The sequence below is a fragment of the Eublepharis macularius genome, chromosome 4 (assembly GCF_028583425.1).
Source record: "Eublepharis macularius isolate TG4126 chromosome 4, MPM_Emac_v1.0, whole genome shotgun sequence".
Classification (NCBI taxonomy): Eukaryota; Metazoa; Chordata; class Lepidosauria; order Squamata; family Eublepharidae; genus Eublepharis; species Eublepharis macularius.
Window position 1 is genome coordinate 103,078,459 of NC_072793.1, and position 144,179 is coordinate 103,222,637.

Genomic DNA, 144,179 nt, shown 5'->3' on the forward strand with positions numbered 1-144,179 from the left:
AAGATAAGCAACTCTAAGATCAGGTCTGATTGATACCTGGACAGAAGACCTCCCAGAAATTTGTGTGTGCTGCCTCATGTTCCATGATGGAAGAAAGTGCAATATAAATTTTTTTTTTTAAATGTAATATGGGACAAAATGAGAACAAAAAACACTACTGGTCAGGTTTGTGGGCTGTATCTATGATAACCATGGGCATTGTAGGGCTGCCTTAAAAACTCTGTTTTGAGAAATTCCCAGAGATTTGGTGGTAGAGTCTGAGGAAAGTGGAGTTGGCAGAAGGGAGGGAACTGAGCAGATATGTGATGTCCTTCAAAGTTGCCATCGCCTCCAGGGATACTGCTCTTTGTAGTCGAGAGATCAGTTGTAATTCCAGGAGATCTCTAGCTTCAAGGTGCAGACCTAAAGGATTTCAGGGACATAAGGAGACAGAAGGCATCTACAGAGATTGGTAGATTCCTAGTTATGTGGGGGTGTAACCTGGAGAGACCAGGATTTGGGTAGGGGAGGGAACTCAGTGGAATATAATGTTAGAGTCCACCTTCCAAAGCATCAATTTTCTCCATGGGAACTGATCTCTTTGGCTTGCGCATCAGCTTGTATTTCTGGAAGATCTCTAGCTACCACCTGTGGTGAACTTTGAACAAAAATGATTACTTTTGAAGTAGATATGGCTAAAGGGGCTATTTCATAGTGTTGCTGTGAAAATAAAATGGAGGGGAGAATGCTTTAGCACTTTGGGTCTGCTTTGGGACAAAAGTGGGCTATAAATTAGGTAAATAAATAAATATCAGGGTTTGGGTGGGAAAGGATTGAAATTAACAATTTAGGTTGCTACATGCTATGATGGGGTATGACCTCAAGTATGAAAACCAGTGTGGAGAGCTGCTGTGGGACAGTGGAAACATTGCTACAGCATTCCAAGTACAGGACTGTTCTATGCAGACAAGGTACGAGGGACAGTGAATGTATGGAAGGAGGGCAGGGGCTGTTGCCATTATCCCCCACCTCTGAAAGTCCATCCAGCCTTATGTACAGAGACTGTGTCCTTTATGTGGATAGGCTTTGTAGATAGGATCTGTCCCCGCATTATTGCCGCAAGCATGATCTTGGACTTCCATCCATCCATATATTTCCCCTACATTTGTAATCGGTACAGGAGCTTATACTTCTTCTCAGAAGTGTACTTTGTCCCCCTTCAGTCATTAATCTCATTTTCTTTACACCATCTGTTTTGTTTCCTTAGATGATACTTTGAACCTATTACTCCCTCCCCCTTTTATATGAAGTTCAAAAGCAGCTGTTGTGCTGGGGTTTTGGAAATTAAACCAACCAATAATCTAGGGCTGGGATGCCAGGCAATTGGCTGATCAAACATTGTCTGTTGACTGCCAATTACTTCATTGAAGCTAAATAAGTCCATGAATTCAAGAATAGCCAGCTAAGAGGCTGCTTATCTTTCCTGTATGCGGAGCCCATCTCAGAGTCAGGGACACACAAAGCAGGGACACATCACTCACTTAAGCTGGCGGCACCTCCTATGCTGCAGGTCTCTAGAAACCAAGTAACTCTAGCTGACCAGCACATGCCAATGTATATCCTGTCCTTGATGGGGTACTGGACACTATCACTCCCCTTAGAGATTATACCAATCTCCCTTTATAGGACTTCAGATTACCCCTCTTAGGTTATAGCATAACCTGGTGGAGAACTTAAGCCTCTTTGGCTTCTAGCTCTTTCTACTGCCATCGTTCATCTGCTTTACTCAGTAATCATGAGGAAGCCACCTTATGGTTTAATAAAATTTTATTTGACAGATACTCAAAAAGAGAAATGTTAGGGAATAAATATAAGCATAAAATGCAACTATTAATTAATAAATATATCTTGTTGACAGACCTAGAGACTCTCAAACACCGCCCCCCTCCAGACTGAGGACCAAACCAGATACTACATTTTTAAAGAGTCCAGTCTGGGTTCCCCAGACCTAACTCACTCTCCCCACAGCCACATATAAACAGCAGGGCATGTCTCTTTTAAAATGACAAAAAAACCCAATTCAGCTTAGAACTGTGGCTTTGGGGAGAGGAGAGGCTCCTGCCCTCCTGCGCACCATTTTCTGAGCCCAAATTGCACTGGCGGGGGGGGGGGGGGGTGGCGGCGTATTTTTTTCCTTTTTGCAGCTGTCATTTTGGTTCATGAAAATGGCATGAGGGAGAAGGCAGGAGGCCCTCCTTCCCACACATTATAGAGGAACCCAGACCCAACTCTTTAAAAATAGAATGGCTAATATGTCCCTCAAACTCCTCTTTCCCAACCCAATCACACTCCATATGCAAAACTCAAATGCACTCCATTGACTCACTTCCTCTGTCACTCCAGCCATCCCTTCTTCTGTATTTTACAACACTTAAACAGTTACTATTACATTTTCATGTAATCCAGAGAACATCACAGTAATTAGCAAGAAAAGAGAACTAGCAGATTTATTGAAGCATACGCTTTTGTGGGCTAGAGCCCACTTCATCAAATGCATGAAGTGGGTTCTCAAGCTCTCAAAATCTTTTTGGTTCAATGCTTCAATGACAATGCAATCCAAAATAGACTTCAATACACTTAGAAGGGTGTAGTTTTGTTTAGGACTCAACTGTAAATCTGTTAGTTTCTAGTGTGCCAAGCACTCTTTTTGTTCTGTTGCAATAGTTTAACATGGCTACCAAACTTGAATTCAAATATATTTTCACTTTATATCTAAGCCCTATTCCCAGGATACCTGATAACAAAGCAATTTGTAGTACACTTTATTACTTTTTGGCTTCTCCTCCAAATGTTTGGTTGGTATTCCTTAGCATTCTGTCTCCTTTTAGAATTTCTCAGAGACAAGAGGTTGAACATGACTTCCACAGAGAAGGAAGTCAACCTGACATGGCTGATCCGGCCACCTTGATTCATGCCACAGTAACACTGAGACTAAACTACTGTAATTCACTCTGCATAGGTCTCCCCTCAAAGTCAACTCAGAGACTTCAGTTGGTTCAAAATGCTGCAACTTCTCTACTTTCAGGAGCTAGACAGAGCATGTGTATCACTCCTATTCTGCAGTCCCTCCATCAGTTTCCGGGCTCAAGGCCATCACTATCACATTCAAGGCCCTTCATAGCCTTGGTCCCTCATATATGTGAGACTGCCTCACTCCCTATGTTCCATGAAGGCAGTTTCACTCATCTGAACAGAGCCTGCTGTGGATACCATGCTGCAGTTGGGCTAAATCTACTGCTGCCTGTACATGTGCTTCCTCTGTGGTAGCCCCCACCTTATGGAATGGCCTTCCTGATGAGGTCAGGAAAACTCTCACTCTCCTGTCTTTCCACAAACTATGCAAAACTGAATTATTCAGGAGGGTTTTCTATCCAGATTATGAGGCTGTGTTGTTATAAGAAAGAGTTCAAAGAGACACTGTAGCAAGGGACAGGGACTATAGACTATGCTATTAGGTAATGTCTGCTAATGTAGATATGCTCCTTCAGGGTAGTTCCATGTTGCTAAAGATATCATGTTACTTAATTATGCTTTGTTTCAGAAAGGTTTCATCTCTGTATTCAGCTTTATGCTTGCTTTCAAATTTTCTGCTATCATACCCTATTGTATCTGTTTTCCATTGAATGTCCAAGCTGTTTATCATATTGTATTTTGCTCAATGAATGTCCCAGTTTTGTTTATATTGTATTCATTTGCACTGTGTAATCCACCTTGAATCTCAGAGAGAAATGTGGGTAATAAATGAATGAATGAATGAATGAATGAATGAATGAATGAAATATATCCTAGTGGCATGCATGTGACTAAAAGTGTTTGACTGGATCAGAGTTAGATCCATGGTGGTTACAGCCTTAGCTATCCTTGTAAAGAAACAGCATCAATCAAACATCCTTCAGTTCCAACTATGATTATGAAAGGAACATTTTTATGCAAGGCTAAATTTTGAGTTGGAATAAAGCCTTTAAATTTTATTTATGTGAGGTGGGTCAGCTCTAAAAGCCATGAAAAACCTGTTGAACGTTGCATTACTGTTGAACTATAGCAGTCATTCACAACTGGATTTTCCTTTGAGGACAGGATGTGTGAGGATGCAGCCAGTTTAGGCATCTGCAGAATGAGTTTTCCTTTCCCCAGTGTATAGCCATAGTTAGTTCCTCCATATCAGGGCTTAGAGGTGAACTTCTAAGTTAGAGGATGTTACTTTCAGGTGATGTTACTTTCAGGTGAGTTGGTCTTCCAAAATCAAGGTTGGTGCATGGTATTTGGATTGGCACATGGTATTTGAAGTCCAATAAAATAATTTTTAAGGTGCTAGAAGAACCCAAATATTACAAACTTAAGATGTGGCTCCCATTAATTTTAAGTAAAGGTTTAAGTAAAAACTTGAGTTTAAGAAAAACCTTGCTCTGTGAGTCTTGACTTGGTCAGGACAAAGGTGAATTTATAAACAAACTATCTTATATACAAGTTAGAAGGTCACCTAGGTATGATTCACACACATGTATGGTCATCCCTTGATGACTGCAGCATCAGGTAATGTCTTTCTTGTATTAGTTTCAGGTGCAGAAGAAGAGTAAAATTCAAGTTCAGTAGCACCTTAAAGACCAACAAGATTTCCAGGTATACACTTTGACGAGTCAAGCTGCCTTTATCAGATACCAAAGGAGTGCATTTGACTCTTGAAAGCTTAAACCTTGGAAATCTTGTTGGTCTTTAAGTGCTACTGAACTCGATCTTGTTTTTTGTGTATTAATGAATTAACATACATCAACCACCCAGGACGGAATTTTTATTTGAACTCACATCTCCCTAAGCTCAACGTTTTTCAGCTGCAGTTCACACATTCAGATGATGATCAATAGTCAGAAATCAAGTAAGGCATACATGAGTATATGGGCTGGTTCAAAAACCTATTCACTTGTGAGCCTGTCTTTTGGGATGCTCCCGGCTAAGCACTGAAAGCAGAAAAAAATCACAATGCTTTAAAACATGCAGAGAGACACATAAACACACAAAGACATAGATGCACACACACTTTGTTCTGATTTCAGGACAGGCCCATTTTTGAAAACTGACAGTTTATAGCCTGAGGCTGGGCAGCTACTAGCTAAGTTTTCTTAAACCTATTTAGAGTACATATTGACATCAAAGAATCTGATGGCGGCATCCTCTTCCTTCTCTTTGTCTCATTCACACACAGCCATACAAGTATGAACCTGTCTCTTTTTTTCACCACTGGTTTTCTTAACCACTCCCTGGAGTATGAGTTCTGAGAAAAGGCAAGACTGCATGTAGGATGAAGATGTTAAACTGACATTATACAATGGATTTAATCTGGGCTGCACCTAAAATAGCAAATGAAGAGGAAAACTGTGCTCCTTTCAGAGCATGTTTTGCAAGTAGATCCAGAGGAGTTAGCCGTGTTAGTCTGCAGTAGCAAAATAGCAAAGAGTCCAGTAGTACCTTTAAGACTAACCAACTTTATTGTAGCATAAGCTTCTGAGAGCCACAGCTGTTTTCATCAGATGCGTCTGACGAAGAGAGCTGTGGCTCTCGAAAGCTTATGCTACAATAAAGTTGGTTAGTCTTAAAGGTGCTACTGGACTCTTTGCTGATTTGCAAGTGGCTCATTAAGGATACATATTCGATGGAGATTATTTATTCACTAGCAACAGAGCTTGCTTTTTTTAAAAAAATGGGCCCTAGAAAACCCAGGAGCTCTGAGCTTCCTGCTGCCATGACTCCCTCCAGAGGAGCGGGTGGGCTCACCTGGCCATCCCACCACCGTGGCTCCCTCTGGAGGGGCGGCCAGACTTGCTTGGCTGTCCTGCAGTGGCGGCTTCCTCCAAAGGGGTGGGCAGGCTCACCTGGCTGTCCCACTGCTACAGCTCTCTCTGGAGGGGCAGGCAGGCTCATCTGGTAGTCCGGCCACTGCAGCTCCCTCCGGAGGGGTGAGTGGGCTCACCTGGACATCCCACAATGGTGGCTCCCTCCAGAGGAGCAGGTGGGCTTACCTGGCTGTCCCACAGCAGTGGTACCCTCTGAAGGCCACATTGGCCATGACACACTTTTTTTTATCCTGGTGCTCTTGTGCAGGCACATCAAGAAAAAAAGTGTGCTGTCAACAATACAGCTTCCCTTTTATATAGAAACATAATACTGTTTGTTGTAGGGCTGCATTATATATTCACCTCTAGTGCATCTGATGAAGCAGACTAAGGACTCAGGTCCAAAAAAGCCTGTGTCACTTATCCATTAAGGTGCCACAGGACTCTGCAGTTTTTACATCAACCCCTGGCATAGTTACTTAGTACTGAGTTTAGCAGCTGGTACCATGTGTTCAAGCAGTTGTGTGACTGTTGATTCTGCACACCAAAATCTGGGCAACATGGCTTTCTACAAGTATTGGAAATATAGGTATTGAAAAGAAAATATCCAAGACTCAGAGTTTGTTGAGCCTGAGAGTGCTGAGATTGATGTACTGCCTCTTTAATTTCCTTTGTCTAAACTAAACTTTGTCTATGACTAAAAATGAGCATATGGGCATGAATCATAAGCATTTCAGTTTAAGTCAACATGAACTGGCACGGCGGAATTTTTGCTTTTTAAAAAAATATAGTCTGCAACTGATTTTGGAGTCCCTGGGGAGTAAAATTTATAGTGGCTAATTATCAAATTAACATAAAAACACAAGTGGTGCCTCACTGGATCAGACAAATTGTTTGTTTGTTTGTTCGTTCAAATTATATACTGCCTCTCCACCACGTCTGGTTCCCAAGACGGTTTACAACGGTTCATCTATTCTAGCATTCTGTTTCACGCAGTAGCCAACCAGCTGTCAGCCAGTGACTAACCAATGAAAAGAAAGCTACAGGCAGAAAATAACTACAGGTTCTCACTATGAAGCTTCTTGGAATCTTCCTCAAAGTAAGAAGGTTTTATCATATACATATGTAGCCTTTCCTCCAAGGAGTTCAGGCTAGAGTACTTGGGACTATCCTGTTGTATCCTTACAAAACTAAGATGAAGGTTAGGCTGAGAATTTGTAACTGGGCCAACATCAGCCAGTGAGCTTTGTGATTGGGTGAAGATTTGAATATAGTTCTCTTTAATCCAGCTCCAAAGTTCTACACACTACACCTCACAGAGTCTACACTGGATTAATGGACTGTGTGCATTATATGCATAAAAGCTCAAAGAAACATAAGATACCTTACCTTAGACTTTTGCAAAAAACATAACATGGAAGTAGAAGCATTCCAGAAATTTAAAAGGGCTGCTTGGGGTAGAGGCAGTCTCCCCTTTGTGAGTTAATTCCACTCCCGCTGTGATATCATGGTGAGGTTAACAATAAGAGGCTCTTTGCTAAAAACTAACGCACAGTTTGGAAGAGTTTTGTGGTTATGTAAAAAGAAAGTCTAATTTGCAAGCCATTAATGATTTTCCTCAAGTCTACTATGTGAGATGCTTTTATCTGCTTTTATCAAACATCCACCGATTCAACTCATGGCCTGTTTGACAGCTGAAATCCAGTAGCCAGTTAACGGACTAGATGTTCACAACTAGGGGTGTGCAATTCAGTAATCAGATTACCAAAAAAAACCCGAAACATACCTGTTTCGGTTTGTTTCAGTATTACCGAAATGTTTCATGATTACCGAAACATTTCGGTAATACCGAAACAGTGATTACTGAAACGTTTCGGTATGTTTCGGTAATCATTTCGGTATTTCGGCTTGTTTCGGTAATGCATTTCAATGGGAAAAAGCCTCCCCCAGGCTTCCCTGAAGTCTACTATGTGAGAAGCCTGAAGCCTGGGGGAGGCGTTTTCCCACCGAATCAAACCAAACTTGGTGGGGACCTTCCTCTAACTCCTCTCTAACAACCCCCCAAGTTTCAGACAGATTTGACTTTGGGGGGCCATGTTATGGCCACCCAAACCAGGTCACCTTATCCTCGCCTAAAAAGGGAAAGGTTTTCGCTTGCTGCTGCTAATCTCCTATTTTGTGCTTGCTGCTGCTGATCTTCATTATTGCCTATGGGGGAAAAATGAAGAGGCAGGCTTGTCTTGCCTGGGGTGGCATTTTGCATGCAAAATGCCCCCAACCCTCAGGGGCCCTTCTCCCACCTTTCCTCCCACCCCCCCACCAAGTCTCAGCCAGCTCCCACTTGGGGGGGGGCATTTCATGGCCTCCCAAAGTAGGTGCACTCAGCCCCCAAAGTCCACCCCCTACAGTCCCACACATACATAATTCCCCCCCAGCTGCCACACACAGACCCAAATCCCCACATTAGCCCCTCACAGACCCAAATCCACCCCAAGTAGCCCCACATCCATAACCCCAGGAACAGGCTGGCCAGCCCTCCCCCTTTGTTCCCTATGCTGGGAACTTCTAAACTCTCTTTCCCAGGGCAATTCTGCACAGACCAGGGGTGCCACAATGGTGGGCACACTTCTGAGTGCCAGCTTGTCCCTGGGAAAGAGCACCTGAACCACAGACACCCTCCCTCAAATTCCCCCACCACCTACAGAGATGGCTGGCCAGCCAGCCCCATTGTTCCCTATGATGGGAAACAACTGCACAACAAAGAATAAAACACGAACAACGCAAAATAAAGTTTTTAAAAAATTATTTTCTCACTTTCAGAGTACAAGTAGGCAAAGCATTATGACACATTACACCAGCAGTCGCCCACACAGAAAAATAACACAACTCACTTAACATCAGAGAATCACAAAAACACAATTCCTGTCAAAAACACTTTATTTCTTGAACAGCTTTAGGTTACACAGCAGTGGGGCATACTAAAGGGCATGGCAGCAGTATCTTACTCAAAAATAACACAACTCACTTCACATTAAAGAATAACCCAAAAAAATTGCTGTCAAAAGCACTTTATTTCTTTAACTGCTTTAGGTTACACAGTAGGAAGGCACAACAGGGCATAAAAGCAGTCTAACTCACTTCACATCAGAGAATCACCCAAACACAATTGCTGTCAAAAACGGTGAAGTGGGTTGTATTATTTTGTGTAGTACACTGCTTTCATGCTCTGTTCTGCCCTCCTACTGTGTAACCTAAAGCAGTTAAAGAAATAAAATGTTTTTGAAAGCAATTGTATTTTGGGGTGATTCTTTAATGTGAAGTGAGTTGTGTTATTTTTGTGTAAGATACTGCTGGCATACCCTTTGGTGTGCCCCCCTGCTGTGTAACCTAAAGCTGTTCAAGAAAGAGAGTTTAGAAGTTCCCAGCATAGAGAACAAAGGGGGAGGGCTGGCCAGCCTGTTCCTGGGGTTATGGGTGTGGGGCTACTGGGGGTGGATTTGGGTCTGTGAGGGGCTAATGTGGGGATTTGGGTCTGTGTGTGGCAGCTGGGGGGGAATTGGGTATGTGTGAGGCTGTAGGGGGTGGACTTTGGGGGCTGAGAGCACCTACTTTGGGAGGCCATGAAATGCCCCCCCTCAAGTGGGAGCTGGCTGAGCCTTAATGGGGGGTGGGAGGAAAGGTGGGAGAAGGGCAAAATGCCACCCCTGGCAAGACAAGCCTCTGTTATTTCTCAGCTGGAAATAGTGGAGAAAGGGGGGGAAGAGCACCTACTTTGGGAGGCTCCCCAAGTGGGAGCAGGCTGAGCCTTGGTGGGGGGTGGGAGGAAAGGTGGGAGAAGGGCCCCTGAGGGTTGGGGGAATTTTGCGTGCAAAATGCCACCCCTGGCAAGACAAGCCTGCCTCTTCATTTTCCCCCCATAGGCAATAATGAAGATCAGCAGCAGCAAGCACAAAATAGGAGATTAGCAGCAGCAAGTGAAAACCTTTCCCTTTTTAGGCGAGGATAAGGTGACCTGGTTTGGGTGGCCATAACATGGCCCCCCAAAGTCAAATCTGTCTGAAACTTGGGGGGTTGTTAGAGAGGAGTTAGAGGAAGGTCCCCACCAAGTTTGGTTTGATTCGGTGGGAAAACGCCTCCCCCAGGCTTCAGGGAAGCCTGGGGGAGGCTTTTCCCCATTGAAATGCATTACCGAAACAAGCCGAAATACTGAAACGGTTACCGAATCACGAATACTGAAACGGCTTGCCAAAACGGCGAATTGCCGAAACGGCGATTACTGAAGCGATTACTGAAACGTTTTCTTGTTTCGGTAATAACCAAAACAAGAATACCAAAACGGTGTGCCTTTGCACACCCGTATTCAGAACCCTTTGATGTAGTTAACACCCCCTGGCTTGGTGCACCACCACATCAGAAGTTGTGGGGTGAGAATCAGAAGCCAACAACCAAGTTGGCCTCAAGAATCAGCTGAGATTCTGCTTCTTATCTCTCAGCCCTGCGAACTTTGCTGGTGATAGCGTTGCTGGGACAGAGCAAAAAACTTGGGAGGGGAGCGGGAATTTCAAAATGATTCACAGCTGATCAGAGAATCAGTTATTAGCGGGCTTCTGATCCACCATCCCAGGAAAAATTATTGTGTCTGGGCAAGGCTGGACACGGAGGAGTTAGAGATAAGAATCTTTGGATCTCCATCTTTGCTGTGACTCAGCCTTGCCGAGACACAATTATGCCTTTGCGGGGGATGGATCAGAAGCTCAGGTGCTCCTAGCTGTTCCTCCAGTCACCTGATATCTTTTGCAAAAAAGTTGCTGCTTCCCATTAAAGATGGAAAGAAGCAAAGTTTCTAGGGATGCAAGTTCAGAAGACAGTTCTCAGGTGACCTTTGCCCTCCCCCATCAAAACATCACTGCATCTTAGCAAGGCTGGGGACTGGAAACCATTTCCTAGGATGGAGATTGGAAGCCTGTTCCCAACTGATCAAATCAGTTGAGAGTTGGCTTGAATAAACCTGTTCAGCAGGTATTAATGTTCGACTCACAGTTGTAGTGTTACTGCCAAACTCTGTATGTTCAGGTGCTGAACAGGCTCATTGGAAAAACTGTAGTATCCCATGAGATACTTGGAGCTGCCATTCACAGCAAATGCTATGAACTGACAGCAGATGAGACCAGGATAAAAGGAACTGACACTAGCCCAGGTATGCTACAGCACCAAATGGGCCTTTCCCATCACAAGGGGCAGGAGAGAAAAGAGCACAGAAGGAGGAAGCCCAGTCCACATGTATATATATCCATAATGAATATGTTTATGGTTAATCCTGCCTCAGGTCAGATAGAAATGACAATGAGCATTCTTCTTCCAGGCACTTTATAGAGGTGCAGTGACTTGTATTGCTTCTGTGAAAGAAAGATGAAGGGGTACAGGAGTTTTTCTCAACACATATTCAAGAGCTCTTAAGGAAACCTGAGAATTGTGAGGTCCTGTGACTAGACATGGGCACGAACAGCATAGCAAACGGAAAAACCCCACGAACAGCCCATTCGTCTGTTTGCAAACAAGCCGTTTGTGAGGTTCCATTCTAAGAGACCAAGGGGTTGTTGCAAGCCTCATTCGTTTCCTTCGTCAGCTGTTCGTCAAGCCAGAAAGTCTGGGGCCTTTCTATCAATTCCCCTGGCAACGGCAGGGACTGAACTCTGTCTGAACTCCTTCTGGCTTTCCTTCTGGCTTTAACCCTTCAAAGTACTTCCAGCAGAGAGTCCTGTTTTTGCCACTGTGAAGAGAAAATGACAACAAAGGGAAGGACCCATGGATCATGCCTTTACTAGGGTGCAATCTCTATGAAAATTGGCGAGGTCTTCAGAGGACAGTGAGGACTATGTCCCCTGCAAATTTAGTGGGTATTGGACATTGGGAAGGTCAGTTTGTAACCCCTCAAAGTAGCTGCCTTCCAACAGGCAGTTCCATTTTTGCCACTGTGAACAGAAAAGGACAGCAAAGGGGGGGCACATGGATCATGCCTTTCCCGGGGTGCAATCTCTCTGAAACTTGGGGGGGGGGGTCTTTGGAGGACAGTGAGGACTATGTCCCCTGCAAATTTGGTGGGTATTGGACATTGGGAATGTTAGTTTGTAGAATGTTTAAAGGGCCCTTCCCCTTGCACATGGCAGGAAAGGGCCCTTTAAACTATCAGCTGGCAGGCGACAGGAGGGAATTCCCCCTGCCACCTGCCAGCTGATAGTTTAAAGGGATCTTTAAGGGGCCATGAACAATGAACACCAAACATGTTTGTGAACAGGGTTATGTTTGTTACTGTTCGTTGTTCATTGTTCGTGGATGACAATGAACAACAAACAGCTTGTTCGGGTTTTTTTCCATTCGTGCCCATGTCTAGCTATGACTAGGATTCTGAACAGATAATTTTGCAACACTTTGAGCATTTTAGCTGTAACCATTTCTGATTCTTTTGTTTACTCTACGCTGACTGTCCTTGAATCCTGACCAATGTATTTGTCTTTGCCTTTCCCCAGCTCCAGCTTATGATATCCAGTTCCTGGTTTTCCACATTTTCAGTGATTTGAAGAGCCAACTGAATGTAACAATAAAGTCTGTTCACAGCCTCACATAAGATAAAATCCTGGCCATCTTATATAACAAATACCTTTTCCATTACAAAAAAGAAGAAGTAAAATTATGATGATTACTCAAGCTGGACTTGAGGGTGCAATATTCTTGACCTAGGCTAAATTTGTATGTGCCACTGAAAAGCATTTTTCAGCCTACTCCTGCTGTAGGTGTGCACATGTGAACAACAGAAAGGCCATTTTAAATGTGCTTGTAATCGGTTTTTAAACTGGTTGATGATCATGCAGGAAAGAGGCTTTGCAGCTGCATTTCAACCAGCCTGCACTTTTCAAGGCATATGTGATTTCACCTTCAGTCTCATTTGTTGTCTATTTTAAAAAGCATGGTTCTCATGTGGGCATTCAAGAGAAGTCTACACCTTGCCCTAAAAAATGCAAAAAACAAAATAAATAAAAATGAAGCAAGTTTAGAAGCACAGCCAGCTTTTGGAACACAGTCCCTTTCTTTATCCAAAGAGCTGATCCATCAATTTCTGACCTTACAATTCAATCATGAAATGGTTCCTTCTTTGTCATTTCCTTTCTTGCACCATGGATCAGACAAGGTCATTTCCGCAGTCAGTCACTGATTAGACCTTATTTCTCTGACACCTGGAAAATGATTTCCCAGATGGTCAATCATTAGTACAGATCACTAACTGGCATGTACATTGAGTGAGTGTATTTTAAATTGGTTTAATAAAAATACACACAAGTGTCTGCACTTGGGGCAAGCCATGATCCCAGGAACAGTGGAAAAGAACTATTGGCACCAGAGAATCTGGTATTTTTGTACCTACAAGACCTTGCCCATGCAAAGTAAATGTGTGTCTATGTGATAGTTAATGTCCCTCTAAGGATGCACCTCTGAAAAGCTTTACATTCCTCTTAATTTTTCTTTAGGGTAAGTAGGTGTGCCACTCCTATTCCTTGATTAGTTACACCACAGGTACACATTAAGCTCTGAAAGGAAGCATATATGGATTAAGAAAGTAACATTTTCCCAACCACTTATGATAATAGATGGGGGAGAAGAAGATGGCCACCAGGGATACATCCCTGTATACTTTGACCCTGAGTACCATGTTATAAACCTTCAAGTGTTGAAAATATGCATCTTGGGAGAGGGGGCATGGATTTATAGCATGTCCACACCTACAGTTGTCGGGTTCCCTCACCCTTCTGGCAGGAGGGGGAGACCCAGCACTCATCTTTCCTGATGTCTTCGCATGCGCTCCCAGGGTGGTGCCTCTGTCATTGCACAGAGGCTAGGAGTTATCCTGCACTTTGCAGCACACTGATTTCGGGCCCAAATTGGCTTGATGCAAAGCACAGGAGTGCCCTGGGGCGGCGTGATGACATCACTTCCAGGAGTAACATCGTCACACCACCCCAGGATTGCGCCTGGGAGGCCTATTCTCCTGCCTTTCCCCCTTGCTGGCTAGATGAGTGAGGTGGGGGTCAGAGGATGGGAGCAGAGGATCCCCCACCCCCAACAATGGACCTGGGATCCCTATCCATACCATGCAATATTATTGTGCCTAGGATTTACGCTTCTTGGTTCCTGTGGAAGAAAAGCTTTTTTTTTTTAAGTGAGATTATATGAAATTGAACAAAAAGGTCAGTAGCAGAAGCAAACAATATTTGGAAGATTGATTAGATTAGGAAGTGAGGAAATCTGCAAACAAGGATTCACTGAAAGAGCAAACAGCCAGCAGGCTTGAATCCAATTGCCCTTCTTTTACCTGAGGCCTAGATGGTTGTCTCTTGCCAGTTTCTCCATTCATTCCCTTACAGGCATTTGATAGGGGTGCTCCTCCCAAGTACAGAATAAGTTCTTTACTTATTTGAGACAGTAAGCTGCTTGAGCTAAGACTTAACATATACTCTAAGCGGCTAATGTGACTTTCAGGTAGGCTTGATATTTGTGGGAATGAGAGCTACTTCAGAATGTTTGGTCTTTTCAGACAGAACAGAATGAAATTCAAGGGCACCATTTGGGGGCCCATCTTGTTCAGCCAAACAGTAGCCTTTGAGGACCAAACAAGTCATGGAGACCAAGGACCTCCTTGGATATTTTTTCCTGTCATAGGTATTCAGAGGTTTACTAGCTCTGAAAATGGAAGTTCCTTTTAGTCAATCTGGCTAACAGCTATCAATGGATCCAATACCCCTTTAAAGCCATCTGTGGTCATGTACATCATTACATCCAATGTCAGTGAATTCCACAATTTAATTATTCATTGAGTGAAGAAGTATTTCCTTTTGACTACTTTGAATTTATTGCCCATCATCTTGACTGGGTGCCCCTGAGTTGGAATATTATGGGAAAGTAGTAAAACAGTTCTCTCTATCCATTTTTCCACCATTTGCATCATTTTATAAACCTCTGTGACAGCTCACTTTAGTAATATTTTTTCTGAACTGCAAAGTCCCAGACATTTCAGCCCAGTGTTCCAGTTTTCCCTACCTTGAAACCAGGGGGGGAGGTGGGGGAGCTGGTTCTCTTAGTTGTGTGCGTGTGTGAAAGCCCCACATGTTTGGTGGGGCTTTCAATGATGTCACATCCGGTTCAAACTGGAATCAATGTGGACTTAGCATTTTTGCTATGTTTTGGATCAATTCCTAAAGAATCAGCCCTGCATCTGATTTGAACTGAAATTGACATCATTGGGAGCCCTGTGGAGTTCATGCACCATGTTGCCTCAGGCTCTGATCAGCCTCCCCACAGCTCTCACCCCCTCACAAGCCAAGTGAGCAGTGGCAGAGGGGGGAGCTTGGGGTAGGAGGCTGGGAACCCTACATCAGCCTTTCCTCATAGGAAAGGTGCTCCTACCCCTTCATCATCTTGGCTGTACTTTCCCTAACTCTGCAGTGTTCAATTTCATGCAATTGGAACAAGACCTATATATATATATATATATATATATATATATATATATACACACACACACACACATACACACACACACTCTGCCTGGAAGTATTTTGTTTTTCAGTTTAATCTTGTAAGACAAATACAGAAGGCTTCTAGTTATCTTGTCTGTCTTAACTATTCTGTCAAAAAGAGCATGAGACTGATTTTGCTTCCACTCCCAAAACAGGTATTAACTCATGCCCACATTATGTTGAAATCATTTCATGGATTTCAATGAATTCTCACCCACCCCCCACCCCCCGAAGATATACTAGCATCATTTAAACTAAAATTCTGCTATGTTATCTTGTTCTATAGAACTGTCATTGCCTGACCTGGAGGTATGGAAAATATCAGACAGACTGTCATTTACACCAGACAGATAACACTAAATATTTGCCAGTTGCTACAGATGTTGGCAATGAGTGCATTTTTGACATCATGTCAGAGGAGAGATTCCATACTTAACAAATACCATTGAGAGATCTTGGCTATTTTGTTCATTCACAACTGGATCAATCAGCTTGAGCCTGGGTGCATATCAACCCTCACTACAGTGACTAATTGGAGGACCTGTATGTCTGTGGACATGTTGCATATATTAAACTTAAGGTTTATTTATTTGATTTTTATATCTTAATATCACCTAACAACAATGCTCTGAGTGGTGTTTCAAGTATGGATTTAAACATTTCTGATTAATAGATCTCAAGGACTGAACACCATTTATTTGAGACTATGCACAGCTATGTTTGAGGCTGTAGTGGGACTCTGTTAAAGACCTCTATGACCTCAGCTGTGTATTTCATACATGCTCAGGCACTCTTAGTCCTCCAAGATACCTCCTTGGTATTTTCTTCTGCAACCACCTGGGGTAATTTTCAGAATTTATTCAGACTGCCCCAGATTATTCGGTATTTCACTCTTGGGTAGAGATGGGCACGAACCAAATTACAACCCAAAAAACCCCACGAAACATGCTGGTTCGTGGTTTGTGAACCAGGGTTTGAGGAAGCTCTTTTCACGGAACTTCCATGAACTTTATACTTGTTCATTGGGTCATATTACAGGGGCAGTTTAAATGGCCAAATGGGGTTTGGGCAGTTTAAAGGGCCCTGCCACTGGCAGGTCCCTTTAAACTATTAGCTGGAGTCAGAGGGGAATCCCCCTCGCTGCCTGCCAGCTGATAGTTTAAAAGGACATGCTGCTTGCAAGGCAGGAAAGGGCCCTTTAAACTGTTAAATGCCCCTTTCTCTGCCACTGCTATGCAGCCAGAAAGGGGTATTTAAACCCCACGAACCACAAACTGAGTCGTAACTGGCCCCAGTTCCATGCTAGTTCATGGTTTTTGGTTTGTTAAAATCCATGAACCACGAATCTCATGGTTCGGGGTTTTTTTGGTTCATGCCCATCTCTACTCTTGAGTGTGAGGTTACTTTTGCGTGTTTGAGAAAAAGGGTGGTGTCTTCTACCCTACCCTGTTCAAGACAATATGGTAGAGGAGATTAAAGTGTTTGCTGAATTAAAGAAAACCTGTCAAAGCTATTCTACAGGATTATTTCTGCCTACACAAGACACATATATTGAGAGAAATCTGCAAAGAACTAAAAATTAATAGAATACATAACAACAACAACAACAACATTTGATTTATCTACCGCCCTTCAGGACAACTTAATGCCCTCCCAGAGCAGTTTACAAAGTATGTATTATCCCCACAACAAAACACCCTGTGAGGTGGGTGGGGCTGAGAGAGCTCTGGAGAACTAGCCCAAGGTCACCCAGATGGTTTCAAGTGGAGGAGTGGGGAATCAAACCCAGCTCTCCAGATTAGAGTCCCGTGCTCTTAACCACTACACCAAACTGGCTCTCATAAAACAACAAAAAAAAATTCTAACTGACTAAACACTTAGATGCCCTGACCTGGATAGCCCAGGTGAGCCTGATCTAGTCAGATCTGAGGTTAAGCATGGTCAGCCTTGGTTAGTAATTGGATGGGAGACCTCCAACGAAGACCAGGGCTGCAGAGGCACACAATGGCAAACAACCTCTGTCAGTCTCTTGCCATGAAAACCCCACCAGGGATAGCCATAAGTCAGCTATGACTTGAGGGCACTCGCCGCCACCACAAACACTTATACACACTCTGGAGACATCTCCCAGCCCAAGAGATGGCTTGGACTTACCAACCCCCACCCCGGGCCACAGCATCTGGAATTAGCAAAAACTTGACAGCCTGACAAAAGCTTACTTCTTTGGGACCCATATTTCTGGGGGTTCTTATGGGTAGAAATTTTATTTATGTATTTATTTAAATATTTTTATTCTTTCCTCGTAGCTCAATTATGCTTACAAATCATAACTAAAAAGTAACAAACTGATAGTGCCCCCTTACCTATTCAGAGAACTCATTCCACAGAGTCGGAGCTAAAATGGAGAAGGCATTCATGCTGGTTGATACCAGATGGGCTACTTTAAGTAGGAGAGTCACCATAAGGTGGCAGCCTGAGGACCAAAGTTGGAACACAGAGATTTATTCATTTATTCATGTATTCATTATTTATAAATAGCATTTATTAGCCACCTTTCCTCCAAAGGTTCCAAAGGTGCTAAAAGTGGCTTACAAGGCAAAATATAAATATATTTAAAAAAACCCATTAAAAGCAGGATTAAAACACAGTTTAAATCAGAATCAAAACAGAATGAAAATAAAACAGACTTAAAATCGAGCCCACATTAAAAAGCTGTCCTAAATAAAATAGTCTTCAACTGCCTCCTGAAGCTAGACAGTAAGGGGGCCTGGTGCACCTCCCTGAGGAGTAGAGGTCCCATTGCCCTGGGTGGAAGATCCCCCTATCAGTCTCTGCCCCCTGGCTGATGTGGGGGGGAGAGAAAGGCATGGGGAAAGGCCTGGGATCCCCACGGTATACTCCTGCATGCTCCAGAGCAGTTCCTTGTCACACTAGGAATTATGTTGTTCCCAGCACAACATGGAAGCAACGGGTTGCTTGTGGAGCTAATTTGATCAAAATTGGCTCCAAATCTAGTAATGAGGAAGTACTCCAGAGCTCATGCTCATGCTCAAATTAAATCGTCCTTGCATGCTCCCCAACTCCCTCCCCCCATCCCCTGGTTTCAAGCCCAGAGGACTTGGCAACCCTACAGAGGAGATTGTTCCACAATCATGGGACTGCCACCAAAAAGACCCTCTCCTGTGTACCCACCAATCAAGTTTCTTTGTTTAATAGGACAGTCAGGAGGGCCTGTGACAAGTGAGTCTAAACTCTATCAGGTAATGATCTGACCATAACAAAAGAGAAAGCTGTAACTTCCCCACCTCCAGATCAGTTGCCACAGGAAGGCCAAAAGCTCAAGAAGGTAAACTGCCAGGAGATTGCTTGCCACCAGCAGGCATCTGGGATCCCTATCAGGACCTTATGGTAATTTTTAAAGAACTACAACTGCTTTTAAAATGGCATTAGTAGCCATCAGCTGGATCTGTGGCTCCTGTTACCTGTAGTTTGGATCTTAATGGCCTCATAAATGGTGAAGAGCGTGGCTAAGAGAACAGAACCTTGTGACATTCCACAGGACAAATCCCTCTATGTTGATTCTACTCCTCTGGCTGAAAGTCTTAGTGTTCAATCAAACAAAAAAGAATAAAACTACCAAAGAGCTGTTCTCCTAATATCAATTCCATATTCCATCCAATGAATTAGAATGGCAATGAATTAGAATGGAGTGGTCAGCTGTGTCAAAGGCCATGGAAAGGTCTTCTGACTGTATCAACAGGAATGACTGTTCCCTGTTCAACTTTATACAATGATCATCCAATAGTGCAAATAAAGCCACCTTGGTTCCAAACTCAGGTCCAAACCCAGAATGAAATGGGTCAAGAACAGATGTGTCATCGAAGAAACTCTGGAGCTGCACCACCCCCACGTGTTCTGTCAACTTCTCCACAAAAAGTAATCTGGAGACTGGCCTATAATTGGCCACCTTATCCTTAGCCAATAAAGGTTTTGTAAACAAAGGTCTAACAACTGTTTCCTTCAAAGTTCTATCCATTCAAAACTCCCGCAATAGGAGTTTGAACCAATTGAACCAATAAACGCTTTCCTTATGATGCTAGGGTATAACTGCATACAGCCATTTTGGTGCAAAAAGAGTGTTGAATACACAGAGGCATCCCTGAGGTATCAGATTCTGCCCACCTCATTAGTAGAATACTATGACAGAGGTGAGGTCTGTATGCTGACCCCTCCCCCACACACACACAATGTGAGATGCTAATATACTTTGTCCATCCTTGTGAAATTGAGTTTGTGGCTCAACTGAAAAATCAAAACAGGACTGGCCCGATTCTTGCATAAAACATAGAAATTTGTCCATAACAAAGACCAGTATCCATTACTTAATTAAATGATCCATTAGTTTTAAAACAGTACAAGACAGTTTTTGTATCAGGCATTCTTTTGATTATATATCCGATAAGGCACTGTATTTTTAGAAACACAGATGGTAGCAATACCAAGAGTTGAACAATACAAATACTTGAAAATGTTAACTGTTTTTGTATGCTTTAAATATAACCAAAAAGGTCTCTGAAAATAAAATTATTGTGATATGTTCAAACTGGAATAAAAATCTGAAAATGTGTTGTCGGAGAGTGGAATTTCTGAAATGGAGTATCAGCGAAATATTTTCATTCATGAAATTTGATTTAAGCTCATTTAATAGGAAAGTTAAAAGACAAATGAAATATATAATTTCCCTATTATGAAAACCTTTTCTTTTGATATTAATAACATCTCTTATGATAGAAAAGGGTCCTATCATGTTCTCCTGTTAAAGACTGATTTATTTCAGTGGAGATTATGCAGGAAAATTGAATTATCTCATCAGCAAAGATTCTCAATCACCTCTCTGTTCAAATCTTAGTTTGTTTAGGAATTATGACCAGTACAGAGAGAATCATGAGAGTTGATAGCCAAAAGATATATCATGACATACTAACTAAACAATAAATCAATTTTCCAATATAAATGTCTTATTATTTGTAATAAATATTTTCTTATACACACAAACTGCCTTCAATATATATTATTACATGCAAACTTCCCACCACAATGGCTGTACAAAAAGTGCTAGTGCATATATAAACATAAAGTCCTATGAACAATCATTAAAGTGTTAATGAGGCAGAATAAGGCATATTCAGCAGCAATTCAAAGCATAAAGTTCATAGGAGAAATGCCAGGTACAGCACAAAGGATGTAGATGGAAGGAAAATTGATTTATTGTTTAGTTAGTATGTCACGATATATCTTTTGGCTATAGGAATTATGACCAGCTCACCAAACACGGCAGAAAAAAGAACAAAAAAAGAACAAAAAAAGTTTTTTAAAAAAATATTTAAAGATTCCCAGAACTGAATTATAAATACTTGTGCATGTGTTATCTCACAATTATTTGGCCTGGTTACTCCCACAACCACCACATTTCTATACTGTCTCAGATTCCATAGCAATACCCATTAAGTTCAGTTCAGTTCAGTTTTATTATTACAATCCAAGATTAAAATTCAATGAGGAAATTGAAATTGTTCAAGATTTTCTATTCCTTGCCTCAATCATCAACCAAAAGGGAGACTGTGATGAAGAAATCAGAAGATGATTGAGACCTGGAAGAGCAGCTTGTGAGGGAGCTAGATAAGATCCTTAAGGATAAAGATGTCTCTCTGGGAACCAAGATCAAGATAATCCAAACTATAGTATTCCCCTTTACTATGTATGAATGTGAAAGTTGGACAGTGAAGAAAGCTGACAGGAAGAAAATTGATTCATTTGGTGCTGGAGGAGAGTTTTGTGGATACCATGGACAGCCAAAAAGACAAATAAGTGGGTACTTATTTGACTTATTTAAAAGACAAATAAGTGGGTTTACATATGGGATATGAGCATATTTCCCCTCCAAAAGAGCAGAGGGGAGAACATTAAGATATGCTAAAGTAAAAGCTCTGTGGTGTTTTGGAAATTCCAACAAAAAAAGATAACTGGGTGAAACAAAATTTTGTTTTCTATTCTCCACTGACATGACATACAAAGCTTGTGCTGTATCCGCTTGTAAAATATTCTCTAATCTCTGTTTAATAATTACTCTGGCTCCTTGATAGCCAAGGTGCAGGAGAGCTGTACTGGAAAAAACCCAGTAGTGACAATTTGTGTTCTATTATTGAGACCTAGCTTGAATGGAAACTATCTAAGAGAATTAGAGGAGTTAATCCTGAAGGAGAAAATTTTATCTTGAGCCATAGACAGATGACATGGAACCAGGGCCAGGTTTTCAATGAAACTAATCCAGCCTCTAGCCTGAGCAAAGCATTGTGAATGCATCTTGGCTCCCCTAATGAAAATCTTAAAATTTTTGATTGGATTACTTCAAGTTTGGAGTAATCTTTGTGCAGGGATACCTGCATGTTGTATATAAGCTTGGGTATCATCTTGCCCTGAAAGACCGGCAGGGCATATGGAATATAAGCTCCTCCTTTTGTATGAAAAAATCTCAACATTGCTAAGACTGTTTTGGGGCAGATTTTGTGACCTGGGTAGGTGTGCTCCCCATGAACCTGAGGATTGAAATGCAACTCCCAAATATCTAAACACTTTGACTTGCTCAGTCTTATGTGCATCTATTTGCCACCTGTATATCTTTTAGCAAAGACAAGTACTTTGGTTTTAATAAAATTTATAGTGAGATGTTTCTCATTACAATAGGACAAAAGTGTTCAGAGGGCTCTTCTCAGCCCTACCTCAGTATATGACAGAATAGCCGTGTCATCTGCATATAGGAGCATGGAGATGGATCTGTTTGCAATGGTTGGAGGAAGAAAATCCAAATTAGATAGGGATTGTACCACAGAATGAATGCAGAACAATAAAGGAGCAATAAAGGAGCAAGTATGCAGCCTTGTTTCACACCCCTTCTAACTGGCACCTTATGAGACAGGTGCCCTTGTGGTTATCCTCATAAAGGACACATATGACAGCCAACAATCTATTGTAGACTCTTTGAATTTTATCCAGAGTCTGTTGCACGAGATGCTATCAAATGCCATTTTGTAGTCAACAAAAGCTGGGCCGATTCCAGATGGCCCTCTCCATGCTGAAACGTTGTGCATCGTCGCGCGGAAAACGCGAAATATCGCGTTTTCTCACGTGAGTTTTGTGCGGCGTCGCACGACGTCGCGCAAAACTCGTGCGAGAAAACGTGATATTTCGCGTTTTCCGCGCGATGACGTGCAACGTTTCGGCATGGAAAGGGCCGTCTGGAATCGGCCCTGTATACAAAGTTCCTGGTGGCCTAGCTGTATATTTCTCTACTAGATGTTGCAGAATCAGACATTGGTCCATTATAGAGCGGCCACTTCTAAATCCAACTTATTCTTCTGTCAATATATTTTCCATATCTATCCAGTCCCACTGTTTCCAAAACAGATGTCTAATGTAGAGCATCGATTAAGTACAAAATATAAACCACACAGGTTCTAGTCTAGAAACTGCTTGTTTTACTGGTTTTAATAAAATTGTCAGTGCTATCATTTGACTTCTTACCAATTATGAAATTAAGGAGCAGGCCTGTAGACAGAAGTTTTTTGTTGGGAAGGCAAATGAGAATAGTGGAGGGAAGCTCATCACATCAAAGGTCTGTTTTAGGACAGTTAGGGCTGCCAGCCTCCAAGTGGTGGCTGGAGATCTCCCGGAATTACTAGTGAATGATCTCCAGGCCTTAAAGATCAGTTAACTAGTCTGTTAATATATGCTGTCATGCTTTCAATGTAGACATTTTCTGTGAGAAGGGTAGTGTGTGCCTTCTGTTCTTTAAAAAGCTGAAAATTCTGCACCAAGGCAATTGTCTGTACTAAAGGGCTTCTTTAATTTACACAGCATCTCCTAAGTTTTGCATTATTTAGTTTGCAAATTTATTACAGAATAGGGTTGCCAGGTCACCTTCACCCTCCTGGCCTGGGGAGACGACCCAGCACTCATCTTTTCTTTGCTTCTGTGCATGCTTCACAGCTGGCCAATTTGGGCCCCAAATTCGCCCACTGTGAACTGTGGGAACAATCTCGGGGCAGCACAATGACACCTCTCCCGGGAGTGACATCGTCACAGCACTCTGGGAGCGAGGTCGGAGGTCTGTTTCCCCCCCCTTTTGGCCAGATGAGTAGGGGGGGCAGAAAGTGGAAGTGGGAGATCCCCTGCCCCCACTGGGGGACCTGGGATTCCTATTACAGAATCATTTTTCTGTTTTTGTTAGTGAGGTGGTGGAAGAAACTATGTAACATACAAAAGCTAGGCAAGCCAGTCACTCCTAGCGTCTAAGATTTTAGATGTATTACCCTGCACACTTTAACACTTGTGTTAGTCATGAAGGTCAAAAACCCACTTTTTAAAATTAAAAGTGAGAGTCACATGAAAATGAATGTTGTGTTCAATATCCCATTCTGCATTTGCACAGTATAATCACAGCAATAACGCCTGTAAGTTCCAAATGATAGATGAAATCTGAAGCAGCCTAGGAATTGGCTATATAAAGCTTGATGCAATCATTTGGAAGCATATGAAAACAATGTTGTCCCTTGCCTAATGGTTCTCCCTCCCTTCTTATACAGGCTGCCAATTGGAAGGATCAAGAAATATGTAAACGTAGGAAGCAGAAATGGAGGGGAGGTGGTAACCCTTTAAAGCTGCATGCTGTAAACAAACATCTGATACACAGATTTCTATGGCTCCTTTAATACTGTTGCTGCTACAAACTGCTCATTTTTGATGCAATGCCAGAACTGTAAATTGCTTTAGCACAACTTTGCTAGGAAATGTTCACCCACACAACCTTGCAGGATCCAAATTGGAACTTCAGCTGGTGCTATAAATATTTCAGACAAGTCAGTTTTTGTGAGTTTGTGTGTGTGTGTGTTTCAAAAAATCCAACAAATCAGAAACAGTCCATAGGAGAGAAACAAACGCCTATAAATAAATAAAGATCACAGTAAATCTTACACATATATGTATCATTTCAGCAAGAAAATTATTACTGATGAATAGTAATGGCAATTATTCACATCAGAACTATGTAATTGAGGCCTTAGTGTTTATATGCTACATTTTTTCCTTAGACCAATCTTAATGTCAGAGAATGGAGCATAAATATTAAACATGAGCTGGGTAAAAAGTTAAAAGTGTTAATTTCTGAAAGCAGACGATTTTTACTATCTGTTATCTAGAACAATGGTTCTCAATCAACAGTTCATGTATCACTGGTGGGATGTAGAAGTAGTCTAGGTGGGATGCAGGGTTTTCATAACAGTTACTAAGAATTCATTTTCCCTCTGTCCTCATGCCCACCTTGTTCCAGATGACTCTCATCAGACCTGATTCAAACAGAGGCACACACTTAAGAGGCCCTAAACATCTGTTTAACATTCCTATATGAGATTCTTCCTCTCCAGGATAAAAAAATGTTTTTGGTTTGAGGGGGGCTATTGTAAAGAATTAAAAATACTACTAGAGATTTTGCCTCCATTTTATCTTTTTATTAAAACATAATTATTTACATTTTAACATAGACTAACTCAAAAGAATATGATGATACCATCCATTAATTGTGTAAAATTCATTAATTAAAGAAGATAATTAAAGAAGAGCTTTTTTTTTCATTTAAAACATTTATTAGCCACCTTTCTACCTTGCAAGAACTCAAGACTGCTTACAATATAAATAAAATCACAATCATAAGAACAAAGTTTAAAAACAGTTTAGGACTGCCAATAAGCATAAGAACAAAGTTAATTAAAAGCAGTCCTAATAAAAATGTCTTCAGCTACCTCCTGAAAATTGGCAATGAGGAGGCCATGCACACCTCCCTGGGTGTGTTCCATAATTGTGGGATTGCCACCAAAAATGCCCTTTCCTGGGTACCCACCAACCAAGCTTCTTTGGTTGATGGGACAGTGAGAAGGGCCTCTCCTTGTGATCTTAACTCCCAGGCAGGAACATATGACAGAAGATGGTCCTTCAGATACCCTGGTCCCAAGCCACATAGAGGTATAAAGAATAGAATCAGCACCTTGAATTGGGCTCTGGAGTGGATTGGTAGCCATTGCAATTGTTGTAATAATGGAATCACGTGTTCCCAATAGCTGGCCTCAACTGGCAGTCTAGCTGCAGCATTCTGCATTAGCTGCAACTTCAGAATGCTCTTCAAGGACAGCCCCAAGTGCAGCACATTGCAATAGTCCAATTTAGCTGTAACTAAGGCATGGATCACTATGGCTAGATCTGACTGAGCCAGGTGTAGGAGCAACTGATGCACCAACTGAAGCTAGACAAAACCCTCCAAACCACAATAGCCACCTGGTTTTCTAAGGTGACTGCTCTGCAAGCAGCACCCCCAAGCTGGGAATACTTTTCAAGGGAAGTGTGAGCACTCAAAGGGAGCAGGGTCTTCCCCTCACTCATCTGCTTTCCTGGCAAGGGCTCCTGCAGGCCTCAGAGATAGAAGCTTTGGGCAGGGTCGTGGCACCTAAACAACTGCCTCCTCTTCTCCAGCTTGCATTTGAACCCCCCCCCCTTATTTCTCTTCCCCTATTCCTGCCCTCAACTTGTAAGCCAATTCCAGGGCTAGGGGTTGGAACAGGGCCCTGGGAAAGTCCCAGTCCCTGCACTGTTTGTCACCACCCTTGCATGATTCAGACAAAGGACAGAAGTGGTGGGGTGGCAATCCTAGAAGTCCACTGCTCCCCTGTGCTCAATCTGCAGCTGCAATGCCAGCAAGCTCCCCGGCATTCCCCTGTGTTCCTAGATGTTCTGGGATGGGGATGGGGTTTGCTGGGCAGAAAGCATCGCCCTGGCTCTCCCACCAACAACTGTCTTGTCTTTGCTGTCTGCAACTTGTCTGCTGCCATCTTCAGGCACCTGCTGGCAGCTCTCCTCTGCTGCTTGTTTTCTGCCACTTTCCTCTGCTATCTGCTGGCTCCTCCCGGGTGAGTTGGGAACCCGGTGTTGGCTAGGCTGAGGTCACATTTGTCACCCAGTAAGGTTGGCTAGGTGATGTTGGGGATAAGTCCAGGGCTGGCAAAGGCACCATCCCCAGACTGGAAGTATCACCCTATCCAAGGCAGAAGAGATCTCAGATTCCCGGTCTGCCTTTCTATTACCCCAGAGAACTCTGAGATGTCAGGATTCAGCTTCAGCTTGTTCACCCTCATCCAGCCCATTACTGACTCCAAGCACCAATTCAGATCAACAGTATCCTTGGAATTCGGTGGAAAAGAGATGGGTATCATCTACATATTGGTGACACCACAGCCCAAACCTCCTGATTACCTCTCCAGTGGCTTTATTTAAATATTACATAGCATGGGGGATAAGACTGAACTTTGTGGAGTCCCACAGGTCAATGGCCAAGGGGCAGAGAAGGAATCCCCTAGCCCCTACTTGAGCACATTAATTATTTCTTAACAAAAGTTAGCAAGTTACAAGAAAGTTCAATTTAGTTTCCCGTACATATAGGTTTTCAAAATCACCTTCCAATAATTGCTAGCCTTCCCATTTGATAGGTCTCTCACATTCTTGGCTAGCTATTTATCTTACAGTTTTAAAAATGATACAGTGACATCTTCATTCAAATATCTTCTTCAAACATATAAAAGCTACATTAGTTCATTATTGCTTTATATCATAACAAAAATATCTAAAATAGTGATTACAAGTTTCTCATATGTGTGATTATTTATTTTATTATTTAACCAAATTTATACCCTACCTTTCTGCTAGTCAAGGTGGCTAACAAATTAAAACACACAATAAAATCACATTTAAAAACCATTAAAACCAAAACAATAACAACACATTGCTAAAACAATTAAAACCAGGGCTAAAAATATACAAAGACATATTAACAATTAAAACATTGGGCTTGAAGGAAGGAGTATCTGTTGGACATTCTTACCATTCTCAGATTATTCTTGTGCCTGGACCCAGACACATTGTATCTATTAATATTAATTATATCTTGGTCTCTAAGGTGCCACTGGACTCAAATCCTGCTATTAATTACATGGTTTCTACTGAAGACCATATTATTGTTACTCTTTTGTTCCTTGCCCCTCTCCAAGATTATTCTCTTCTGGGTCTCTGGTATATTTGGCATGTTTAGCTAAGAGACCAAGTCAGTGCTGTTTCTGGCCTGTGGAAACATTCTCCAAGATCTCTTTAGCTAAGAATAGCAACTGTTCCCCTTATTTTTGGCCAGGTCCAGGACAACCTGCAAGCATGGTGTGCTGCCTCCTGCAGACCCTACCTGCTTCAGAGGATCCATCTGTGACCTTTTGACCTGTCAGTAAGAATGACAGAATTGCTCTGATCATATACATGTCCTTCATGGAAAAAGTGGGGCATTTTGTTTCTATCATGGAGGAATTCAGGTTATTTGATAGGTAGGATGTGAAATAGAAAAAGCTGAGATACATTTATGTAGGATTTATACAGAGATAAGAGAAGCTACACAGTAGCTGTTTATCACTGTTTATTTAGAAACATGAACACATATCTAAGATGTCTCTAAGGCATTCTTGAGGCAAGAATTGCTCAGAGTCAGAACCTTCAGCTCCAACTGTGGAAGCATATGATATGCTTTCATACTAGCAGCCTGTATCTTACCACTCAACTAAGCAACATTTTCAGCCTTCCTATAGCCTAAGGAATGACTCTCCCTCCAATGGAAGAGCAATTTAAGTTAGAGGAAGTCACCATAGGCTGGAGGAAAGCTCAGGCTGAAGGAACTTTCTTCAGCCTAAGATAAGCTACATGCCATTATCTGGGGTTACCACATCAATATATCTGATTCTCAACATGGTCAAATATGTAGATACTTACACAGAGAGATTGGAACGATGAACAGACAAGACAGATCTTGCTACAAACCTGAAATTTACCCAGATTTGCAGAAAAACCTGGTTTAAAAAAAAAATTAGGGTCAACTCCCCAAAATAATAGAAGCAGCTCCTGTACCCTTAAGAAATGAATGCCCTCTGTGATCATTGCTAGAAAACCGCAACAGTATTGTAGCCTTCCTGACTTCAGTAAAAGGCAGGGGAATGGGGCAGAGTCCTTTCCAGGCCTGTTTTGGTCTTTGAGGGAGAACTTATTGAGGCTAGGCTTGGCAGCAATTATTCTTTCTGCTGTTCAATAGCACTCCCCCTCCTGCTCCAAGCCAGTGCTGTGTATCCAGATTGGAATCACCAGTCTGCTGTGGAAGCTAACTGGGTGTCTTTGATCCAGTCATACATTCTCAGCTTAACTGACCTCACAAGATTGTTGTGAGGATAAAATGGAGGAGAGGAGACTGCTGTAAGTTGTTTTGGGTCCCAGTTATGGAGAATGGCAAGGTATAAACAAACTAAATAATAAATAATAAAAGGTTGGTGAGTGGGTGGAAAGGAGAGAAGGAAGTTTGGAACAGTGTGGGGGCTGCCAGGAGCAGGGAAAGAGGAAATAGCATGGGAAAGGGAGTACAGGGGAAAATGAGGTGCCCCCTCAAGTCCTTGTGAGTTCCCCACAATGCAAGTAGTTTGAACCCAGCAGCTGGCACTGTACAACTGGGTATAGTCTGTCAGCTAAGACCATACAGTATTTTCCAAAGGAGAGGCTTCCAGGGAGAGGGAAGGAGAAAAAGCTGAAGACAATGCAGTTAAAGATAGGTTGGCTGCACCCTAACATGACCACCACTTTACTTTCTATATGCTATTTGCTCTACGATTTACCTCTAGGACCAGGGCTTTTTTTCTGGGAAAAGAGGTGGTGGAACTCAGTCGGTTGCCCTTGGAGAAAATGGTCACATGGCTGGTGGCCCCGCTCCCTGATCTCCAGACAGAGGGGAGTTTAGATTGCCCTCTGCGCCGCTGGAAACTCCCCTCTGTATGGAGATCAGGGGGGCGGGGCCACCAGCCATGTGACCATTTTCAAGAGGTTCCAGAACTCCGTTCCACCGCATTCCAGCTGAAAAAAAGCCCTGTCTATGACTCTTAGGACATCAACACACACACCCGCACCCGCACACACACTGGGCATTTTCACACAGCAAAAGCCTCCAGAAGATTGCACGAAACTCCTAGTGCGATTTCCCGTCACAATCCTGTTTAATGGCACAATTTCTGATGTCATCATGCCATTAAAGGGGATTGTGCTGGGAAATCACGCTAGGAAGACACTTCATGATGTGAGTTTCGTGCAATCTTCTGGATGCTTACAGGTATGTGTGAAAACGGCCACTGAAAGCCAAGTGAAGGTGAAAAAATGCATTTTTTGCAGCTGCATTAACTTGTTTCTCCAGTGAAAAAGCTGGATCCAATATAACCCCTAAGTTCATAACTGAGTCAGTGAGTATCAGAGCCAAGCTACAAGTGATGCCTGACACAGGTTGGACACTTGTCAGCTTCCCTCAAGTTTTGATGGGAAATGTAGGCATCCTGGTCTTGCAGCTGTAATGGAGAGCCAAGCTGTAAAACCAGGACGCCTACATTTCCCATCAAAACTTGAGGGAAGCTGACAAGTGTCCAACCTATGCAAGGAGTCACTTGTAGCTTAGCTCTCAGTTGAACCCCTTTAAAAGTAGGAACCACAATGTCCTTCAAGACCTTAACCTTCCCAACCAACACTACTTCTGATTCATAAGAATTCAGTTGTCCGCCCTTAGCCATCTATTCTTTTCTGATTCAGCTATGTGAGAACATCAGATAGGATCTTTCTTAGTCAGCAGGCTGTCTATCTGTCCCTCTCCCCGTAGGCATTTCTGTTGGTCAGATACTCCTTCCTGTCACTAGAGAAATCCTGTGACACGACAAGAATCCCAACTGGCTTACTGCTGCTACATATATTGAATGCAAGTAGAAAATGCCTCAGTAACTGCTGTAAAATATCCCCAAAGGAACCTGTACCCAACAGGAGCAGTATTCAGACCTCCAACAAGGCAATGAGGAGAGGGTATGGGGAATTCAAATTGAGAGGCCATTAAGAACGACAAACAAGATAGCTAGATTCTGTCTAGTTCATCTGGGGACTGTGCAGGGAGAAGGAGTGACAGAATTTCTGCCCAGAAGAAATGCTTAAGCCTAGCTAGGCTCTTTGCTTTGTGGAAGATCTAGAATGAGGAATGGAAGCAACACATTCACGAACATGAGCAAGGGGAATTTAACTAAAGGAAGGAATAAGCCACTCTGCATTACTGTTGTTCTGTGCCTTCCATTCTGTATCTCATTCAATACCCTTTCCCTGAGGATTCTCTGCTGAGTAAGCCCAGTAACAGGGAATATTTCCCTTTCCATTCACAGCAACAACATTCAGGAAGAGAGTTATTGCTGCATGTTTTGTGGTTGGTGATGGTTTCCTGGGGAAGGGAGATTAATTTCAGGACCCTGATAATAATGCTTATCAGAACATAAGCAAGTAGGACTAGGAAGTTGTTCATCTAGGTACAATTCATAGGTTGAGCTAAAAGGAGAAAAAGATTCCCATATGCTTCCCTGATTATTATTTATATGTCCTTATGAATTTGTTCACAAACGATCCCAGAACAATATGAATAATTTGTACAGTATCCTTTAGAAACATGCCTGGGGACTAGTGGAAGGAATGCTAATGCTTATATTGTTACTAACCTCAGTTCAACAAAATCTGGGAGCAGGCTCTTAAATATAGATCCACCAGGAACAAATGTAGACCACACTAACTATTTCTGATATGAGCCTCCATGCTTCGGGAAGGGGGGATGCTGTAGACACACATATCCTTATCTGCATGTGTGTTGAGAAAATGCACATTCTCAATATGTGCCCCTGAATTTAAGAATCTACACAGATATAGTAATAAATGACATGGAGACAGTCAAAATGTGTGAACCAGCTGTGAGTTTTCAGAGCCATCTGTGAGGGTGGCTAAGGCAAAGATAGAAAGTAAGGCTGGCAACCGCAAAAACCAAGCTTTGAATCAAAAGAGTACAGTCTCTTCATATTTTATCATCCTAGCATTTTTCCAAGGACACCAGAGCTTTTACAACAAGATAATTTCATGTTATGTCTAATGGCTTTATCAAGGAAGGAACATATTAACCCCGATGCAGTTTTTTTAAAGAAGAAACCTTTGTACAACTGGATAGAATCAGGCATGATCCACTGCACAGATGCACCACCTTTTCATTGAGATAAAGCACTAATTACCAGCAAGGTAATCCATAAAGGAAATCATGCATTTCCAGATCAGCAAGGATTCCTTTTTCCTTACACATCAAATGGCTAAAAGCTAATAGCAGACCTACGTCTTCCTCACTGCACCAAGAAATACAAGAATTAAGTCACAAGTTGAACCAGTCATTAAGACTTGCCAAATCAGCATTTCAAAAAGTGTTGAAAATTAAAACATGTACAAGTGGGGGGCATGCAGGGACTTGCAGGGAGCATCTCATGTCCTCCTCCTCCACTATTTCCATTTTCACTTCTCTGGTAGCCATCATAGCCTTTCTCTTAGGTTGCCAGCCCCCTTTCCTCCAACACAGTAGATGGGCAGTTGAGTTGCAAGCACAGGGCCCAATCTCACTTCCTTGCACTGCACTTTGTGTTCATGTGCTCCAGAGGCCCTGATGACACCACTTTCAGTTGAAAAATGGAAGCAATGGAGTCTCAATGGGGGCAAAATTGGTCCCAAACATTTTCGCTATATTTGGGGCCAATTTGGCCCTGCTGAGACCCCATAATTTCCTGTTTTCAACTGGAAGTGACATCATTGGAGCCTTCAGGGTGTGGATACCATTTCACTGCTTACCCCAGTGTCTCCCAGCCTACCTCCCCTCTCCCCCCCCCATCAGCCAGGGAGGGGTGAATGGTAGGGGCAGGGGTTCCACTAGGGGGTTGGCATCTCTGCTCTCTCCCCCCTTTTCTTGTGCTTTTCTTTCATTCCCACCCACCATCTCCCTTGTCTTTACCTTTCTCTCTTTCCCTCTCCTTGGCAGCCCATCCCTAGAAAATATCTGCCCAAGTTTGGCAGTGGCTGTCACTGTGCTGGGTCTGGACCAGTTGTGTGGTGGCCAATGGGGGCATTTGGTGAGGCTTGGGCCAGTTGCATGGTGGTTGATGACAGAGCTGGCCCATGCCTAGCCTAGTTGTACACTCAGCACCAGGACTAGCCCAGTTATGTGGCGGTCAGTATTGGTTTTAGATCAGGCTTGGCCCAACTATGGGATGGCTAGCAGTGGCCTGGTTGTGTGATTGATGGTGGCAGTGCTAGGCTGGACATGGCCTAGTTGTGTTGTCACTGCTGGCAGCTCCAAGCCAGGCTTGACCCAGTTGCCTGGTGACTGCCACTGCTGGGTCTGACTGAGTGATAAGGATAGTGAGTCTCTGGTGATCAACTCTGAGCCTATTGTCAAGAAGCCCTCCTTCATCAGGGAACATGACAGGGGAGAGGGATAGGATACTTTCCAGGGCAGTTTAGGCCTCCAGGTCTACTGCATCTCCCTGCCATGGCTTTGCTCTACAGAAATCAAGGCTTGGGAAGACTCAGCAATATTAGTATGGGTGCCTAGCAATTTCCAAAATGGTATTGAGAGCTCAATGGGCATTAGTTTCTGTCAGACGATGGAATCCCAGTTATCTAGAGTTCGTCTCCCCCCTTCTGCAAGAAGCACAAGGTCTCTTGGTTTCAAAAGATTTATTGGAAGATTATGCTCAGGATACAGGGGTCCATGATCCAAGGACTTGGGGCCCTTGGCTGAACCAAAGCTTTGTTGAGAATGATACATAAAACGAAAGTAACAACACTTCAAACACCCATTCCCAGACTCCCCCCTTCGTCCTGTCTGGAGATCCTGGGAAGGCGAGGACGTCAAGGTCGGCCGGCACTGGGTGATAAGAAAAGTCTTCACTCCCATGGATATAGGCGGCCTGGACAGCACCTGGGCCTGGAGGGAGAGAACTAAACAGCTACTGATTATAACATGAGAACATGGCGTAGCTATGGCTCGAGAACTGAACAGCAGACTGACACTCTGACATTCTACCTCCCTTAAGACCTCTCCTCTCACCCTTCTGACCCTGCTTTCTCTGGGTACTTTTTATGGAATTTAGCAATCAGTCTAGGAGCATTAATATGAGATGCCTCCACCCACTCGCGAAACCCCTCCTCAAAGTCTTTCCACTTGACCAGGTAAAAGAGTTTATTGTGTCTGCGTTTGGAATCTAAGATTTCTTCAATTTCATAGTGAACTTGGTCTTCTATCATGGTTGGATGTGGCACTAATTTGCTGGGATACCACTCATCCGGAGGAGGTGCTTTTTTGAGTAGGCTGATGTGGAAAGTGGGGTGGACTTGGCGTAGATTCTTTGGTAATTCCAGTTCGACAGTCACGTCATTGATTACTTTCTTTATTGGGAAGGGTCCCAAGTATTTCAAGCCCAACTTTTTACTAGGCTGTTCCGTTCTGAAGTTTTTAGTGGAAACATACATTTTATCTCCAAGGTGTAATTTCCACTGGGCCACACGATGGCGATCTGCATACTTCTTGTAGTCAGCTTTGGCTTTGGTTAAAGTTTTTTGGATTTCCGCCCATTGTTTTGCCAGGGTGGTCCACCATTCGTGTAAGTCCCCCGAGCGGGTGCTGGGAGATTGTTCTTCAAAGGGAAAGGCTACTCCCTCGTATCCATGGACAATTTTAAAGGGGCTCTCTCCCGTAGCACTGTGTACCGCGTTGTTGTACGCGTACTCGGCAAGATGCAAGAGCTGTGTCCAATTATCCTGTTGGAAATTAATGTAGCATCGGAGGAATTACTCCAGTATTTGATTAGTTCTTTCGGACTATCCATCGCTTTGAGGATGATGGACAGAGCTTATTCCTTGTTCAATGCCCGCCACTTGTAAAAGCTCCCGCCAGAAGTTGGCAATGAATTGAACTCCCCGATCCGCTATTACCTTGGAAGGAAAAGAGTGCAGTCTTACAATATGTTTCATGAACAAATTAGCCAACTTCTTAGCTGAGGGAATACTAGAGCATGGAATGAAGTGGGCTTGTTTGGAGAATAAATCCACCACTACTAGATTACAGGTACATCCTTTAGATGGGGGAAGATCAGTAATAAAGTCCATGGAAACCACTTCCCAGGGCCTGTTGGGAGTTTCCAAAGGTTGTAGTAGCCCTGGGGGCTTCCCCCTCCTGGGTTTCGCCATAATACATGGGGGGCAGGAAGCTACATATTGAGACACATCCCTCCGGATGCTGGGCCACCAAAACTGTCTTTGGATTAAATGCAAGGTTTTCAGGTACCCAAAATGGCCTGTGGTCCGGGCATCGTGACATTGTTGAAGCACTATTTGTCTTAAACTAGCCGGGATGTACAGCCGATCTCCCATAAACCACTCTCCAGCCACCGTTTGTGTCATTTTTCCTGTGGGCGCTTGCCCCCCCTCTTTTTCCACTTTGCTTTTCACTTTAGTTCACCACCCCGTTTGGTTATCTGGCTGCTTGGTTGCCTGGCTACTAGTAACCACGCCCCCCAATTGGGTGGGGGGAAAACACTGTGTCAATAGTCTCCTCCTTCCTGCTTTGGTGTTGGGGCATGTGCGAAAGGGCATCCTCCAAGAAATTAGACTTGCCCGGTAAGAAATTCAGAGTGAAATCAAACCTAGAAAAGAATTCCACCCAACGGAGTTGTTTGGCATTAAGACACCAGGGAGTTCGGAGCGCTTCTAAGCTTTTGTGATCAGTCCAGACCTGAAAAGGGTGACGCGCTCCCTCCAACCAGGGGTGCCAGGACTCTAGAGCAACTTTAACAGCAAACACTTCTTTTTCCCACACGCTCGAATTCCGTTCTGCCTCGGTAAATTTTCTGGACAAAAACGCACAGGGTCGCACCCACCCATCCTCCCCTTTCTGCATGAGAACGCCTCCAATGGCTGAATCACTTGCATCCACTTGTACTATGAAGGCTTTCTTCTCATCGGGATGTTGTAGGACTGGTTCGGTAGTAAACCTATCCTTCAGCGTTTTGAACGCTAGTTGACAGCTGGGACTCCACCAGAGGTGGGCTGTAGGTTTGGTGGCTTGCTCCCCCTTCCCTTTAGTCTTAAGTAACTCTGTTAGGGGGAGGGCGATCTGGGCAAAGCCCTCAATGAACTGTCTGTAAAAGTTAGCGAAGCCCAGAAATGATTGTAACTGTTTACGTGTGGTGGGCGCCTGCCACTCTTGCACTGCTTTAACTTTGGCCGGATCCATTTTTAGTCCTTGCCCTGAAACGCGGTAGCCTAAATAGTCCAACTCTTTTTTGTGAAACTCACATTTGGACAGCTTAATTGGAAACTTGTGGTGCATGAGGGTGGCCAGAACTTTTCAGACTGATGTTACATGTGCCTCTTTGTTTTCTGAATAAATAAGCACATCATCAAGGTAAACAACAACTCCTTTGTACAAGAATTCATGTAGAACTTCATTTATCATTGACATGTAAACCGAAGGGGCCCCAGATAAGCCAAATGGCATGACTAAGTATACGAATTGCAGGAGGGGGGTATTGAATGCGGTTTTCCATTCGTCCCTCTCCCTTATTCTAACATGAAAATACGCATCTTTGAGATCCAATTTTGAAAATTTTTTACCCTGCGCCACTACAGTTAGTAGGTCTCGGATTAACGGAATCGGATAGGCGTTGGTCATAGACACAGCATTGATGCCTCGGAAGTCGGTACAAAGTCTGAGTCCCCCATCTTTTTTCTTCACAAATAACACTGGGGCAGCATGTGGGGAGCTCGCTGGGCGAATGAATCCCCTCTGTAGATTTTTGTCTATGAACTTTCTAAGTTCTTGCCTCTCCGCTGGACTCATGGAGTATAATTTTCCTTTGGGGAGCTTTTCTCCTGGGATTAACTCGATTGCACAATTGGTGTTCCGGTGCGGCGGCAGGCTATCCACCTCTTCCTCACTAAAGGCTTGAGCCATGTCTTGATACTCTGGAGGGATTAAACTTAGTTCCTCAGTGGTTAACAGGGCGACTTCTGGATTTGTGGGGGCTATTGGACCCCATTCCACCTTCCAACGATGGTTTTGGCAATATTCTGGATCAAACACTATCATCCCTTTGGCCCAGTTGATGTAGGGGTTATGATCCCATAACCACCTACTGCCTAGGATGAGTGGGTATTTGGCGGCTTGGCTTACAACAAACGGATGCTTTTCTCAATGCTTGCCCATGCCTGTGGGCACTTGCTCTGTCTCTCGGACTGCTGGGTTCATATTAGAGCCGTCCATTTGTTCAAAAACAATTGGGACTTTGAGTTCATGCGTTTCTAGCCCCAGCCCGTTTACTAATGCTGGTGCTATAATATCTCGAGAGCATCCGGAATCAATTAACGCTTGAACTTGAATGTGGGTCCCCCTCTTATGGTTTACTAGCACAACGGGAACGAATAATATGGCCCCTCTTTCTCTCACCTCCTCCGGGGTAGTTTCTCCCTTGATCTGCCATTGGGGCCTCTTCACAACAGATCCATCTCATTTCCCGATGGCGGGCTGAGCTCATCGGCCTCCAGAACCCGGGCTTCGAACTCCATGCACACTTCCTTCGCCTCCAGGCTTGTCTTGGGGTGTCCTTTTTTTGTTACCCCTTGGCTCCTGCCAGATTGGGGGGCCGGAGTGGGATGCTCCAGGGGCACTGGCGCCTGCACCCGGAGGGGGCATTGATCTGCAAAATGTTCACTATTGCTGCACTGGAGGCAAAGTTGTTGTCTCCACCTCGCCTCACGAGCTCCTCTTGCAGCGGGAGCACCCTGTCCTCCCCTCTGGCTTGGCGGTGCTCAGTTGGTCCCCGTGGCCTGTTGTTGCTCAACCATTCGGACAACTTGAGTGCGATTCTCCACCTCGCACACCAGCTGTATCCACCCCAGGAGTGTTGGTGGATCATCCTGCATTAGTGCCCTGCCCAGTAACTTGGGATTCATCCCATTTCGAAACAGCACTATTTTGGTTGCTTCTTCTTGCTGGGGGCACTTGGCTGCCAACTGATGGAACTTGGCTGCATATTCTCTCACTGACTGGGATCCTTGCCATAGGGTTTGTAGCTCCGTGCGGGCCCGTTCCCCTTCCAGAGGGTCTTCATATTGGGCTCTTAGCATGGCAATAAAGGCTTGTAGACTTCCCAGCTCTGGGGCCCCCGTAGAGTAAAGGGTTACATACAATTCAGCTGCTAAGCCTTCCAGGCGGGCCGCCAGGTGCATCACACGGCTTTCCTCATTGGGGAATAGATATCCCCACTGATTGAAGAACTGCAGGGCTTGTACGACAAAGAACCCTAACTTCCGGGGATCCCCATCGAAAGTAGCTTCCAACTTAATCCATCCCATAGGTAGTTCGCCTTCACCGGCCCCTTCCACATTAACAGGTTGGACAGGTGGACGTCACGTTGCAGGGTGTATGCCTTGGGGATGCGGCTGAACCGGCACAGGCCTCGGTAGCCTAGGTCTTGGTTGCGCTCCTGGAACAATTGGACGTGGCTGGGGTGGTGGTGGTTGCGGCCCCAGTTGTAGCAGTGACGCCAGCCCTTGAGGTTGAGGCGTGGCTGCTGCAGGGTGTCATGTTCTGACTATGTTTCATGTGTGGTTTAACCAAAGAGACTCCATTTTAATCCTGTTGGTGTTTTAAGTGCTTCCTTTGCAGGTGGCAAGCAGCTCAGTAGAAGATATCTTAGAGAAGAGGAATGTTATGACTACAACCTTTCCAGTCTTGGGAAGCTTTCATTTTCTCAGCCTCGGGCTGTTTGTTTTGAGAACTGTGGGGGAGGATGAAGCCTGCAGGGGTTTGCTATTCTGTACCTTAGCCTTTGCCTGTCATTCGTAACAATACTCGTGTATCAGCCAAGATCTTAGTATCTTGGATAGTGGACTATAATGGTTGTTTATATTCAGTAAATCTTTTGGAATCAATGGATCCTTGTCTCATTGCAAAAGGTAGTCTGGATTGCAACTTTTAGCAAGCCACTGTCTGACACAGGGATAGTAGGGGCTGCTCCTCCTCCGGCAGGTGCCGGGGGCCCCCCGCTGGTGGAACTCCCGGCGCCAGTCCCTGGGGTGCTACCCCCCCTTGTGCACCATTACCTGCGGGTGGCAATGGGAGTGGTAGGCCTTGTGCAGGTGGGGCGGCCGGCCTTGCGTTGCCCCTAGCCGCCGCCAACTCCATTAACTGATATAGTCCCACTGGGGCCTGGGCGCTGACACGCTCCACACCGTCCTCCCCTTGGACCAACAACGCAATCAAATAGGTGGCTTGCGCTAAATCTGCTCTCATTGCCTCCATTTGTGCTTCCAGGGCTTGGCAGCGGCTCTCCTCTTCTGCAACGATGTCAGGCTCCATCTCGTCCTCCCCAGACAACAGAGTTGGGGAGCCCACTCAGCCCAGTTATAGCAAACTTCTACATGGAACATTTTGAAAAAAACAGCTCTAGAATTAGCACCCCACAAACCTAGTGTATGGTTCCGGTTTGTGGATGATACATTTATCATTTGGAGCCATGGGGAGGAAGAATTGATGGGGTTTTTGAATCATCTCAACAACATCCACCTGAACATACAATTCACAATGGAGAAAGAAATCGAGGGAAAACTCCCATTCCTGGATACCTTGGTCATCCGCAAAGCAAACTTTCAGTTAGGTCACAGGGTCTACAGGAAACCAACTCACACTGATCGGTACTTACACATCAAGTACCAATCCATATGCAAAAGAACCTCCTCAGGATACAGTGAAGCTTCCCGCCATTAGCATTCCACACCCTGGGAAACTCTTACAGAATGACTCAGCTCAACCCCACCCCTCCTGAGTAGATACAAATGACCTACATCTTTTCCACACTGTGACACTGAGAGATCTCTGTCTTTTGGTGCTACACCTCTGAAGATGCCAGCCACAGCTGCTGGCGAAACGTCAGGAACTACAATGCCAAGACCACGGCAATACAGCCCGGAAAACCCCCAACAACCATCGTTCTCCGGCCGTGAAAGCCTTCGACAATACATTGGTATTCAGTGTTTTGCTGCTCATCATGGCTAGTAGCCATTGATGGACCTACCCACCACAAATTGGTCTAACCTTTTAAGGCCTCAGACCTTGGATAGCCACTATTAGCCAGAACAGAAAGTGTTGGGACAGATGGCTTGATGGTCTGACTTTGTATAAGGCAACTTTGTATGTTTATGTAACAGAGAAACTAATTATGAAACGTACTACACACATTAACATTAAACTGGATAGTCAGACAGTCGTAGACATGTACCAATGAGTAGTTTAATCACATAATATTTTTTTACTTGGCTTCTAAATATTTATAGGGAACAGATCTTCCAGCTCTCTTGAAAGACAGTCAGTCATAAAAAAGGAAGAAAGGCTTACAATCTTGCTGTATTGCTGTTATGAGGGGACCCTGTTTTGCACATTTTAATAGCAATGGTGAAACTAGTGGAAACAAGGCAGTATGTAAATTATAATTCCATAGAGAACTTGCAAAAGTACTTTTTATGGGCATCCTCCCTCAGGTTAGAAATTTTTCAGGATCACATTTTTTTAAGCACAGAGTTAAAGCCTAATCCTTTCTACTGCCTGATCAAACATTAACCTGCCATTCTAAAAGTGGAAAGCAGAGGCACTTGCCAAGGCAAGCTGGTTATTGCAGGCCCATGAATCATTCAACCAGCTCACAGGCTCATTATCCAAAGAAAGCCCTGGGCAGACTGACACAGAGAAGGGCGGTGGGGATATCAGAAAAGGGGGAAGAGGGAAGGTGACTGGAGGTGACTCATTTCTTGAGCAGCTACCTTCAAGTTATGGAAACTGTTGTCAGGGACAGCAAAACCAGGCTGTAATACTTTAACCAGAGCAAAAAAAAAGCACTGGTGTTGTTACAAAGTGACACATGTGCACATAGGGTTGCCAAACTCCAAGTGGTGGCTGGAGAACTTCTGGAGGTACAACTGATCTCAAGGCAACAGAGAACAGTTCATCTAGTGAAAACGATTTCTTTGGAGGGTGGACTTTATGGCATCATTCCCCTGCTGAGGTCCCTCCCCTCTCCAAACCCTGCCCTTCCTAGGCTCCACCACCCTCAAATCTCTAGGACTTTCTCAACTTGAAGCTGGCAATCCTAGTGCATGAACACGCAGGAAGGAGAGACCAAGGGCATGTGCTGGACCCACTCCCGTGAACAGTTCTTGTTTAATATCTAATCTCCCCATCCCTAAATATACAAGAAATGAATGAGTTAATTAGAATGGGGGGGGGGACACTGTTTCCAAATTGAACCCCAGCTGAAATTCAATAGCCACCTACCATTGATGCCAAGACAGATTTCAAGACACAGTTTGATACATTCAGAAGCAACATTGGTAAAGGCAACAAAATGCTACATGCATCTCAGTTGCTTCTTCAGACAGCTCTAGCTAAAAATGCTGGCATTCCAGAGTAATAAAGTGAGGAATTCATATTAATGAAATGATTAGCATGTTAATGTTTCCTCTTCTCCCAAGAGAGGGGGAAATCTCACTATTTCTCATTTGCACTTTAATTTAACTCTAGAAGCATCTAAAAGTGTCATTCTCTAATTTTGATGCAAAGCTTTCAAATTATTCTGGACTGGTGTTTAACCGTATTGCGCATACCAAACTACCTTGGAGTTTATTTTTAATACTAGGGTTGTCAGGGGGGAGGGGGGATCTGGCACTCACTTCTTTTTTTGCTCCGTGTGTGTGCACAAAGCGCACACGTGCAATGATGTCACTTCTGGGAAATGCAGGCCTGGAAGGGTGCACACACTTTGCAGCAGACTGATTTAGGGCCCATTTGGACCTGTTTGGGGCCCAAATCAGCCCCCTGCAAATCGTCCCCCTGCAAAGTGTGAGAGTGCTCGCTGGGCAGTGCTCCCAGGAGTGACGTCATCACACTTCCCTGGAGCATGCCCTGGAGGCCTATTCCCCTGTTTCCCCACCCCCACCCCACGAGCAGGTGAGTGGTGGCAGGGGCAGAGGGTGAGAGCAGAGGATTCCCTGTCCCCACTGTGTGACCTGGGATCCCTATTTAGTACAAATTAAATTTTAAGGAAATGGCTAGTCTTGATGGACTGTGCTAAGGAAAGAAAGAAATGATGCCATCATAATGAGACAGAAACAAATAATTCTCTTCCTGTACAAACAAACAAGACAAGAGAGACCCAGTGTTTGACCACTCAGGATACCTAAGTAATCATACCATCTTCTTCCAAATTCACATCTGTGAAGCCGCAAAGCCCTCAATGTTTCTTTTCTCTTTTTTGGATTGTTTGCAGCTCAGATCCCCCCACCTACAACTGGACCTCATTGGACGTTAGAATTGGTAGCTGTAATCTAGTTCTTATGCTGTCCTTTCTATTTTCTTCTTTCTTCCCTCACATCTGACAGCAATGCTGATTCTGTGAACCTATGAGAAGGAGGGCAGGTAGGATTAGTTCACATAGCCCCTTTTTATACACCCAGGGTAATGCCGATCACCACTTTGGGATCAGGAAGCAATTTTCTCCAAGTCAGTTTGGCTAGGGATCCTGGAGGTCTTTTTGCTATTTTCTGGGCATGGAGCAGGGGTCACTGGGGGTGGAGGTAGTTGTGATTTTCCTGCATTGTGCAAAGGGTTGGACTAGATGACCTGGAGGTCCCTTCCAGCTCTATGATTCTATGATCTTAAATAGAGTAACTTGTTAGAATGTATGTTATTGCTCTGGGCATTTGAGATTGAATGGTTGGTATTATTTGACTGTTTGAGACTTGCTAATTGCCCAGCCTTGATATTTGTATTATTCCCCATAATAAATTTGATTTCTGGTTTTGCTTTATGCCAATTTCAGTGCTCCCTCCAAACACTGTAACTCTTCTTAGGATTGCCCTGTTAGTCTCTCATCCATTATTACTGGTATGTGAGTCAATTCTTAGATTTGAGGGTTCTAAAGCTGGGCATAGAACATAAGTTAGCCACTCCATAGAGATAGACTGAGAGGCAGTGGAAACTTCCTTAGACTGGGGAGTCTGAGGTCTCATCCTTCAGTTTTGCCCCAGGGCTCCAGAACTGCTAAGACCACCTAGAAAGGAAAGATCTGGCCACTGCGGTTCATGCCTAGTTTATATCTGGATTAGATTGCTGCAATGTGCTGTACATGGAGCGGCCTTTGAAAAATGTTCAGGAACTTCAATCGATATAGAATCCTCCATCCATGATGTTGACTGGAGTGAGTTGCAGGGAATATATCACTCCAGTCTTGGGTCATCTATACTGGCTCTCAGTTTGTTTCCAGGTACAATTTAAGGTGCTGGTGATGACTTTTAAAGCTCTATATGGTTTGCGCCCATCTTCTGAGATTGGGCAGGTGGCAACCTGAGAGACGGCCTTCTCAGCAGTGGCACCAGAACTTTGGAACCGTCTCCTCAAGGAGATTCTCCTGGCCCCTTCTATTGCCATCTTCTGCCAGCAGATGAAGACTTTTTTGTTTCACTTGACATTCCCTCAGTGATCCTTCCTCTCTCCCCAATGTTTTTAAATGTTGTTTTTATTTTTGTATTTGTTTTAAATTGTTTTAATGATGCACAAGGATAAACTCATTTCCTTTGTGGTCTTCTCTTAAACTGCAGGCTCAGATTGAGACCCTCGGTCTTTTTAAGTTAAAATGGCTGTAACGATTTAGAAATGGTGCACAAGTTCACACTGTCTCTGCATCTGCTCTTAGTTAGGTGGATCTAATGATTTTTGTGGTTTGATGTGTGGCCAACCTTAATTTTATAGTCTTCTATTGAAATAGTTCAAACATCAGTCCCTGATTTTGCACTTATGTATCTTGTAGTATGTATTGTGATGTTTCAGGCTTTGATGCATCTGGAGCCTCGTGGGTGATTTTTGTTGCCTTAAACTACAAGGAAGGCCCAGAAAATTGAAGTAACTTCTATTTTAATTACTTTTACTTGTGCTGCTGTTGCTGCTAGTATCTGCCCTGTCATTGGTGCTGTTGTTTCTAGGCTTACCTAGGGAAGCTTTTAACCATATTTTGGAAAGGAAATCGTTCTTAGTCACTTAAGGAAAGTTCTAGCCTCCCACTTCTCCTAATGGGTCTACTGAAATTGTTTCACAGCACAGATGAATTTGACTGCTTTGCTTCCAGGTCATACTGGTGTGATTGCATGGGCATAATGATTGTGTCCTCCAGTAAGTTTCTGCCTCCTCCCATCTCCAACCAATTGCCAGTGCATATTTTCAGGTGCTGAAATTCCTGAACCCCAAAATTGTGCTTGAAAATAATTGTTAAAATGAAAAGAACTCCCTTCCCCTGAAATTCTGGCACAATGAAAAATGCCCTGTAGAAAAGCTAAACCTGATATTAAAACAGAAAAATGTGCACTGCTCTAATAGTGACTGAATTGACCCTATTAAATCGAGGCTAGAAGAGAATGGGTTGAAAATTTCCCATTTTAACTTTATCCTCCCAAGTTTTACTCATCATCCCCACCTTTTTTGAGGCCAGAAAGAGAAGCAAAGGACAGAGAAGTGCTAGTCTCCCTCCCCCTTCTTCCAAGGCTAATAACCTCTTGGATATGGATTGGTATCAATGGCAAAACAGCATGGTAGAGAGAGTTAATTCCTCTATCACTTTGTATCATGAGTCATGACCCTATATAGCTACTGCCATTTTGAAAACACCGGGGAAATTGTGAATATCTCAGCATCATCTTAAACTTCAGTATCCCAGTGTCATGTCTGATTGGGCACTGAAACACATGGTCAGATATGGAGGTATATGAATATATGTGTGTTGAGTGCCATCAAGTTGTTTCTGACTTATGGCAATCCTATGATTGAAAGACCTTCAAAACATGCTATCATTAACAGTCTTGCTCTGATCTTGCAAACTGGTGGACGTGGCTTCCTTTACTGAGTCAAGCCATTTCATTTTGGTTCTCTTTCCAACTGCCTTCCATCTTTCCTAGCATTATTGTCTTCACAGATGTCTTCACTGTCCAGCTTTCATGTCCATATATAGTAATGAAGAATACCATAGTGTGTGGATTATCTTGATCATGGTCCTCAGAAAGACATCCTTATCTTTAAGGATCTTTTCTAGTTCCAGCATGGCTGCCCTTCCAATCCCTCCTTTTGATTTCTTGTTTGCAGTTTCCCTTTTGGTTGATGATTGAACTGAGAAATAGAAAATCTCTAACAAATTCAGCTTCTTCATTGTCAACCTTAAAATAGTGTAATTCCTCGGTAGTCATATATCAATAGGCCCAAAGAAAAATGTCCTGTCCTTTTAATACAGGCATATTGTGTGGAAATGGGAAAGTGATGCTTTTCATAACATGGAAGTAAAATCCCATTAAGCCTCTATTAAAGAAATTGGACTTTTATTTTTCTCCTGGTGGCTGGTAACTCATATGTAGTAATCTCAGAACATCCATCATGGAGAGTATGAGAAGTAAAGAAAGAAAGAAAGAAAGAAAGAAAGAAAGAAAGAAAGAAAGAAAGAAAGAAAGAAAGAAAGAAAGAAAGAAAGAAAGAAAGAAAGAAAGAAAGAAAGAAAGAAAGAAAGAAAGAAATTGCTGTATTGTTGCAAGGATTGCTTGGGCCCTGACTGGTTTGCAACTTTGCCCAAATGTCTGATTATCTGAGCACCCTACATATCCAAGAATCAAACCTTCTCTCTGTGATTTCTGGGCCTTAATTCCCCAGGCTTTGACTCATATTCTGCCTGGCTTGCTTTTTTTCTGGATATTGGTCATAGGCCTTTGGCAGAAATTGTCTGATGCCTAAATCTGATATTGGGAAATTAACCCCCTAAGACCTTGTCAGCTTCAGAATAATGCTTTCCGGCCTGTAGGCTGGGCTGCTTGCACTCTGTTTTGTAACACACTATGCAAAATTATGGTGTTGGGATGAGATTGATCTTTTAAAAAGGCATCTAAAACTGTAAATAGAAGAGGCATTTAGTACTCCTTCAAGGCATCAACAGTCCCTGCTAGCAATGCCCCCTCATGCAGCCTACTCAGCCTACTCTGTGCTCACAGAGCCTGTAATGAAAAAGATAGACTGAAAGGTGGTTCTGAGTGGTTGGGAAAGGCCATCCCAGTGGTTCCATTCAGGTAGCTGCTTCCTTTGTACATGCAAACACATGCATACAGCAGCAAGAGACTGTACTACAGAGAAGTAGCTCCTGTACCATTGTGGGTTATTTGTGGAAAGCGGTCACATCACAGAATTCTTATGGTCATTTCTCCTCAAAGGCATAATTATGACTCATCTTCACACCCATGTTTGTCTAAAGTTCTATCATTCTTAAGTTGAACTCACTCATTTCAAAGGTTTTGTTTGCACTTTGCTCTACATAGCTTTTGAAACCCTGAATCACCTTTTGCCATGCTTTTTTGAATACATCTGTTCATTCTACTGTTAAAAATGACTGGGAAAGTCCATGTGAGGAAAAGGAAGAAACTGTTTTTTTCCCCTTTCTTGACACTCCATCCTAGTCCAAACGACAGCTTAAAACAGCATCTAGAAAAATAATTTCCTTGATGAATCACCACTGATTCAGGTCCTTTAAAAAGACCCATTGATCACAGAGCCCATCAGTAGCTGAATCCAAGACAAGTCGAAGCATGCAGAGAAATGCAGGACAGGCTTAGTTCCAGTTTAGCTTGCCTGAAACCTGAAGCCTTTGGCCATGCTATACCAATCTATCTCAGTTTGTAGGGGAATGAGTAACATTTGTAGGTTTGGAACCCAATAGATACTCTCAACAGGATCAGGGTTGCCAGAAACATCAATGGACCGAATACAAACAGTTCACTGACTGCTGAAAGGGCTTGAAAGGATGAGCCAAAATCAGACTCTGGGAAGAGTTTCAAGTGCAACATTCTTCATTCACTGGATGTCTTTTGGAATGATTCCCTTGAATGCATACTCATAGCCATGTTACACCAGAATGGGTCATTCATACACTTGTTCAAGGGCAATAGCATGAGCTTGGTCTAGCAGAAATCTAAGACCCAGATTGTGAGGCCTGTAATCCTTGAAAGGCACATTCTAATGAAATTCTTTCTTAGGTTTTTTATCCACTGGAATCACTGGAAAAGGCAATTCATGAGTACAAACTTAAATAAGAATCAGTCTTGGAGCAGATTGCTGGACTGTATCCAAGCAGGGAAGACTTCTTGTGGCCAGTAACTTTAAAAATGCTGTGAAGCAGGAGACATGGGAACTAGGGGTGTGCACTGAGAAAGTTTGTTTTGGTTCCAAAGGGTTCTAGAATAATTCTTTCCATTATTGGTTTGTTCCAGCTGAAGTGGTACCAGCTTGGAACTGGTTTTTCATTTTCATGAGTTTCAACCCATTCCGCATGTGTTTGCCATGCATGCACAAACACATGCTCTTCTTTTTGGGGGCAGGAGGGGATGAGATTCTGGGGCAGCTGTTTTTGCATGCAGTGGCACCAAATCACACAGTCCTCCCTCTAAACCATCAACACTCTGAGTCTGAGAGCATGCAACAACAGGGGTTCTGTATTTATGGACCTGAGGAATACTTAAATGAGGTGCATGTCAAGGCAAGTGTTGGATAGTGGTGCATGCACAAACACATGGTTCTTTTCAAGGGGGAGAGGAGGACAAATGAGGGTGTATTCGCACTTAACTATAAAACCACATTGGCCCAAAACTCATCAATCCAATGAATTTCTCCTCAAGCATATGAAAACTCACACAACACTGGAGCCCAAAGAAAATGAATGTTGGCAGCCGGGTTTAGACAATGGTGCACACAATGGTGGGAAACTTACTGGGAAAATGGCACCAGCAGAAGACGAGTACTCCATTGCCAAATGGTCCCACACAGCACAATGAATTTTTTTTAAAAATCCTGCCAATAAATTTTACCTTTGAGTCCTGCTGTTATGCCATGTTTCCCTGTGCCTTCTAGTTTCATTTCTACAATGAGGGACCATTTGAGTGAATCCTCCTCCCTAATCTGCTGCAGGACCCCTGGCCGCCAGCCTGTCCTTCCACTATTTGCAAAAGCACACAGAATGTGAGGGCTAGGGTTTTTCCTTCAGAGGAAGGAAAGTAGAGGGAGGCTCGCCATCTCCCCCCCTCCTATTTTTTACTAGTAAAAGTGGGAGACTGGACAAGTTGTTGGGTGGCTGTCAGTCTCCCTTTCCATCTAAAACCCAGAGTTTAATGAAAAGGAAGAAGGAGAAATCATCAAAAGACAAGCAGAAAGAAAAAAAAATCTGACCAGATTGGTTCTTCCATGTGGAATATTGATCTGGAAAGACATGGTACATGTGTGCGCAAATGAGCAATACTTATGCCTCCTACCACCCTGTCATTTAACACTGGGTTAACAGATTTAATCAGAAAAGCTTCAAAAGCTGGTAGGCTTTCTGAACAAGATGAAATTCCTCCTGGTGCTCCTTGAACCCCTATCTTTGAAGGACTTCTTTAGTCACAATGGGGTGGCCCTGGCACCGTGGCACCTAACCAAAGGACAGCAGCAGCAGGCCACTAAACCAGCTTCACAGACCTCCTCAGTACCCCTCTCCTGTAATAATTGCTTTTTCTTTCCAATTTTCACTCTAATCTGTATAACATGAGCCTTTATGGCAGCTGGGGACTCAGAAGATGAAGGAGACTTCTCCCTCCTCAAACCCACCTGTGTGTGTGTGCATGCCTGTGAATGCTGCTGCTGGCTGTTCCTTGCATTGTGTTTAAAAACACACAGAAAAGGATAGTGATTGGCGATGGCAACGCCACAGTGTCATGCCACCTTTTGCAGTTGGATCCCTATGAGATTCAATGTCAATGCCATACACATACCCAGGAAACACTGAAGGAAAAAAAAATGCACTCATGCGTACTGCTCATATCCCCTTCCGGCCAATGGAATTAAGGGCTCAGGGCCATGCTACACATGACGAATGACACTTGAACAGCAAGTGTATTTCTCCCTGTTCACTTGCCCTCCACTCAATCCACTTGCCGTTCAAGTGTCATTCGTCATGTGTAGCTTGGCCCTCAGTCTCTTCCCTTTGGATCCATGATTGTGCAGACAGACATCTTGCAATTAAGGAAAACAAGATGCTGCCAGATGGCCCATCCCACTGCCTGGCCTGCCCATGTGGCCTTTGTGCAGTATCAAAACAAAACACACAAATTTTTCAGCGGGCCAGGGGGTGGGGCTCATTACAGCTCCATTTCCCAGATTTGGTTCAGCATTCCAGAAGCTGCTTTAACAAACTAAACCAGCAAGTTCTGTGCGTAGTTTTGGGTCATTTTCTCCGTTATACACTCCCCTAATGGGAACAGAGAGCAGGTCTGCAACTCAAAGAAGGTGATGCCTGACCTAACATGGGCATGTATTGATAGGAAAAACAAGACAGGGAAACCTTATCCCCTAACATATTACTTTCCAAGGGCTGCTAGAACAAGTAATGTGGCAACCTCATTCATTGGACTTACTTTCAGAACTCCACCATTTATTCTGTTCAATAAAGGTTGGATTATTTCTCAGCCGTGTGTTTCTGTATTAGTAGGGTGTTAGTAGGGTTAGTAGGGTTTGGCAGATATGTACTGTCCCTCCCCATGCCTTGCTTATCACCTCTTATAATCTCAGCTGTCTATTCAGGATAACTCTATTCCTGGAAGAGTAGTATAGAATGTCCTCCACTGTCTGGTAATTTTTGTTCGAGCAAGGTGCTCGAACCTAGGGGGTTCACAGTTCCCTTAATTTCTGCTGGTATGATAAACCACACAGTTTGGCTGATTGAAATAGAAGATGGTAGTGGAGTAGAGGGATAATGCTGGCAGTCAAAGATAGCTGACCTGGTTCCACATGGAGCTAGTTCTCATGTTTCTCTTGCCACTGCACATGTAGAGGCATTTGCAGGGGCAATTAAGTATTCACATGGTAGTCTTACACTTTCCTTGTGACTTCCATTCCCCTTTGTAACTTCCATCTGTTGGGGGGAAAAGGTTAAAAATAAGCTTTACTGCAGAGGTGCAATGGATCTTGGATCAATAGAGAGTCAGCACATGAGTTTAGCTTTTAAAAACATTTACTTCTAAAGGGAAAAGGGTCACAGATTGCCTACAAAACAGCAAAGCCTGGAGCTACATTTTCTCACTACTGTTTACAACAAAGAGCTGGGATAACAGAATGGAGAATCTTCTTCTTCCTCCTTCTTCTTGACCCTGAAAGGACAGTCACCTGACCTGTTGACCAATAACAGTTTACAAACACTCTCAAGTTTCCCGGGCTTGCAGATTATTGGCTTTGAGTCAGGTTCCCTTTCCAGGTCAATCTAAACAATAGCATGGTAGGTAAACACATTAACCCCATAATGAATCTCAGACCTTGCAACACACATATATTCCAACACCATCCCCGTTTGCAGCTTCCATTCTCCGTCCTGTCATCAGAAGGCTTTTTCACTTAAAAAATAGCTATATTACCATAGCATTATAATGTTATAGCAATCTATTGCAACATGTACTAGTTCCTAGCTTTCATGATAAAAAAGCAAATCTCTATCTCTTTTGGTTGTGTAGTTATAAGGGGGGAAATGCTGCCTGTACCTTTTCCCTTTTATGTTTGCAACAATAACAGCTAGATGCTTACTTTAAAAAACATGAAAGCTTGAAACTAGTAGATCATGGCAATAGGTAGTTATAACACTACAAAAATCTGTCAATTACCAGTTTTTAAAAGCCCTCTGGTGGAGGGATGCAACTGCAGGGGGCTGAGGTAATTGAATTATCAGTGACATGAATGAGGTCTGCAAAATGTGCACCTCTTGTCCTGGAAAATGACAGATTTTTCTCTCCCAAATGTGCTGTGGCTAGGTGAGAAAGTTGGATTGCCCATCCATCCCTCTGCCCCTGTGAGTTTTCTTGTCAAATGGACAACTGTTTGCAGTCTGCATGGCATAATGGAATTCAAACTGACATCTATAAGGATTCCTGGGGGAGATGAGTTACAATACTCCTATTGATGGTGCCACAATGATTCATGTCCTGTTGTGTTTGTGTCTTCACATTCTGTCTTGTATGTGATGAGGCATGATGCCATCATGAAGGCATGCTAATGTCATCATGTGTGGGTTAGCATTTTCCATGTTTGGCTAACACTGAGACACTGTCTGAACACCACCACACCATAATTGATGGATATTGATATTTTTGCTATCTACCCTGGTTCCTGTGCTGTGCTCTTTGTTAATTAGTGTTATATCATTTTTTTCTTCACTGTGTCTGTTGGGTATACATAGGATTAGAGTACCAACTAAGCCATATTGAGATTGTGCCAGCATAGCAGAACCATCAATTCCTTCACCAGGTTCTCGGTATCGGAAGATCTTACTAGCTGGACTTTTAGAGGATATTTGCTTTAAAGTACAAGCTATTAATAACATTCTATCTTTCTTGGTCCTTTACCATAGACTGAAACATATTACTGCTGCAGTCTTCCCCATACGAGGTTTCTCTCTTTTCTCCCCATGATGCTTCTCAAAGTTTGATATTGTGGAATGCATTCCATTGAGCCAATTGCTCATACTTGATACAGAAGAAAGTGGGAGGGAGTAAAACCAACAAGAAGTGGCTTTTTAACACAGCATGATAGAGGGAAAAAAGAAACCACATTACAAGGGCCACATTTTAACCCCAATTATATAAGATGAGTTAGAAATCATGTAGATAAATAAAGTCTTGACAGATTTATAGCCTAATCCTAGGTGCTTTAATATAGAACAAGTCCTTTTGATGCCAATTAAAGCGACCCCATAATGCGCTTCATCCAGACATTCTCACATTGTAGCATGAAGCATTGTGCATAAAAACTGTTGGAGGCAGGCATACTGATAACAGAAGAACAGCCATTTATACCTGTGTTCAGAACTGGATAACTATACATTTTTATTTGCTTTCTTTTTAAAGTTGTTTTATTTAGATATAAAATGAATGCAATAGAGCACAAACCGACTTCCTCATTCCCCCCTCCATAAATCAAGAGGAGTGCAAAACAGCTAGAGGAAGACAGCAAGTTATAACAGATAATGGCAGGTAAGTGTCATGACTGCTTTCAGTTAAATTTCCCCTCAAGGAAGAACAATTACTTCCAGGGGAGAATGACTTTTTCTAATAGAGGATGGATTCCTAGAATGGAGTCATAGGATTCAGCTTAGTGGAAGTGAGTCATAGGATCCAGTCCATAGCATTTGCTATCCAATTTAAAAAACTCAATAATCACAAACACTATCAGTTTTGGGAATCAGAGATGTGCAGTTGTCAAGGCTGGAGTACTAGAGAGGTAAGTCATGCAACTTCCTCACCACCACCTCAAGAGGCATGAGGCAAAGGAAACCTTCTCTATTGTAAGCTTTAAAAAAAACCCTATCAGCTCCATTGGGCAAACAGCAAATGGGGAGAGGTACATGGGCATCCACAGGAAAGCAGTGCAAGCACACAAATGCATAAAATGCTAGCCTCATTTTAGAGAACATTTAATGAGATAGTTATCTCCATTTTAGTTCCTGTTGCGCACTGCTGGATTTCCACAGAATGCAACTTATTGTTGATGATTCTCACTGCTTCTTTCATTCCCTGTTTATAAAACATTTCTTCCACATGAAAACCCTTTCAGCGTGGGTTTTTCTTTGCAATTTGGGGTCTGTAGAGAGAACACATTCAGGCTGCCTGTACCCTCCCCCTTACCTGACATTCAGTAGAGACTCCGTTATGATTCTCTCCACAGCCCCAGTCAGCTTCATCTGTATGCATTGCTCTCATTGTGAATTAACATCATTTGCCCTCCATGACCTCGTCATACAGCCAAATCTGATTGGCTGTGTCATGTGATAACGTTACTATCAGGCAGAAGGTTGATGCTAAAACAAGAACCAAACAGCAGCTGGTTATGGCTGTGAAAGACAGCTCAATGAAAAGGTCAACTTAAGCAACTCTCCGTGGAAACCTTCCCTCTCCTCAAAAGCGTTCTCTTCTTATGCTGAAAATATGTGCTGGGGAACATTCAACTCAGCCCTACTTGTTACACTTAATTTATCACATGGCTAGCTATTCCAGTTGGTCTCTCTTGATATCCATGAGACTTGCCCAAGCAACCTCTTCCTATCCTCCTTGGACCATCTACTCAATATTTAAATAAAAGCCTAAGCTCCTCCTACTTACCTGCGTTGTTGTTGCTTGGACCAGTTGTACCAATGCAGCAGTTCAGCAGCCAATGAAAATATCTGAAGCATCTGATTTTTTATCTGCATGGCCTCCATACTTCCTCCAGGTATTTATTGATGTATACATTCTATAATAGCATTTCAGCAAGCCACTGAAACCTTGTCACTTCTGTCTATTTCAAGCAAGAACAGCACACTTCAGTTTTTGCTCCTCTAGTTATTTTGATACAGTTTGTATCAATGCCATTTCAACAATCCACTCAAACACTGATGCCTCTTGATGTGCTACAGCAGTAATCTTGTGAGATGTATAAAATGATATTAAATGCATCATGTGTATGGACTGAGAAATCCATTTCAGAAAGAATCAGTTTCTTAAGTAGGAAGAAAAATGTCATGGAAGATGAACAACTTTTAAAGGGCCTCTTGTTTCAGGAAAGGGAAAAAATGGTAGTGTAGTCTACAGAGTGTGATCAATTAATTTCCATGTAATCCGTCAGTTTTTCCTTTTCAACCATACCATCAACATGCAACAAAGAATGCTGAGATCTTTGAAAAGAAAATTATTGTCATTCACACTTATTGTGATTAAACTGCTCCTTAATGTGCAAGAGTCACATGAGTTAGCTTGTGCAAATTTGTTAACATCTGGGAAGTTCTCCAGTCTTTGAAATTAATAAATGCCAAGTCAAACAACCATCAGGGATACAGAAACATCTCCCATCTATAAGTCACTGTGACTGTTTTTTAATTTCCCTTAGGAATATGAACTGCAGGAAGGAAGGCTGTGGCCACTACAGAAAACACAAGACGAAGTATGAGATTTCCTATGCAATATCTGTTTTTTAGTACCATCAAACACTGGCAAATATTTTGTTGACCTTTCAACGGTGCTGTTTGCAGCTGGTGAATGAACCATGAGCTGAACCTGCTGGTGATGGATCATCCCTGTATGGAACAAGTGAGATACATCTTCTGTCCACTACAGTAATTAAATGGCTAATAAAGAGGCAATATGCCACTTCATGAGGACCCCAAGTCAATGGCAGGACAGATGTAAAGCTCAGTCGCTCTCCCATACTTTTGCAGATGTTGTCACTGATAGATCTAATCTGAACTACATTTGATAGCTGGCGTAGCAGGGCACAACCAAACAGCTATACTCATGAGTCATGATGCTTACTGGAGAGGCCTGGGAGGAGCCCCATCAATCACTGGGAATGAGCCAGTTAGGCTGATTGTTTGCCTCAGACTCCATTCACCTGTCCATCCAGGAAGGCCTCCTCTGGAATCATGATCCTGGTTACTGCTGGCAACCATCCCAATAACTTTTGTTCTCCATCTTACCTCCATGTTATGCCCGCTGCATGGTGTATCACAATGGGAGGCTGCTGAAGACATTTTTATTTAGGACTGCTTTAATTAACTTTGCTTCTGCGTTTATTGGCAATCTTGAACTGTGCTTTTAAATTTTGTTTTTATTCATTTACTGATTATTTTTATTTATACAGTAAGCCACCTTGAGTTCCTACAAGGTAGGATGATGGCTAATCAGTTTTTTAAATGGCATAAATAAATCAATAGGGCAGGAGTACAAGGTTTTTAAATAAATACATCCATTAAGTATTCTCTTCCTATGGTTATTTTCAGGCTTGGCTGTTTGTTCAAAGTGCCCCCTTGTGTGCAAAGTGCCTTTTTCCAGAGTTCCCATCTCTAAAGTTCCCATTTGTGTGCACAATGAGGCCAGAGAAGTATCAGCCTATGTCATGTGGCCTATTTTCTGAGATATAGCTATTTTGGAAGAACTGAGATTGACTGCGCAGTTAGACTACTAAGGACCATCTAGTTGTGTATAAGTAGAATAGGAGGCATTGAGGGGCAAGTGCAAAGGAATGTAGCCCAAACAAAGGGGTTAGAGTGGATATAGTGGGCTTTTTCTCCCTCCTTCTTGCATCATACTAGATCTCAAAGGCACCCAATAAATATGTTGGACATGATTTTCAGGACTGACAAAAGGAAATACTTCTTTACTTAATCAGTAAGTAAATTGTGTAATTCGCTGTCAGCGGATGTAATAATGACTATAAGCATAAATGGCTTTAAGAAGAAGTTATGGCAGATAGGTCCATTGTGTGAAACACGATGTTGGACTAGATGGAACACTGGTTTGATCCAGCATCACTCTTCATATGGTCTGCTTCCTCCCTTTGAGTTCAGTGGCGGTATTTAGATCCATGCCATTTCTATTGGTCATTTAACATTATGCTAGTATCATGGCCAGGACTCTGGGTTTAGGATTCCAACTATGTCTTACTCTTCTGGGCAACATTACACCAGCATATCTCCAAACTATGTCAGTTGTAGAGTTTAGTGGACATCAAAAGCCTCTCCAGCCAGGCTCTTACAATTACAATACACTTAACATAGCACTTATTATTAGGAGAACTAACAGGAGAGTCAAACTGTTCTAAAATTTACTTTTGATGACCAGATCTCCAGTTGGCATGAAAGGACCCCCACAGATCTGCCTTGATGTGTAGCAGCTGATGAGCCAGGTTGTAGATATATGAGGACAAAAATTTTGTCTGCCTTTGCTTGAGGGAAAAATTTCCTTTCCTTTTAAAGACAGATTGCATTCTGTTGATCTTTCTTTTATTTACATTTTGCTGCAAGCCTTTTCATCTGTGGTCTCGTAATTATGTTATAGGATCCCCATCAACATTCCTTGTGGGCCTCTTGTTTTGCTTCAGAGTCAGAGCTAGGATTCCTTAAAGCAAACATCTGGGCAGATGTGGGTGCTTCCTGTAACACTGACTAACTTTGTCTGTGTTTTGCAATCAAATGGTTTTGGTGGAACTTAGAGCTGCAGTTTAACCCATGGTTCTTGTGTTCTGAAGTCTGGGTTCTGCAAGGAGGCCATTGAACTAATGGCACATTAACACAGACTTGTGCGACCTCTTGAAATGCATTTCCCATTTATTTTTTTTCTCCATACAACAAACCACTAAGGCTGCAATTCTGTGCACATTTCTGCTTATTCCCACGGATGTCAATAAGCTTTCTCAAGTAGAAAGACAGCAAGTTAATGCCTTTAATGGAAATTGTATTGGGTGGTTCTTATGCAACATGTGATATGTGACTAAATCAAACTTCCTCCCCTCTTGGATTAATCTGAATTGCATTTATTTTTCAAGAGATGATGGGCTGTCATCTCACTGCCCATCGTGATCTGTCAGAGCATATATACAAGTGGCCCCATTCTTACCACCCTTCCAGAAGATCCACTTGCTATCACATCAGCTACATACATCCTCAGAGATCATCTCAAATGTCCATTCTGGATTTCGTTTCCTTCCTTTTAATAGAAGAGTGAAGCAGATTTTATACATGGGAGATGGTGCAGAGAAATTACATGACTAAAGTCTCCCAGATGGGTTGATTAAAGCCAGTTCTAGCATGAAAGTGAAACAAGAGGGCAAAGTTACTGCAGTCTCCTCTTGGTTTGTACAGAGAGCTTTCATTGGAATGGGAGTAGATGGGGTTGGTCTTTGCCCCTTAGCCATGGCTCAAGAAGATTTCTATGTAAAATAAAGATGACCAAGCTCTGGTAATATTCTCATTAACTCAACTATTTGAACTTGAAAAAAATTGCCAGGGTTGTGGAACTGACAGGACCTAATAGCCATGTGGGCCAAGGGGCTACCCTAAGGAGGGAAAGGGTGAAATTGCCTTCAGTTTTCTCTTTTCATCAGCAAACAACCATTTCCCTTCCCCCTCCTCACTGCATCTCCCCCGCCCCCCAACCTGCATGATTATTAGCTCTCATGGATCTCACAACCTCAGGAATGAATTTTTCCAGGGTCAGAAAGCAATGCTGTGGGGAGGAGAACAAGGGGAAGATTCACATCTTTCAGGACCTTCCATTGTTTGGATCAGTAGATTGAACCCTGTATTTCCAGGAAACTTAGGGATCACTTATACAAGAGCTTTTGTCTGTTCTTAGATCACTTTATGTACCTGCATGGCAAATAGTGCTTCTGGGACTATTTCAGATCAGAAAAATGGTCTGTGGGTAAAGGCTGAAGCCCACTGTTCTTGTGCTTCAGTCTGAATTGGGTCCCCATGTGCCTGATTTTTCAACAAACAAAAACATTGGGAACTCCATTAATGGAACTCCTAGAATATTATGTAGTTGAACACTTATACATGACCTAATGGGTGGATCCTTGATCTCCTTTCTGTAGTGTAACCCAATCAATAACAGTGGTGTTGCTGTGGGCAGTAGATACATTTAAGGCATAGTGCTTGACCTGTAATGTCATAGGTGTCGATGACTTTTTTTAAAAAAAGGAGAACAAATGACACTTAAATGTTCATGTACTTTTCTCTCTCTGTTTCCAGTAACAGGAGGGAGATCACAGTAATAAATATACAACATGCAAAATCTTAAACAATAAAGCCAAGTTTATGTGCAGTTAATTTTTTAAGGAAATTCAGAGAACTACTGACCAAACATGGAATCTAGATGGAACAAGCCTGAGGCAGGATTATACTGATATTGCTTAGCCCTGGCACACATTACTCAAAACTGACTCAGCATGCTGCAGTTATTGGGAGGATTTAGAAATTGATTCCACTTTTAAATGTTCAGAATTTCTTCCTTCTGGGTGGATTCAGAGAAAAGCAGATAGTCATTGTCAGAGTTCTCAAAAGCAGGGAACAGGTCAGGAAATGTTGGACCCAGGACAAGAAGGAGTGTGATATATATTACTAAATATGTTGTGTCACTCCCATCTCTTTCCATATCATGCAATGGCTGTGTTGCCCTAATATATAAAGTAGGAGTGAGCTGTTATGTGAATGGCTCCTGCAGTGTCTGGCTGGACCCAAATTGCAGTTCTAGATATGAAGTAAAGTGAAGTCTGTTATCTGTCAGAGGTGAACAGCAGGGGTTGGGTCTCAAATTGCACAGTGCTTACTCAAACCTGGGACTTAAGTTTGAATGTGCTCAGGTGAATTACACTGGTGTAAATCAATGGGTATATGTGGGTTCATCAAGTGTCAGGACAAAATTCAAACCAGTGAGAAAGCAGTTGGAGATCACCTGGCTCTACTTGGTGGCCCCATGAGCAATTAAAGACTAAGGCACAACTTCAGTATGTAACCTGTCCCCTAAAGCTTTCTATAACTGCCAAAAAGTGCAGTCAAGAGGAAAAGCAAGAAAAGTAGGAACATTTAGGCATTCAAATTGGCATTAAACCCTCCAGATCCTAGGGTTCAAGGCAGTTTCCTAATTCAAAACTTGAAAATACTTTTGAGTTTTGCAGTAATAAACTTTTTATTCAAGTATTACATAACACTCCTACGAGCTTGAAATAAATTCATATGCTAGTAAATCCCAGCAATGCAGCACTTTTGAGATTCTTTGATGGAATATGTGACCAGGGTCACATCTATGCATCACTGGATTTTTTGTTTTCATTGCACTCTAGAAATCATTGATTGATTGCCTTGTTCTCACAGGAAAATACAGTTGTATTACCATTCTAGCACAGCAATTGCGCAATATCCACCAATGTACAGATGTAGCCAAAGTTGGTATAGTTATATTCCTTGAACCCCTTGAACTGAAACTTCACAAGTATGATATGACTGTACACAAACATAACACATGTTATGACAGATCTGTTTACCTAAAACATTTTTATCACTACCACATTTTTATCCCACCCTTTCTCCAAGGAGAGCAGATGGGTGTACATCTCCTTAATTCTCATTTCCATTTGTTTGAATCAAACATTGATGGTTCAAGAGAGTCCTTTTAAGGTGAGGGACTGCATTGCAAACGTGTCCAACTTACAGACAAGCTTCAACAAAACAATTAGACATCAATATATCAATTGCCTCCCTCCTGGCTGATGCTCATTCTTCTGCTATACTGCAGACTCATGCAGGTGTAAACATGTGTAAAATGAGCATCTAAAGTTCAGCATAACAGCTGAATGTGAATTTTGCAGAAAAGAACAAAGGAAAGGAGGAAGTAGGCTCCTCATACGTTAAAGAACCCCCCAAAGAACCCAAAACATAGATTTTTCATCCCTAGTTTTCCCTTCCTCCATGTCATTCTCACAACCGTCCTGGAATTATGGTTATGCTGAAAGAGAGTGACTGACCCCAATTTAGTCAACCAGTAAGTTGAGTGGGAATTTGTTCCCAGGTTTTCCACAGATGACTATTGTAACTATTACATCATGCTATCTCTCATATGCATGGTTGCTGCTGTGCATATCTGCCCAGTTTTTAGCATGTGTTGTGTTGGGCATCATCGACAACTGAACCAAATATATACTATGGTTGTTGTGGGTTTTCCGGGCTGTATTGCCGTGGTCTTGGCATTGTAGTTCCTGACGTTTCGCCAGCAGCTGTGGCTGGCATCTTCAGAGGTGTAGCACCAGAGGTGCTACACCTCTGAAGATGCCAGCCACAGCTGCTGGCGAAACGTCAGGAACTACAATGCCAAGACCACGGCAATACAGCCCGGAAAACCCACAACAACCATCGTTCTCCGGCCGTGAAAGCCTTCGACAATACATCAAATATATACTCAACATATGGACTGAACTCTGAATTCTACCTCCCTTTTGGACGTCACAGCCATTGGCTGAGGACTCTGCTGTTTGCTACTAGAAACTTTCTCCTTCTTCTAATATAATATAGGAACTGTTCCAAAAGAAAACAAACACAGTTTCTCTGTTATAGCATAGCAGATGCTACCAGTCATTCTGATTCTCTGGTGTGCATTTATTCTGTCAGTTTTAATGACATCTTTTCTTCCTGACGGGTCTTCATATAAGCAATGAAAGCTTGTTTAATGTGATCTTTAAGGTGAATGATGAACTATGATCTTAATTAAGCCTTCGTTGTACCCATCGTGTAACCAATATTTCCAAGGGCATTAGGTCACATGAATACATCAGGACCACATGGCTTTCTGAGTCAGATTTGCTATTGCCACTCCAAGTGTAAGCTTCCTCTTTGAAGTTAGTTTCAGGTGAATAGCTTTGTTGGTTTGCAATTGAAGAGTAAGATCCAGATCCAATAGCTCTTGAAAGAGATTTTGAAAGACCAACTAGATTTCAAAAGCTCATACCTTGGAAATTTAGTTGGTCTTTAAGGTGCTATTGGATCTGAATATTGCTCTTTGAAGCTGAATTTTTTAAATCAATCAGTGGATGCTACAAATAGCAAATATGTTTCCAAAGCATTCTTTCCTGCATTTATCAACAGTACTATCAGCTTTAAAATGATAGTAATCATGTATAATGTATCTGTACAAGATTAACTGATGCACAAATAGATCTAGCTGCCCTCTAGGCTACCAGAACACAGTGGTTTGAACTGTACTGGCTTGTACGCTGTTGCATCTGGGAATACTGTTCAGCCTAGTAAGTTCTGAGTATGCACCAACAATATAAATTTGCTGGCTGCATATGTGAAAAAGCAGCATAAGAAAATTCAAATTGTACCTGGTTTATGTCGCTTGCTGAGGGTGACCCTGGGGCATATGTCATCCAAGTAAGCCAGCAATCAGCCACACAGCTGAATGAAGCCCATTGTATAGATGCAATATTGAACTATTGATCATTTTAAACTGTGAAGAGATCATCAATGAAATCATATAGGGCACTTGATTCAAGAGGAAACAGGCATTGCAAGAAAGACAAGTTCAGTTTTTGAAAATCTTATTCACAAAAACCAAATCCATTCTCAATGTACTCAAAGCCAAAGCATTTAAGCTAGCAGAAACCAGTTTGCTTCTCTGACTTCATAGCTCTTGGTGAGATTTTGATCAAAGCTTTCTTGGCTCATGGCTCATGCTCACAACTACTATGTTATCACAGATTTCTCACAACAGTGTTTTCAGTTTAAATACAATCTTGTCGAGGATGTAAGAAAGTCAGTGTGGTGTAGTGATTACCCAGGGTCAAATCCCTTATGCTGTTAAGATCACTGGGTGACTTTGGACCAGTCGCTCTCTCTCAGCCTAGACAACTTCTCAGGGTTGTTGTGAAGGAAAGGCAAGAATAATGTATTTTTCTCTGATCTTCTTGGAGGAAGTACAGGGGGGAAATGTACTAGATAAATGACCTGACCTGAATAGCCCAAGCAAATCCAATCCAAAAACTAAGATAATCAGCCTTGGTTACTATTTGGATGGGAGACTACCAAGGATGGCCAGGATCACTATGCAGAGGCAGGCAATGGTAAACCACCTTTGTTAGTCTCTTGCCTTGAAAACTCCAGCAAGGGTTGCTGTAAGTCCACTACGACTTAATGGCTCTTCCCACTACCATCAGATAAATAGGTACAGTGGTGCTTTGTAAGGCCATCTTACTCAAATTAGGGCTATACAGGTTTATTTCAATGACATTTGACCATCCTTGATTGCTTCACTGGAACACCGTGTCCATGATACCTGAAGAGGTCTAATTTATGAAGAGGCAGTGAAGTGCCCGCAGTGGCTTTTGTGGTAGGTAGAGAGGCAGCAAGATGTTTATTTGTTTTCAGTGTACTGTGCATTCATTTATATTTTAAAAAGCCCATTGTAAGCTGATTTTGTACACAGTAGCAATCAGCCAAGGATATTAATGGATGTTTTGCAAACCATTGTTGATTAAGCTCCAGCTTCCCTTTCTAGACACATGGGCTAGCCTGGTATTTTCTTTACGTTTACATCTTCATTTCAGAAAGAGTTAATTTACTTTAATTATAGCCCAAAATGTAGAACAATGAAAGATTATATCTAAATGTGTATCAAATTCAGTATAACCAAACATTGTAGCCAAGAGTATAATTAAAACTAGGAGCCAATTTGGAGGCATTTGGTTACTGAATCTTTACTTATCGACACACACACACACAAATCTCAAAATAATTATGAGCTGTACAATCGGTGGGAAAAATCAAGATCATCTGACAGATAGAAAGTCAGCTGGTGCAGCGTTATCCATTAGACCAATCTGTGTATGTGAACATATGAAGCTGCCTGAAGTTAGACCACTAGTACATCTAATTCAGTCTTGTCCACTCTGATCTCAGGTGGCAAAAAAGTCCTTTCTAATATCTGCTACCTGAAATCCTTTTTAAAATTGGTAATGGTAGAGGTTACATCAAGACTTCCTGTCTCAGCATGTGCCCTACTGTAGATCCTGTGCCTTTTTTATATGATTGGGAAAGTTGCACCAATTACATTTCTGCCTACTCTGCCTCCTATAAATACAGAGGTACTTCTAACTCTGCCTATCTTAGTTGAGTTTTTATGTATTTCAAGTAGTCTTGCCCCACATATGAAAGATGCTGTGAATGCAGGAACTGGGAGTGAGGATGGGATGTATGTTTTTGCATGAGTTTGAAACTGTCTGTTTGGAGGCTGATCTCCTTAATTAGCATACTAGAGGGGAATTCTGCAGATACACAGAAGCAGGGGGAAAGGAAGTGTAAGCGATATATGTGCTTCCTCCTTCACACTTCTTGACTCTGCCAGTGTTATGTCTGAAGCAGGAATTCAAACATTAGGCTCATAAAAAATGCAGGATGCATCTCATACATTTCACCATGTTCTATAGGAAGTGCAAAAGGAGGAAGTATACGTTACTCCATCTTCCTTTTACCTAATTTCTTTTGGGTATAGAGGTGCCATTTGTCCACTTTTGGTGGACAAACCCGTGCTGAAGCATCCCTGTTTTCCACTGGTGCTCAAATGAACAGCAGGAAAAAACAGAGGGAGGATATCATTATTTTTATTATTATTTATTTTTATTTTATCATATTTATATTCCGCCCTCTCCGCAAGCAGGCTCAGGGCAGATAACAGCATTAAAAACATTTAAAACATTTCATTAAACATTATCATAAAACATTAAAAGCATTGTATAAAGATATTAAAAATAGCAGCACTCTTTTTTTTTTTAAAGTGGCGATTACAGAAAGTGCAGCAGTGCAATTGAACATGGCAGCAGCTTCAGAACAGTGGTGGGCAGCTCTCATAGGGAGGGGAGTAGATGTTATATCCTCCAGCCAGTGGAGGCCCAGCCTCAGCCATACATATCATTGATATGTCATCATCATTTCTGGCTAAAACCCAGAGCTGATGTCACCAATGTAGAATTTTGCTAATCTCTATGGTTTTTACCTTAAATCTTGGTGAAATCCTTGACCATAGGAGGCCAGGCATGGGCTAAAAGGACATCATCAACCCATCAACATCACTTCTGGCTAAAACCAGGTTTTACCTTAGAGACTGACAAACTTGTAGAGCATAGGTGATGCCACTTCCAAATTTTAGCTGTAAAGGATTAACATGCCAACAATGTATTTTTCCCCATACCCTGCCCCCTAAAATCTCCTGGAGTTTCATGCATACACCTGGTAATCCTAGTATTGTATGAACCTGTCTCAGCATGGATTATATTTTATTTATTTTTATATTCTGCTTTTCTGCCCATAGACTCCACCACCAAGACAGTAGTAAATATAATATGCTCATCTAACAATTTTACTTCCCTAGCAGAAGAAAATGTTAAACAATCTCTACTGATCATAGTAGGTAATATAGGAGGAAAAACTCTATACCTGAAAAAGATAATAGTTTTGTATTTAACAAGAGTTCGGGGAGCAGGGGGTAGTGCTTGGGGAATGGATATCTGTAGGTACCCACTAGTATGCAGTGTTCCTCAAGGGGCAATTCTCTCCCCAATGCTATTTAACATCTATATGTGCCCTCTTACCCAGTTGGCCCAAAGCTGGGTTGTTATCAGTATGCTGATGATACCAGTTGTATCTGTTGATGGACAGTCAGCTGGATGCCACCCTGGACATTCTGGCCAGGGCTTTGAATGCTGTGACTGTGTGGATGAAGCAGAATCAACTGAAACTGAACCCTATGAAGATGGAGGTCCTGTATCTGGGTCATGGGTTGTTAGGTTTGGGAATCCAGCTCCCAGCCTTAGACAGGGTACCTTTGAAACCTGTGTTGATGGTGTGGAGCCTGAGTATGACTCTGGATGTCTCCTTATCAATGGAGGCCCAGGTCTCATCAGTTGCCAGATCTGCATTTTTCTGTCTCTGGTAGGTCAGGCAGCATGCTCCCTACCTCTCTGCCCATGATCTAGCTACAGTGATCCATAAAATGGTCACCTCTAGATTGGACTACTGTAACTCACACTACTCAGGGCTACCCTTGAAACTGACCCAGAAATTGCAACTGGTCCAGAATGCGACGTTGCATGTCCTTATGGGAACTCTATTTAAGACACATATTTGACCTCTACTGCTCCAGTGGCACTGGCTTCTGGTTGAATTATGAGTCAACTTCAAGGTGTTGGTGTTAACCTTCAAAGCCGTTAGCGGACTGGGATCTGAATATCTATGGGATCACCTCTCCCTGTACATTCCCCAGAAGGTGTTACGCTCTGCAGACCAAAAGTTGCTGGTGGTCCCTGGCCCCAAGGATGTTCACCTGGCCTCAACCAGCACCAGAGCCCTCTTGACTCTGGCTTGGAAGAATGCTCTCCCAGCTGAGGTCTGGGCCCTGAGGGACTTATTACAGTTCCACTGGGCCTGCAAAATGGAGATGTTCTGCCAGGCCTATGATTATGACTGTGGCTGAGGAGCTGGAGAACTATCCTGCTGGTCCCTTGCCTGGTCTGCCTGCTTCTAAATCCTAACTGAGATCTGTTATGCCTACCCATGGTCATATGTACTGAAGTTACCACCCTGCCACAACCTAGAGGTCCTTGTGGGACTCTGTTTTATTGTTTTACCGTTTTATATGGTTTTAAGTTATATTTTATAGTATTTTATGGTATTTATATATTGCTCTAATTGCTGTTACTATGATGTTGTGACCCACCCAGAGTCCACTTGCAGGGAGGGTGGGATACAAATCCAATATATAAATAAATATAATTTGGCCCACTGTGAAGCACAGGAGTGCTTCAGGCCCTGTTGCACTGCCTCAGCAGCACTCTTGGCCTCTGCTGCAGCCTGATTTGGCATGAATTGAGCCCATTTTGGGCTGAATTGGGCCACTGCGGAGCACAGGAGCACTCCAGGACCCGTCGCGCTGCTCCGGAAGTGTTCCTGCGCTCTGCAGTGGCCTGATTCAGCCTGAAATGGGCCTGATTTGGCATGCTGCAGAGCACAAAAGTGCTCCCCAGGACATCACATGGCCTGCGCAATGACATCACTTCCCAGAAGTGACGTAATTGTGTGGCCTGGGAGCACATATGCGCTTTGAGTGCACATGAGAACAACCCAAAGATGAGTGCCAGGTCTCCCACCTGGAGGGTAAGGGGACCTGGCAACACTACCTGGAACATTTCATGTCAAGAAAATGGCATGTGGGGAGGAGGAAGGGAGCTGGAGCCCCTTCTCCGTCTGTGGCACCTGATTTTTATCTGAATCAGGTTCCACATGTTCAGGAACCCAAAACTCACATCTAGCCATTATACAGGGTAAGGACCTCAGACACAACCTGTGTACAGCATAGTATGTGAATCCATGTCAGGGTTTACAGCAGAAATGCTGGAAGTTAGACACCAGGTCTTCAATGACTGCTTTGCTAAGGCAGCTAATCAGAGAAAGGAAATGACAGGCAGCGAGCAGAAAACTAAGGCTAGAAGAGCAATTGCTCTGGAAGACTGTATCTTATTTTAGGCTTAGAGCTTGCAGATATTTTTCAGAGTAAACAACAGAGTCACAGGAATGTTCCTCATTACCAGGAATGACTTCTCTACTCAGCCCTAAAACTGTGTTCTTAAACAGATTTGAGGAACTTACCATGCATAACATTTATATGAAGTCAATTTCGAATCACAAGTAGTAGTATATTTGTATGGAGATAGAGCAAATTTCTACCAGCAAGCCATTATGCATTCCCTTATGTATCTATATATTGCAGTCTTGAAGATAGTTCAGTTTCTATGGCCATTCCATCTGTGGATGTCCTGCCTCAACCTATGATTTACTGGTACAATTATTTCTTTAAGTTCGCTAACACATCTTTCCCATTCCTTCATACTGCCCTTCCTCCCTTGCAAATGTTGTCATCAATCTTGGCCCTGTCTATAATTTTTTCTGTTTCAGTCCCTTTAGCAGCAGTAACGGGTAACAGAACTTGTATTACCCATTTGCTGTTTATAAAACAGCAGAAAGGTCTTTAAAAAGACACTGAAATACATCCTCTAGTTTTTCTTTTCTCTAAAGGAACCAAAGTCTCTTCCACATCTCTAGATCATGGATCCACTGGATTTTCACCTGTAGTATACTACTTCCTTTTCTCTCCTCATGTTGCAACCCAAAATGCCCCCCCAAAAGGCTGTTTGTGAGGTCTCTCCTGTTCTCCGGGGCACATTGGTGTCTTCAGCAGGAGAGGAAACGTGAGAGACATGTTCTGTATGTGAGAAATCCTTCAGTCCATGGAAGCACCTCAGTGGATCCAAGCCAATATCTTGTTTATTTAACACACTGTTTTGATTTCTGATCAGACAAACCAGCAGTGGAGTTCCAGTAGAAATCTATCAACTTCCCTTTGGCAAGACAGATCATGCAAAGCCTCAGCATAACAAACAAGGAGGCCAATCTTCATGCAAATATTTGGCTGCTACAGCTAAGGACTGCAGTGTCCAATGATGGAAATGGCTAAATACAATGAGAAACTTTGTGCAGTGTCTTTAGCTACTGTGGATTGATAATTTGGGGACTATGTGTTTTAATGAGAGTTTTAAACAAACTAATAAAAAGGAGAGAAAAGGGCATATAGGTATAAGAGAAAAGAAAAATAGGAATAAATATTAATTTTCTCTGTGAAAGATATATGTATTGCATATTATAGACTAAATCCAAAATTACCATGAGTAAATACTTCTCCTTTCCCTCTAAACATTTTTTTCCATCTCCTAATCATCAAAAGCACAAACAGCAGTTCATTTCTTTCTGTTTCCCGCAAAAAGTCTATGAGGGATTTCCAGGTAACAATATATTTATCTAATGTCATTTCCCTGATCAAAGACGTAAGTTTGGCCATCTCTGCAAACTCAATCATCTTCATCAGCGAATCCTCTGTCGTAGGCAATATCGTAGCTTTCTATTTTTGAGCATATAACATGCTGCATATGCTGTAATTGGATAGAAGCAAAAGACTTTTAATATGAGTTTATAAGAGGTTATTTGGCTGCTCTTCAAAAATCAGACACTACAGCAATAAGCACAAAGGTGACATTTTGAAAAGAGTCAAATTGACTTAGCATTACACAAGTCACTGAAAAGCAGTGGGAGGAAACCGTATACAGACATAGGGATGTGTATTTATAAACAAAAGGAAAACACTAATCTGTTAAGTTCACATGGGTTATGAAAATAAATGAAAATAACAATGAATGAACTAATGCAATTCATTTTATTTATTTCATTCTTTTCCCTGTGCCTGTAAGTCTGGTTTACAGAGTTCATGGAAAGTTCAGAGAAAAGAGATCATTAAATTCATACAGTCTGTGCCAAAAAAGTGTTAGATTGGATTTTTTATTTATATTATTTGTAGTTCATCTTTCTTATCAAGACTCAAGGTGGATTACTTAGTAGAAGTCAATCCGATATACAGCTGAGACCATCAATAATGGAATGGGGTAATGGAGAGCAGAAACTCTGAAAACAAGCAGAAACTTGATACAGAACTAAAACTAAAAACAAAGCATAAGCAAGCAGAAATCTGATACAGAACTAAACAATACTGTAACAAAGCACCAGCAATATAAACATAACATGTTAAATGATGCAGAAATTACCTTGTAGAAACAAACTTACAGCAACAGCACATGATAGTATAGTCTACAGTTCCTATCCCTATACCAAAGTATAGTTCTGAATCATCTTTATTTTACAACCTTCCTACCTGTGAAAAAACCCCATCCTGAATAATTCAGTTTTGCATAGTTTGTGGAACACCTGGAGAGTGGGAGCCTTCCTGACTCAAGCAGGCTATTCCATAATGTGGGGGCCACTACAGAGAATGCACAACTATGGGCAGCTGTTGATTTTGCTCACATGCTTAGATGGCACCTGCAGACAGCCCTGTTCAGACGAGCGAAGCTGCCATGGTGGAGATTAGGGAGAGGCAGAACCACAGATATGAGAGACCAAAGCAATGAAGGGCTTTGTATGTGATAGCTAAAACCTTGAATTGAGCCCAGTAACTGACAGCCAGTTGAGTGACTGCAGAATGGGAGTAATACACATGCTCTGCCTAGGTTCTGATAATAATTGAGCTACAGCGTTCTGCATCAAATGGAGTCTCTAAGGTGACTTAGAGAAAAGACCTACGTAGAGTGCACTACACTCTCAATGTTACTGTGGCGCGACTCCAGGTGGCCAGATCAGTCATGTCAAGGTACAGGTCACCTTCTGCCTAGATTGAGTAAGAAGAAGGACTTTTTTTACAGCGACATTAACTTACTTCTCTAGCAGCAGCACTGGATCCAGTATAACCTCTAGGCTTTTTACCTATTCAGCAAGGGTCAATCATTTTATGCTTTCAAATACTTGGATTGGGTTCTTCAAAATGAAACAAAAACACACATTAAATCAATTAAAACCAAAGCTAAAATAGAAATACAAAAGCATAAGAACTACAATTAAACATAAGGCAGGAAGCAGAGGGATCACTGAGGGAATGCCAAATGAAACAAAAAAAAGTCTTTGCCTGCTGGCAGAAGATGGCAACAAAAGGTGATAGATGATTGTCCCTGGGGAGAAAGTTCCAGAGTTTTGGTGCCAAGACTGAGAAGGGCCTCGCCTAAGTTGTCACCTGCCTAATCTTCATGATTTTGTAGAGATGCCTCCTTACCCTCCCCTTTTTGCATACTATAGTGAAAAAGCTATTGGTGAGTTTGCATATATGGTAATATTTTTTAAAAAACATAGTATTTTAAGCAAATCCAAAAACTTGTCCTTACTGGTCTGAGCATGTAGGGTTATTTGTATGATAAATGCACAAAAATCATACAAGAAGTATAGAAGGTACTGATCATGGATAACTAGGGTCCAGTTGACCCTGGCTGACTCAGTGAAAAGTTTAGGAGTTATACTGGACTCAGCACTGCTGCTAGAGAATCAAGTAAATGCAACAACAAAAAAGGCTTCAGCATCACCGGCACCTGAGGCAGCTTAAGGGCTGCCTCTGTGTGTGTGCGCGCGTGCGTGTGTGCGCACCGGACTGTGTGATGATGTCACTATGTGTGACGTCATCACGCAGGGGCTGGGTGCGCGCACGGGGGGGGCCTTCCAGCCCTCCCGTTCAGTTGCTCTGCCGGCCACCCTGGCTGCCAGCTGCGCCTGGCCCACAGAACAACTGAATGGGAGGCTGCCCACTTAGCTGCCCCACACTGCAGCCACCAGCACACACTCCTGGCTGGTGGCGGCGGCGGCAGCTCTGTGGTGCACCCCCTTGCTCCCAGGCCAGCACCCCTCCAATGTCTTAGCACCCTGAGGTGGCTGCCTCGCCGGCCTCGCTGACCCTGCCTCTACCTCACACAGCAGACCTGGATACTTGGATTCACGCCACGTTAATATTGAGGCTAGACTACCGTAATTCACTCCACATAGGTCTGCCCTAAAGGTTAACTAACTTTACCTGGTGCAAAATGCTACAGCTCATTTACTTTCAGGAGCTACAGCATGCATATCACTCCCATTCTGTAGTCATGCCATTGGCTAACCATCAGTTATTGGGTTCAATTGAAGGTGATGATGACTGTTACATTGAAAGCCCTTCATGGCCTTAATCCCTCATATCTGCCTCTCTCCCTAGGTTCAAGCACAGCTGCTTCGCTCATCTGAACAGAGCCTTCTGCAGATACCACCCTGTAGATGGGCTACATCAACAATGGACAATAAGCATGCTTTCTCTGTGGCAGCCCTCACTTTAGGGAATGGCTTGCCTGAGGAGGTCAGGAAAGCTCCCACTCTTCTGGATTTCCACAAACTATGTAAGAATGAGTTATTCAGGAGGGCTTCCTACTCAGCTTATAGGGCTCCAAGAGATACCTTGATAAGGGACAGGGACTTTAGACCCTGCTGATGTAGATATGCTCCTACTGGATAGTTCCACGTTGCTAAAGATGTCATGTTAATTACTTACACTTTAATTCAGAAAAAAATAATCTCTGTTCAGCTTTATGCTAGTCTTTAAACTTTTTGCTATCATACCCTATTGTATCTGTTTTCATTGAATGTCCTAACTGTTTATCATACTGTATCTTAGTCAGTGCATGTCCTAGTTATTGATTATATTGTATCCATTTTCAGTGTGTAATCCTTTTGTGAAAAAGTCCAAGCATTTTATTTGATTGTATTTTAAATTTTATCTTGATGGGCCTTTAATTTTTCTTGTATTTTTGTTGTGGCTTTTTGCTAAGATAATAAAGATTGATGACAATAATGGCTAAGCCACCCTGACCAATCTAGTTACATGGAGAGTCTCCCGACCAACAACAGTGGTCATGAATGTGGAAGGCTGGTGTGAAGATTTGTGAAGACTCTATGACTTTAAGTGGGTGGTGCTTAATAGCATGTCCTAGAAGGCTTTGCAGAAAAAAGCAGGAGATTTGGTTGGGGTAGCAAGTTACTTCTTCTCTCTCTAATACTACTTTCTAAGTTATGTAAATAATAAAATTTATCTTGTGTTGTACGGCATCCTGGATCCAGAAAATTATTCTTAAAGAATGTTCCAGTTCCCAGAATTCCATCTGCTCTTTGATGGAACTTACAATAAGATATTTTGGGAGTGGCTCATTCAGTTAGGAATTTGATGAGCCCCATTTTCATATCACATCACTGGCATGAACCTACCTCCCATGCCACATATTAGAGGCTATGCTGCAGGAGATGTTAATGTAATAGTAAAAAGTTAGTAGGTACCTGACAAGGAAAAGTATACTTCTCTTAAATCATTGACAGAGCAACCTGGAAAGAACATTGTGTTATGTCCAGCAAGGAAATGTGCTCACATAAAGAGCAAGAGTTGCTTGACAGCTGGTAACTGCTGTGTGCCACTATTCAAACAAGGAATGGGTGGGATCTGTTTGCCCATTAGTAAGGGCTCTGTTAAGCAAGTCATCGCTGTTTGTACTGTAATAAAGTTTCACAGGCTTTCTCATCTATCTGACAAATTCCGCAAGTGTTCACTCTTCTAAACAAATCAGGCAATTGCTGCAGAATCCAGGTGAAACATTTCTGCTGTGCACCTGACTGCATCTGTCACTATCTATCAAAACAGTTCGATGGTTTCTACAGAGCTTGTGTAATACTGGATGGCAGATGAACAAGGGCTGTTGAAATCAAAACCATGAGGATTAACACTCAGGTGCTGGTGACTTTTAGTGGGTAGGGCAGTTGGTGCACATTTATTCACCCATTTATTTATGTACCACAAAGCACAACAGAATACCTATGGTGTGCGGCAAAACAGGGAAGCCCCATTTCCCTGGTAGAGGCTGTAAGCAGTGATATTTCCTTTTATGAACTGAAAGTTCAAGCCATTGCACAGTGATTTTCAGAGCCAGTCATTTTATGAAATGGAACTTTTGCAAGTACAAGCACAAAGTCATCAATTTGGACCTGGCAGGATATCTTTGTCTGAAAGGAAAGGCTTCCATTTGGGCTTCCAGCCAGCTGAGACAGGAATCCAAAATGCTTTGCTCCTTGGCATGTACTGGGAAAGCAAATCTTTATTGTTTCCTCCTTATTCCTTCTCTCTCTCATTCTCGGTCTCTCTGAATTGAAGAGGGATGGAGAGCATATACAAATTTGCTCCAGGGGAACTGAACTGCAGTCTGGAGAAAACAAATCACTACATAATCCATCCTTGCTGCACTTTCCCCATTTGTCATTGAAAAGTTTAACTATTGTTTGTGTTACAGCAGCTCCTACAGGCAGGCTCCACCATCTTAGGTATGCATTTTCAGGGAGATGCAGACTGTGTTTTTTCAAGGAATTTACGGTAAGGGAAGGAGATGAGATCAGGGGATTGGAAGCAGAATCTGTTTGAACTCCTAGAGCCATCCCTGTTTGCTGTTCATGACTGGGTCTAAATCTTCTTTATTTAGTTGTCTTCTTTTAAAAGGATTTCTCATATTCCAGGCATTTCAGTTCAAGTTTCATGCTCATAGCCAAAAGTCATCACAATATTATTTTATTCAGCATCTTAAGTAATCTTTCTCCCTTTTTCCTTTTAAAATTCTGACTGCGGTTGTTACCAAGATCTCTTCCTCCACATTTTTTTTAAAAATTGTCCATGGTTGATTTAATTTGCAATAGTAGCAGTGATATCCTGAGCAGGTCTACTCAGAATCCTACTCAAGTCTATTCAGTGATGCTTACTTCCAGGAAAGTTTTCTTAGGATTGCACTGTTAGATGCCACCTTTCTACTACTATAGTACTTATTAAATATTTATATGTACACACACATTTTAAAAGCTGTTTAATGATTTAAATGTTTCTAATACCTTGATGTTCATTCTGAGGACCCTATTTGGGCGGAAAGGTGGCATATAAATGTTTTAAATAAAAATAAAGAAAAATTATTACTCTAATCACTACTTTAGTATTTATAAAGGTTATGATTTTTGTACTCTGTATTTTAATAATCCTTGTAGCACACAGTTATATATTTGTCTTGCTTGTCCTTTTTTCTCCCCTTCCTTTCTGCACTCCCTTTTTGTTTTAATAAAATAATATTAAATTTACCAGTTTGGTGTAGTGGTTAAGAGCACGGGACTCTAATCTGGAGAGCCGGGTTTAATTCCCCACTCCTCCACTTGAAGCCAGATGGGTGACCTTGGGCTAGTCACAGCTTCTAGCTCTCTCAGTCCCACCCACCTCACAGCGTGTTTTGTTGTGGGGATAATAGTAACACACTTTGTAAACTGCTCTGAGTGGGCATTAAGTTGTCCTGAAGGGTGATATATAAAGCAAATGTTGTCGTCATCGTAGAAAAAGAAAAGGTGGTTTAGAACATTACATAATTAAAGCCTACAATAAAACAAGTTTAAAAAAATGATCAGATCAAATAACAGCAGCATTAAGATAAAACATCACCCCATATTAGAACAGAAAAAAAGAAATACACACATTCTCCCAAGTCAAAGACAAAATCTTAAAACAATGGATCACAATGAATTCCCAAGCAGCAATAAACAAAATGAAAATGTTAGAAGCATCACCTCTATATTAATTCACCATCAAAGGACCTCCAACAAAAAGGGAGTTGATTGACCTCCCTTGGGCAGGGAATTCTAGGAGGGAAGCCAAGAAACCATGTGCCTTCCAGACCAGTCTTACTTCTTCTAAAACGGATGTGCAGAGAAGGACAGTACCAGCTGATCTTAAACTATGAGCAAGGGTCATATGAGCAAGAGTAGTCTCTGAGATACATTGGTTCAAGGTCATTTAAGGATTTAAAGGTCAACAGCAGCATTTTGAATTGGCAACAAACTGGAAGCTTAGTATAGTTGATGTACATTTTCTGAGCCGTATCAAAGGCAGCCCCAGATAAAGCTCATTACAGTCATCTAACCTAAATGATAACAATGATGATGATAACAATTGATTTATATACTGCCCTTCAGGACAACTTAACACCCACTCAGAGCAGTTAACAAAGTTTATTATCATTATCCTCACAACAATCACCCTGTGAGGTGGGTGGGGCTGAGAGAGCTCCAAGAAGCTGTGACTGACCCAAGGTCACCCAGCTGGCTTCAAGTGGAAGAGTGGAGAATCAAACCTGATTCTTCAAATCAGAGTCCTGCCACTCTTAACCACTACACCAACTGGCTAGTACTAGTTCATGTTTAACTGTAATCAGGCCTGCTGTATCTACAGCAGTTGACAAACCAACCTAAGCTGGTAAAAAGCAATCCTGGTCTCTTCTGCTACTTGCTTCTCTTGACCATCAATGCGCTGCCTGATAGATTATCCCCTCAGATCTAGGACTGCCTCATGGTGTGTCTGGCAAGGCTAGAGGGAGCACCTGGACCATTTAACAGCTTCTGGACATTTAACAGCTTCTTCGCTTCAACAGTTTCAGGTGCTGGAAAATCAGAAAGGCTAATAAAATGCCAACCAGATGATTACCCCAATTTCAGCCTCTTTAAATCAACAGGTGCCACAGCAGCACCTTGGCATCCCCTTTATTTGAAATGTTGGTCAGGCAACCTTATAGTAAAAATGTGAAGTTTACCTATACTATAAATGTCTATTGTTGCTATGCCAACTGAAATGATTTCCTCCCAAAAAAAGATTCCTGGGAAGTATAGTTTGCCTTACATTTCTCACAATTCCTTGCAAAGAGCATATGAGTCTTAAACCAGTTTATCTCTGTAGGGCAGATACACCTGAGTTCAGCAGGGTTTTTTTTTCCAAACTAGAAAGCAAATAGTTAAGCATAAATGTACTTTCAATAAAATTAGACCCCTGGATCTAAGCCTATAGTTTCCAGTATCATAACAATGCTGTGTTGCTCTTGCAAATGAAAGTGCAATACTGAAGATTAGGAGGTATGCTCATTAGTAAGGATGAGCTGGACTCAATTCTCTTGGAAGTGGGCTCTTTACACACTGGCTTACTGTTGTTGTTGACAGCACATTGTTGAAAGATAGTTAAGTAGCCCATTCCCAAGCACGCATTCTAGGGCAAGGACAGGAGAGATGCCATTTGCCCTATTCAGACAAAGCCAATCTAACTATGATGGCGCTGTTAGAGGTAGCATGTGTGAGGGGAAGGAAGCTTTTTGAGGTTAACTGTACTGTCGAGATAGTTGATGCATATGCCTGGGCTTTCTAGAGGAAGAAAGAGTTAGTTCTGGGGTCATGGAGAGGGTTAAATAGCAGTATCTGCTGTCACACTGTGCTAAAGGTTTGTAGGATATTTCTATCAGCGAGGAAAATGCTAAGATTCACAAGACAAGGAAATGTTTCATTAAGTGAGGGGGTGTAGTTCTATGGATGGAACATACAACAGATTGTAATTAGAGCAGTACTAAAATGGGAGGGGAGCATGTTTTGAGAATTTCTTCACTAACTCATACACAAAAACCAATATACACACCATGTGTTGGTGATTTTTCACACCTTTTTGCAAAATGGTGTGAAGTGGCTTACAAGGGAGCAAGTGTCAGGGGGAGAAGGAACACATCTCTGTTGCCAAGGTAATGGGGCTGATGCTTCTTGGTTCAGATGTGCTTAGTTGTTAGGGCAGAATGTGGATGGAAAATATGAACACTTTAAGGGAAAAAAAGAACATTTGATGCTCATCCACATTGTTCTTCAAGGATTCATGAGTAAACTATGTTTGCACAGATAAGGCAAGAGTCTTGCAATGTAGCACTGACAGGCAATGAAACTACCAGCACAGCATGACAAGCCAAGGACCACTGGCCTAGTTCTCTGGGCAACTGGGATATGTTCTCAATTTATTCCCAGTGGGTGAGGGGCTTTTTTTTTTTTGCCTTCCATGAAGTTATCACAGTTAAATCTGACTGGTACTATGGGGCTGAAATGCCATCATATTCGTTACGTGATTCCTGAACGACTGGGATCACTCAACAAAGAGGCCCTTCCAACTAAGAACAATGGTGCAAAATCATCAACAGATGAGGTAAGTAAAGGATGCAGACTGCTGGAGAAAAATGCATGAAGGAATGGAATGCAACAATGGGATGAATATTGGATGAATTCGGATGAATATTTTCACGTGCTCTAAAACAGCGACGGAGGAAAAGCAACCCAATTTTGTCAGATTGCAGAAGCTAAACACAGGCCGGTGCCAGAGTTTCTGGCACGTGAGGCTGGGGGCAGTTTCAGGGCTGTTGCCATCCCCATGCACGCACGTGCACCCGGACTGTGTGATGACGTCACTGGGTGTGACATCATCACACAGCATGCCGCTGCGAGCCAGCCCCGTTGGCATGGCAGGCAGCTGGGACAGCGTGCAAGGGGCCTCCCAGCCCTCCCAATCAGTTGCCCCCGGCTGCCTGCTGTGCCTGGCCTGCAGCTGTGTGCAGGTGGTGGTGGCAGCACGGGGCAACTGAGCAGGAGGGCTGGGAGGCTGCCGGCTCATACTGCCCCACACTGCCGCCGCCAGCACTCCTGGCTGGGCACAGCAGCTGTGGGCCAGGCGCAGCAGGTGACTGGGGTGGCACACGGGCAGCTTCCCAGCCCTCCCGCTCAGCTGCCAGCATTGCTGCTGCCAGCTCTGCAGTTTGCACCAGCGCCCCCTCGAACGCCTCAGTGCTCAAGGCAGCCAACTGGACCTGCCTCCATGGACACGCCGGCTCTGGATGGTCGGTACTTGAATGGGGACCATCAGAGAAGACTCTGAAGAGGGGGCAATGACACCCCCCCAGCTTCCCACTTGTCTTGAAAGCCCCTTGCTGGGGTCGTCATAAGTTGGCAGCAACTTGATGGCACATACATAGTATGTAAAACAGCAATACTCCTGGTGAAAACTGAACCTCATGGAAATTCAGAAAAACATCATTTATAATTCACGTCTGGCCATCCCTTTCTAACTGGTGACGAGTCTCTTAATTTTCAGTCATAGGCTGCTTCCACATGAGAGGGGGGCTGTGGTGGTCATATATCTGGCACAACCGGAAAACATCTACTGGTGGTCCCTGGCCCTAGGGAGGCTCGGCTGGCCTCTACCAGGGCCAAGGCCTTTTCAGTCCTGGCCCCAACCTGGTGGAACTCTCTGTCTGAGGACACTCAGGCCCGCCATGATCTTGTATCATTTAGGTGGGCTGTAAGACAGAGATGTTCCGCCAGGCATACGGGGGAGGCTAATTTTAGTCCATCAGTGCTGAGTAGACATGGGCCCGATCCAAAAAAAATTCCGATTCAGCCATTCGTGAATCTGGGCTGCTGCCGAATGCAGGCCACTGATTCTAAACGATCCACTCTCATTTCCGGTCCGCAATCGGGAATCGGGGAGGCCAGCACCCAGGGCAACCATAGTCGGGCTCTTGCGCGCACATGTGCGCTCCTGAGTTGCCTCCGCCCACGCAGCAAGCCGGCTGTCCCAGTGTGCTGCGGAGCTGGCAGCAGCGCAAGTGGCTGGGAGGCTGCCCGCGCCATTCACCTGCCCCGCAAACAAGGGGCGTCCGGCTTGTCCACGCGCCCCTTGTCCTGGGGAAAGGCGAACGGCACAGGCAGCCTCCCAGCCACCTGCACTGCCTTTTGCCTTTTGCCTTTCCCCAGGACAAGGGGCGGCCGGCTTGCCCACGCGCCCCTTGTCCTGGGGAAAGGCGAACGGCGCAGGCGGCCTCCCAGCCACCCGCACTGCCCTTTGCCTTTCCCCAGGACAAGGGGCGGCCAGCTTGCCCACACACCCCTTGTCCTGGGGAAAGGCAAACGGCACAGGCGGCCTCCCAGCCTCCTGCACTGCCTTTTGCCTTTCCTTTGTGCCCACCCCCTTCCCCCTCCCTCCCCTGGGTTGCTGCTCCGTGGTTGGAAGGAAGCCTGCTAATCAAGGAAAGCTGGTCTTCCATTCGTGTTTTGAGGACGACAGAAGGAGGGCAAACACAGCTCATTTCCCTGACTCCGTTGCCCCAGGAATAAATTACTAGCGCCAGAGTGTCTGCAATTCCAAACAGAAACTGACCCATCCGATCAAGTCCCGAACAAGCAAACTCTTGACCGATGGATCGGTTGCCATGGACAGAACCGATTAGCTGAGTCATGATGGCGAAAATGCCAAAATCGGGGGGGGGGGTTGAAATCGTAATTCAGATCGTGCCCATCTCTAGTGCTGAGCCTTCCAGCGGTCTCCCTCTATGAGGTGTTATGGAGGGTTCACTGCTGGCTGCTCCGAAAAGGGGTACAGTAATCTGTCTGTCCAGTACTACCTCCCCTTTTTGTATGCTGACGGATAGGAGTGCAGGACTGCCTGTCTTGGAATGGTTTTATTGACTGCTGTTTTTATGCTGTGTTTATTGTTTTTATGTTGTATTTTAATCAATGTTGTACCTTGCCCTGAGCCCACTTGTGCAGAGGGCGGGTTAAAAATATAATAAATAAATAAATACAATTGTTTGTCAATTAGCACTTGCAATGGAGATTCCAGATGCATCGGAGTAATCAATTTTCCCCACCATTCTTTGTCCAGTTTTTTCTTTCATACCCGATGCACATTGGACCTCCCTCTCCCCCATGTCAGGCCACCATTATGATTCCCTGACCATTGTTTAAGAAAAAAAATGGGACGCAGTGTACTTTTGCTCAGGAACAGCTCAAAGCTGAAATACTTTTTTTATAACATCCATGTCTGAACAGTGCAATGAAGAAATAACAAAATGCCACACTCCATTCTTGCTTCCTTTCAATTAATTAATCCCTCCCTAAATTTGGGCAACATTTCTGCTCTTAGAAAGGCAATGGGAATGATCTACTCTCTCCTTAATGAGAAATTTCTCCATTTCCTTTTTGTTTTTTGGGGTGATGAACTGTGGCTGAACAACAAAAACTCAGAGCTGTGTGTGTGTGTCTGTGTGTGTATCTCTTTCAGTGATCCTTACACATACTTCACTGTTTGGGGGAGGGACAGATATCTCAGAATTTTGTAAGAAATGCATAAAGCTTGCATTACTGAGCTAGGATGGGTAGGTCAAGGACTAGCAGCCGACTGCCATTAGCATAACCAAGGAAGACACCCACACTTAACATGGTGTTTGAACTAACTATTCATTCTGGAATGCAAAGAGATTCTATAACCCAGAGGAAGGTGGGATTTGCTTGTCCAGAAGGGGCTTTATTCAAGGTCATGACTATTACATTCAAAGCCCTTTATGGTGTAGGCCTCTCATATATGCGAAACTGTCTCTCTCCCTATGTTCTGCCATGGCAGCTTCGCTCATCTGAACTGGGCCTTCTGCAGATACTGCCCTACAGTTGGGCTGTAGGGCAGTATCTGCAGAAGGCCCTTTCTTTGTGGTAGCCCTCACCTCAAAGAATGGCCTTCTTAAGGAGGTCAGGAAAGTTCCCACTCTCCTGACTTTCCACAAACTATACAAGACTGAATTATTCAGGAGGCCAATTTGCAACTACTATACCTTACTTTATCTTTTTTCATTGAATGTTCTAACTGTTGATCATGTTGTATTTTTGCTCTGTGAATGTCCTAGCTATTGATTACATTGTATTCACTTGCAGTATGTAGTCTACTTGGATTTCAGTGAGAAAATGGACTATAAATAAAAAAGAACAATAATAATTTCTACCAGAGTAAAAATGAAGAAGGAGCTAACAAACATATGGAGTGGGACTGGGTTTAGCAAGCAAGTCAGAACTTTGGGTATTCAGGTCAAAAACTAAATACATTGGGGGGGGCAGGGAGCCAGGGCAGTTCAGATAAGGAAGCGGCTGACTCACCAGCAAGCTGAATTGCCACCTGGGGCCGGACGGAGTGGAGGCGGGACGAAGAACGGAGGCGGAGCATCCATCCCTCAAGGAGCAACCGCATGGTCAGCTTGGGCTGCGGCCGAGCGCCCACCTTGGGCCTTGCAGGGGGCCTTCCATGGTGGCAGCGCCTGGCCGATGCCAGGGCGCCGCCTGAGCGGGGCCGGCGGGGCCGGCCCGGGTCTCAGTCACAAGCCTCGCGGCGGCCTGTCCGGGCGGTGGCACCTCACGTGCTGGCACGCCAGTTCCCGGTCTACAGCTCGGCGCAGGGCACACCCGGCGGTGAGCCATCACCGGGACACAGGGCTTCTCCGGCACCGGGCCTCTCAGGCAATCGGCTGCAGCTGAGAGGCCTGTGGCACGGCCCCTGGCCCCAGGGGGGCTTAATCACCATTGGGGCACCATGGTCGGCTGACGGGGCCAGGTGCCAGGCTGCGCCCGGCAGGTTCAGCAGTTTATGGCCAAGGGAGGCCTTCCTCGACGGCCGCACCCGGCGGCATGCCGCACACCGCCTCGCACGGCGGGCTTTTGCCACCTGCGCAGGCTGGAAGTTCCTGGTGGTAGCGCAAAGGGGAAAAGCAGCACCCGAGGCTGCTTGGCAGCTTAGTTTCGGCCAGTTACACAGGGCCAGGGCAAGCTGCCCGGGTTCCTGAGGGCCATGGCCAGCCCATAACTCGCCCCTAAGGAGAAGCAGCTGCATAGATGTAAGGAATTTGCGGCATTGTGCTTCTTTGACTGCTGGTCACAGCCAAGCACAACAAAAGGATTTCAGTCACACGAGAAGGCCCACACGGGCAGCCCCAGGAGGAACAAAGAGGGAAATCAGGAGGTGACAGCAGCGCTTTTTCCTCCCCTCGAACGCGCACAAGGGAGCAGAGAAATCACCTTCAGAACTCATAGGCGTTGGTGCCTGGCACACAGGGCACCAGACGACGGAGAGGGAAAGCAGATGTTTCAGTGAAGCACATCAGGCCAACTGGATACACCTGACCAACCGCCGAAAACGTCGTACAGAGGCCTCGCGGCAGCCAAAGACAGAACAGAAGGGAGACAGAATGCTCCTGTTGGGTTTCTGTGGAAGCAAACAGACAAGCCAGCTCCTGTTGGTCAGATTCTAGCCGCAGATTCGAGATTCGCCATAACTTCAAGCCCTTTGCCTAGAGTTATCCCAGTCCAGCTAGGCTTTCCCCAACAGGGGGGGCTATGGGGGAGTAGTGCTAGATCTGACAGATCACAGCATGGGGCACAGAGAGGTCATCAAGGGGGCAAGGGGCTAGACTGACTCACGGGAAGGGGTCGTGAGGCTAGACCCACAGAGGGGGAACTAGGTAATTCAATTGCGAGCGAAGGGTAAGTCCGGGGCCGGGGGAGGCCCCAGTGGGGCAGCACTAGCCGGCCCGGGCGAGGGAGCCGATCTCGACGAGTGTCGCGGGCAGGCGTCACCCGCTTGCAGGAGAAGCCGGCCAAGTACGTAGTTACTATTGGGTTTTGGGGGGCTGCGAGTTCACAGAGGTGGTGCAGGCAGCTTACCCCAAGGGTGCCCAGTGCCCAGCAGGCGAAGGAGGGAGGTCATGCGCCTCTAAGACACAGTGAGCGAAGAGGACACACAAGAAACAAGACGGCACAACCGGAAGGAGACACCCAGCAACGAGATTACACGCGGGGCCAGCCAGACAGCTTGGGAGGACTGCAGGCGACCAACAGCGGAGGCATGGGGGGAGCGCGCCAGGGCTGCAGCGTCAAGGCACAAGTGTCACATGGCGAGCCGCCACTGCGGGGAGTCGATGCAAGGAGGCGGCGCTTGACCAGGTGCTGCTGGGATGACGTGGGGGGCTGGGTGGCCAGGTCCGCCACCCACAGAGGGACAGCCCCAGCTGCTCCAGAACCCCCTTGGCTTGCCTGGAGGCGATAGCGGGAGCGGAGCCAGGGGGCGAAGGGGGCCAGATCGCCGGCAGCAGGGTCAGGGCACTGCCGCTAGTCCACAGAAGCAAGTCGATCAGTGCAGGAGACTGCAGTCTCGCGCCTGCATGGCACCCCCTCGACAGCACGGCAGCCTGGGCCATAGCAGGGACGTTACGGGGGTGGCGGCCACTTCCCTCCGGGGGGGCTCACAGAGGCTTCAGATTTCGTGCGTGGGCCTTCGGGTCGCCACTGATGGGCCCAACTTCAGGGGCGCGGGACATGGCAGCCGCGGCGGCGGCCAGGAGCAAATGGGGAAAACAGGCAGGGCGCATGGCGGGCCCCTCCAACTCACCCCTGGGAACTATCGGGGAATCCCCCTAGTGGGAGATGGAGCAAGTACGCCTCGTACAGGGGGGCTGGGGTGGCACCTCGCGGCCACTGCAGATCCACCCAGAGGCTGGGGGCCCTCCGGAAGCCCCAAAATTCCTAGGCAAAGGGCGGGGGGCAAGGCCACGCCATGGGCCGCATGGCGGCCAGGGCGACTGTGGAGGCCTTTGGGGCAATCCTCAAGCAGGCACCAAAGGACACGGCACCCCCCCTCCCACCCCCCCTGGGAGGGGGCAGCCCAATGGGGCGCAGGGCCGGCAGAGGGTCCATTCAGGGGTCGCGCGGGAGGCGGGTCCAGTGCCAGCCCGACACGCAAGGGCACGGACCGGCAGTGCGGCTCCGTCACGGAGCAACGGAGTGGCCACCCACGCTGCCGAGCTGGGGGGGCCCTCGCCCAGGTCAGGCACTTGGGGACACGGGGACAGGTGCCCGGCGCCACAAGCCAGCTGGCCAGGCACTACCAGGGCACAGCAGGTGGACAGGACAGCCTTTGAGCGATGGGCCTCCCGCAGGGGCGGATGGAGTCCCAATCATGTGGCGCCGGAGCAGCCACCACAGCGGCGGAGATGGGCCTGGCCACCGGATGGCGAGGCGGTGGACAAGGGGAAACTACCTGGGGATATGGCAGGACGTCGGAGCCTACCGGGGTAGGACAGGATGGAGAGTACTAACGTCATGTGTTTAGTTGCAGGCATGGATGCAGACATGGTTCCCCTGCCGCGAAGAGGCTGCACGAATGCTGGAAGGCCGGAGTGCGGTGAAAGCAGCGCAGACAGAGGGCAAGAGTGGGCCCCCTGGGGGCCCTGGCAGAGATCACCAGGGCTGTTATGCCGGTCGCCTTCGGGGGCCAGGGAGGAATTTTTCCTGCAAGGGGCCAGATTGGCCGAGGCCGCTTGGGGTTTTTGCCTCCTTCTGGTCATCAAAGTTGGGGCCCCCCAGGGGTAGGGGTGGCTCCACCTTTGTGGTTACAGCAGCTGGAGCGTTGGTGGGGAGGCGGGCCTTCAGCCTGCCTCCAGTGGCGGTTTTGGAGGCATTGGGCTGGATCCCAGCAGGGTGAGCGGGCCTGCGAGCTGCTCACCCCGACGGATCTGGAGGCACGGGTCGCCAGGCGGGGCCGGCGACAGAGCAGAGGTGCCGTGATGGCCAGCGGCAGGCTGGCGGGTGATGCATCGGTTCGGCAGTGAGGCCTACGATGCCAACGGGGATCCAGCCCAGATGCCAGGCCAATGCTCCATATAGCTGTAATCAATAAAGTTGTGGCCATTTATAACCCACACAAGTGTCTGGTGTGTTTATTCAGCTGCAGCGCAGTCCGACATAGCCCTTAGGTGGCAAAAGGAAGCGGCTGACTCACCAGCAAGCTGAGTTGCCACCTGGGGCCGGACGGAGTGGAGGCGGGACGAAGAACGGAGGCGGAGCATCCATCCCGCAAGGAGCAACCGCATGGTCAGCGCCATTGTTGCTCGAGCATCTGCAGGAACAACATGCACCCTCCCACCCTCCACATTTTCAGAGCTTTTGAGGGGGCTCTGTCACAACTTTAGGGTGTTGGCAGTTTTGGAGGCATTGGGCTGGATCCCAGCAGGGTGAGCGGGCCTGCGAGCTGCTCACCCCGACGGATCTGGAGGCACGGGTCGCCAGGCGGGGCCGGCGACAGAGCAGAGGTGCCGTGATGGCCAGTGGCAGGCTGGCGGGTGATGCATCGGTTCGGCAGTGAGGCCTACGATGCCAACGGGGATCCAGCCCAGATGCTAGGCCAATGCTCCATATAGCTGTAATCAATAAAGTTGTGGCCATTTATAACCCACACAAGTGTCTGGTGTGTTTATTCAGCTGCAGCGCAGTCCGACATAGCCCTTAGGTGGCAAATAGGAACACTTTGATGAAATCAAACTGCTTAGAATAATAGATGCAGATTTGTTCATGAGAGATTGGTTCCTTTTCTCTCTTTGGTATCCACTGAGCTAGCTAGGCTTCTCTTTTTCTGGGCATGCTACACTAGTCACTGTTCCTTCATGGCTAAAATTATACCATGTAATATAGGCTTCTCTTGCCTTTTCTTCTGTCCTGCTCACCTCCGGTGTCCTGCAGATACCTCCAGAATAACTGCCAGACAAGGGCTGGCCAGGACTTTGGTGGCAGTACAGGTCACAGCCTAAGGGGTAGAGACTAATGCCAACCATGGAGGTGGAAAGGTCATGGCAGCAAGTGATCAAAATACTGAGGGTGAGTCCTACTTTTGTGCCTATCTCAATAGCCCTTCTAAAATTGAAAAATCTTCCATAGAAATCATTGAGAGCCACTCAAAGCAGAAAGAGAGGAATGGTCAAAAATGTGACAGACCTTGGATGGGAAAAGAGTAAGACACACCATTTATGAAGGAGTGACACCCTGGCCTAGAGCTTTGGTGTGGGACTGTTAGTTTTATCTACCAGATGATCCCGGCTCAGTAATTTAGGGATACAGTTTTTAGAAAAACACCGATGCTCCTAATTCCATAAAGCTGATGAGGAGATCACCATTGAAACAGTGAAGACCACTTTCAGCTACCAGAATATTTTATAAATTTATACTTGCAAGTAGAAAAACTGAGGTGCAAATCAATCTTCCACAGTTGCCTGTACAAGTTTTTGCTTTAGAGGCTTTGAAAGTTTCATAAGGGTTGGGATGGGTTCACAGGCTGATATAGAAACTTTGCTCAGATTAGGAGTGAAACCAAATGTGAATGAAAAACACATTGTTTGCTTGCTTGCTTGCTTGCTTGCTTGTTTGTTATGTTTTTATGCCCCCTCTCCAGGAACCTTACAGTTCATAGCTTGCAAAATATATAAAAACAAAACATTAAAAGATACAAATTAAAATCAAAAAGAGTCCAGTAGCACCTTTAAGACTAACCAATTTTATTTTATTGTAGCATAAGCTTTCGAGAATCAAGTTCTCTTCATCAGATGCCTGATCCGAACTGGTCAAATACAGAAGAGGAGGGGAGGGGAAAGAACAGGACATATATCACAAGAAGACAGAATGCAATTAGTGTGAAGGCAATCAAAACATTCCTTTGCTTGTAAATGTAAACATCTCCTTTTGGTGTGGAGTCAGTTTGCCGCAGTGAAGGTATACAATTCCTATGTAGTATAAGCCCTCGATAACCACAGCTCTCCCTGCCAGCTGCATCTGACAAAGAGAACTGTGGTCCCCGAAAGCCCACAGGCACTCAGGCTGAGATAATTGACAAACAAAGCCCACACCAGGCGTCTCTGGGCTCCCCCAGACCACGCCTCTGTAAAGGAAATCTGTTACCTGTGATAATGTGATAACCATTCATAGTCTCTATTCAGTCCCAGCTTGACAGAGTCAAATTTGCATATGAATTCCAATTCAGCAGCCTCCCGTTGGATTTTGTTTTTGAAGGGTTTCTGTTGAACCACAGCGACTTTTAAGTCTTTGGTGGAATGTCCTGGTAGATTGAAGTGTTCTCCCACTGGTTTTTGGACGTTTCCATTTCTAATGTCAGATTTGTGTCCATTTATTCTTTTGCGTAGAGGTTGGCTGGTTTGTCCAATGTACAGAGCAGAAGGACATTGTTGGCACATGAGGCACATGAGGCGGAGCAGTTGTCATCATGGACAAACAAAATTATATACAAGAAGCAGAAAGACAACTCTCCAACACAACATTCTATAAAATACTACCTTCTGACCCCACGGAGCAATACAAAAGGGAACTCAATAAAATATTAAAAACACTCCCCACGGACATACAAGAATGCATCCATATGGACACACCCCAGGAACCATGACCAGGAAGATTCTACCTACTACCCAAAATCCACAAACCAGGTAACCCAGGACGCCCAATTGTTTCAGGAAAATGCACCATCACAGTAGGAGTCTCGGGATACATGGACTATCCTCAGGCCCTATGCCACAAGCACACGCAGCTACTTACGGGACACCACTGACTTCCTCAGGAAAATACAGTCCATTGACAACCTACCAGATGACACCATCCTAGCAACCATGGATGTGGAGGCCCTGTACACCAATATCCCACATGCAGATGGACTGCAAGCCATACGGAATATTATCACGGACAAAACCACAGCACACCTCGCCACTGAACTTTGTCACTTCGTACTCACTCACAATTACTTCGAATTTGGTGACAACTTATATCTACAGATGAATGGCACAGCCATGGGCACACGCATGGCACCACAATATGCTAACATATTCATGGCGGACTTGGAGCAACGCTTCCTCAGCTCCCATCCACTGGAACCACTACTATACTTAAGATTCCTGGATGACATCTTCATCATTTGGACCCATGGGAAGGAAGCCCTTGAGAGATTTCATCAGGAATTCAATAACTTTCACCCTACTATCAACCTAAGCCTGGACCACTCTACACAACAGGTACACTTCCTGGACACCACTGTACAACTACATAATGGACGAATAAATACCACCTTATACCGGAAACCAACAGACCGATACTCATATCTACATGCCTCCAGCTTCCACCCTAAACATACCACTCGGTCTATTGTCTACAGCCAAGCCTTACGTTACAACCGTATCTGCTCCGATGCTCTCGACCGAGACTCACACTTAAGAGATTTACAACAAGCATTTTTGAGACTACAGTACCCACCAAATGAAGTGAAGAAACAAATCAACAGGGCCAGACTAGTACCCAGAAACAGTCTGCTCCAGGACATACCTAAAGGAACTAACAACAGAACACCACTGGTTGTCACCTATAGCTCCCAGCTCAAACCCATCCAACGTATCATCAGGGAGCTACAACCCATCCTGGAAAATGATACCTCTCTCTCAGAAGTCCTGGGTGGAAGACCTGTCCTTGCCTACAGACAGCCCCCCAATCTTAAACGACTTCTCACTTACAATCATGAATCGGCCAGCAGGGCCACCAGCACAGGTACCAGGCCCTGCAACAGACCCAGATGCCAGCTCTGCCCCTATATCTACCCAGGGAATACAATTACAGGACCCAATGGCATCAACTACACTGTCTCTGGCTCTTACAGCTGCTCATCCTCCAATCTGATATATGCCCTCATGTGCCAACAATGTCCTTCTGCTCTGTACATTGGACAAACCAGCCAACCTCTACGCAAAAGAATAAATGGACACAAATCTGACATTAGAAATGGAAACGTCCAAAAACCAGTGGGAGAACACTTCAATCTACCAGGACATTCCACCAAAGACTTAAAAGTCGCTGTGGTTCAACAGAAACCCTTCAAAAACAAAATCCAACGGGAGGCTGCTGAATTGGAATTCATATGCAAATTTGACTCTGTCAAGCTGGGACTGAATAGAGACTATGAATGGTTATCACATTATCACAGGTAACAGATTTCCTTTACAGAGGCGTGGTCTGGGGGAGCCCAGAGACGCCTGGTGTGGGCTTTGTTTGTCAATTATCTCAGCCTGAGTGCCTGTGGGCTTTCGGGGACCACAGTTCTCTTTGTCAGATGCAGCTGGCAGGGAGAGCTGTGGTTATCGAGGGCTTATACTACATAGGAATTGTATACCTTCACTGCGGCAAACTGACTCCACACCAAAAGGAGATGTTTACATTTACAAGCAAAGGAATGTTTTGATTGCCTTCACACTAATTGCATTCTGTCTTCTTGTGATATATGTCCTGTTCTTTCCCCTCCCCTCCTCTTCTGTATTTGACCAGTTCGGATCAGGCATCTGATGAAGAGAACTTGATTCTCGAAAGCTTATGCTACAATAAAATAAAATTGGTTAGTCTTAAAGGTGCTACTGGACTCTTTTTGATTTTGCTACTACAGACTAACACGGCTAACTCCTCTGAAATTAAAATCAAGCATTAAAAAAACCACCCCAGCATAAAAACATAGGCTATAAAAACATACCACAGACAGCTTAAAATAAGTTTCCTGACTAAAAATATGTTAAGAATCAAACCCTTAATTAAAAGCCTGGGTGAACAGAAATGTTTTGGCCAGGCACTACAGGAAGGTTTTCAGAATGTGTTTAACAGCACAAGGAAGATACATGAAACAGGATTATGAAAAGTAGGAATAAATTGACTGCTGTACTGCTTGGAAGTCAGTAGAATATAAACAGCGTTTTCTGCTTCTTCCCTGAAGGGGTGGAATTGTTGTTATTTACATTTCATGTTGATTTTGGTAAGCATCTTCTAGGATATTATTTGCTGTAGCTGAACATGAAAATTCTTTGTTTTCCCTTTTGATGCAGAATCATAGAATTATAGAGCTGGAAAGGACCTAAATGGTCCAACTCCTTGCACAATGCAGGAAATTCACAGCTACATGCCCACTCTCCCAGTGACCTCTGCTCAATTTCCAGCGGAAAGCAAAAAGCCTTCCAGCATCCCTTGCCAATCCAGCTTGGAGGAAAATTCCTTCCTGACCCCAGAGTGACAACCATGGGACACATAACTATTGTACACTGGACACATAAGAAAGGGCCACGAGAGTGAAATACTGCCTCATACCTTCCTGCCCTCCCTCTCACCAACTACCTAAGTTCATATGGAGTCATAGAATCAGTATTACTGACAGATGGCCATCTAGCCTCTGCTTAAAAACCTCCAAAGAAGGAGAGCCCACCATGTCCCAAGGAAGCCTGTTCCACTGAGGAACTGCTGTAACAGTTGGAAAATTCTTCCTAAGTTTTAGCCAAAAATTCTATTGATTTAATTTTAACACATTAGTTCTGCTCCAGTCCTCTTAAGGAACAGAAAACAACTCCACTCCATCCTCTATGTGACGGCCTTTCAAATATTTGAAGATAGCTATCATGTCACCTCTCAGTCATCTCCTCTCCAACTTGCTTCATCTCTACAGTGTGATCCTATACAGTTATTCAGAATCTAAATACACTGAAGTTAAGGAGCTTAGATTGTAGTAACTCTGCACAGGATTGTACTGTTACAATCTTATTTAATTATGTTGGACCCGTTATTTGCCAGCAGTTTGGGAGGCAGTATAGCAAATTACTGCAACTCAGATCCCGTTTATACATACTCTTAACTTTTCCTTGTAGTGAATGCTATAGTAATATCTGCAGCCAGCAAGCAAATGGAATTCAGGGCCAAGCTACACATGACGAAAGACACTTCCCTGGCAAGTGGATTGAGTGGAGGGCAAGTGAACAGGGAGAAATACACTTGCCATTCAAGTGTCATTTGTCACTTGTAGCTTGGCCCTCAGTCCACCCAGCCAGCAGTGTAGCTGCTTAAGGCTGGGGGCTGCCTTTTGCCTCCTCACATGAAGAAGAGCTGGCAGACAACTTCTCAGCCAATAGGGATTAAGGAGGGAGCAGATCCAAGAGCCTTATAAGGTGGCTCCGCCTTTGCTCCCCTGCAGTTGCCTTGAGCTTGGCCCACCCACTCACCCTGCAGTAGTACAGGCTTAGCTGGTCGCTGTTTACCAGGGCCAGGTAGGAATTTTTTCCTCCTTTCTCCATTTTGGCTTTGGAGAAGGAAGCTTTTGCCTACCTTGCACTTCTTGCATGGGTTGTGGTAATTGGCTTACGGTGGAGCTGCAATTGAATGTCCCCTGGCAGGATTGGGGGGGGGAGAAATGAGTGGGCCGGTGAGCACCCTTGGCACATCCCCATTTGGGGGAAATTGGGGTCTGTCAGGATCACTGGTACTGCTTTGCGGCTGCCAGCTGAGAGGGCAGACTGCCATGTGGATCCCCTAGACAAGTACGGCCCTCCTGCTATATGGTAAGGTGCTATAGGCTTGGAGTGGGGAACCATTTGCCTGGCCAGCCAGGTCCCAGCCATGTATGTGGATGGCTTGCACCCAGGGCAGCAGGGCTCGCCCAGACAGATCAGGGCGGAGGTCCAGGGTGACCCCAGGGCCTGACCTGTACCGCTAGTTAGGCCTTTGCCGTGTATATATGTTTAGTGATATGTTGTTGCCAAATAAATATGGCCCATTAGTTCCCAACACTTGTGTCTGTCTCTTCTTTCCATCTGGGGTGGCAATGAGTAGTCTGCTACATCTTCCAAGGGAGGGCTGGAGAAGGACCTTGATCTAGGAGGCAATATATACTGGAAATTGTATATTTAGTTTAGTTTAGTTTAGTTTAGTTTAGTTTAGTTTAGTTTAGTTTAGTTTAGTTTAGTTTAGTTTAGTTTAGCAGAGTTATGCAGCATGCAGAAATCACTCTTCAGAAAGAAAACTTACATTTATTGAGGTAATTTCCAATTCACAGCATTTCTTGAAGAAGAAGAAAGATTTGTACTCCTAAAATTCTAGAAAGAAGAAATAATCCTAAAATGAACTTCCCCTAATCACATGACTGGCTTGCCTAGCATCATGTGTGCATGGGTCACTGTGGTCAATCTTCCATAGCAGAAAAGAGATGTAGGTACTTCCTGCACCTTTAGAAGCAACAAGGAGGAGAGAGAGGGAAAGAGAGAGAATCTCTCATAATTGACAGAGGAAGAAAAAGGCATCAGAGAGGCGTTCCACCATAGACAAAGAGAAGCATTTTTAGTCAGTAAAATAACACATACACACAGAGACATCCATTGTCCCCCAATGCTCAGAGATGCTGAGTTCCCTGTTTTCCAATAGAGTAGAACCCCCAACCATATGGAAAATAATCTGAACAATTTTGAGGAGTGCTAAATGAGCTCTGAGAGGAGCTGCAAGATGTCTTGGAAAGGATGGAATTCACACATTAGCCATGCCATGATGACAGATATAAGAGGCATGCAGTTGGATAATCAAAACCCAATTTAATATATTCTATTTTAATATTATTATATTCAATACAACATCAGAAAGCAACAACACCCACTAATAATTGGGAAAGTTTGTTCATCCTTGCTAGTCAAACATCTTGCTGACCCAGTGTCAATTTGATGACAACAGCAAGTGCGTGGGGGAAGGGGGGATAAACCAGAAGATAATGTGAGGGAAACATTATCCAGCCAGCAGAGCATATCGATCTTGCCACTGCAAAGTCTGCACTAGTAGATTTCTGTTCACACTGTTTCTGTCTGAGTGCTCTGGGAGGGCTTTTTGGATATTGCATACGCAGCAGTGGCACCATCTCTTTGCTTTTTGAGGATTTTCTCTCAGAGGACACTTTGCTTATAATTCCTATGGTGCAATTGAATTGTGTGTAAAACAATGCCTCTCTTGTGGCTCCCAAGTCTCAGTTCTTTCTTTTTGCAGTGTTGCCTGTCTCCTTGGGGTGCCAAAAATCTACGGTTGCTAGCTCCAGGATGGGAAATTTCTGGCGATTTTGTGGTGGGGCCTGGAGACAGTGAGGTTTGGGAAGGGGAAGAAACTCAGCAAGATATGATGCCATAAAGTCCACCCTCCAAAGCAGCCATTTTTACCAAGGGAACTGATCTCTGGAGATCAGCTGTAATTCCAGTAGATCACCAGCTACCACCTGAAGGTTGGCAACCGTACAAAATCTGCCTTGTGTTTGCTCTGCACTTCTGTCGCCCTATAGCATTTCCAAATGACTCCCAATGTCAGCAACACAAATTAGCATCTTAATTAACAATAATGGAAACACTTTTTACCTGAAATTTGAGTAGGGAAAGAATTCCTTGGCTGAGGAATACTATCTCCAAGACTTTTGTACCAATTATTTGGGGAGGGCGGGATACAGCCAGAACTTGAAGTATGATATGTCTTTAAGTGCTGGGGAGACTCTTTGGGTGAATGGATGAATTTTACAATTCCTGAAATTTTATTCTATCAATGTGGAAATAAAAGAAAATGCCACTTGACATTGTTGAATACACAGTTTGGGTCTGGAGTCTTCACCTTGTATCCTATGTAAAAGTCAGACATGATTTGCAGGTTCTCCTCAATTACTGCACTTGTGGTGTCCAATTTGGATCATGAGGGCCTCAGTCCCCCCTCCCCAGCACACTGTTTTCTCAACCTGAAATGGTTTGGAGGGCAGTATTTGTCCCACTGAGGAAACTAATGAGTGTACACATGCATTTCCCCAATGTCCAGTGCCCTCAGGAACATTTCAGGTAAAGAAAATCATGTGAGAGGAAAGATTGGAGCCTCTTCTCCACACATTCCAGTCATGATCTGAATCAAGCACCACCACACATACCATAGTCGGAATTGGAATGTGAACTGAGGAGAACACAGAACTCTTCTCTATGTTCATGTTAAACAAGACACATGGTGGAAACCCCAGGCACAATCTCCTTAATGTGTAAAAAGGTATATCAAGACAAGAGGTCAGGGTTACAACCTTTAATGTTTCCCATTAGAAGCAATAGAAATGAATGAATGAACATGCACATATGTAATTTTTAAAAAGATAGAAAAAACATTTAAACAACAATATTAACCAATTTAAAGATGGCCTTGATTCGGTTCCAAGAAATAGACTATGGCAGAAACTTGATAGTTATGGTATCAATGCTTGCCTACATTAGCTCATATCCTCATTATATGAAACATTTGAAGCACAAGTATGAATGAATAAACAGGGACTGTTGTCTGACTCCTTCACATTACAAAGAGGGGTTAGACAAGGATGTGTTTTGGCTCCCTCCTTGTTTAATCTTTATATAAATGATCTTCCTCACAGGAAGAGTTGCCACTCCCCTGCTGGGGGCAGGGACAGGGCCAGATCGAAGGAGGGCAGGGGAGGTAGTCTGCCCCCGGCGCCGCCAGGGAGGGGGCGCCGGCAGCAGCTGCTAGCTGTTGGGAGTACGCGGGCAGCAGCGCGGGCAGCCTCGCAGCCCCCCGTGCTGCCTTTTGCCTGCCCCACAGGACAGGGGGCAGCCAGCTTGCTGCGCACCCCCTGTCCTGCAGGACAGGCAAAAAGCAGCATGACCGCCTGCGCCATTCGCCTGTGCCATTCGTCATTTGAGGCAAGCCAGCTGCCCCCTGTCCTGTGGGGCAGGTGAAAGATAGCGTGGGGGGCTGCAAGGCTTCCCATGCCATTCGCCTGCCCCGCAGGACAGGGGCGAATGGTGCAGGCGGCTACGCTGCCTTTTGCCTGCCCTGCAAAATGACATCATCATGCAGCGCCAGGAGTGCGTGTGCTGTGCTGCACGTGCGCACGAGGGGTCGGGCTAGGGTTGCCCTGGGCAGCGGCAATCCTAGATCCGGTCCTGGGCAGGGGATCCCCTTCTCCCCCCTCTGCCCCCTCCCCCCCTTACCTGGCCGGTGGGAGAAAAGGCAAGGGAGCTACAGCAAGCCGTTTGGGGTTGAAATCAGCCTGCTGCAAAGCATAGGAGCAGTCCAGGATTCATTGCATCACCCCAGCAGCGCTCCCACATTTTGCATCAGGCCAAATCGGTCCCAAACAGACCCAATTTGGCCCACTGCAGTGTGCAGAAGCACTGCTGGGAGGGCCCTGGAGAGTTCCTGCGTTTCACAGCAGGCCAGTTTAGGCCCCAAACAGGCCCCATTTGGCACCAAATGGGCTGAAATCAGCCCACTGCGGAGCGTGGAAGCACTCCCAGGGGCAGCACAATGCTCTGTGCAATGACATCAGTTCCTGGAAGTGACACCATCAGGCAGTCCAGAAGCATGTACATGCAAAGACCACAAAAATGCTGAGTGCTGGGTCTCCTACCTCTTGCCAGGAGGGTAAGGTAGGGGTTGCCAGCCTCCAGGTGTTGGCTGGAGATCTCCCAGAATTACAACTGATTTCCAGGCCACAGAGATCAGTTCCCCTGGATAAAATGGCTGCTTTGGAGGGTACACTCTATGGCATTATACCCCATTGAGGCCCCACCCCTCCCCAAAGTCCACTCTTTCCAGGCTCCACCCCCAAAATCTCCAGGAATTTCCCAACCTGGACCTAGCAGCCCTAGGGTAAGGGGACCTGGCAACCCTACTGAGAGGCTTAGGTTGCCCAATTTGCATGCATCTGTGCTAGCAAACACCTCAATTTCAACTCTTATGTATACTGATGATACGCTGTTAATAGCTCATTAGACAGACTGCGTTGTTTATTATAAGCATTTGGCAATTGTAGCAATGAGGGCTTAACCATTAACTACTGTAAGTCTAAAATAGTAGGTTTTGCAAAAAAAAACCCTTGATCCATCGTCTATGTTTGGCAACTAAATGGCATCAAATTGCATCAAACAAACAGCTACAATTACCTAGGCATGAAATTTCAATCTAATCTGACCTGGAGTAACCATTTAGGCTTTATGAAAGAGAAAGCCTTAAGATCATCCAAAGGAATTCGGTGCTTTTTCTTCTCTAGATGTGGACAACATATTCCCTCTGCTATTATGCTCTGTGAAGCAAAAATAGTTACTCAGCTTCTTTATGGTGTTCCTCTGTGGGCTGATTTAGAAGACCAGCCTCTTGATGTTATTCTGCACATATTTCTAAGGAAGTTGTTAAGTGCCCCTTATTACGTGGCAGGGATTGCTATTAGAGCTGAGCTGGGGATTTGCTCACTGGAAACAAAAGTGTGGGCCTTAATCTTTAGTTATCAATTAAAATTTCTATTGGCCCTTCCCAAGGGTAGCCTTTGTTATTAAAGGACTCATGTGTTAATTCTTGGTTTGGGTTTGTAGATGCTAAATTTTGGAGACTGGAATTGGAAAACACTTTTTTATCAACTATGTCTTTCTATAACCTGCTGTCTGGTAAAAAAGATTGTTCCAGTGAGACTTAAATAGCACTGTTCTTCGTGCCTATTGTGCATGCTCTTCTGCTTTTTTGGGGTTTACATATTCAAGTTCTTGCTGTCTGCATATGGATTTCTTAACCATCCCAGTTTATAGAATCGCCTTCTTTTTAGCCAGATTCAATGTATTACCCACTGCCATTTTGAGTGGGCGGTATTCTAAAAAGTCTTACTCTGAGCATTTATGTGGATGTGGAACTAGTTCTATTCAAACTATGGAGAATGTCTTATTCTTTTGTCAAAGATATAAGCAATTAAGAACACAGTTGATTGATCAACTAGTTCCCAATATAGACACGCGTATAGTAAAAAAAGCTCCAATTTTTGCCTGGTGGTTTTAATGCAGCTATTACAATCCTGGTAGTGAAATTTATGTTGGATCTGTTTCAGTCTAAGAGACATGAGGAGAATCTAAAGAATGATTAAATATACAAATTATAGAAAATAAAATACTTAAAAGGAAAAAAATATTAACCAAATAAAAATTGTCTTCATTTGTACTTAGACCTATGCCAGAAGGGACAGCAACAGCATTTATGTTTCTTTGAGCTAAAAAGACAGCAGAGTAGGCCCATGGCTTTATCCCATCTCAGAGTTTAGAGATGGGGCTCCGCTTCATTGGTCTTGACATAACAGAAGCTATGCCTTTTACAGGAATATGCTCATCCTGCTCAATGCTATCAAGCTATTCTGGTGGTGGGGTGTTTGAAACAAGCATCTATAATAACTGGGCCACTCCACCCTGCCCCCAATTTTCAGAACAGTAATATCACTGTTCCATGTTCTTCATCACCCACAAAGGAGGCCCTGTCAGCATTATCAGCCAGTAAGCCTGAAGAGCAAGAAAGCCTTCAGAAACCAAGGGACTTCAGGACCTCCTGAGCCAGTAAGCAGCAAGAGATTGATCTAATCAAGTCTCCTTTTACCGGACAAATGCCTTGAGGTGCTCAACCGTGGTTCTTGCATCTTTTTTTTAAAGAAGTTTTTATTGGATGAGGCAATATACAGTAATTGATTAATACATTAAACTTATCCTAATTAACCCTTCAACTTAGATATATACCCCACCCTCCTCCCCTCCCCCTTTTCTTTGTTGACTTCCAACAACATTCGAACCCCCCGTTTATTTATAGATATTATTATTACACTGTATTGCTATTACTCTTACCCTGGTAAAGATCTTAATATATTTTTCTTTCGTTAAATCTTTTTATATAAAATTTAAAATCCCTCCAAAGACCACAATTGTCCTTTAACATCGCATTTCTTTTCTAAATATTTCTTAAGCTTCTTCCAATCTTCCAAAAAAGTATCTGAAATCCGAAGAGCAATCAAACCCAGGATGAATCAAACAACCAAGGAAAAACAGTCTCCTACAGGAAGTGTTTTTGCCATATATCAAAGGAATTACTGATCAGATGGGAAAGCTTATGAAAAAGCATAACCTTCAAGCAGTATTCAGACCCACCCGAAGAATACAACAGATGCTACGATCAGCAAAAGACAGTAGAGACCCCCTCACCTCTGCAGGAGTATACCGTATACCCTGCAGCTGTGGACAAGTTTACATCAGGACCACAAAGCATAGCATCCAGACAAGAATAAAAGAACATGAAAGACACTGCAGACTTGGACAACCTGAAAAATCAGCAGTGGCTGAACACAGCCTAACTCAAACAGGGCACAGTATCTTATTCCAGGACACCAAAATACTGGACAACACTTCCAACTACTTTGTCAGACTGCACAGGGAAGCCATTGAAATTCACAAGCATAAGCAAAACTTCAACAGGAAAGAAAAATCAAAAAGAGTCCAGTAGCACCTTTAAGACTAACCAATTTTATTTTATTGTAGCATAAGCTTTCGAGAATCAAGTTCTCTTCATCAGATGCCTGATCCGAACTGGTCAAATACAGAAGAGGAGGGGAGGGGAAAGAAGGGGACATATATCACAAGAGGACAGGATGCAATTAGTGTGAAGGCAATCAAAACATTCCTTTGCTTGTAAATGTAAACATCTCCTTTTGGTGTGGAGTCAGTTTGCCGCAGTGAAGGTATACAATTCCTATGTAGTATAAGCCCTCGATAACCACAGCTCTCCCTGCCAGCTGCATCTGACAAAGAGAACTGTGGTCCCCGAAAGCCCACAGGCACTCAGGCTGAGATAATTGACAAACAAAGCCCACACCAGGCGTCTCTGGGCTCCCCCAGACCACGCCTCTGTAAAGGAAATCTGTTACCTGTGATAATGTGATAATCATTCATAGTCTCTATTCAGTCCCAGCTTGACAGAGTCAAATTTGCATATGAATTCCAATTCAGCAGCCTCCCGTTGGATTTTGTTTTTGAAGGGTTTCTGTTGAACCACAGCGACTTTTAAGTCTTTGGTGGAATGTCCTGGTAGATTGAAGTGTTCTCCCACTGGTTTTTGGACGTTTCCATTTCTAATGTCAGATTTGTGTCCATTTATTCTTTTGCGTAGAGGTTGGCTGGTTTGTCCAATGTACAGAGCAGAAGGACATTGTTGGCACATGAGGGCATATATCAGATTGGAGGATGAGCAGCTGTAAGAGCCAGAGACAGTGTAGTTGATGCCATTGGGTCCTGTAATTGTATTCCCTGGGTAGATATAGGGGCAGAGCTGGCATCTGGGTCTGTTGCAGGGCCTGGTACCTGTGCTGGTGGCCCTGCTGGCCGATTCATGATTGTAAGTGAGAAGTCGTTTAAGATTGGGGGGCTGTCTGTAGGCAAGGAAAGGTCTTCCACCCAGGACTTCTGAGAGAGAGGTATCATTTTCCAGGATGGGTTGTAGCTCCCTGATGATACGTTGGATGGGTTTGAGCTGGGAGCTATAGGTGACAACCAGTGGTGTTCTGTTGTTAGTTCCTTTAAGTATGTCCTGGAGCAGACTGTTTCTGGGTACTAGTCTGGCCCTGTTGATTTGTTTCTTCACTTCATTTGGTGGGTACTGTAGTCTCAAAAATGCTTGTTGTAAATCTCTTAAGTGTGAGTCTCGGTCGAGAGCATTGGAGCAGATACGGTTGTAACGTAAGGCTTGGCTGTAGACAATAGACCGAGTGGTATGTTTAGGGTGGAAGCTGGAGGCATGTAGATATGAGTATCGGTCTGTTGGTTTCCGGTATAAGGTGGTATTTATTCATCCATTATGTAGTTGTACAGTGGTGTCCAGGAAGTGTACCTGTTGTGTAGAGTGGTCCAGGCTTAGGTTGATAGTAGGGTGAAAGTTATTGAAGTCCTGATGAAATCTCTCAAGGGCTTCCTTCCCATGGGTCCAAATGATGAAGATGTCATCCAGGAATCTTAAGTATAGTAGTGGTTCCAGTGGATGGGAGCTGAGGAAGCGTTGCTCCAAGTCCACCATGAATATGTTAGCATATTGTGGTGCCATGCGTGTGCCCATGGCTGTGCCATTAACCTGTAGATATAAGTTGTCACCAAATTCGAAGTAATTGTGAGTGAGTACGAAGTGACAAAGTTCAGTGGCGAGGTGTGCTGTGGTTTTGTCCGTGATAATATTCCGTATGGCTTGCAGTCCATCTGCATGTGGGATATTGGTGTACAGGGCCTCCACATCCATGGTTGCTAGGATGGTGTCATCTGGTAGGTTGTCAATGGACTGTATTTTCCTGAGGAAGTCAGTGGTGTCCCGTAAGTAGCTGCGTGTGCTGGTGGCATAGGGCCTGAGGATAGAGTCTATGTATCCCGAGACTCCTACTGTGATGGTGCATTTTCCTGAAACAATTGGGCATCCTGGGTTACCTGGTTTGTGGATTTTGGGTAGTAGGTAGAATCTTCCTGGTCGTGGTTCCTGGGGTGTGTCCATATGGATGCATTCTTGTATGTCCATGGGGAGTGTTTTTAATATTTTATTGAGTTTACATTTACAAGCAAAGGAATGTTTTGATTGCCTTCACACTAATTGCATCCTGTCCTCTTGTGATATATGTCCCCTTCTTTCCCCTCCCCTCCTCTTCTGTATTTGACCAGTTCGGATCAGGCATCTGATGAAGAGAACTTGATTCTCGAAAGCTTATGCTACAATAAAATAAAATTGGTTAGTCTTAAAGGTGCTACTGGACTCTTTTTGATTTTGCTACTACAGACTAACACGGCTAACTCCTCTGGATCTATGAACAGGAAAGAAGAAACCTTAAGAACGAACAGAGCATGGTTTCCAGTTCTGAAAAACACCAGGCTAACAAAACACTCTATACTCGACAATAGCCCTGCAGAGAAGATTAGCACATCAAGCACCAATCCATATGCAAAAGAACCTCCTCAGGATACAGTGAAGTCTCCCGCCATTAGCATTCCACACCCTGGGAAACTCTTACAAGATGACTCAGCTCAACTCCACCCCTCCTGAGTAGATACAAATGACCTGCCAACATCTTTTCCACACTGTGACACTGAGAGATCTCTGTCTTTTGGTGCTACACCTCTGAAGATGCCAGCCACAGCTGCTGGCGAAATGTCAGGAACTACAATGCCAAGACCACGGCAATACAGCCCGGAAAACCCACAACAACCATCATTCTCCAGCCGTGAAAGCCTTCGACAATATATCTGGAACTTGCTCGTTCAAATTTCTCGTTATTTTATCCATTTCGGCCCTGTACAACAGTTTCCTTGTCCATTCTTCAACATTCGGTATTTCTTCTTTTTTCCAATATTGAGCATATAAAATTCTTGCTGCTACTAACATATAATATAACAATGTTTTATCATTTCTATTGACCTTTTCTAAGTGTAAAGATAAAAATAGCATTTCAGGATTTTAAGCAACATTGTATTGTAATATCAAAGACATTTCAGCACATATTTTAGACCAGAAGTCTCTAGCCTTTTGGCAAGTCCACCACATATGAAATAGAGAACCTTCATGCTCCTACATTTCCAACATTTGTTTGATAACTGTTTGTTAGCTATGGCTAATTTTTTCGGTGTTAAGTACCATCTATACATGATTTTATATCCATTCTCTTTAATACTGGTACAAGTTGATATTTTTAAGGTATTTTTCCATAATTGTTCCCATGCTTCCATGGCTATTTCCTTGTTATAATTTATAGCCCACTTTACCATTTGAACCTTAACTGTTTCATCTTCTGTGATCCACTTCAATAACAACTTATACATTTTGGATATTACCTTAGTATTATCTCCCAGTAATATCTCTTCCAAATCTGAATTTTTGGTTCTAAAACCTACCTTCCTTTGATCTGAGTCAAATAAGTCTTTTATTTGTCTATATTGTAACCAACCATATTTGAATGGCAAATCCTCATTTCGCTTAAGTTTCAACTCATCATTTTCTAATATTGTTAATTCTTTGAGGGTAAGCCATTCTTTTTCCTGATATTCCAAATTTGGATTGACTACTTCAGCTGGTATAATCCAAAGTGGTTTCTTTTCTTCTATAAATTTCTTATATTTGAGCCAGCTTAACAGTAAATTTCTTCTTAAGTAGTGGTGCTGAAACATTGCTTCCATTTTATACTTCATACCACATGTACGCATGCCATCCATATATTTTGTTATAGCCTTCTAGTGTTAGTAACTTATGATTGGCCAAAGTCACCCATTCTCTAATCCACACCAAACATATCGCTTCATGATAGAGTCTTAGATCAGGTAACTGCATCCTCCTCTTTCTTTAGCCACACAAAGAACTTTCATCTTTACTCTTGGCTTCTTTCCTGCCCAGACAAACTCAGATATTTTCCTCTGCCATTTTTCAAACTGCTTTTTATCTTTCACTATTGGTATTGTTTGCATTAAAAACATCATTCTGGGCAACACATTCATTTTAATTGTAGCAATTTGACCTAACCACGACAGATTTAATTTATTCCATTTTATCATATTTCTTTCAATTTGAGTCCAGAGCTTTGCGTAATTATTCTTGAATAAGTCTATATTCTTAGCTGTCAACTCTATCCCCAAATATTTAGAATCTCTTCCTTCATTCTCTTTGTCACTAGTTGCACAGTAATATCTCTTGGTAACTTCCTCTGCTGTGTAAAAGCCGAGTTGATTCTATATGCCAGGTTCATATTTGCTGTTATTTCATTCTTCTCTTTCCCTAAAAATTCTGCCAATATCTCTTTCATCTGCTCTTGTGTGGTTTGTGTCTCAGGTTCCGGGATACTGCAAAATCTTAACTGCCTTTCCGTCGCCTTGCACTCCATCATTGCCACTCTTGTCTGAATCACTTGATTTTCATGTTCCATTTCTGCTTTTATATCGTTTGTCTTTTGCTCTACTTGTTCCACTTTTTTAGTTGTTGCTTGCAAATCCTCCTTTACTCCATCTAGATTCTTTGCCAAGGCAGCTACATCAGCTTGAATAGTGTCTCTCATCTCTTTAAAATCCTTTGCCAGCATTTCTTGCACCTTCTGTATCAATTCTTTATGATTCTCCACCACTTTTTTCTCCAGTCCTTTGATCGCTGCCTCTACTGAAGTTTGCCATTCCTTATCTGCTCCTCTTTTTCCTGCCATCGTGGGACTCGGTTTCGAGCCTCCCCACGTGTCTGCCCTTTTTCTTAAATCTGTGTTGAATTGTTAAAGCTTACCTTCTCTTAGTGTTCTTTCCAAAGTATAAAAGTGTAAATAATTGTAAAAAAAGTCCTTTTAAAATCCAAAATGTCGGGCGTTTTTTCTCTATGGTTATTTTACAGCATCTCTATGGTTTCTGGCTTAGCTTCGTACCTTACTTAAGATGGCGCACTTCCTGTTCCTGTTGTTTTCGTGGCTCCTCCAGTAGTATAGTTGTTTTGCTTCCGAGTGCAACCTTTTGCATCGCTCCTTTTCCCTTTCAATTTACTGTGCTTGCTAGGAATCTAGTTGTCTGCTCTGCTGTTAACTTCCCTTCTCACGATGTTTCTCTAGTCCCCCTCCACTTTCTCATGCTGGTTATCTCAATTCTAACTGCAGTAAGTATAAACCAAATTTCTTTAATATTTTTAGTCCTTGGCCATGGTTCTTGCATCTTCATTTCCTCCCAACCACTGAATTGTAGCACATTTGTGTGGGGAAACAAAGTGCTGATCAATTCAATCAAATACTCTGAACATTATTGGTCAGGGTAGGCAAAAAAAAGAAGAACTACTTCCCAATTGTCAATGTTAAGACAGAATCAAAAAAAATCCTATTTGGCCTTGGTTGGCAATGAGGTAATACTCCCTTGTCAGTTGTCAAGTCAATGGGGGAGTTGCCAAGGTCCCTAATCACCCCAGTGTGCAGTACTTAACCAGTAAGATGGCACACACTCAGTGTTTTAACTGAAATGAATGACAATGGTTCACTGAAGCACAATGCAGATAAATGATGTGTCTGGAAACAAACTGACATACCTAATACTGTTAATTACACAAAGATATATGAACAAAATTTCAAAATAAAAACCACGATAAAATTAAGGGAAACAGGTAAGTGTAAGTGAAATACTGCATTTGACAAAGCCAAAAGCAGAAAACTGGCTGTATGTTGGCAAATGGCTATACTGCGATTAATGGCAAATGGCAAATTCTATATGCAGATCACCTTCTAGCATAAGCCAAAATAAGTAAAGTTTCCCTGTGTTTCTCTAACTATGAAGCAATTCATAAATACTTGTCTAGGGCTCCATGGGTTTTGTTCTTCAGTTCAATAGCCCAGACTATGGGCCAAACTAGATGTGGTGTCCATGGGTCTGATTCATAGATGCTGCCGCCATTTTAAAACCTAATAAGGCAATTTAAAAATCCTTATTCAGCCTGCAGAGTGCTGAAAAGGCTGCAGACCCCCTTTCTACAGCTGTTTTGGCACTTAAAAAGGCATAGTCATAGAGACAGGAATAGGACCCTCATGACATTTTTAAGTTGCCTCAATAAGCCTTAAAATGGTGTCCACAGATCATACATGTGGATGCTCATAATGAAAAGTGGGCAAGAAGAACACAGAAAAAAGAGCTAAAATGGCACACTTCTGTTTCAACATTTCTTCAACTCTGTATTGTATATTTGCTGATGTTATGTCTTTGCAAATTTGCATTTTGTCAGGGTCCAGGCCGGGGGTGTCGGAGTCTGGTGCGGTCTGCGGGGGCTTCATCTGGCCAGCATTCCCCTCTCCTCCACCAGGGCCGGGGCGGGCCCAAGATTCTCCCTTATCAGTGCCAGGTCCTCCCCGGGCACTTGCAGCAGAGTCAGCATTGCCCTTGCTCCGCCAGCACCCCCCAGCCCCTCTCAGCACTGCAGAGTCGGAGTTGCTGTGCCTGCCACCACAGTGGCTCCTGCCACCTCGCCTTTTGCCCCGTCTTACCAGGGCACTGCATCCTGCTCCTCTTCGCTTCCTGGGCCATTGCCAGGTTCCTTGGCAGCCAGAAACAAAACACGGGAGTTCACCGGTACCAACTGACTAGAACAATATGCAGACTGGGAAAAACAATAAATGCTCAAGGCAATAATTTACACTTTTTATATATATAAAAGTGCCAGAGTGCAATAGTGTTAATAAATAATGTGCTAATAAATACAGAATAAATATTCAAATTCTACAAATATCCGCAAGCCACACAATACAAAGTCATTCGACAATACAACGACAATACATCATTCAATACAGTTTGTAATTTTCATGAACTAATTTTGTAAACAGAGTCTATCACTAGAGCATGAGGAGCGCAGAGCTGTGACCTCCGATATAGACAAACACCAGTCCTCAGAAGAGGGGTTCTAATGCTTTTGAGCCATTTGCCGACGGGATGGTGATGCAGAGCAACTTTATCAAATTCCCGTTTAGAAAATCTTCATCTCCGGGCAAATATCTGGTGGTCTGAGTGGGTACACATATGTTTACATAACTGTTTATGTAACTCATACATATTATGTAATACATAATCATCTCCCAAATAAACATTGAATAAGTACTCACACATTGGTCGCCTGCGCTTCAGCTCCCTCTGTGCTCTACCAAGTAGCAAAGGGGTGTGTGGTATGTGACTCAACTGCCTACCATCTCTTATTTAACCATTTAATTGCTGTTTAAGTTTTGCGAGGAGACACACCTCATTTATCAGGGGTCGCATGCACAGCTAACAACTGCTCCTGTTCTAATGACCAATAAAGCAAGACAGGTCTAATTCATTATTAAGCCCATGTGGCACTAAAGTCTTAAGGTAAAATATCCATCTAGACTCAATTTGTAAAAGTTTCTTGGAGTTATCTGCCAAATTTTGTTCCTGCACCACTTCCAGTACCGAAACTCTAAATTGTTTGTAATCCTGGTGTTTCTTTAAGAAGTGTGATACTAACGGAGTTTCCTCCACCCCATGACAGAGGCGGGAAAGGTGTTCCTGTATTCGGATCTTTAGTGGGTGGGAGGTACTTCCTACATAACATAAATCACAGGTACATTTTATAATATAAACTACATTAGGGGTCTTACAATTAGAAAAGGAAGGTTTCATACAGTAAGTGATCTTCATATTTTCGATTTTTTCCATATACTGGCAAACATTACACCCTCCACATGGGTGATGTCCAGTTGGCATATGTAATTGCCTTCCGATGTTTTTAAACTCTGAATGTACAAGGAAATCTTTTAGTGATCTAGTTCGACGTAGACCAATTGCCGGTGCCTATTTACAGCCTGGAATCTCAGAGAGGAGGTGCCAGTGTTCCCTAACAATATTACAGATAGAAGCTGCCAGCGGTGTGTTATCAAGTGCCCATGCTATGCCTTATTTTTTGGGGCTCTCACGTGGCTGCAATAATTCCTCTCTTGATCTATCTAAAGCTCTCACCCGGGCAGTTTGTATGCAAGATTGGGGGTACCCCCTGGAGGCAAAGGCTACGCTCATTTCTAAGCTGTTCGTATAAAAGTCCCTTGTATCTGTGGAGTTCCTTCTAATTCTCAAAAATTGCCCATATGGAATATTTCTTTTTAAATGTCCTGTGTGAAAGGATGTATAGTGAAGGTAGGAGTTCCTGTCAGTCACTTTCTTAAAGGGACGAACTCCTAAATGATTGTTATTTTGTTTGTAAATAGTGACATCCAAAAAATTAATGCAAGTGTCACTACCCTGCCACGTAAATTTAACGTTCGGGTTAAGCGAGTTCATCCATACACCAAACTGTTCCGCTATCTGTCCATTCTCCAGAATAACCAGAACATCATCTATGAAGCGCAGGAACAATAATATATGATTTTTATATGGATTATGATTATTAAAAATCCATTTTTCTTCCAGGTCCGCCATGTAGAGGTTGGCAATGCTGGGTGCCGCCGGGCACCCCATTGCCACCCCTTTGGTCTGGTAATAGTACCTGTCTGCAAATTTAAAGTAGTTCCGTTCTAATATTAAATCTAAGATATTCAGGAGGAATGGAGTAGATGGACACTGGGACGATCTGGTAAACAGTGTTCATTCGATGGTAGCTCTGGCCTCCTCATGTGGAATGGAGGTATATAGGGAGGGGCTGCTGACCCTTGGACACATTTATAATCCCAATGGCACTGTTTATTGAAATGTCCTTGATATTGACTGTATTAGTCTCATATTATATAATCTGCCTTGAGTCTCAGTGATAAAGGGGACTATAAATTACATACATACATACATACATTTTTGTATTGAAATGTCCTTGATATTGACTGTACTAATCACTGCCGCAGGGCTAGGAGTCTGACAAGGCTGAGTTCCATGGCTTTGCTGGCCACTTTGACAGCCATGAAGTTCTCCAGGTGGACCACCAAATTCTTCAGTGTCGCTGGCCAGTTCCTTAGAATCCAAGTCCGGACTTCTGGGGGGAACCACCTGGAGAAATTGCTCTGGCATCACTTTTTCTGGGAGGGTTACCTCTCCTGGTGTCTTGGGAGTCAGCCACCTGGTGTCCAGTTCCTTGAGTTCTGCTGCCACCAGGCGGGGGCGGTCGTCATTTCACCACACCCATGTTTGGAAGCACTATCGGAAGGTCTCTTTCATTATCTTATATTTGTCAAGAATGGCATACATTTGTCAAGAATGCATACATACATACATACATACATACATACATACATACATACATACATACATACATACATACATACATACATACATACATACATACATACAATAAAAACTTTTCCTAGGCTTTTCCTCCAAGTGATGTCATGTCATTGGCCTGATAGCCAATTTTTTTCTCCTGCCACTGCTTTGAGTGGCAGTTAGAAACAAGAGGAGGTTAGAGGGGATCCCCTTCTCAACCCCCAGGTGACTGGAAACCCTCACTTAGGCCTGTTTAGGAGGTACTCAACATCATCTTCTTGATATCTCTTGATTGGGCAAAACTGTCAATGTATCATGCTTGATAGTCTTCACAGTATCTTTGAATTGTCAAGGCCACATAAGAAGACTGCTTCCAGGATTTTTTTCCCTCTTCACAAATGAGATGTGTGATGGGCCACCTAGTTTAGCTTTCTGTAAAGTAGTGTTAGAGGACTTCAAGGTTTCCTGATGATCCTTTGGAGGTCAACACAACCAAACTAACAGAGCTGTGTGGAAAGAGCAGCCAAGTTAACAACAGTTTTGCTTCCTCCCGCTCAGCTCAGCAGGGCAGCTTGAATCAGCAGGTTTAATCTGCCACTGCTCTTAGGGGTGGAAGCAACCCTTCACAAGCACAAGGTTCGTGGAAAATTTTGTGCATAACTCTAGAAGAGGATCTTTGTTGGACCTACTAAGCACTTAGCCACTTCACGCATTAAGTTGTTTGGGTGTAAACCTAAAAATGCAAAGAATGAATGCAACAGACACTTGTTTACAAATATATACATCACAGAAGGACATGTCTCAGAGATTCAGGACTGGCTTTTGTCTTCTTGTCTCATTTTGGTGTGCTTCCACATAATGGGTGAAATGGCATCAACAAAAGGAATGATATTAATGAAGAAGATGCTTCTGAGAATGAAGAATTCATTTCTGGGGATGAAGTTTTTTGTCACAAAAATTAGATAAAAATCATATTTCAGATATGCTTTGATACCAGGTCTTGCTGTGCATTCAAATATAAGAGGAAACAGCCAGGTATATTATTAAACATCTCTACTTGAACCACAATATGATTGCAAATTGGAAGCAACACCCTCAAAGCTTGAAAAAAAACCCTGCTATTAATTGAGAAAGTCAAAATTGTTCTAAATTTTCTTGTTTTGCAAATATGAATTCTTGCACAACAGATGGCTTTGTCCAGCTCTTCCAGAACAGAAATGTGCTCTCTCACACACAATAGAAGGTTGTTGGGTTTGGGGTGGGGTGTTGAGTTGCTTGTCCTGCTCTTATGGGGTTTGTTCTGATGCCCAAGCAGAATAATATCTCGCAATGATGTGTTTGAATGAAACCAACAGGAATAAGCTTTCATGCAATTGCAGAAGAGCATCAGCTGAGCAATTGCTAAGGTGCCTTGGTGTGGAAGCACCTGAAAATAAATGAAGGGCATGTCAGCTACTAAACAGAAGGTGCTTAGAGCTGCCACATTAGGCAGGCACTTGCTTGCATTTTTCTACTGGGAAACTAAAAGGTCTGTAGGTGAATTATGTACAGCTGAGCTAAAAACATTGCAGGTATATTTAATGGTGGGGAAAGAATTCAATGTGCCAGACAGATTAACAGCTTTAACAGTGCTGGTTCAATACATACCTTTAAAAATGAGTTCCAAAGAGAAGCTGGAGAACAGAAGCTGTTCATCACTTTTTGATGATTCTACAGCTGAGAAAAGAGTGGCAATCTGATTCCAGTAGGAAATCACCCTGTGATTATAAGCGTATTCTTTTTAGGCAGACGCCTCTAGCAGGATTGTTTACTGGCTTTCTGATAGTGGCCCACAATAATCTGGATGCATGTTTTCTTCTGTAGGGTTTTTTCTTGTACTATGGCCACAGTCCTACAAACACTTTCCTGGGAGCAACTGGGACTTACTTCTGAGTTGATATGCTTAGGATTGCTTCCTGTAGTTTTTGTCTGTCTAACATATTTACTGTTTATAAATAAACAGAAAAGTTTGCAAAATAGAATTGTGATTTAATCAGGTGCCTTGAGTTTATGCTGCATTTGCTAACATGTCAGAATGTGTAAAATGTACCATCTCCTCTACCATACATTAGTGAATTAAGCTACCCCTTGTAGAGTTTACAGATATGTTGAGAAGCTACTCCTTCTGAGTATTTCATAGGTGAGAAGGATTGGCTGAATAGTAAGACCACAATGCCAAAGTAGCCTTGATCTGAGAAGTGCTTCACACTTCCCATTCATGGAGAAAGATAGTACAATATAAAATAGTTCTGCATAATATTGAAGAGATTGTGTAGTCTTTCATGTTCCTCCTTCTTTGATTAATGCAGTTCAGGGCAGACATTTCAGGGCCTAGTTTTCTTTGGAGAAGACACCATTATATTGTGGTCATCGTGACTAGAGGTGAGCAAGAACAGCAATATGAATGAAAAAAGGCCACAAACAGCCCAATCAGCTGTTCGCGAGCAAGTCGTTTGTGAGGTGCAATTTTAAATGAACAAGTGGTCGTCGCAAGCCTTGTTCATGTGTTCGTCCACCGTTCATGAAGCCAGAGGAGTCAGGCATCTTCAATCAATTCCCTTGGCAACAGAGGCAGGGACTGCCAGAACTCTGTCTGCACTCCTTCTGTTGCCCTGGAAACTCCAATCTAAGACCAACTTAGCTTGATGGGCAGGTCATCCTTCCAAGTGTGGAGATCCAAATTGGTTACATGGGAGCAAAGACCAGGGGGGAGGGAGGGGGGAGGGGTGTTCTGTAGCCATGGGAACTCCAATCTCATCCCTGCAAACCCTGTTAAGCAGTTCTGATTAGAGATGGGCACGATCGGATTCACAATGTGAAAAATCCCCCGATAATGGCATTTGCACCATCAGGACTCAACTAATTGGTTGCGTCCACGGTGACCGATCCAGCATTCGGGGGGGGGGGCTTGATTGGGGGGGCCAGACACTTAGGCGCCAATAATCTATTCCCCTAGCAACGGAGCCAGGGGAATGCCTGAGCTGTGTTTTCCCTCCTTCTGTCACCCTAGAAAACCGAATTGAAGCCCAGCTTTCCTTGATTAGCAGGCCTCCTTCCAACCACGGAGCAGCAACCCAGGGGAGGGAGGGGGAAGGGGGTGTTCTGAAGCCATGGGCACAAAGTTTTTTTTGCTTTTTGAAAAAACAGGGCTATGTAGGAGGAATGAGTGTTTTTCTGTCTGTCACTCTCTGTTTTTAACCTGCTTTTAAAACGCTGTATTTTGTGGGAAAACCTCATTCACGGTTCTGTGTGTGTGTTTAAAATATGCTTTTTGAAGACTGGCTGCTTGCTTTTAAAATCGGGTGGGGAGGAACGGAAGATTCTGTCCCTGCTTTTTTTAAAAAGCTGGCTGAAACATGTTGACGGGGTGTCTCTCTCTATTTGGAGAGGCAGGGATAGATCCCCCCCTCTGCTCTAAGTGTGTGTGTGTGTGTGAATCAGGGCTGGATCGATGGGGGGGCAGGGGGGTAGTCTGCCCCCAGTGCCGCCAAAGAGGGGGCACTGGGCGCAGTTGCCAGTCCCAGGAGCACACCTGGGGAAAGTTGAATGGCGCAGGCGGCCTCCCAGCCACCCACGCTGCCTTTTGCCTTTCCCGCAGGACAAGGGGCGGCTGGCTTGCGGGAAAGGCAAAAGGCAGTGTGGGTGGCTGGGAGGCCGCCTGTGCCATTCGTCTTTCCCCAGGACAAGGGGCGTGTGGGCAAGCCAGCCGCCCCTTGTCCTGGGGAAAGGCAAAAGGCAGTGCGGGTGGCTGGGAGGCCACCTGCGCCATTTGCCTTTCCCCAGGACAAGGGGCGCATGGGCAAGCTGGCCGCCGCTTGTCTTGCGGGGCACGTAAATGGCGCGGGCAGCCTCTGAGCCACTTGCGCTGCTGCCAGCTCCGCAGTGCACCGGGACAGCCAGCTTGCTGCGTGGGCGGGGGGGGGTAACCCAGGAGTGCGCGCATGCAAGAGCCTGACTACGGTTGCCCTAGGCGCTGGCAACCGTAGATCTGGCCCTGGTGTGAATGTCCCCTCCCTGAGGGGAGGCGGCTTGTTGCCGGGTTAAAAACTCCCCCCCTGCTCTAAGTGTGTGTGTGTGTGTGTGTGAATGTCCCCTCCCTCCCTGATGGGAGGCGGCTCATCGCTGCCTCCCCATGCCCGCCGGGCCTGGCAGCCACTGCCACCAACCACCATTCCTATATCGCTGGAAACAGCGGGGCGCCTCCCGCTTTGGCCTCCCCGATTCCCAATTCCAGATCGGATACGGGACTTGATCGGTTAGAATCAGTGACCTGGGTTCGGCGGCGGCCCAGATCCACGAACGGCTTGATCAGTATTTTTTTTTTATCGTGCCCACCTCTAGTTCTGATTGCCAACCACAGACCTCCTGTGTTGCTATATGGGACATTTGGTTATAAAAGGAAGCATACTCCAAGCTCTGGCTTTCAGTTTCAGCAGGCAGTGGAGTGGGAGAGAGCTGTTGCTAGCATTTGGGGAGTGAGACAGGGAGAGTGCATTGGGGCTTGAATTTTTTGTGCGGGTGGATGAGGGATCTATTTCCTCTGGTTCCAGGGCTGCTGCCAGGCCCTGGGGCCAAGCTCAGTGGGCACCTCTGCTGAGGGCTCACATTGATTATTATTAGTGCCTGATCTGGTCAGGCAACTGGGATTGCTGGGCTAGGGCTCTAGCCCCTCCCTCTGGTTCCAGGGCTGGAACCAGAGGGAGGCCCTGGGGCCAAGCTTCGTGGGCACCTCAGATGAGGGCTCACATTATTATTAGTGCCTGATCTGGTCAGGTTTCTGGGAGTGCTGAGCTAGTGCACTAGACCCTCCCTCTGGTTCCAGGGCTGCTGCTGTGCCCTGGGTCCTTGCTCAGTGGGCACCTTGGCTGAGGGCTCACATTGATTATTATCAGTGCCTCATCTAGTCTTTGGGCGGAAGCCAAGGGTGGTTGTGGAGGGAAGTGCAAGGATTGTCCTGGTTGCCCCGGAAGCAGTACTGGGCAGGGCTCGGGGGCAGCAGAAACTCCTGCTCCCCAAGATTCACCTGTGGGGGCTCTGCAGGAGGCCAAAGAGGTATTGCCACTGGGGAAAGAGGATCTCTCTAAACTTTTTGAGGAGGAGGGCGAGGGATGCATGGAGGAATGGTTGGAGTTTGATGAAACATCCATCCTGTCCTCATCCCAAACTCTTGGAGCTGTCCCTGCCTACAGTCCACCCCTCACTCCATCTTCCGGTGCCATGTTCATACTGGGAAGAACATTGCCACCACGATAAAGGCGGCTCTGAGGGAGTGAACGGCCAGTGGAGAAGGGTTTGTCCATAGCTTCATGGTGATGGACGTGGGAAGCAACATGTTGACAGCCCTGAAAGAGGCAACCCTCCCAGGCCTGGTGTGAATGGCGCACAAGCTGCACCTGGTTATGAGGGATGTTCTCAGGCTAGGGAACAAGCTGAGGGACAGCTGGGATGAGGGAACTTTGTGGACATGCAAACTGCTGGACAGCTGCTGGCGCATCACTTCCCACTTCTCCCGCAGCATCACCTCTTCCTGCGAGCTGCTCCAGAGGCAGGGGGAGGGGGACCCTAAGCACCACCTCTATCGGGACCTGCCCACCCGCTGGAACTCCACCTATGACATGATAAGTTGTCTGGTGGAGCTGAAGGGCCCATTGAAGGACATACTGTCATCGCTGGACATTCTGAGATAGGGAGAGGAGCTCAGCCTCAGCTCCTCTCCCTTCCTCAGCCTCAGCTCTCCATGGAATGGAGAGTCTTTGCCCAGATGTCCAAGTTGTTTAAACCCATTAAGGAGGCCACCAAGCTGTCCGACTTCCAGTTTGGGATTCATGGAGGTCTAACGCAGCTCAGGGAGCTGGGCTGTCCGTGCCGCAGTTTGTGGAGGCTGGAGGGGCGCCAACTGCCCGCAGCCCCCTGTTCTCAGGCGGAGAACAGGCAAGTATGCTTAAGAACCTGAGGGCGCGTTGATCTCAGGTGTGAGGGGGGTTCTACACAACGAGCCCCCATCCACTCTTGAGGTCCCACCCGAAGAAAGGTTGCTAAAATCTCTGCAGCGGCTCTGGAGTCAGTTTCTGGCATAGGACCTACATACCCAAGCTTCAGTAAACCGAAAAGGGAATAAGAACTAATTGGATAATTGAAGCAGTGACTACAACCCAAGAGAAACATCTAAGAAGGTAAAGATTGCTATCTCTTAATACGGGACAGATTATAAAAAGGAATAAAGTGATAAAGAGAATCTAAAAACTGCAAGAGACTTGTTATGTAAAGGAGGAAATTCCGGCAAATTAAATTTTTAAAAGTGACACTGTAAAGAGAAGTTAATGCGGAAAATTGACTATTGTTTACATACCTGCAGCTAGGAAGAGATAGCAGACTGTGAGAAAGTTTTAATATCGTGAGAACTGCTGTGAAAAGAAGAGGAACAGGAAGTGCGTCAGAATCATAAAGAGACTGGCAAGAAGTGGCTTGTTAACAACGGAAGCAGAAGGTCGCCATTTTGAAACAGGGCAAAGCTGTGACTTCAAGGAAAATGGAAGTAGGCCATCTTTGGTGAAGGTAAGGGCGATTGCTTCAATATAAAACCATAGAGAAATAACGCCCAACATTTTGGGCTACGCAAACTTTTTTCTCTAAAAAATAAACTGAATCTGGACTTTTAAAAATAACAGAAAGTAATAAATTAGCGCCACGGAGTTGAGGAAAAGAGCGGACACGTGGGAGCGAAGTAGAGCTAGCCCCACGATGTCGAAGAAGGAGTGGCAAACCGTGCTGGAAAATTTGGATTAAAAAGTTTCAGAAGGAAATAAAGAGCTTAAAGAAATGATGCAGGAGAACTTTAAGGACTTTAAAGAGGCACTAAAATCGGAGATGGCAGAACTCACAAAAAAAATGGATCAAGTACAGAATGACTTGCAAGCTACACAGCAGAGAGTTAATGTAGTAGAGAACGCGGTTGACACCTTAGCAGACGTGCAGAGAACGGAGATGCGAGGAATGAAGGGAAGAATGGCTGTAGCTGAAAGTAAACAAATGGAAAAGCAACTCAGATTTCGTGGGATTCCGGAGATTGTGGAAAAAACATCCCAAGAGCAGGGCCGATTCCAGATGACTAACCTTAAGGCGCTTCATGCCACCCTCTTCTGGATCGTGACGGGGAAAATGCGAAATATCGCATTTTGCCCATCGCGATCCGGAAGAGGGCGGCATGAAGCGCCTTAAGGTTAGTCATCTGGAATCGGCCCAGATTACAGAAATTTTGGCGGGCTACCTGGGGAAAGAAGAAGAGGAAGTTGGAGCTCTCCTGGACGTGGCATACAGAATTAACTCAAAATTTGCAGCTCAGAAGAAGTTACCAAGGGATATGATCGTGCAATTTACGACTAGAAACACAAGAGAGTCAATCGTAAGCAAACAATTGCAGGAACCATTAGAAGTTGACGGGAAGGTGGTGAGAGTCATGAAAGAACTGCCCAGAGCGGTGTTGTTGGAGCGGAAAAAATACAGAGAGCTGGTCCAGATGTTAAAGGATTTGAAAATTAGGTACAGATGGGAAATACCAGAAGGACTGGCATTTGAATTTGGTGGAGTAAGGAGAAATATCAGGTCAGGTCATGAGATGGAAAACTTTATTAGGGACAATGAAAAGGACTTACCAAAAAGTACAAGAATGTGATCATGGAGTGTAAAATAATATCTTGGAATGTAAATGGACTAAATTCACCTTGTAAGCGTAAGGCTATTTTCCACTGGCTTTTAAAACAAAAATGTAATATAGTATGTCTCCAAGAGACACATATCAGAAAGCAGGATTTAAAGTATTTGAAATTTGTAAAGCTTGGAAATGAATTTGCAGCAGCCTCCAAAAAGAAGAGAGGAGTTGTGTTGTATATAAAGGAGGAACTGCAGCCAAAATTAATTTTAAGTGATGCAGAAGCTAGATATTTAGCAGTGGAAATAATTTGGAACTTGAAGAAGACCTTGGTGATTGGAATCTATGCACCCAATGATGCAAAAGAAAACTTTTTCAAGGATTTACAAAAACAACTCGATGAGCTGACCTATGATCAAATAATTCTGGCAGGCTTCAATGGAGTTACAAACTTGGAAGAAGATAAGAAATCTAAAATTGCACAAAAAAAGAGAGGACTTTTGCCAAAGTCGTTTTTTGCGATTAAGGAACAGGAAAGTCTGGAAGATGTACGGAGGAGACAAAATCCAAAAAACAGACAATATACCTTTTATTCTGCGAGGCATGCTACTCTATCAAGAATTGATATGATCTGGGCTTCCAAAGAACTAATGTTGTGGACTAGAGATGTGGAGATAATGCCTAAGGTAGGCTCAGATCACAACCCTATCATGTGGAGATTTGGAAAAAATATTAAAAGAAGAGGATGGAGAATAAATGAAGACTTGCTGCAGATAGAAGATAATACGGCGTTGCTACGAAAGGAAACCAAGTTCTTTATACAATACAATTTAAATAAGGATGTGTCAACTTATAAGGTATGGGATACTTACAAAGTTGTAATAAGGGGAATATTGATGGACTTGAATGCAAGGGACAGAAGGAGAAAAGAAGAAAAGAGAAGGGAAATAACTGAAAAAATCAAAGCCAAAGAGATACAACTTAAGAAAAGACCAGGGAAGAAACGTATATACCAGGATATAAAAATACTGCAGGAGCAATTGACGGCAATGAATAACAAAGAATTGGAGTGGAATTTGAAAAAAATGAATCAAAAAATATTTGAAGGTGCAAATAAACCTGGCAAATATCTAGCTTGGCAATTAAAAAAGAGAAGAAAACTATAATTAAAATATGAGAGGAAGACAGAACATTATTGGACCAACCAGCTATTAGTAAAGCTTTTTATAAATTTTATGCAAAACTGTACCAGAAAAAAGAAGTGAATAGAGATTCAATAGCGGAGTATTTGGAAAGAATGAAACTTCCAACGATGTCAGAGGAATGGAAAGAAAAATTAAATAGGGAAGTGACAGAGGAAGAAATAAAAGAGGCCATCCAATCAACGAAATTAGGGAAAGCACCGGGACCGGATGGACTGACAGCAAAGTTCTATAAAATGATGGCTAGCGAATTGGCACCTTTTTTGAGAGAGGTAATGAATGAAGTTATGCAAGGCCAAAAGATTCCCGATTCATGGAACGAAGCTAACATATCACTGATTCCGAAAGATGGACAGGATTTGACCAATGTTAAAAATTATCGGCCAATTTCGTTGCTGAACAATGACTATAAAATATTTGCAAAAGTTTTGGCGGAAAGGATAAAGGGATGGCTGTTGGAATTTATTGCAGAAGAACATGCTGGATTTTTACCTAATAGACAAATTAAAGACAATTTAAGGACAGTAATAAACGCTATTGAATATTATGATAAGCACTGTGATAGGGAGGTTGGTTTCTTTTTCGTGGACGCAGAAAAAGCATTTGACAATTTGAACTGGGATTTTATGTTTGCCACTATGGAAAAGCTGCAAATGGGAGAAAAGTTCATACACGCGGTTAAAGAAATTTATAGAGACCAAAGTGCAGCGATTGTAGTGAATGATGACTTACCTAAAAAGTTGAAAATAAGCAAAGGTACAAGACAGGGCTGCCCTCTGTCTCCATTGTTGTTCATTTTGATCTTGGAAATACTGATGATTCAAATACGAGAGGATGATACAATCTGAGGCATAAAAATAAAGGAATTTTCCTACAAGGTCAGAGCATTTGCGGATGATATAATGTTAATGGTAGACGATCCAATTGAGAATATGCCTAAAATAATAGACAAAATAAAGGAGTTTGGAGATTTGGCTGGATTTTATGTGAATAAAAAGAAGTCGAAGATATTATGTAAAAATATGACCAAGCAGAAGCAGCAAGAACTAATGGAGATAACGGATTGTGAGGTAACTAATAAAGTAAAATATCTTGGTATTGAACTGACTGCGAAAAACATAGATCTATTTAAAAATAACTATGAGAAATTGTGGATACAAATAGAGAGAGATTTGATAAAATGGAACAAACTGAATTTATCATGGTTGGGAAGAATAGCAGCAGTAAAGATTAATGTTCTACCGCGTGTGATGTTCTTGTTGCAAACAATCCCAATTATCCGAGACTCTAAACAATTTGACAAATGGCAAAGGAAAATTTCAGACTTTGCGTGGGCAGGCAAAAAACCACGTGTGAAAATGAAAGTATTACAGGATGCGAAGGAAAGAGGTGGTTTGCAACTGCCCAATATAAGACTATACTATGAAGCAATTTGTCTGGCATGGTTAAAAGATTGGATAACATTAAAAAACCGTAAATTGCGGGCTCTGGAGGGACACAAAAAGTTGTTTGGATGGCATGCCTATTTGTGGTACGATAAAGTTAAAGCCGACTCTATGTTTTTGCACCACTATATTCGAAGAAGCCTCTTCACAATCTGGAAGAAGTATAAGGTTTATATGGAAGGTGGAATTCCCTCATGGGTGGTTCCGTATGAAGTAACAGATCCGAGAACTGTCGACAATGAACAGCAACGTCTGACCTACAAGGAGATAACACAAATACAATATTCAACAATAAGAATAAAGACAGAAGAAGAGCTGTCTCCTTGTTATGGATGGTTTCAATATAGACAGATCAGAGATCTTTTCAATTCGGACTGTTTAAAAGGAGGAATAAGAATGGAAAACTCAGAATTAGAAGAAGTGATATTACAAGAAGGCAAAAAAGAAATTTCAAAGATTTATAAAGTACTTCTAAAATGGCATACGGAGGATGAAATAGTAAAAGTCCAGATGGTGAAGTGGGCAGTAAATTTTAATAAAGAAATAACCATGGAGGCGTGGGAGCACATGTGGAAAAACACATTGAAGATTTCAATTTGTACGAACATTAAAGAGAATGTATACAAAATGATCTATAGATGGTATTTAACACCAAAGAAGATTGCGTTAGGAAATACTAACATGTCAGACAAATGTTAGAAATGTAAAAAGCATGAAGGGTCACTGTATCATATGTGGTGGACTTGTGAGGTAGCTAAGCAATACTGGGGAGATATAATTGAAGCAATTAATGAAATTTTACAAATCCAAATAAATAAGAACCCAGAATTGTTGCTACTGAACTTGGGAATGGAAGGTGTTCCAGTGCAGTACAGAACATTGGTATTTTATATGACTACAGCGGCAAGACTTTTGTACGCGCAGAAATGGAAAATACAAGAAATACCAACTATAGAAGATTGGATTTATAAATTGCTGTACATGGCGGAGATGGACAAAATGACAAGAAAACTTAAAGATCTTGATCCAGGACAATTTATTGCTGATTGGGGGAAATTGAAACAATATTTAGAAAAAAAATGGGATGTGAAGGGAGAACTGTGGCAGTTTGAGAACTATTAAAATGTGATGTTGAAAATAGAAGAGATAAGCGACTTTACCATCAAGGGGGAATTTAATTATTATAATCTAAGCTAGTATTATGTTTAAGCAAATCTTACTTAGAATATAGAGTTTAATCAAGGAAGAGTAAAATGGATATATTGGTCGATTAGTGATTTTAATATAGTATATATATAAAATAATTTGAATATGCTTAGAGTAAGAGATATTATGATATATGTGTTATAGAAGAATATAAGTGAAGTTAAGTAATAAGAACGGTTAAGGGTTGGAAAGCTGTTGGAAGTCGATAAGGAGGGGGGAGGAAAGGGTGGGGGTTACAGTAAATTAGATATGATGGGAATGTATGTATTAAACATGAAATATAAACTCACCAATAAAATTTTTTTTTTAAAAAAAAAAAAGGAGGCCACCAAGCTCTTGTGTTCATACGAGGCCAGCCTGGGTCAGGTCATCCCCCTGATCCACGGGCTCGACCAGTTCCTGGCCAAGGAGCTCGAGCATGAGCAAGAGCTGCTCCCCAGGGTCCAGGACTTTGTGAGGAGGATGCAGGCAAGTGTGGCTGAGCACTTGCACCCTCTGCGCCACGAGGTGTCGTACCAAATGGCCTTCTTCTGTGACCCCCCCATATCAAGGGCAGCATCACCTGCAGGAGGGCGAGATGCAGTGTTGGAAAAAGGAGCTCTGCAAAGCGGTGCTCCATTTCCAGACAGAGAAGGCAGGATGGAGGGAACCAGGCAGAGGCAAGGGGCAGGTGGCAGAGAAGAAGGAGGAGGAGGGGGAGGAGGTGAGAAGGGAGACACGGCAGGAGAGACCCACCAACAGGCCCATTTGATCTCTTGGCCTTGTCGGTGGGCTGTGTGGTTGGCTGCAGCACAGTGGGCGTGTCTCTCACTGTGGAAGACTCAGCGGGGGCCATGGTGCAAGAGTACCTTGCGGAGCCCACTGAGCCACCCCCAGTCCAACCCGTTAGAGTATTGGGCGAGTAAATCTGCCATATGGCTGGACCTGTCCATCGTGTCAACCAACATCCTGTCCTGCCCTCCCACCAGCGTGCAGAGCGAGCGGGTGTTCTCCCACCTGGGAGACCTCCTCCATCTCTGCTGAGCATGTCTGCACCTGGATCTGATGGACATGTTGTCCTTCATTAAGGTCAACCTCCACCTGTTTGGATATCCCTCCCTGGACTTGGACCTACCGGGGCTCTGAGCCATCCCAGTCTACTGTGGTTCTAATCTAGGTAAAGCTCCTCTGCAACGGCCTCAAGATCTTTGGCCTGCTGACTGGCTCTGGGGCAAAGCTACTAACTGCTATTACCTGTCCCATGGCTACTCAGGTCAGGGTATTGTGAGTGGTGGTGTTGTGCTCTAGTCCCCATCAGTTCCCGTGGCTGCTTCCATGGTCGGGTGCCAAGCTCAGTGGGTATCTCGGATGATGGCTCACACTGGTTATTATTAGTGCCTGTCCTGCCTGTGCAGGAATGGTGTCTCTGAGTGGTGAGGTACCACTCTAGCCCCCCTCAGTTCTCGGGGCTGCTCCAAGGTCCGGAGCCAAGCTCAGTGGATTTCTTGGATGATGGCTCACAAATGTTTGGGTCTTCCCGGTCCTGCTTTGCAACGCGGCTGGTAACCCTCTGTCCTCCTCTCCCAGACAAGTTCCCTGTCCCTCTTTCAACCTCTCCTTCTCTGGATAGAACCATTCCGACCCTTCCCAATAACCTGTCTTGTCCATCTCGTTCTTTCCATGAAGGCAGGAAGGTGGGTCATGTCTGCAGCCGCCGCTGCAGGAACTTCCACGGCTGGTAACCGTTTGTCCTCCTCTCCCTGACAAGTTCCCCGTCCCTCTTTCAACCTCTCCCTCTCTGGATGGAACCACTACAACCCTTCCCAACGACTTGTCCTGCCCATCCCATCCTTTCCATGAAGGCAGGAAGGTGGGTCATGTCTCCAGCCACCGCTTTTGGGCACAAGGGACACCTCAGCTTCTGTTGCACATATGGTTGTACAGCATGGTGCTCCCTATCAACGGAACCTGCTGTCCCATCTGAGCAGGGGGAAATGGGTCTTGCGACTCCTGTCCTTTCCGCGAAGGCAGGAAGGTGGGTGATGTCAGCTGCCGCGGCTTTTGGGCACGAGGGACAGCTCAGGAGCTGTTGCACATGTGATTGTACAGCACAGTGCACCCTATCCAAGGCATCTGCTGCCCTCTCTGAGCAGGGGGGAATGGGTCCCACGACTACCATCCTTTCTGCAAAAGCAGGAAGGTGGGTGATGTCAGTTGCCACCACTTTTGTACACGAGGGACAGCTCAGGAGCTGTTGCACATGAGTTGTACAGCACAGTGCACCCTATCCAAGGCATCTGCTGTTCCCTCTGAGGAGGGGGGAATGGGTCCCACAACTCCTGTCCTTTCCACGAAGGCAGGAAGTTGGGTGATGTCAGCTGCTGCCGCTTTTGGGCATGAAGGACACCTCAGCTGCTGTGGCACATGTGGTTGTACAGCACAGTGCACCATATCCAAGGCAACTGCTGTCCCCTCTGAGCAGGACGGAATGTGTCCCGCGACTCCCATCCTTTCCACAAAGGCACGAAGGGCTCACACTAGTTGTTATTAGTGCCTGTCCTGCCTGCTCAGGTAAGGTGTCTCTGAGTGGTGGGGAACTGCTGTAGCCCCCCTCAGTTCTCGGGGCTGCTTCCACGGCTGGTTACCCTTTGTCTTCCTCTCCCTGATAAGTTCCCGGTCCCTCTTTTAACCTCTCCTTCTCTGGAACCACTCCGACCCTTGCCAATTACCTCTCCTGTCCTGTGCATCCTGTCCTTTCCATGAATGCAGGAAGGTGGGTCATGTCAGATGCTGCCGCTTTTGGATCTTTCTGGTCCTGCTCCGCAATGCAGCTGGTGACCGCGGGGCTGCTTCCACGGCTGGTTACCCTTTGTCTTCCTCTCCCTGATAAGTTCCCGGTCCCTCTTTCAACCTCTCCCTCTCTAGAACCACTCTGACCCTTGCCAATGACCTCTCCTGTTCTACCCATCCCGTCCTTTCCATGAAGGCATGAAGGTGGGTCATGTCTGCAGCCGCCGCTTTTGGGCATGAGAGACACCTCAGCTGCTGTGGCACATGTAATTGTGCAGTACAGTGGCCCCTGTCAATGGAACCTGCTGTCCCCTCTGAGCAGGGGGGAATGTGTCCCAGCCTCGACTCCCATCCTTTCTGCCAAGGCAGGAAGCGCTCACACTGGTTATTATTAGTGTCTGTCCTGCCTGCTCAGGTAAGGTGTCTCTGAGTGGTGGGGAACCTCTGTAGCCCCCCTCAGTTCTCAGGGCTGCTTCTACGGCTGGTAACCCTTTGTCCTGCTCTCCCTGACAAGTTCCCAGTCCCTCTTTCAACCTCTCCATCTCTGGTACCACTCCGACCCTTGCCAATGACCTCTCCTGTCCTGCCCATCTTGTCCTTTCTGTGAAGGCAGGAAGGTGGCTCATGTCTGCAGCCGCTACTTTTGAGCATGAGGGACACCTCAGCTGCTGTGGCACATGTAATTATGCACTACGGTGGCCCCTGTCAACAGAACCTGCTATCCCCTCTGAGCAGGAGGGAATGAGTTCTGGCTGTGACTCCCATCCTTTCCGCGATGACAGGAAGGTGGGTCATGTCAGCGACAGCCTCCGCTTCAACACAGGATGGGCAGACAAGTGTCTCTCCAGCAGCAGTCTGCACATTCCTTCAAGGTGGATCCCGTCACCCGGGGTACTTAGTTTGGGCTGAGTCTCCTCCTGGCTCCGTGCCTGGCTGGAGGGACCCACAATGGCATCAGCCTTCACTGCAATGCCGTCTTCTGTAGGGTGCTGAATAGACTGCCATGTCCATGATGGCAGGCCGGTGGGTGATGCTGGGGGTAGCCCACAACTCCCTATGTGGGCACCCACCTGTCTGCTCACAATCTCCTTCCCTAGGGGAACCAATGCCTCCCCCACGACCGGGGGAAAGGAATCCTCCACTCCCTCGACAGCCAGCACATGAGCCTCCGCTTCCACACATTAGGGCTGGGCCCCACCTCCCACTCCTTGTTCTTTCCTTCCAACTGTCTAATGACAGGACAACCAAGATATTTATGCAATCCACCTGTCTCCCCAATTATCTATTGAGAAAACTATCTATCCCATGTACCTAATGGTCCAATGCTCCATGTTCAGCCAGTGTGTTTTGGCAGCAACAGCCTTTGCACCAGGTGAGGTGCAGACAACAGCACTGGCCCCAATGCCATGATGTCCCCATCTGGTGGACATATGTTGGTGTCTCTAACCCATCAGAGTGTGTGTTTATGTGTGCAAGGCCTCCACGTACGCCACCACGTCTTGCTGGAGGGTTTTCTTTGCAGACTGTTGCTGGTTCATTTGGTTACGTGGTAGCCACCGACATGACTCACCTTCTGGCCGAGCAGATAGTAGCCTCTGTGAGGCCTGGCGGGCAGGCACATGGGGGTGCTGCCAGTGAGCAGCCAAACCCCCCACCCCCGAGAAAGGGTGGCAGCCCGCCATGGGAGTCCTCCACTTGTAAACGGGGCCAAAGTCAACTGATGGCTCCAATTGTATCCAATGCGAGTTTCCTGGGGGCCTCAGATTTGGGAATGTATCACTCCAAGATCCGTATTGCAATCTTGACCAAACTTAGGTGATGGCTGGAGGAGAGCCTGCTCTCCCTGTGAATATGGGCTCTCTAAGTTCCAAGGGGGCTGTTCTGGCCCCCACAAACAATGAACAACAAACATGTTCGTTAACAGGTTATGTTCGTTACTGTTCATTTGTCCTTGTTCATGGATGGCAACGAACAATGAACAGCATGTTTGTTTTTGTTTCTGTTCGTTCCCAGGTCTAATCATGACTGACGAGGCATCATATGGTGAGAAGGAAGTCCAGAAGGAGATGGTGGGGCAAGTTCCAAGACAACATTGTCCACCACTCTGAAATCTTAAAGCAGTTCCCTGGCCCAAATCAAACTGTTTTTTCTCCTTCTAACTTCTTCTGCTGCCCTCTACTATCTTAGCCTCTAGCTTGGTAGGTGCTTGTGACTAAGGATGAGAGAGAAAAAAACTTCAACACAAATGCACTCTCCAGTTAAATGTATGTGATCAAATTGCTCATTTATATATGAATCAAAACCTCTCCTCAGATTATTTTACTGTTGTTCAAAGCTTGACTCAATTCATTAAAGGGACATAACTGTCATCCACACCGTACACTTGTTTGCAGGCATGTTATGACTCCTACACATGCCACCAAGGGGGGAAAAACACCCTGTATATGTGATATGGAAACACATGGATTTTGCCTTATTCTGTTTCACTTTTTCAAATACTATTGACATTGGTTCATCTGTATTATATTGCTGTACAATTGGTCTTACTGTTAAAAGAGCCTGTTCATACATATGCACAAAATGCATGATTTTTGCCATGCTTGTAAAAGCAAAAACAAGAGAATATTTGTTGAAAGTGTTCTGAAATTTGAGTTTTAGAGCTGATACTTAACTTCCTGATATGATAGATGCTGGTCACAATATATCAGAAGCATTTACTATTGTTTAATTCTGACTAAAACATGTCAGAATTAAAAGGAGTTCCATGCATCTACTTCTCCTCACTGTTATGCACAGATGATAGTTTCTGTGGAGCATGGGGGTTAACTCTGAATCAGACTCAGAAAACCAAAAGCATTTTCATGTTGGTCCTTTTCAACTGAGGGGAACTTTGAAAACCCCTTGCTGTCTCTTGGCTTTTCACTATTGATTAATGCTCTGTCTGCAGGGCTGCTGACACAGTCCTCCCTATCTCCCTTTCCAAGCACCTCTTCCTACATTCAGTTCCCGCTCTGTCCCTTAGAGCCAAAACACACGAGAAGAAATACCTAGATTCAGCACGCGTTCTCTTACCTCAAGGTTTGCCGGGATCTGTAGGCGTCCTGGAAGCTTAAAGTTTAGCATTTACAGAGCAGCAGGAAGGGAAATACAGGCGCCTGTATTTCCCTTCCCCTTCCTGCTGCTCTGTAAATGCTAAACTTGTTCTCTTACCTCAAGGTTTGTTGGGAAGTGTAGGTGTCTTGGCAGCTTAAAGTTTAGCATTTACAGAGCAGCAGGAAGGGGGAGGGAAATACAGGCGCCTGTATTTCCCTTCCTGCTGCTCCGTAAATGCTAAACTTTAAGCTTCCAGGACTCCTACAGATCCTGGCAAACCTTGAGGTAAGAGAACACGTGCTGAATCTAGGTATTTCTTCTCGTGTGTTTTGGCTCTTAGAGTATGTATTTGCTTAATAACATTTAGGAGTCATAGATTCAAAGATTAATTAGACTTTAGATGAATAGGGATTTTAAAAATATTTTAGTTATGCTCGGGGATGTATTAAGCTTAAGATTTATTAGATTTAGGTTGGATTTAGATAATTTATATAGGTTGTCTTGCTTCTAAACAGCTTTGAACAGTGAGGGCCCAATGCCACCATACTTCCAAGATATGTGGATGTGTCTAGAAGATATGCCAGTGTATCTATAGATGCACCAATGCCAAGCACTCCAGTGCTGGGCTGGTGTACTTCCAGCACTGACATAGAAACCATGTCAGGTCCATGACAGGGACAGACTGGCACTTGGGCACCATCCTAAACCTTCTCAGCCACAGGACCAAAATACATTTTTTAAAAATCATGTGTCAGAACTGACTCATGACTATACATTAAAAAGCTCTACAATTCTCCCTTTGGCTGCAAACTGTGCACTGGGGAGTAAGAGGCTTCGACCTTTCCTCCAGTAGTATTTTTGCCCCTTCATTTAGCACCACATGTTCCTCCCAGGTCATGTGAATCCACAGGAAGGGCAAAGAGCCCCCATTGCAGCACTATTTCTAGTGGCAAAAACGCCATGGGGGGGAGGGGCTGAAGCCTCTCACTCTCCCATTCCCCATCTGCAGCCAAATGGAAAAACACATGCTTGAACATTTAACTGTGACTCCTCCTGACGTGTGGATTTCATATTGTGTATTTTCACCCTCACTAAAGTGCCCCTGGCACTAAGCAGAATTAGAGTGCCATTTTAAAAAAATCTCAACTGAGTTTCAGACAGAGGGAAGGATAACTTCTTATCAAGATTCTCAAATGAGAGAAAAGTTAAAATAATTCAGTTCTGATTCTGAGCATGCACCAAGAGTGGGCTATCAGCCTCAACTGTCTGCTCTGATGAATGCCTACTGTGCAGGTGCAAAAGTGGGAAATCTGCTTGAAATATATATAATTATTACCTAACAATGGACTAAGAGTTTGGGGCAAAGGAGGCCCAAATTGTAATGCTTGATCCTGTTATGACAGATGACAGCAAAGGCCAAGTTGTTAGGTGAAGCAAAGTAAAGTAAAGATTCAGATTCCTTCCCCACTTTTCTAAACTAATATGTCCCTTTAAAAATTTTTGTAAAAATATGTTGCTGCACCACAGATTTGCACAAATCTGAACAAAAGAAACAGATCGAAATGCCATCCATTTGTGTTGCCCTTTTTTCATCTAATGCACTTTTGGCTTGAAATGCTTCTACCATTTCCATCAGCACAGCCCATGCATATGATATATATATATATATAATAATTGTACATAGCAAAAGTACTTTATCATCCTTCACAGTGAAGAGCAGTGCAAATGTAAGCCATTACCATTTCCATTAGTGTTGTCAACTGTAAAGGGCATATTTGTTATGGGGAAATTGTGGCTTAGCCTTTGTTGAATTTGAAAATGGAATGGAAAGCATGGCCCATCTGGTTACTCCTTCAGCTGAAGTGCACCTGTTGAGATAAGCGCAACTCCACTGCATCACTCAGCTCTTGGATAAGAGACAAAATGTCCTTTTAGTAAGCTTGAAAAAGGTCTGTCCCCATAACATTCCACAGTTTCAGGTTACATTGGCTGTCAACCACAACCAAAAGTACATGAAATTACAGCATGAAAATGAGCTCTGAAAGAGACTCTTGTTCTCTTCTGGCTTACATCAAGAAAGCATTTCTGATCATAATGCTCAGTCATTCAGAGACTACCAGTATTAAGCACTGAAAGAATTTACAAAGAACTCTAATGGTTTAGTTCCAATTCATTAATGGCTGGTGCTCACATTCATCACTGAATCTTTGTGGAAGTCAGTATATGTAGTATGTCACTTTAGTATGTCTACATAGACCACTGGAAATGAGGTATATGAAAGTGAGAGGTTTTTTTTAATATTCACCAAGTTGCAGTGAAAGCGAGAGACCTATTTCACTCAAATCTAAGTACATAACTCAACAACAACAACAACAACAACAACATTCGATTTATATACCACCCTTCAGGACAACTTAATGCCCACTCAGAGCGGTTTACGAAGTATGTCATTATTATCCCTACAACAAAACACCCTGTGAGGTGGGTGGGGCTGAGAGAGCTCCAGAGAGCTGTGACTAGCCCAAGGTCACCCAGCTGGCTTCAAGCGGAGGAGTGGGGTATCAAACCCAGCTCCCCAGATTAGAGTCCCGCACTCTTAACCACTACACCAAACTGGCTGTCAAGTTTGGCTACTTAAGTCTCTTGATTTCAACTTAATTTTGATGTTCCTACTGTTTTGCTGAACCTAACTTTTGGTAAAGTCAGATTGCCCCTAGTCCTTTATCTCACACTCTCCTTCTACATACTCCACAGGGTATGAGCTTTCATGAGCCACAAATCACTTCTTCAGATACCCTGTATCTGAAGAAATTGCTTATGTTTTATTTCACCACTGTTTCAGCTCTGTATTTGGTTTATGTTTGTATTTGGATTCTGCTATCCATCCATATTGTATTGTTTATTGACTGTCCAAGTCATTTATTATATTAATCCTACACTTCATAATCGTCTTTGAATCTCAGTGAGAAAAGTGGGCTATAAATAAAATAAAAATAAATATAACAAATCCATTGAAGTCAGCAGACTTTGAAGGAAGTAACTTTACTTAGGACTGCACTGTAAATTACTTCGTATTCTTCTCATGAGTCGCTTTGATGAGTTAATTATTAAGTTTCTCGGGTTTGGGTAGAGAATTAAGCACTACTTGTCACTTTGCAGGCAAAGCTGCTCTCATTTTTAATTAATGTTTTAATTATTATAGAAATTACGATTAGTTAATACACTGACCAGATACAAAGAGAACAAAAGAGAAGTTGCATGGAAAACCAGGACCTTTGCTGAATGGGACTTTCTTCTGAGTAATATAATAGGATTTTATCCACAGGAAAGGGCATTTCTTGATTTTTGTGATGAACAGAGAGGTATATTAAATGCTTTCAGGGCTTTTAAGCACGCAACTTACTCTTGATTTTTGTAGCAGTTGACCCACAAGGATTTGAATCATTTTGGGTCTTCCACACATTGGCATTTTTACAGTTAAAGAGCTGGTTTATTTTGTTCTGCATGTGCCTTAAAAATCAGGATTTTCAAGAGAGAACGCTGTCATTGTTGGTAGCATGATCAATGGAATCACAGCAAAAAAACCACCCCACTTTATTGTCTGTGCATACGGGGACTGGGAAACGATGAAGTAACTGCAGTGTAGCTCCAGTTCTGATGCCAGAGTGGAAAGGGAACTAGGGATAATAATTTAAAAAGCACAACGGTCTGAAATTTCTCCCTCCCACCGCCCTGTCTGCTTATTGTGGTGGCAGCAGCATTGAAGCTGACTAGTGGAAAAGTTGAGGAATGGGTGCTAGGAGAGAAGCCTTCCTCCCACCTGTCAGCCTCTTAGCATCCTAGCAACTATAGCCCCAGGTGCTGACTTTCTGATGCTGTGCATGTCCCTGTGACTTTTCCTTCTATTAACTGCAATTTAGAAGTGCATGTATTGGCTTGGATTCACCAGAAGTCTTCTGAAGAAGAAATTTCTATCAGTGGAATATAACTTCCCTATCTTCCCTCTCCCACTGCAGACTAAAATGTCCCCTCCACACTATTTCTGAAGAATAGTAGATCCACAGGGGAAGGATGAAAGGGGAGTCAGAATTCTGCTGCCACAGGGGGGAACTACTAATCTCCCCTCCCAGCATATGTGGAGTTCCCCACCGGATCCAAGCCAGTGTATTTTAAAGAGAGATCATTTTCCTGGAGGTAGTCCGTATATGTTTTTTTTAAAGGAACTTCGCTAGTAAATAATAGCTGTAGTTTTTAGTTAAGTATTTTTTAGCTGTCGTTTACTGGCACTCTCCACAGCTACAATAATTGTAAAAAAATGAAAATTGCTCAACATAGGGAAGGGCTCTCCCCCTATTACTGCCAATGAGTAGCCCTCTATCTAGCAGATATCTGCCCTGGTTTTTGAAAAAAAAATTTGTCCCTGTGGTTCCCGTGTAACGATAACATATGCTTCAGCAGCAGTGCAGTTCAGTTGACATCAAAGTTATTTCTCTACACAATCACAGAGTATTATTTTTAAAGAAACAACTCAGAATTAGACATATGATGGTAGGTGGGAATCAGGTAACACTTCCTGACAGGAATCCTGAATCAACACAGATCATAACATCACTTTATTGAGAAAGGAAACAGAAACTACTGACAACCTGCTGAATAAAAAGGACAAGATGCTTCCCCTAAAGAAGGACAACATGTTAATGTTCAAACATAAGTTTATGAGGTTTTAGAAAAATAATGACAAGGCTGCCTTCCTCTCTTGTCATTTGAACTGTAGTTGCCATAGTTACATTATTTCCCTCTCCTTCTCCCTCTTATACAAACTGCATCTGTTTGAGGTTGTAGAAACCTGTGAGAAGAACAGTAGCAACACTATACCACCCCAATGCAAACAACATGTAATTGGGTATTAAGATTTAGAAAGCTCTATTGTAGTAACTACCATAGGAAATCTGTTTGGGCTTTTAATCTGCATAAACCCTAATTCACCTTGTTTAACATAATCTAGTGGTGTGTGTTATATTTGGGTGACTTGTAGTAGGAAATATAAGTGCATTATGTGCCCTGTTTCCATGCTTTTCTATCACATCAGAAATAAAAATTTTCTATCTTCCTTCCCCTCATCTGTGGTGAAACATGCAAGCTGTCTCTGCTTTGGGAATTTGGACACAAGGAAGCACTTTACAATGACTCATCATCACCCATCTGGTCTACTGTCCTAATGCAAAATACAGAAGCTGCTTATGCAATGTGCATTGCCAAAGGTTGTGATAATGCAATAGATTATTAAATCAGGCCGTGATTTAGGATGCTTCCACAAAGTAATGTTTCCCTGTTGTGCACTCATTGCCTCAAACAGAACATCACATGGAAGTATTTTCCATGATATCCCATTTGTCTGTCATATTCCATCTCGTCACCAATGGAGCACCTTTTGTTGTTTTTCTTAAAGGTAGTAGGTATATTGCTATAGTCTGATGGTCCCATAACAAGATGACTAGTATCAGTTTTTTTAAAAAAAGTCAAAAGGCCCACCAATGACAGGGGAGAGGGAATGGTGGGTACAATGCTATATAGATGTGGGCAGGGAGGTTCAGAAATTCATAAATCTTGTCCGCACTATAGGCAAACTCACTCTGAATCTGATATTTCTGGAGCATTCAGAACAAAGCAGGTTTGAGAAACATTGGGGTAAATCAGAGGAAGCCACAGAAATAGGTGGAGGAAGAAAGATGGGAGGGTATTATTGTGTAGATGGTGTGAAAAGCATCGTTTGAGAGCAAAAGTGGAGCATATCTTCTGTGTGCAAGCACTGACTATTTTCTTAACTCCTCTCTGAATGCTGTTATTGTTCATCATTTGTTCATTTACTAATGCCCACCAGTATCCACAGACTGTTTCCTGATTATCTGTTTTATCTGGGGGTGAAATTAGTAATGGGATGGGATAGTAACTTACCCACTTTTCTTGAATCAAACAAAAATTGTACTAACACTGATACATAATACCAAATCTCTCCTCTTTTCCCATCAGCAGTCATAATTAGAAATGGGCAGGAACAGAAATACGAACTAAAAAAAGCCACGAACAGCCCAATCAGCTGTTCACGAACAAGCTGTTCATGAGGCCCCAAGCTGTTCATGAGGCCCCATGAGGCCCCACGAACAGGTGGTTGTTGCAAGCCTCGTTCATCAAGCCAGACAATCTGGCACCTGCAATCAATTCCAGACAATCAAAGCCAGACAATCTGGCACCTGGCAACGGGCAGGGACTTCCTGAACTCTGACTGAACTCCTGCTGTTGCCCTGGAACCCCAATCTAAGTCCAATTTAGCTTGATAGGCAGGTCTTCCTTTCACATGTGGAGCTCCAAATTTGTTACAAGGAAGCAAAGAGCATGGGGGAGGGGAGCTCCCAGCTCTGGTTTTGCAGACAGTGAGGGAGAGACAGTTGCTGTTGGCATTTTGAGAGAGAGACAGGGAGAGTGCATTGGAGCTTGAATTTTCTTTGTGAGTAGTGGGATAGGGATCTACCTCTTCAAGTTCCAGTGCTGCTGCCAGGCTCTGGGCAAGCTATTATTTATTACTGGAACCTTTCCTGCTGCCTGCTCAGGTAAGGTTTCTGGGAGTGTTGTGGTAGGGATCTATCCCATCAGGTTCCAGGACTGCTGCCAGGCTCTGGGGCCAAGCTATTATTTATTATTGGTACATTTCCTGCTGCCTGCTCAGGTAAGGTTTCTGGGAGTGGTGTGGTAGGGATCTTGATGGCTGGAGGAGAGCCTGCTGGCCCCCACAAACAATGAACAATGAACAATGAACATGTTCGTGAACAGGTCATGTTTGTCAATGTTCATTGTTCGTGGATGGCAATGAACAATGAACATCATGTTTGGGTTTTTTTCTGTTCATGCCCATGTCTAGTTATAATTCCTGCATATCCTGCAGTACCAGGATGATTGAAAAGAGTCATTTACAATAAAGATAAAGAAATGGTCAGAAAAATAAGTTTTCCTTTGTCCTGTAGTGGTTTGTTGTAAATAGAATTATTATTTTCATTAATTTTAATTCTGGTTTGGCTTTTTGAATGTTAAGGCTCTGAAATCGAAAGAAGTTTTAAAAAGTCCCCTGAGTTAATAGCTCAAACAGATAAATTAAGTTATCCTCTAAGTAGCTTTATAGTATATATTGCTAGTTCTTAAATTGTTTATTGTTTTATTGTAGTTTTAGTTTTAATTTTTGTAATCTATCTTGATTTACTGTGAGAAAGATGAGCTATAAATGGAGGAAAGCAGTAGGTAAGTAAATAAAAGTCAAAGGACGTGTGATATAGGTGATCTGTGATTACTTCACTTGACCTTAGCCTCCAAAGGGGGACTAATATGGGCCCAATATGGACTGAGGATGATGAGCTGGGAAAGGAGGAGTTCTCCACATACAATTTGTCTGCCCCCAAATGGTTCGCTCCTGCTGCTTTTAGCATGAATAGAGAAAAAGGGTAGGTGGCTGTATTGGATCTGTCTTACTGGCCTGCTGGAGCTAAAAAGGAGTTGAAATGGAGCTTGTGGGAAGAGTTAACTCCTCCTTCCTCAACACCACAGCCACAGTCCATCTCACCTTTTCCATCTAATATTCCTTTTACATAGTGCAAATGATGCAACACTGAATTATTCAAAAAGGTTTTTTACTCATATAGGAGGGCTGTATTGTGGGGAGGAGATCTCAGATGCTTCACTAATGAGTTAGGGACCACAGACTTCACCACTATGTTGCCTTACGTCCTATCTGTTGCTTTAAGTATGCGCTACCTGTGCTTCAAGTATGATCCTACTGGGTGACCTTGGGTCATTCACAGTTCTCACCCCCACCCACCTCATAGGTTGATTGTTGTGAAGATAATAATAACACATTTTGTAAACCCATCTGAGTGGTGTTAAGTTATCCTGAAGGGTGGTATATAAATGGAATGTTATATTGTTGTTATAGTTATGTTGTCTAATATCAGTCCTAGGATTGCTTATGCTCTGTTTCAGCGTTTCTTCAACTCTGTACTGGATTCTTGCTAATGCTATGTCTTTGTAAATTTGTATTTACAAGTTTGGCATTGTTAATGGAAATGTCCTTGATATTGATTGTACTAATCTCACATTATGTAATTCACATTGAGTTTCAGTGAGAAAGGGGGATTATAAAATGACATAAATGAATAAAATAAATCTGAACATGAATCCCTAATGTCACATACAGTTTTATCCTTAGAGAATAAAGTATCTAGTGTCTAAACATGCTTCTTTCCCAGATCAACCAGTATATATTTTTGTTTCAAAGGCATCACAAATGCCTTTTTCACAATGACACTGATTCTATAACAGGCTGCCCTGAAATGTCCTGTCACTAAGGGAAGGAATAATATATTTTTCTAGCATATCTAGTGCATGAGTCTCATATTCTCCAACACTTACTTTCTTGCAATGTAATCTTGTATTTCTCAGAAGATGGTTTTATGGGTATTCAGTATAAATCAATAGTACCGGGTAGATCCAAACCCAGATCCATTTGGATTAAAAACAACAACACCCTATATGCTTTTTGGAAAGCTAACCATCCTGTTAGTGTATTGTTGAAATTGCAAGTTACAATCAAGAATTCAGTCATTCACCACAATCAGTGGAAGGAATAGAAAAAACATAATTTGTTGACATAAGGTTCAAGGAGAAGGATTAGTCAGTTCCTTCTGACTCCTCCAGGCCACCATCATCAATGAAAGGTGAAGTAGTCAAGAATATTTATCACTTATCACTGGAGTCCTTTTGCTCTGTTGTTTCTGCTGACATTCTGACAGTGTTGTTTGCATGAGGGGTGGGTTTTGCTTTGTTCAGTCTGGGAGGAGGCCTTGTGTACACTACATCAGCAAAGGAATGTACAGAGTGTATGTGCGTGCACACCACAGAAGGTAAACAGGAGGGAGGGGAGGGGAGGGGATGGTGAGAGACAAGGATAGTGGTGGTGAGATGGCTTGGATGGAATGTTAACAGGGTGTGTATCTCAAGAGCTCAGTAGGCACCATCTCAAATCAGTAATGCTGATAAGTGTTCTTTCTCTCTCACTCTTTAGTTTCCCCAAGCTTTATGTGCCCTGAACATTAAAGAAAGTGGGCTTAATTAAGTCTGGGAAGTTCCAATGGCATTGTTTTATGCTGTAGCATATGTTGAGTCATATGATAGCAATACAACAGCAGCCTATCAGCTTTTTATGCTTAGACTCAGTGTTAGTACTTGTGTTATTTAAAGTATTTGACCTATGTGGCTAAGCAATGGTTATTTATGAATTTTGCAGTCATGGGATAAAGGAAGGATCTTCTTATGGTTTGGTAAATGGTTAAAGAACAGGAAGCTTAAGACAGAACTAAGCAGTGGAGGGAAGTTCTCATAATGAAGGGAAGTAATCAAGTTGTGTGGCTCCTCATGAATCTCTATTGCTATTCAAGTTGTTCATAAATGAACTAAGTCAGGAGTAGTGAAATGGCCAGGTTTGCAGATGATCCCCAGTTATTCATAACCAAAGCCCAAGCAGACAGCAAAGAGCTCCAAAAGTAACTCTTCAAAGTGGGTGACTGGGCAACAAAACGGTAAATGAAGTTCACTGTATTTCTGAAGTGAATAAGGGTACTGTTATTTATACGAACGTTGATCTGATCCGGGCAGGGCTCTTTTCATATTTTTAATGGTTGAGGATTGCAGCCTTTGTCTGTTAGGGTTTAACTACAATGTGGGCAGCGGTACAATAAGAAAATACTTTCCCCATCCTTGCATGGTTATGCTGAGAAAGTTTCACCAGCTGGATTTCTACTTGTCTCTCTTAAAAGCATAGATGCTATTAAAAATGGCTGCTATAAGGTGGGAAGATATAAAGTAGGACATGCTCTGTATTGCAGTACAAACACTGTTTGCTGCCATTAAAAAAGGGGTTACATACCACCTATATGGGATTGCCAACATGCCTGTAGAAAAATGCCCTGTCCCTTTAATTGAGGCTTAGTTGGATGTTAATTAGAGTGATGTTTTTTACCCCATGTCATGAAAAGCTTCAACTGCCCTTTTCCACAGCCTCTACTAAAGGAACAGGACATCTGCCCCCCCAGACCTGTTGGCAGAGCTACACACAAAAAATGTAGGTTTTGTCATAAGTAGACCCAGTTTCAGGGTGCCTTTGTTGTGCTCCTCATTCCTATTACCAATCTATCTTCCCCATCTGCTATAGTCAATACACCTCTCTTTTTATCCCTTATTATCTGGGGACAAGAGCAAACAAAGATTTAAGTGTAGGAAAAGGATGAGCCAGGGAGACAAGCTGTATCTTTTTCACTGCATCTGAGAATTTTAAATTATTGGCAATGTCTTTAGGAAATGCTTTGCAAACGTAACGTAAACAAATTTCAGAGTTTTTGTACAATTTCATATTATTTCAATGTTATGGTCTTCTGAATTATCAAGGAATGAGCTCATTTAACAATACATACATAGCATTTATATGTTTTACATACATTTACATACATTATAATCTTAAGAGAGCCAGTTTGGTGTAGTGGTTAAGAGCGTGGGACTCTAATCTGGAGAGCTGGGCTTGATTCCCCACTCCTCTACTTGAAGCCAGCTGGGTGACCTTGGGCTAGTCACAGTTCTCTGGAGCTCTCTCAGCCCCACCCACCTCACAGGGTGTTTTGTTGTGGGGGGTAATAGTAGCATACTTTGTAAACCGCTCTGAGTGGGCATTAAGTTGTCCTGAAGGGCGGTATATAAATTGAATGTTGTTGTTGTTGTTATTATTAATAATAATAATTTTGAATTTCTCATTCCTATTGTTTCAGTTCAAAAAATCATGCTTGGATTTAGGTTTCTCTCTTGCATGGAACAAAACTGTAATTTTTTTAAAAAATCGTTTCCTTGAAAAAAATTTTTAAAATTTACACGTTCCAAAATTGTATATGCATTAGTAAATCAGCAGAGTTACGTAAGCAAGGAACCCACGAGACTTGCAGGGGAATCTCATCTTTTTATCTCACCCCACCTTCTTTGGACTGCCCACTCACCAGCCACCTCCCACCAGCCAAGTTGCTGCCAGTGGCTGCCTGGCTCATGCAGAGAGGCTGTAGGAGGCAGTTCCAGATCCTCCACATCTACCCCATCCATCCGTAGTGCTTCCACTTCCACCTTCTTGGCACATATGGCTGCAGCTCTGGCTCTACACTCCTCCCACGCACTTGCCTGGCACATGTACCAGTGGCTCCTGCCTTCTCTCTTGCCTGCCCCACAGCCATCCCAAATAGACATGTGCACAAACCGAAAAAACCCCAAACCACGTGATTCATGGTTCATCGCATTTCCACAAACCAGGAACCATGAATTTCCATGAACACTTCACCGTTCACGAATGAGTTCGTAGTTCATGGAATTTCAAATGCCCAGTACCGGCTGCTGAAGCCAGCACCGGGTGTTTGAAACAGACAGCCCCCTTCTCTTGCTGCTCACGGCAGCAGGAGAACAGGGCTGTCACTACCACACACACCAAGCCGGCTTCAGCCCATCTGCTGAAGCTGGTGCAGAGTGTGTGAAGTTGAGAGGAAAGACTAAATGCTAAAATTTCAGACGTGGAAATTACCAAAGCAATACAAGCAACAAAACTGGGGAAAGCACCAGGACCTGACAGAATATCAGCGAAATTTTACAAGATAATGGCCAGAGACATTGCACCATTTTTGCAAAAGGTAATGAATGGAGTATTTGAAGGAAAAGAACTGCCAGAAACGTGGAATAAAGCGAATATAACACTAATACCAAAGGAGGAGCAAGACTTAGCTAATGTGAAAAACTATCGACCAGTATCTTTGATAAATAATGATTATAAGATTTTTGCTAAGATTTTAGCAGAGATTAAAAGACTGGTTGATAGAATTTGTTGCAGATGAACAAGCAGGCTTCTTGCCAGATAGACAAATTAAAGACAATTTGAGAGTGGTAATTAATGCAGTAGAGTATTATGAAAAACATCCAGAGAAGGAGGCTGGCTTTTTTTTTGTGGACGCAGAGAAGGCATTTGATAATTTGAACTGGGACTTTATGTTTGCAATTATGAAAAAAATGCAGATGGGCAAGGAATTTATTTATGCAGTGAAAGCAATATATAAATATCAATGTGCAGCAATTGTGGTAAATAACGAATTAACAAAAAAAATGGAGATAAGAAAAGGCACGAGACAAGGATGTCCACTATCGCCATTGTTGTTTATAATGGTATTAGAAATTCTTTTAAGGCAAATATGGGACGATGACAATATAAGAGGCATGAAAATTAAAGGTTTCTCATATAAAGTAAGAGCATTTGCTGATGATGTGATGGTCATAATTGAAGATCCAATTCAAAATATGCTGAAGTTGCTAAACAAGATAAAAGAATTTGGAGATCTTGCTGGGTTCTACATTAATAGAAACAAATCTAAGTTGCTATGTAAAAATATGACTAAGCAAAACCAACAAGAATTAATGGAAATTACAAATTGTGAGGTAGTACACAAAGTAAAGTATTTGGGGATTGAGCTCACAGCGAAGAATATTGATTTGTTTAAGAATAACTATGACAAGTTGTGGCAGCAGATAGATCGTGATATGATTAAATGGAACAAATTACACTTGTCATGGTTAGGTCGAATTGCAGTGATTAAAATGAATGTGCTGCTAAGGATGATGTTTTTGCTGCAAACAATACCAACAGTAAAAGATAAAAAGCAATTTGAAAAACGGCAGAGGAAGATATTAAATTTTGTGTGGACAGGCAAGAAACCAAGAGTAGAAATGAAGATCTTGTATGATGCCAAGGAAAGAGGTGGATTACAATTGCCTAACTTGAGACTATGTCATGAAGCAATTTGTTTAGTTTGGTTGAAGGAGTGGATGACATTAAAGAATCATAAACTACTGGCGTTGGAAGGTTATAAAAAATATTTGGATGGCATGCGTATTTATGGTATGACAAAGTCAAGGCAGATGCTATGTTTTTACATCATTATGTGAGACTGAATTTATTCATTGTTTGGCAAAAATATAAGAGATACTTAAATGAAGAAACCCCATTGTGGATTGTACCGGCTGAAGTTGTTAACCCGAAAACGGAATATAATGGCGAGGAGTGGTTGACCTATAAAGAAATCTTGAAATTGGAGCAAAAAGCAGTTATAATTAAAGCAAATGAGGAACTACCATTTCATTATGGGTGGTTTCAATATAGACAAATTAAAGATTTGTATGACTCTGATCGCAGAAAATCAGAATTCAGAACAAAAAACTCGGAACTAGAAGAATGTTTATTACAAGAGGGGGAAAAATGATATCTAAAAAGTATAAAATTTTGTTAAAGTGGTTTACTGAGGATGAAACAGTTAAAGTGCAAATGGTAAAGTGGGCTATAAATTGTAATAGAGACATCACAATGGATGCATGGGAGTACTTGTGGAAAAATGCATTAAAAATATCAACATGTACTAATATAAAGGAGAATGTATATAAAATTATATATAGATGGTATTTAACGCCTAAGAAATTAGCTTATGGGAATAGTCAAATGTCAGACAAATGTTGGAAATGTAAAAAACAAGAAGGTTCATTTTATCATATGTGGTGGACTTGTGAACTGGCTAAACAATTCTGGGGGAATATTGTTGAGGTTATGTCAGAAATATTGCAGAAAAAAGTGAACAAAAACCCAGAGTTGTTGTTGCTAAGCATAAGTTTAGAAGAGTTTGCGATCCAAGATAGAATGCTAATGTTTTACATGACGGCGGCGGCAAGGATGGTATATGCACAATTATAGAAGACTCAAGAAATACCGACAATAGAAAATTGGATCCAAAAATGGTTGTATATGGCTGAGATGGACAAGCTGACAAAGAAAATGAGAGAACAAGAGTCTGAAGAATTCTTTATTAACTGGGGGAAATTTAAATTGTATTTGGAAAAGTAGTGGGATGTCAAAGGGAAATTATGTATATTGGAGAATTTTTAAAGGGGGGGTAAAGTGATCTTTACGGAGGGAATATATATTTGTGAGTTTAAGATAAGAGAATGGTATTAAGAAATAACATTTTATTTTAAATAATATAACAATATATAGTAGATATAATTAGATAAGGGGTTGGAAAACTGTTGGAAGTCTACAAGAAAAAGGGGGAGGAGTGGGTGGGGGAAACTAGGATATGGGGGATAACAGATTATGTATGAAATGACTTATGTATTAACTCACCCAATAAAAATTTATCAAAAAAAAAAAGTGTGTGTGAAGTTGACAGCCCTGTTGGCAGGAGAATGGGGTTGTCAGCTTCACTCACCCCACGCCAGCTTCAGCCCATCGGCTGTCAGCTTCACTGGCCCCACATGGGCTTCAGCCCATCAGATGATCCCAGCGTGGGGTCTGTGAAACTGACAGCCCTGTTCTCCTGCCACTCGGGCAGCGGGAGAAAGGGGCTGTCAGCTTCACTCACCCTGCCCTGGGCAGCAGGAGAACGGGGCTGTCAGCTTCACTCACCCCACACCGGCTTCAGCCCATGGGCTGAACCCAGCATGAGGTCTGTCAAACTGACAGTCCCCGATCTCCTTCCACCCTGGTCAGCTGGAAAAAGGGGCTGTCAGTTTCACTCACCCCACAACGGCTTCAGCCCATTGCCTGAGCCCAGTGCAGGGTCTGTGAAACTGACAGCCTCATTCTCCCGCTGCCCAAGCGGCAGGAGACCAATCTGTCAGTTTCACACATGATCAGTGGCACCAGCCTGTCTGGCTTTACAAACTGCTGACGACTCTCATGAACCAGGCTCCAAAAGTCATGGAGTTCATGGAAAATATGGTTCCCCGAACTGCATTTTCACGAACCATGAATCAGCCTAGTTCATGCATTTTTTTGCTTTGTATTGTGATTCCTTTAATCCCAAATAGGATTGTCCATTATGTTGTCTATGCAAACAGAAGCATAGACAGCATTCCTCTCTTGGGGGGATTTAAACCCTCTCCATTTGGGAGATTTTCACATTTCTCAGGTCTGCAGAGGAATATTTGAACCTGGTCCCATTTCCAGAGCCTATAGATCTGCATGGGGCCAGGTTCATGATTAGATATAGGATGACATACATTCTACATATAAACACCAAATGGCATCTAAAAACATAATACAGATGAATCCATCAAGCAACAGCAAAAAGTAGAGAACCAGAAACCTTGACAAAAACATAACATAAAAAAGAAATGAAATAGGGAACCGTTGTTCAACCCTGGCATGACTAGGAGGATTTGGGGGATGGGGATAAGTACTCTGACTTTAGGCCATAGAGTTGTTAGAAAATCCTAGAATATTGCTCTAACATCATAACATTGCTTCTGGTTTTGGCCAAAAATGATGTTGGATGCCAGCATGGTTCCAGTGTACCACCTAGGGTTGCCAAGCCCCCTCAACCTCCCAGCGGGGGACAGGGGTCTGGCACTTACCTTTGGGGAGAGGGGACATCCCCACAGGTGCGATGACATCACTTCAGGCCACAGGCACGATGACATCATCACACGGCCCCTGGGCAGGCCCGTTTTCAGGTGCTGCAGAGAGCTCCTGCCCGTTTTTGAGGTGCTGCAGAGCGCAGGAGTATTCCTGCACTTTGGGAGCCTCAAAAACTGGCCCAATCCATGCCGAAACAGGCCCATTTGGGGCACTGTGGAGGGCAGGAGAGATCTGCACCAAAATAGGCCCGTTTTGGGGTGCTGCAGAGCGCAGGAGAACTCCTGCACTCTGCAACTGCTGAAAACGGGCCCAGTTTGCCATGGATTGGGCCTGTTTTGAGCGCTGCAGAGCATAGGAGCACTCCCGCGCTCCACAGTGGCCCCGATCCGGGCCAAAACGGGCCTGATCCCAGCAGCTGCAGTGCACAGGAGCACGCCGCACCATGGGGGAGCGCACAAAGAAGGGGCACGCCCCCCCCCACTGCTCAGGTAAGTGGGGGTGGTGTGGGGTGCCCCCACCGGGGGTCTGGGATCCCTAGTACCACCTGATCCCTTCCATTTCCCCTCCAGCATCATTTGAAGCACCAGTGGACAACAGAGGGGATATCCAACAGGTCTACCAGCATTGCATTCCTAGGCTGGGCCACAGCCACTGCTCCAGCTCATTAATTCGTCTTGCTTCATCTTACATTCATCTTGCTCAAATATGGCATCCATTGGATTTAAGTAAGACTTGATCATGTAATGGATGGTGTGGCAATTACAAATACAGGCTCTTCAGTCTGCCAGAAAATTCCATTGGGTTATTCCACTCATGGCAGCTGTCTGTGAAGATGTACCCTTTCTAAGAAGGCTGCCTGTTAGTGAGCAGAAGCTTCATCCCCTTCTCTTCTAGAAATTGCTTTTCTCCTAGTTTCATGAGCTACAGTTCTCATTCTTACATAGCAAGCTTAATTTAGACATCTGGTGCAAAGTTGGAAGGAATTTGAAACCCCCTTCCAGACAGCCTTGCTGTGTTTGTCTTAAATGCCTTATAAAGTTTCTGCTAAGAGTTTAAGTCTCCAGTGACATCTGCAACTCCAATTTATTTCTGAAGAATGACTTGGCTCTTGTCTTCTGCTGCTTCTCTGAAACCCAATTGAATCATTTTGCACTATTGTAACTTGTTTGTTTGAAAATTGAGCATCTGCTTTTGTCTTTCCTGCCTCTTCTCCAAGGACCATGCTAGCCTCATGGCTCTTCCAGAAGTAGAACAATCTGCTTATCCAAGTATTCATGTTTGGCAAATATATCACCTAGTCTTCAGTGCACCTCCAATACTGCATCCATGCCAGTTTGTATCTCTGAAACATTATTTAAGAAGGTCCTCCCCAGACGATTCAGTGGATAAAATATTAGGATAAAATTTATGTGAAATAGTTATCAGCAATGCTTGAGACAGGAAAAATGGCTAGCAACTGGTATACTGTAGTTTGATGCCAAAGACATCGCTCAGACATCTGGTGCTTGGATATTCTACTGCTGAAAGCTGCAGAAGAGCATTCTCAGGAAATCTGGAATTTATATGCTTGAATTTCTGGAATCGTAATATGGCAAAGAACTATTATTTCCCATCAAACTAGAATGCTACCTTGTCATTTATTACAGCTAGCAAAGAACCCATCTCCGTAACATACTAGCTTTCCAGAGATATGGCATTTTTATACTGAGTAGCACTCAAAACTTGCAATGTCCTATCTGGATTCAAACACCTTGTGTTTTTAAAAAATATTCACCTGCTCTTAGGGCTAATTTCTGCAGTTTTTGTCTCCCACTCAGCATATTCCCAAATACACACATGTGTCTGTCCAATGTTTTGTTTTAAATGTTGTATGACTTTGTCTTTTTAAAACTCTGGTTTTAACTGTTTTAATTATGTGTATTAGTTGATTTTAATAGTTTCGTGATTTTAGCATGTATGTTTTAATTTGTTAGCCACCTTGGTGGCCCTTGTGAAGGCAGAAAGGCATGCTATACATTTGATTAAATAAATAAATAATTTATATCAGATTAAATAAAAAAACCTGTCACATTTCATACTTTAGGAAGGAAATCACATGGTTTAATGCTGTCCCTAAAGAATAAAGAAAATTTGCATGAGAAGGAGAAAGCTAGACTATATGACTTCTCTTTGGCATTTAATTTCTGTGGTCAGGGATTTTTTCCCTACATAGAAGACTGTTCAATTGCATGAGCTACAAGTGGTGCAGCCTGACATAGATTTGCAACCTCATCCGCTATTTGTTGTGATGTCTTATTTAATAAGCCAAAAACAATGTAATGAAGCTACCTTCTGTAACCTGCTTTGCTTTGGCCCTGTGCTCTAAGTGTGGTGGGATACCATCCCACTTCTTTTTACACACACACAAAATCCATTGATCAGAAGTCCAATATTCAAACAAGCTTTCAGAGCTCACTTCATCAGATATATGGATATATCCACAGCTGTTATTTATGCTTAGAGTTATAAGCAATAGATAGGCAGGGTTGCCAGCACTATAATGACAAATGCCAGAAGATTTGTGGGGGCAGTGCCCAGTGGAATATGATGTTACTTCCAAATGATAAAGAACTCTATGGTCTTTACCAGAGAGACTGAGGAAATCCCTAGAAGGGCATGTAGGACACGTCTTGGGGGAATATTCTAATGTATGTGATGTCACTTCTGGGTGATGCTCTAGGAATCCCTGAGTCTCTATGGTCTTTACAATTGAGATTGAGGGAAACTCTTGGACCGTTATTACCAACGTTATCTCCCCATTTCCCCCCACTTTTCAAATTATGGAGGATGGTGGACTGAGAGTAGAGGCAGGAGATTGTCTGCTGACACCAGCAAATAGTAAGCCTACTCAGAATGCAATAGAATCCCAACAATGTTGTGAAAAGTTCATAAGAAAATGTTTGATGCCCATGTGTCTCTAGGCATAAGAACCTAAGCACATAAGAACACCCTGCTCAATCAGACCATTGGTCCTTCTAGTACATAATTTTATAAACTTCTATCATGCCCCCCCCCCTTAGTCATCTCTTTTCTATGCTGAAAAGTCCCAGGCTCTTCAGCCTTTCCTCATAGGAAGGTGCTCCAATCCCTTAATAATCCTGGGTACCCTCTTCCATACTTTTCCAGCTTTGCAATGTCTTTTTTGATATATGGTGATTCCAAAATGAGGGTTCCAAATGAGGATTCCAAATGAGGCCACATTATAGATCTATAATATGGGCTACTTTATTTTCAGTCTCTTTCCTAATGATACTCAGCACAGAGTCTGACATTTTCATTGAACTATCCATAACAACTCCAGGGTCTCTTCCCCTCTCAGTCTGTGCAGGTTCAGACCCCATTACTTAAAGCTGTGATTTTTTGTTCCAATGTATATTGCTTTCCACTTGCCTCCATTGACATTCATTTGCCACACTGTTACTCACCCAATTTGTGAAGATCCTCTTTGGAGTTCTTCACAATTGGCCTTAGTTTTTACCATCCTGAATAATTTTGTGTAATGTACAAATTTGGACACTCCACTACTCACCCCCAGTTTCAGACCATTTATGAACAAATTAAATAGCACTGACCCCAGTACTGATCCTTGTGAGACCCCACTGCTTACTTCCCTCCACTGAGAAAATTGTCCATTTATTTCTACTCTCTTTCCTGTCATTTAACCCATTTTTAATCCATAAAAAACTCCGTCCTCTTATCCCATGATAGTTAAGTTTACTCTGAGGTCTTTGGTAAGGTACCTTGTCAAAAGGCTTTTGAAAGTGCAATTATATAATGTCTTCCTGATCAGTTTTATCTATATGAGTTCACTTTCTCAAATAATTCCAAAAGATTGGTGAAACAGGACTTCCCTTTGCAGAAGCCATGCTGATTTTCTCTCAGCAGGTTTTGATCCTCTATATGCCTAATAATTCTATTTTTGATAGCAGTTTCTACTGATTTGTTTGAAACAGATGTTAGGCTAACTGGCCTATAATTTCCTGGTTCACCTCCTGGGTCCTTTTTAAGAATTGTTATAACATTTTCTACTCTCCAGTCTTTTGGTACAGTGGCTGATTTTAGTGAAAAGTTACATATACTGCATAGCACATCAACACTTACACATTGTGTTCCCTAAGAACTCTTGGGTGTAAGCCATCAGCATCTGGAGACTTACTGGTTTTTAATTTCCTCAATAGATCAAGAACTTCTTGTCATCTCAGTTTGACTCCCTTTCTGAAAACAGTGGCAATGGCATGGATACATGCCCCACATTTTCTCCAGTGACCACAGAAACAAAGTATAGCTGGAAAAGGCTCTTCTGGGATTAGGTTTTCAGTTACTGGAGAAAGAAGAAACTGTCTCTTCATGGCAGCCTCTGCAGTCCCTGCCTCCTCTCCCATCTGCGCAAATAACTCTGGCTGAAGCAAAGCTTCTTTCTAGCTGGATTTGCATGTGAAGGAGAAATACTGCAAAACTTTTTGAAGGTATGTCCTGCCTGATATTAGGCCACTTTCATTAATGTTTTTGTCTCAATTTATAGAAACTCTTCTTGTAATTTTTGACAACTGTTTGTAATTATTTCAAAAGTCTGTGCAATTAATTAATGCAGCAGTTATGATGGTGAATGGACCACAGAAGTAATTTGAAATGAAACCATACTACTTCCTTTTTCTCCCACTGGTTTGACATACCCTGTTTTACACCGCTTGCTACTGTAATTTAACAACACTGAGACAACAACTCAGGAGGAAATGAAACATTCTTTTGGACATGTCAAAAGAACTGGGCACATAGCAGTTAAACATATTATCTCTCATTGTGTATTGTTCTCCTTGGCTTTCATTTCTTCTTCTTGAGGGGATTAGCAGTTGAAACCTATGAATCACCAAAGAAACCACTAATGCTGCCAGACAATCTTGGTAATGGATATTTAAAAAAACCTGATAATAATACCAGCTTAACATTTATTCAGCCAACCCAGTTTAAAGAAGAGTTTTCTAGCAACTCAGAGATGATTCCACTTCAGGAATAAAGAGAAGTCATGTACTGTCTCCTTCACTTCACTCATAATAAAAAAGCTTTTCAGAGCTAAGATTAAAAACTTTCAGCTTCAGGCAAGCCATTTCCCCCCAGGGAGCATATAGTCTTTGAGTAGCTAAGGGTATCTCACCGCTATTAGCTATTTATGATTATTCATCATTGCAAGGAATTAGTGACCTACGTGTCTCATGCTTAAATTTATATCCCACACTTTTTTTCCTCTTCAGTTAATTTGTATTCTTTCTCACTCGTTAAATAAAGGGCCTAAGTACTTGTTACAAAAATTTTTGGTTCATGTCTGGGTACAATATAAATGTTTTCAGTAAAAAATGTGCTGCACATTCCCCTCTGGGAACTTAGTTCTCAGGCATACAGGGGCCTGATTCAGATCAGGACCATTGTATGTGGAGAGTGGGGCGTAAGCCTTTCCCCAGCACCATTTCTGGACCTTTAACAGCCAGAGAAATGTACATGTAGCTCATTAGTACATGTGCTGCTCCCATCTAGACATATAGAGGCTTCCTGGAGTCCTTTCAGGCTGTGAAAACAGGAAAGAGGGAAAGACTAATTTCTCAACTCTCCATGGTTCCAATCCAAATCAGGCTCCTGGCATCTGGGAATTGACTTCTCATTTATGAAAGTCCCAGACAGCACTCAATAACTTTATAGTATGAATTTAGCCATCGCTATTACAGTCATAGTTGTCCACTCCAGCTTGGGAAATTCCTGGAGATTTGGAGACAGTATCTGGGGAGAGCAGAGTTTGGGGAGGAGAGGGAGCTCAGTGGGAATGTGATGCCATAGAGTTCTCCCTCTGAAGCTGCCATTTTCTTCAGTTGAACTGATCTCTGTAGTCTGGAGATAAGGTGTAATTCCAGTAAAATTCCAGGTCCCATCTTGAGGGTGGTAACCCTAAATTAAGCCCTGATACATTTGGTCATTTCA